At 41.4% G+C, this 104,449-nt stretch overlaps 3 protein-coding genes across 4 annotated transcripts; 1 reads left to right on the forward strand and 2 right to left on the reverse strand.

Annotated features, from left to right (window-relative positions):
* The first annotated feature begins 1,905 nt into the window (after positions 1 to 1,905).
* On the forward strand, positions 1,906 to 9,768 carry STAP1 (signal transducing adaptor family member 1). Its single transcript, XM_052774104.1, has 8 exons — positions 1,906 to 2,149; positions 4,549 to 4,620; positions 5,311 to 5,424; positions 6,118 to 6,174; positions 7,088 to 7,248; positions 7,880 to 8,008; positions 8,660 to 8,729; positions 9,580 to 9,768. The coding sequence occupies exons 1-8, from the start codon at positions 2,012 to 2,014 to the stop codon at positions 9,688 to 9,690; spliced, it is 852 nt and encodes a 283-aa protein (XP_052630064.1). The 5' UTR covers positions 1,906 to 2,011; the 3' UTR covers positions 9,691 to 9,768.
* Positions 9,769 to 14,187: 4,419 nt separating this feature from the next.
* Positions 14,188 to 49,863, reverse strand: UBA6 (ubiquitin like modifier activating enzyme 6). 2 transcript variants are annotated; one of them, XM_052774091.1, is made up of 34 exons: positions 49,739 to 49,863; positions 49,318 to 49,445; positions 46,980 to 47,042; positions 45,365 to 45,459; positions 44,480 to 44,508; positions 43,585 to 43,679; positions 42,964 to 43,075; positions 41,783 to 41,863; positions 41,094 to 41,216; positions 39,126 to 39,249; positions 37,760 to 37,863; positions 36,902 to 36,964; positions 35,132 to 35,208; positions 34,396 to 34,462; positions 33,839 to 33,982; positions 33,101 to 33,168; positions 32,744 to 32,822; positions 32,464 to 32,544; positions 32,012 to 32,089; positions 30,533 to 30,714; positions 29,837 to 29,942; positions 28,755 to 28,844; positions 28,564 to 28,644; positions 27,817 to 27,945; positions 26,804 to 26,855; positions 26,047 to 26,110; positions 25,080 to 25,149; positions 24,329 to 24,400; positions 23,030 to 23,147; positions 21,902 to 22,095; positions 21,155 to 21,282; positions 18,761 to 18,848; positions 18,291 to 18,385; positions 14,188 to 15,969 (listed from the first exon to the last, which is right to left on the reverse strand). In XM_052774091.1, exons 3-34 carry the CDS (start codon positions 47,018 to 47,020, stop codon positions 15,834 to 15,836), a joined length of 3,066 nt encoding a protein of 1,021 aa, XP_052630051.1. In that variant the 5' UTR covers positions 47,021 to 47,042; positions 49,318 to 49,445; positions 49,739 to 49,863; the 3' UTR covers positions 14,188 to 15,833. The 2 variants fall into 2 exon arrangements, with proteins under 2 accessions (XP_052630051.1, XP_052630042.1); XM_052774082.1 differs by lacking the exon at positions 49,739 to 49,863 and adding an exon at positions 49,617 to 49,732.
* Positions 49,864 to 53,873: 4,010 nt separating this feature from the next.
* On the reverse strand, positions 53,874 to 102,256 carry LOC128135302 (transmembrane protease serine 11E-like). The gene is made up of 10 exons (XM_052774116.1): positions 101,608 to 102,256; positions 93,667 to 93,788; positions 92,812 to 92,930; positions 79,064 to 79,131; positions 75,325 to 75,488; positions 64,032 to 64,070; positions 60,708 to 60,903; positions 59,622 to 59,881; positions 58,038 to 58,180; positions 53,874 to 56,512 (listed from the first exon to the last, which is right to left on the reverse strand). The coding sequence occupies exons 1-10, from the start codon at positions 101,769 to 101,771 to the stop codon at positions 56,351 to 56,353; spliced, it is 1,437 nt and encodes a 478-aa protein (XP_052630076.1). The 5' UTR covers positions 101,772 to 102,256; the 3' UTR covers positions 53,874 to 56,350.
* Between the last annotated feature and the right edge of the window lie 2,193 nt (positions 102,257 to 104,449).

A 104,449-nucleotide genomic window follows, 5' to 3' on the forward strand; every position in this document is an offset into this window, starting at 1 on the left:
AGGTAGTTGTAGAGAGCGATAAGGTCTCCCCTCAGCCTACTTTTCTCCAGACTAAACAACCCCAGTTCCCTCAGCCGCTCCTCATAGGACTTGTGCTCCAGGTCCTTCACCAGTTTTGCTGCCCTTCTCTGGACACGCTCCAGCACCTCAATGTCTTTCCTGTACTGGGGGGCCCAAAACTGAACACAGTACTCGAGGTGCGGCCTCACCAGTGCCGAGTACAGGGGAACAATCACTTCCCTGCTCCTGCTGGCCACACTATTTCTGATACAGGCCAGGATGCCGTTGGCCTTCTTGGCCACCTGGGCACACTGCTGGCTCATATTCAGCCGGCTGTCAACCAGCACCCCCAGGTCCTTTTCCACGAAGGAGCTCTCCAGCCACTCTTCCCCAAGCCTGTAGCGCTGCATCGGGTTGTTTTGACTGAAGTGCAGGACCCAGCACTGAGCCTTGTTGAACCTCATACAGTTGGCCTCAGCCCATCGATCCAGCCTGTCCAGATCCCTCTGTAGAGCCTTCCTACCCTTGAGCAGATCAACATTCCCACCCAACTTGGTGTCATCCGCAAACTTACTGAGGGTGCACTCAATCCCCTCGTCCAGATCATTAATAAAGATATTAAACAGAACTGGCTCCAATACTGAGCCCTGGGGAACACCACTTGTGACCCACCGCCAGCTGGATTTGACTCCATTCACCACAACCCTCTGGGCTCATCCAGCCAGCCAGTTTTTTACCCAGCGAAGAGCACACTTGTCTAAGCCATGAGCCACCAGCTTCTCAAGGAGTATGCCGTGAGAGATGGTGTCAAAGGCCTTACTGAAGTCCAGGTAGACAACATCCACAGCCTTTCCCTCATCTACTAGGCAGGTCACCTGGTCATAGAAGGAGATCAGGTTGGTCAACCAGGACCTGCCTTTCATGAACCCATGCTGGCTGGGCCTGATCCCCTGGTTGTCCTGCACATGCCATGTGAGCGCACTCAAGATGAACTGCTCCATAATCTTCCCCGGTACCAAGGTCAGACTGACAGGCCTGTAGTTCCCTGGATCCTCCTTCCAACCCTTCTTGTAAATGGGCGTCACATTGGCAAGCCTCCAGTCATCTGGGACCTCCCCTGTTGACCAGGATTGCTGATAAATGATGAAGAGTGGCTTGGCAAGCTCCTCCACCAGCTCCCTCAGTACTCTTGGATGGATCCCATCTGGTCCCATAGGGTTGTGAATGTCCAGGCAGCATAGCAGGTCATTAACTATTTCCTCCTGAATTATGGGGGGTATATTCTGCTCTCCATCCCTGTCTTCCAGCTCAGGGGGCTGAGTACCCTGAGGATAACTGGTCTCACTATTAAAGACTGAGGCAAAGAAGGCATTAAGTATTCTCAGCCTTTTCCTCATCTTTGGTGGCAATGTTCCCCTCTGCATCCAATAAAGGATGCACGTTGCGAAGTTGATTTATCCTTGCCAGTTATAAACAATCATAGCAGATTTATTTTCAATATTCCTTTTAGGGTCCTGTAATCCCCCTAGCCATTTGCTAAAGAAAGTTCAACTCTGATAGTCTCAAAGTTAATCCACGTTCCCAATGAAAAATTTAAATATTATTTCAGAGGCAGCTAAAAGCAATCTCCTCCCTGGCAGCAGCCCATGAAAAGTACAGTGCTGTATGCCATAAAAAGCAGGCTTTTCCACCAAGACCTCCAGGTGACACCCATCACAGTAATAATGCACTTTTGTACCAGCATGCTCATCTTTTGAATGTCTCCCCTTGAGCAAACCCAAGGAGCACACTCTAAAGGAAAAGATCCTTTTAATCCATTCAGTCTGGTTCCCCCCATGATCATACACCACACAGAGTCGTTGGTGTGTGCTGACCTAAAAGCAAGTACACAGACTTCCTCTTTGAGGTGCTGCTTTTTCCTCCCTCTCATCAGGGTGAGTTTCCTGGCTGAGGCTGATACAGAGCAGACTGAGAACAACGGGAGGGGGGGGAGAGCACAGCAACCCAAAGGATGCTGAGAGGCATTAGAGAACACCCTGAGGAAATTCCTCAGCCAGCCCCCCGGCGGATCTTCCAGGAGAGGCAGAGCATCACCGGTCTGCCTTTGTACTTCCAAGGTTACCTGTCTGTCCGGCACTCAAGATGCCAGGTAAGGAAGTGGATGTGTTGAAATATTTCTTCAAAAATGTATTGCTGGGAGCTACAGGTTTATGGGGGGAGATGTTTCTCAGCACTGGCTGACACAAATGGTTGCACTGGAATAATGATATCTAGTTATTTCTGTTCATATTCTTGGACAGGGGGAAGTAAAATAAATTATGTAAGGTAGCCATCAATATCTCCAGAATTCCATTATAATTTACTATTACCTACTGAAATGTGGATTGAGTTTGACTGATTTCATAGCTACCACCATGGTGAAAAGCTAATGCAATATTTTTAATACCAAGAGCAAAGTTTGACACGGTTATATTGCTGTGACGCATCCTCCATTTACTGGAGAACAGTATCCATCCCGAAGTCTTCAGTGACATGCCACCTGAGGTATACGTGAGATTCTCTACATCTTTTTTATTCTTATTAGTAAGGGCTGATGATTTAACATACGTGGACTAACGGAAAATAAGAGTGGGGTTTTTTTGACCTAAGATAACTATTTAAGACGCAAATCTGTAAACGCCTACATGCTTGTGTATGTTACAATAGCATGTATGTTCAGAGCACGTCCCTAGTCAAGCTGATTGCCCTTTCTTAGCACTTGATAATGACAGTCCCTGTACTGAGAGTTACAAAGTAATTTTTACCCTACCTACACTCACATCTCTGTAGATGGAGAAGCACAGACAGAGTAGAGAAAACGAGAGTCACGCAGTGCTAAAAGACCAAAATAGCATAGTGGTTCACAAACACAGGATCAACCAGGTACCACAGAAAACAGGAACTCCATGAAACAAAAAAGTAGACTAATAATTTTACTATTAATTCTTCTGCAGCACTAGAAATTATCAATGCATTACTTCGTTGTATCTAGCCGGAGAACAGCTGCAAGCTTAATAAAGCTCCCTGTTACGTTCCTTTATTTATATCCTTTCACGTAAAACCTTTTTTTCCCCCTGAACAATCCTTCCTTCTGAAATTCAGTAACTACCATACTGGAATAACAAAACCTAACAGGGCAAAGCAATAATACACAGCCGATCTGAAGAGACTTATATGGGACTGATGAGGTGTATTATCACTTTTGAGAGACCAGACACCCAAGAGAAAAACATACTCCTGGCTATAACAAGTACTCCTCAGCAACTACTATTACTACATTTCCATAGAGCAGAAAGCCCATTTCATAAGGTGCAGTTCAAAAATTTCCCATGACATCCAGGCCCATACCACAGCAAGTATTCACAGCCTTCATTAACTTTGCCAAGGACAGATGGTTTAACAAGGACATTCACCTTAACACAACACTGCAGTGCTCAGAGGTTGGGGTCCAGAGGCTGAATGCTATAGAAATTTTACACTAGTAATTTGACAGAAACCACCAGAAAGACTAGTTAGGAGCTAGCAGGGTAAAGAGCAAGGATCACCTACAGGATAGTCTAGGGAATATTGCTCACTGTAATTTGTCTGACCTGTCAGACTTCACAAATTATTTCTTTTCCCAGTTTTTGTGACTATGTTTTAAACCCCCGCCTCAAAAAACCCCCACAAAACCAAGAACCAAACAAAACCAACAACCCCCCCCCAACACCAAACAACAAACACAAAACAGGTAAGTAAACCGAAAACCGAACAGTTTCTGTTTTACAGAAGCTGCTTTCCCAATTGAGTGTCCCGTAACCACTATAGTTCTCAGGGTATCAGGGGCACATGAAAACAGAAAAACCTTTCCCGTCACTCTGGCATGACTGATTAGGGAACAGTTAGAAGAGGTGGACAATTGTAGTTGCCATAGTCATAATTTAAAGACAAAGCATGTAAAATACCACTTCAAATGCAAGAAATCCAGTTAATAGGTCAGACTACCATCAAGCTCCATGATCTTCTCCCTATAGCAAGTAAACTGGCAGGATCAAAATTCAATGCAAGTAGGCACTTCAAGAGAATGGTGTTCAGAAGACTGGAGTCTTTATACATGTTCATCTTGCACTATTTTCCACTTGTATGCCTTTGAGGGAGAGCAAGATTCTAAAGTGCCATTTAAAATATATTTGACTTCCATTACGTACCCCCTTTAAATTGTTTTGACAAACTGTTGACAAATGTTTAAAGCATTTAAATTAGTTAAAAGTTTTCTAGGTCCATGCTGGATTAGGATACTAGAAAATAAAGCCTAGAGCCCATATATCTTTTTGCCTGTAAAGAATTACTTACTGAACCTTTTTTGCCTAAACTGCCTGCAAAATACATACTTGCTCTTTAATGATCTTTAAAATACTGAAAACCAACATGTGATGACACAGTTTTTCCTTAGCAGTTCTTTCACTTTCAGCATTTTGTCGGAACTGAAAAGATTGTGTTCACAAACTGACACTTCCTCCTTTCCAACAGGAATTTAGAGTGTATTGGACAGAACTCAGAGGAACTATGCTCTTCCTTTATGATGATAAGAAAGCCCCAACAGTGAGTAATGTGCTATCTATGTAACTACCCATCTGATTAAGTGCATCAATTATGTTCATCAAGTAATCCTTATATACTCCCGACACCTCTCAGTACCCTTTCCTCTCTCATCTGCATAGTCCAAAAAAATAGTACTGAACATTGTAACAGAAAGGCTGAGATCAAAAAAACCCAGTGTGAAACAAACTATAGCATATTAGTTTGCCTCGTCAAAACAAAAAAGGAGTATTTTTTTGGCACCTGAGCTACAAATGTATCCATATTTCTCCATAATTTTACCAAGTCCTTTTTCCTCAGCTGTACACAAGGGTAAAATTATTGTGGTGTGTAACATGACTTTCCTTTATGCAGCTGAGGAGAAAGTCCTTGGTATCATTATGGTGTACTCTGGCTGAGGGTTTAGTTGGAGTCACAAAGCAAATACTCAGGGAGGTCTCCTGGATTTCGTCTGTTTGTGATTATGAAGATTAGGATGCAAAAAATCCAGCAAGTACGTTGTTGGTGACAAGAGCTTCTGTAAGCAGAAGAAAAGGACTGAGCTTTGGCTCGTCTGTCAGTTAACTTAACCCAAGTTCTAGCAAAAAAAAAAAAGTTTCAATCTATTTTCTTCTAAACAAATTCCTTTGGAGAGCAGCTAGATTTTTTGTGAAAATTACAACTTGTGCTATTTCTCTTTTCCCCCCTCCTTAGTACTCACAGAAATTAGATATATCAACTTTGACTTCAGCAACCAATGTTCATCCAGATGAAAATGGCTCTGGACAGTTCATCCTGATGCTGTCAAATGAGGAAGTAGAACTGAAGGTAAAAAGAGGAAGACTGTGATTTGTAAGCCACTCTATCTCATACAGATATTCAGAGCTCCATTTTGGTGTGGGAGTAGAGCTGCCGTCTTGACATCTAAGCAAGCATACAGCCTGCAGCTGGGCAGCACCAAAAGGCAGGCAGAGAGGGAGGTAGGGCAAAGGAACTTAACACCAGGGAAACCACCCCTCGAGCCATCAAAAGTTTTTCTCAGGAGTACCTGGGAATATGAAACGAGCAGAATTGCACAAGAAAATACACAAGAGAAACTGGGACGTATCACACTGACAGGCCCATGTCACCTGTAAAACCAAGAAGGGGATAAAGTATCTGAACACCCCACCATTCAGAAGCCATACAGACTGTAGTGCTCAGGAACTATCTATCTAGGTTTTATACTTGAGACTCACCTATCTCCTTAGCATGGCCTTCTCCTTGGATCCACGTAACCTTCTCCTTTTACTCCAAGAAAGCATATGAATTTTTTTACCTTCCCACCTCTGTCCTCTCCCTCTAATTGAACATGAAGTACTGGGGAAGTGCAGGGTTTCAGTGTGTTGTACCTTGGCAGGGAGCTCATTTCCAGGCATGACACTGCTAAAAGGGTGAGAGTTATTTGAGGCTTCTACATGAAATATACTTTTTTTTTTGTTCCTGTAGTCATTCTTACACCATCATTTTTTGTTCTCTCAGGCTAATGACTGTGAATGTGGGAAAGAATGGAAGGGTTTTATTCTCGCTGTAACAAAGGTATGGAAGAGTTTTATATCTCACTTCATGTCAAAAGTGTCTGTAAGGGGTTTTGTCTTGCATGCCAGAAGTTGGCTTCCACAGGCACAAAGCCTTGATTCTTAGGTGTTTGCACACACTAAACTGTTGAGGGGTTTTGTTAGTTTTGCTTTTTCTTTTTTTTTTTTTCCTGAGGAGATCAAAATTCAGGCTGATTTAAGCCCAGTTCATCTGCAATACACACTCTGCCATGGTATCTAGTCAGACACAGTTCCCAAACCACTGTCTGCTGTCCAGGAAGGAAAAGACTTCTAGCACAAGTCCATCCCCTGCAGTTGTGAAAAAGGGAGCCTGCTCCGAGACAACTCTCTAGGTCTTTATCATGGGATAAAGACATAACCAAAGAAGTGGCCGAACTGCATACTTCGGAGAACCCCTCAGCCCTGTGTTTTATTCTACTATTCTTCTTAGCTAAATGCACTTTGAAAATAGCAAGACCCTCTTTGATAATGACCAGTGGAAAAATAAATGAAGTTTGTTCACAAATTACACTGGCCTAGTTGAATCACTTAAAAAGCTGAGGATGGCTGAAACAGGTTAAATTACATTTAGACAGTCTTTCGCAGTATAGCAACTGCAAAATACCGTTGTGGATTCTTACATCATTTCCACTTCCGTCAACACACATCTTTTCTAAATCAGGACACAGATATCCTTATTTCACTATTCTAACAAAAACACATGTGCAACATTTTGTCCAAAACAAAGGCATATCCAAACCTTCTGGATTATCACAGCTGCTTAAACCAAGCAGGTAAGAAAGATTTCTGCACAGCTGCGCTCAGAGATTAATTATGATGCACACACAGAAACGATTCCTCACAATGTTTGTCCACTCTTTCATTTTCTTTTCAATTACGCTGTTCATTTTCAGCTGTCTGTTCCACCAGATGAGTCATTACTACCTGGGCAACTTATAAGAATGCATGAAGTGCTAGAGAAGGAAAAGAAAAGAAGGATTATGCTTAACAACTGTTCCAGCGCATCCTTGAACAGCAAAAGCCCTCCCAGCAGTACATTGACCACTATGCCAGCGTAAGCTCTCACTGAACTATGCAAACCCCAACCTGACTAAAGAGCCTTCCCTTCTTTCAAAGTATTATTTCCATGCAGAGGTTCAAAATTCAGCTGTTGCACAAGGTTTTTATAATATTAAATGAACAAAATCTATCTTAAGACCTTTATAGGGATTTCCTAAGGGAAAGATTATTCCTGCAGCTTTCCTACATGCCTTTTGTTCTGAAAAGGCTGCGTGCAGCATATTGCTATGCTTAAAAAACTTTTCAGAAAGCCACACATTGGGCTGCTCTATCTGCCCTTCTGAGAAAATGCTGATTACCATTGAGAAATTCAAGGTAAATCCAGGTTACTCTTCTCACATTCTTTCCAAGGATCCAGAAAGCATCATACCTGTACGAAAGCTTCACTTTCTCTCTGAGAAGGCCAAAGCACTGCTGTCCTGAATTATGCTCTTATAGTAGCATTAATGAGCAAGAGTCCCTCAGATGTCATGCCTCTTGGCAGCCATGGCTAGTTACCCTGGATAAGCCTAACATTATGAAGAGGTGTTAGCCTGGTAGACCACGTCTCTTCATGCAGCTCAGAATGACGTGGCCTTGCCAGTGTAACTCACATTCATGCCGTTTCTCTCATCCCTTCTATGAAGGTGTTTCTATGCAGTGTCTTGGCAAGAAGCAACAGAGATGTTAGAAAAGAACCCTTCATGTGGGAATTTAATCCTGCGTCCCAGCAGCGACAGCAAGAACTACGCAATCACTATCCGACACAAGCTGGAGTAGGTTGATTCCACGATATATTATCTCAGTCTTAACTAGTATGCATTGTATTAAAAACTGAATTCTTAATACCCAGAGTTGACAAGTGAAACACATGCCTTGCCTTCAGGCTATTTTGAGAAAGGAAAATGAGGCAGCAATCAGGCCTGAGACCAATTTCTTGGTTCTGTCCTCCTCCAAAGCCAGTTAGATTAACAAAGAAGCAATAAAGATCAGCCAGCAAAAGCCCATTTCCTTGGGTAAATGGGCTTCCCCTGTTTGCCATGAGACCCTACTCAGTTTAAGAAATCATCACACAGAATGAAAATGGAACAAGCTGTACCCCTTTGTAAAATGAACAACAAAAAATGAGACAAGTATTTTCAAACAGTAACTTAATCCAAATACACACACCACATTTTGACTGAATTGCCATGTTTTAGCTTTTGCAGAACTTCAGAACAAGAAGCATCTGAGACACCAGGAATGATATTTGCAGTTCTCAGTGTTTCTAAACTAAAATGGGAAAAAACAAACCCTGCCACACACTTCAGTAAGCTCCGGGGATATTACAAAGCACACCCATTGCTCCTACAGAGGAGTTTATAATGACAACAATACATCAAAAGTATTTCATTTCAGGCAGCATATCAACTTTCATTTTCTTTCAGTGCCCCATGCTTAAAGCACTACAAAGTGATGTCCACAGGAACAAGTTACATTGTCGAATTGGAAAAACGGGTGAGTAAATTCCCTTGTTGAAGATTCTTAAGCAGGTGTTAAGAAATATCACTTTGCAGAAAATTAGAAAAGCCCTAGTAAATTCCTAACTATAATTTGTGAGTCAAAGCAAAGTATGCGGAGAGTTCGCCTCTCCTGTTAGTCCAACTAACCTGATCCCAAAGAACAAGTTGGTTTTTTAAGAACTAGAAAAATAGAACCCCCCCCCCCCCACATCAGCATCTTCTAACAAAAATAAAAATCAAACCACTCACAAAACACCCAAGATTGCTTAATTCTTTTTTTTTCAACTCAGGCTTCAGTACTAAGTATGAAAACTGAGCTCTCATTGCAGCTAGAGGAAGTTCAAAATGCACTCCATATAACTTTGAGAAATAAAATTACCGTAGTTGAAGTGTGAGCAAGACTGTATGGACCCTGTTATTTGGTTTAAAACAGTTTTCTTCCACTTAAGACATGTTTAACTTATGGCCTGAAAAACATCCTATTGGGTTTGAAAAAGCATCTGCTGTTACACCATCTGCTGAAAAAAGCACCAGCCGTCATTGAAGAGCATAACAGTGCAGAGAGCAATCTCACTTCTGGTTTGTTTACTCATTTGATGGAAGGGAAGGAGTTATATGTTCAAGGGTCAAAATGTTAACATCGATTGCAGCGGGCTGCCCTAGACCTCACTGCATCCAAATGCTGGCTGTAAATCCAGTACCAGTTGTTTGAGAAATGTTGCTAGGGGTTCCAGCCTGCCAGCACATTTTTTAAAAGGTATTCTCAACACAGGTAGCATGTTTTATTTGGTGGTTTTGGTTTTTTTGTTTGTTTGTCTGGGTGTTTTTTGGTTTTGGTGAAACAGGTGACACTCCCAAGCCTTCAGGATGTTATCGATTACTTTGTGACCCAAACTCGAGGGAAACTGAAGCCGTTTGTCATGCAGACGCGCACTGCAGAGGACCCAGTGTTCTGAAAGCAAGCTGGTTGCTGAAGGCACACACAGGAATGGTCCTGCTAAAAGAAAGAGGCAGGAGAAGCAGCACAGGAACTCCACACTATTGAAGATAAACAGAAGGCATTCCCCAAGCTCTTTCTCAATTTCTAGAACAGCTCTGTTGGCCCTAAACCAAGAATGTGATGCAGCTTCTCCCAGAGAAACTTCTGAGGTTCGGGGAGGGCAAGTAACCCCAATTCCTGCAGAACATTAAATACAGAAAAAGGAAAAAAAAAACAGGAGTGGGAAAGAGAGGATGCATTGCCCCCGCAAAATGCAATAGAAAAATATGAAATTAGGCAGACAGTGTTTGTGGGCTCAATTCTGTCACTGGCTTACAGTGCAATAAACTTTTAGTGTTAAAAACCCCATTTCTTGTCTACTCACTTGTAACAGTGTCAGTGCCATTTATGACATCCCACAGAGACACCTCACCTCTGCTGGGGCTTTGAGCATTGCCAGAGGTGCAATACAGACCAAAAAGCAGAAAAATACAAGTCCGAGTAGCTTAAACTGGAGGTTCCTGGTTCTCAACCTGTTTCCTGGTTGCAAGGTCACACAAGCCTTACAGGACCTAGAACATCCAGAGTACGGCATCTGGGGCATCTCCCATGTCATGCAACCAAGGGAGGGCATAAATTCAAGCAAACTGAGACATCTTCCTGCCCAGCTGAACATTCTTACCCCTTCTACATGTCAGCAGGGGTGTTCATTAGACCCTGCTGTGGGCTACTTCAGGAAACAAAACAAAAATAAGTTAGTGTCTGTGTTGGTTAAGCTCTCTGAACTACCTTCTTCATGGACTGAGGCAAGCCCCACTGAGTGCACAGGAGGATGAGACTGCACAGCTGGTAATAAGGGAAGGCAGCAGGGCATGTGAAGAGCCCTGCTGATGATACCAAACAGCTGTGGAACCCCATCAAGCCTTAGGCACAGCATCCATCTTCTTGGAAACTGGGGATCCAGCCTTCAAAACAAGCAACTTAAAGTGATCAGCAGTAAGATCCAAGTTTAGTATTTTTAGCCGCTAAGTTCTGCCAGGCAGCTGGACTGAATAAAGTGCTTACAGGATGGGTACCCACTGCTGAGCTACACTCTTTCATAGTTAGTGATGACTAGCTCCAGAGCCTGGCTTTTTTCTTTAAAAAAACCTAACCAAATAAACCGCACCTCTTCTCTGACAGTGGTTGGAGGAGCATTCACAGAGCTCAGCTGAAGACAGCTATGATCTAGGTACCAAAGCAGCTAGTGCCTTCACTACACACACAGGGAGTGCTCTAGGTAGAGTTCCTCTTATTTGCAGACCAAGATTGATCATCATGTTCCTTTGATATCAGCTGTGAATCACAAATGAATTATTACTTGTTTCAAGGATTATGGAAGTCAGTCAAGGCTTGGGAAGGTTATTTGAAAAGAATGCCCGAGATTATGTGTGACCATATGAAGGTGCACCCACTGTATTTATAAAAGTACAACATAACATGAGACATTAGCACTTTCTTTTCATGAAAATACTTAAGACCACTTGTGAAGATGGTGCTGCTCAGTGTGTATCAGGTTAGAGTTGCAGCTTTTCCTCAGTATGAAATTGAAACTTGTGTGTTGCTGTGAGAAGTGGGAACAACACTTCTTCACTGTATCTCATGTTTGCCATGCAAAATGATTCACTTACGAGCAAAACAGTTCTGTTGGTGTTATCAATGCTGTAACTCATTACACCTTTAAGCTCAAGCCTCAATAGGTTTTCTGCAGCATGGATAAACACTCACGCTAGCTACTTCATCGACCACACAAAAGACACATTTACTAAAATAAACTCTCAAAAGCTACCTGGTCAAAACTTACCAACCTTTGGACAAAGGTTTAGTTTGCTGCACTGTGCTGCAGCAGAGTATGCTTTCTGTAATTGTAAAAGAAGAGATAATTAACATGGATGGATAAACCTTTCAAGCTAATAAGCCTGTTGCATTTGCCTGAAATTCAGTTCCCTTCTTCAAACAACTGGCCTACAGCCACATTGTTTCAAAGACACAGGAAAAATTAAGAACATGAACTTATCTAAAGCCTTTACTTATGTTTGATACAAGTCCAAAGATACACAAACTCTCTGCCTAGCTCAAACCTACATTGTTTCAGGATGTGAGATGCCATTGTAGAATAAGTCAATAGATTTAATAATAGAATGAGCTACCTGGAAAATATGATATGCAACAGAGCTGCTCAACAGGCCATGAACACTGTTTTCAGCCTGCCCCCCTGTATAGCCCCAACCCAGGATTGGTCTAAAACCCAGTCAAGCTAATCAGTAGAGACAGGTTGAACAAAAGATGAAAAATCAGCAAGAAGCAGGTGCTTTGCTGGCAAAAGATTAAAACATGCACAGCTTGTAGAGATAGATGTGTAATAGTTAATGGAACAACTTGAGGGTTTTCTCAGAATTGTGCAGATACGGGACTTCAAGGTAAACTGAACAAGAGACAACTGACCCGAGGCGGACCTTGAAATCTCAAAGATGAGAACTGGGACCAGACAAGACAAGAAAGCTGAGACAAGAACTAATTAAAGGACTTTGATGAACAATAAGACCTGGGAACCGAGACTTGACTGGAAACTTATAAAGATTTTGGACTGGGATAATGCGTGGTAAAAAGGTATATAAGACTGAGAAACTTCTGGAGGGTTGCCATTCACTGTGGGGGTGGCCCAACTCTGAGTAGTTAATAAAGTAAACCTAGAGAAACCCATGACTGAGAATTCTTTAACAGCCGTGATAAGGTGACAGGGTTTCTGCATTCACAGCTGGTGCCAGAGTGGTTCTTCCTATGTAGTCATTATTCTTGAATAGCACCTTTTTTTTTTTTTCCCAATAAACATTCACATATTCACCATACATAGGAAAAGGGTGGGAAAAAAGCTGAAAACGTGTATTTTACCCCTCATATAGGTAAATAAAGTCCTAAATCCATCAGATCTGCCAAAACAGTCTTGTTAGCAGTAGCATGATCTTCACACAGAATCCTCACTACTCCTAGCATTAAAGAAACATGGAGATTAACCACAGAAAACAGTTGAGCTGGGTGCTAAATACCTCATGTTTTGCATGCACAAACATTCCTGCAACTATTAAGAATGCGAGAAATTAAGGGAAAGCTAGTGTAAATATGAGCAAACTCTGTAAGAAAGCATTTGAGTAAGAAAAATCTTCAATACTGATATAAAACTTCATCTCTACAAGTCAACTGTTCTTTCAAAGAACAGCATTTTGAAGGAAAGCTATTCAAAATGTTCTAGTGGAAAGAGAGTTCTTCACTGCTGCAGGGAGATGGCTAGCTCTAGCTGCTCCATGGGAATAGAGCATCAAACAGTCCTAGACACATACAAGCTTTCATTACAATGAAAAAAAAAAAAAAAAAGCAGTTCTCAGATTCCAGGTAGTGCTATGAGCCTCTGCACTGCTAGCACTAGTAGTGACAACGCTGGAGATCTGGAAGACCAGCACGCCACAATTCATTTGCTTGGTTTGATTAAGCCCTTTTAGTGTGATCATGCTGATCACCTGCTGAGACTTTTGATAAAAATCAGCAACAGACTGAGAAATGCGTTCTGTCAAACAAATTCACACTGAATCAGCTCACTCCACTCTACACAACATTCAGTATAAACACATTCACTCTCCATATCAGCAATTCAGAAAGTTTTAAAACATGAAAAACAATTTTAATGAGCCATTTGACATGCACAGTTCTTCCATATAAAGTCCTCTTTAGGTTATTACTTTTAAGATTTTACCTAGGTTAACTTATATCCAGAAAATTTTAAAGGTCTGCTAAAAAGTATCTAGCGTGATTGTGCATTTCCAGTTTTTCCATCAGCAACTGTTTAACTGAGCAGAACCCATCCATAGAACAGACAGCCATCCAACAGGTATACCTAGTAAGAGCAGTATAGAGATACAGCCATGTCTGTAAATCCTGGCTGCAATCCCTGCCAACCTCAGCCTGGACTTTTTGGGAAGGGTCTCACAAAGCTGTATGCATTATAATTAATGGAATGACTTTTATTAATGATATCTGAAAATTAACTTTAAACCCTGAGGACCGTCAGATGGCATTCCAGAAAAGTACTGAGACTTTACTATTTTTATATGCTACTTACTTCGAAAGCATAAGCACGATGTTAACACCACACTAACGTACCAGAGTGTACTTACTCAAAGTTTCATGTTTCCCAGACTCCAGCTGTGAGGTGACAGTGCTTTCAACTTGACCTAAACCTTTAAGTGATCCTTAGCACTAATTAGTGATTTCAGTTCAGAGTTCAGATTCTAATACTGCCACAGTGAAATACATTTTAGTTGTTATTTAGAAGTGGAAACTTACTGTCTGCTTGTGCTCTCTCTGCACTCTAAATGTAGACATCTTTTCTCCTGTTTCAAAAAGTTTCTCTAAAAGAAGTTCTTAACAAAAAAAAAAAAAGAAATAACTTAGGTAATTAAAAAAGCAGTATTATTAATCTAGAAAATTATATCTATAAACTAGACTGACTGTAAAACTATATATACCTTCCAGAAGATACCCTGCACGTAAGACTAAATCCCAAATATTGGAATAATTGTGTTGATTCCAGCTATTCAGTTCCATACATCTTGGTGTCCAAGTTCCCAGCCTAGTAGCTGTTACTCCTGACTACAACTAACCGAGAAGGGAAAAAAGGAGAGGTAATATTCCTGACCAATAATGTTCATTAAATGTGAAGATATCCCTAAAGCTTAATAAATTATGATCAAGGATAAATAGCTAAGTGGTCAATAGCTTTTGCAACAGCTGAAGGAGATAATGTGCAGTCACAATCTCTAAGGCTTAAACACATTAAAAGGTTTTCTAGTTCATAGGTTTTTATTCTAACCTCACTTCACTCTATCATCATTGGGAGAAAAAAAGAACTACCAGCTCAACTATCCAGTGTTTAAATGACAAAGAAAATAAGGTGGTGTCACAGATGTTTCTGTAACACACCTCTGCCTCACCACAGCAGCGAAGCTAGTCCCTAATTATTTCCAATTAAGCAGATTCTTTATACTTAGATAACCTAGTAACTGACTGATGATAAAAACCTCAGTGTTCAGTGCAACTCAGACTTGTGCTGTGGACAGGCATACAGCATAACCATTTGCTAAAAGGAAATGGTACCAAAAGGAGTAGCTGAGGAAACAGAGTTTGCTATGACAAACGTCCACAGCCATTTGCCTTCTCTTCCTTTAGAAGTCATCATTTGCTACAGTGTTTTTAATTTGGTGAGGGCAGAAAAGCTCAACCACACCAAACATTTTCTTTCTTGCAGACAAAGTTTTATTGTTGAAAGTGTTAACTCAGCTCTCCAATAGGTTTCCACTTTCCCCATATTGCAGTATTCCCCAAAGAACAGCCTTAGTACAAATAATCAACAACTCCAGCTCTCTTGACTCAGGGGAGCTGTAACAATTTACACCTACTCAAGACCTGCCTCCCTATGTTTCCATGTTGAGACTGACATAAGATAGCTGCTCTGACACACAGCATCACTAACTGTTCAGAAGAGAGCATCAACAACACAAAGCAGTTCATCTGCTTTTAAGTGGGAGTTTAAACCTTTTGGATGGATTGAACCTCACATGTAGATGGCAAGAATGAAATTCTTATTTGAGAATTAAGTAACACATGAAATGGATCTGAGATGTTCTTAGAACACCAGGAGTATCATAAAATGGCAGTTTTCCCATTTTTTGCACTCTTCTCTAAGCAGCGCCTAATTTGCACACAAGGACCATTTGTTAGGTTCACCATTCTTCTTGCTTTCTTCAGCTCCCCACAAATTAATACAAATCGTGTCTTTAAGGTAAGGACTGTACTGGACATTCCATCTCATGGAGTGACCAATCCTCCTTTGAGCAAACAGGTTTGAAGAAAATGGGAGCAGATGAAACATAAATCCAGTTTGTCTTCAGTGCAAAGCCACTGATTTTCACCATTCATTTTAATTAAGGCTTCACCAAAAAGAAATATATAGTACCATCTTTAATAGCTGAAAATTAGCTCACTCCTTTCAGAACAAATGGTCCAGGAGTGACTTTTGTGTCTCTACCATCAATTGTCTTCCTGAACAAAGTAGTATCTCACTGGCGGCCCTGGCAAGTCTTCCTCTCCATCAGTCTCTGGAGCAAACGATACTGTCAAATCCACATACTTCTTATCAGCTGATGGTTTCACAAGCTTTTGCATCCTACAAGGAAATGAAGAACAGTTTGTTAACATACCAGAAGGAGGACTGGCAGTGGGAATTCAGGGCCAGACTAGGATGAATTTCACTGCCAGCAATGAAGCCCAACATACTAGAAACCAGATTAAAACGGAGAATAAGCCGCCTTTTAATTTTGACACAAAAGCTGTTTCTCCACCTGAGGTACAGCAAATGGTATCCCATTTTCTTGATAGACTTAGCCTGTTAGTGAGCTATTACATTGTTCGCTAACAAGTGCTCAGTACAAAAGAAAAGAGAAAATGGCCAGTTTCGGATGGGATTCCTCACCGACGTAACTTCTCTTTGGCGTCCTACTGAGGCACAAGGCAAAGTTAGCATTCTGTGCAGGATTTTGGTCAATGAGGAGGAGTAAGTTCTCGGTCTACCAATAAGGGCTGGTTTTAATACATTATTAGGGAGAACCACTCCAGTGCACACACTAGATACACAGCTCTGACAGAAAGTAACTCTACTGGAGTTAAGACTTGTTAAGTCCTTGAATTTTGAAGGCAAATAGCAATGAGAGGGGAAAACAGCCAGGATTTGGGACTTCTTCCTTCATGACCACAGTGTGAGTTTAAACTAGGTAAGCATGTCACGTCTTTGTGTAACGTCCCCCCTTTGCCCTCCGCATTCTCAAAAGCTACAGCTATTGCTTGGAAGTTGCATAATAAAATACTGAAGTAGAAGGCCAATCAACCTCACTTTCATTACATATCTTTGGATGTCTCAAAATTATTTTCTTGCCAACTCAGAACACTAGTTCCTGAGGCCAGCTCAAATGCTAGGAGGCTGGGGGAATACAGTAACTCATTTCTGTTCCTCACAGGTCACTTAAAGGAGGATTTCCCTTCTGCCTATGCTTTAGCATGCAGGTAAAAAAGCTGTTTTCTCCAAAGTACTTGTTCCCTTCCAAGAACACAAAGCATTAGCCTCTTCTCAGGAGAGATACTGAGGTCATATCCATTCGCATGAGGAAGCCCCAAGCTACAGAGCAAGGCAGATAACTATGTCTCTAAAAATTGCTTTTAAGGAGTATGCTACCAGTCAATGCTGTAATTCTGAAATTAAGACAGAGTCTTGCAGTGCTTGTCATATTAAAGCAAGAGAAAGATTTTAAACACCTTAAGAAAAAACAAACACACAAGCAAGACCAGAGTTTGCTGTGCAAATATCTTATAAAGCTTTTGGGACTGTTTGTAACAGAACTCCAAGTTGCTGTAACTACATGGAAAGCTTGAACTGAATCTCAGGGTAGTAAGAAATCCTGATATTCACAAGAAGGCAGCCTCACACCATGCCTTTGACTTCATTACACATCCCACTCATTCAAAATTATTTATAGAGCTGTAGGAAAAGGAATATAAACAACTGCTTTTGAGATAGGCTGTAAATTCACATCTTAGTATGCCAGGCTCTCTAAAGCCAGTGCCATCTTAGAAGCTCTTCTCTCCCTGGAAGTTTGAAGTAGCTTGCCCATAACATATTCTACTTTGCCGGACATTACCTACTGGCAGACCTTTGAAACAGTACTGATCAATGCATCTACTTGATGTAGAAAAGCCTGTGAGCACTGGCCAGCATACACTTCACAGGAGCTGTGAGGAACAAATTTTGAGCTAAAGTAGTTCAATCAACAGACAAGAACTACACCTGGGTGAGATCTGGCTGTCACTTTGCAAAGGCCTATCAGTCAAAAAACAATGCCCTACCCTCACACCCTCCCAAACCTCCAGTGTGTTACACCCCAGTTTCCTGTCAGTGAGTAGCACTGCAAAGCCTTGTGAATGTCTTCATTTTTAAAAAGGGCTAAAGTGAGCTAGAATCTCAAGGAATTACTATGAACTGAACAGACTTCCAGAAATCTCAATCTGCAACCGATACATTAACTCCTTCCCAAATAAGTGTTCTCATTCCTTCAAAGCTAAGTTGCTAAATATCACCATTAGTTTTAAGCCAGTTTAAAAAAAGTTCGATTGGTCTTGTTCTGCTTGAACCAAGGTACTTTCCCCAAAAAAACTTGCTGTCAGACTTCTTTGGGTTTCTCACTCTGGCATTCATCAGCTGGAGTAGCATTTTGCAAGTCTCCTGTCCTCACCACAGAAGTGAATTCACTTTCTCTTTTTTCTTTTTTTTTTTTTTCCAAACGGAAGAAATTACCTTTTTTCTTTCCCAAATATTAATGACTAGCAACCACTTTGATAGAAAACATTGCTGTCAGATACACATCCTTATGATACAACCAGTGAACATAATTTGTACGTGCAGTGGCACCCCTCAATCCATTTTCCAGTTATACTTACGTCAGCTTTAATCTTTTAATATGACCTGGCATCACAGGAACATAAAGCATTTTGACTCCCTGTACAACCATAGTTGGTTCAATTCCATATTTCTCCTGGAATTCACAAATTAAAAATTATTAAAGGACTAGGACAGCTACACAAACCAGCAGATACTACTACTGCTAATGCTACAACTAATTATTCAAAACCATAGGGTCCCAACCAGAAAACTTGCTAATGCATGGATGTTGACAGAAGTTTCATTAAGATACATTTGAGCCAATCAAATTAACAAAGAATTTGAAAATAGGCTTGGACGCATTTACTTAAAGACATTCCCATTGACATTAATTCTTCCTAGAATTACTCTGGTTTTAACAATAACTTGATAAAAGAAAAAAAACCAAACCAAAAAAACCCCCAAACGAACAACCCAAAACAAGAAAACCCTTTCCTCTCATCTTGTATTAGCCCAGTAGATAACTTACTCTGACCGCATTTATGAAGTCCAACAGAGTAAAATCCTCTTTGCCATAAATTGTCCACCTATCCCAGATTGTAAATGATATCCCATTTCTGTTTTAAAAGGAGAAAGATTGGTTGTTACTTTAGAACGTAAACTCAGGCACTTCCTTTAAACATGTATTGAAGAACTGCTGTCTTCTAGCAACTTGCTGTTTTATCTTGAGCAAAAATCTCTTCCCTCTCTACTGCCATTTCTCCAGCCCTTTGACCTGGCTAAAGCACAAGACACAGTAAGAACTCTGAGTAAACATGGTATCTGGCAATGAACTTACTGAGTTTTCAGACCTACTGTATTGGGTTTGTGTGGCAACGTTTTGGTAGCAGGGGGCTACAGGGGTGGCTTCTGTGAGAAGCTGCTAGAAGCTTCCCCTATATCCGATAGAGCCAATGCCAGCCGGCTCCAAGACAGACCCGCCACTGGCCAAGGCCAAGCCCATCAGCCATAGTGGTAGTGCCTTTGTGATAACATATTTAAGAAAGGGAAAAAAAAAAAGTTGCGACGGGCACAGAAACTGCAGCCGGGAGAAAGGAGTGAGAACATGTAAGAGCAACAACTCTGCAGACCCCAAGGTCAGTGAAGAAGGAAGGGAGGAGGTGCTCCAGGCACCGGAGCAGAGATTCCCCTGCAGCCTGTGGTGAAGACCATGGTGAGGCAGGCTGTCCCCCTGCAGCCCATGGAGGTCCACGGTGGAGCAGATATCCACCTGCCGCCCATGGAGGACCCCACGCCGGACCAGGTGGGTGCCCAAAGGAGGCTGTGACCCCGTGGGAAGCCCACGCTGGAGCAGGCTCCTGGCAGGACCTGCAGACCTGTGGAGAGAGAAGCCCACACTGGAGCAGGTTTTCTGGCAAGACTTGTGACGCCACGGGGGACCCATGCTGGAGCAGTCTGCTACAGAAGGACTGCACGCTGTGGAAGGGACCCACACTGGAGCAGTTCGTGAAGAACTGCAGCCCGTGGGAAGGACCCATGTTGGAGAAGTTTGTGGAGGACTGTCTCCTGTGGGAGGGACCCCACGCTGGAGCAGGGGAAGAGTGTGAGGAGTCCTGCCCCTGAGGAGGAAGGATCGGCAGAGACAACGTGTGATGAACTGACCCCAACCCCCATTCCCCGTCCCCCTGCACCGCTGAGGGGAGGAGGTAGAGAATCCAGGAGTGAAGCTGTGCCTGGGAAGAAGGGAGGGGTGGGGGGGAAGGTGTTTTAAGATTTGGTTTTATTTCTCATTACCCTACTCTGGTTGATTGGCAATAAATTAAGTTAATTTTCCCTAAGTCAAGTCTGTTTTGCCCGTGATGGTAATTGGCTGAATGATCTCTCCCTGTCCTTATCTTGACCCACGAGCCGTTTGTTATATTTTCTCTCCCCTGTCCAGCTGAGGTGGGGAGTGATAGAGCAGCTTTGGTGGGCACCCAGCCTCCAGCCAGGGTCAACCCACCACAGTCTTTCTTGGTGCTGAAACCTGGGAACGTGAGGAATTCGAGATAAGGATAGTAACTGAGAGAGGTAACAGGCAAAACACGGACTAAACACAGCTAGAGAGTGGAGAGCTGCATGACTGTGGGGAATTTATGTTGTTGTAACTGTGGTGAAGGGATGAGGGGTGAATTGTGCGTAAATTGTCCACTTTGTCAGTGTTGTGATGATGTTATTTTGATTTTGGTGTGGAGAATTCTTTTTTGTTGATGTGAGTGAAGTTTGTGAAAACTGTGAAGATTGTGTGATGAATGTACATTTTAATGATAATTCTTAACTATGTGATGCACAGAGGTGAGGGGTGGAAGGCCCTACTGAAAAACAGCTCTTGTATTGACTAAGACGCAGAAGTGTGTCCAGTCTGTGCAGACAGGATGTTTATTAATAACCATGCCGCACATCTAACTCATCTAGTTTTTTAAAGACTCGCTAGCAACAGCTTCCACTGAAAACAAAACTAAGCCTTTAAAACCACTATTTTTAAAATTAGGACAGAAGAGTGTCTGTCTGTGTGCTCTATTTTCCAAACAGGAAGTTCTTGAGCAATGCATTATGGGACACCCTTGGCAGTACTAAGAATATCACACCTTTAGCAGTATGTACTAAATGGATAATAGAAGTTTGATAGCAAGCACTAAGTGATTCACGATTTTCCAAGTTTAAAGAACAACAAAAAAATAACCTTGAATATCTATAACATTTAACTGGAATATGACCATGAACTGTGGTTCCATCATAGTTCTGCTATGCAAGCACATAAGGCCTTCATCTGATTATCTGGATTTAATAACTGTACAAACTTTACGCTTGTAATGGCTCACCAAGTTCTAAGCATCAATTACCACATTTCCAAATACCACCCTTCTGCCATTGTCCCTCCTACCTGATTTCAGTTCTTCTTACTTCAGCAGTTTCTGTAAAGACCATTATGGGAATGGCTAGGTTCAGAAAACAGTTCTTGTATGCATCAGCTGGGTAGCCACCCACAACTTTGATAAGTTCCAGTGCAACCTGCAGTAAATAAGAATCCCATACTTCCATGTTATCAACACTGGTCTAGTTAAGAGGCCAGCAACTACAGACTTAAGTTGTTAACGAGATCAGCCTTTGTCCAATTGGCAGAGTAAATCACATCTGGAAATGCAACCCAATATGCCACAGAAATAAATTCTGTTGCTGCTAATGGAAATATTTAAAATGTTCAAATGTGTTCCTAGTGTAAGGCTCTTCCAAAATTGTTGAATTCAAGACACTTCCACAAAGCATGCAGTTCTGTTGCAATGCATGGATGTGAATTACTACAGAACAGATCCTTTCCACTCTTGGCCATGGCACTCTGATGGAAGTTAGTATTAACTGCAGAAAACAAACCAAAATGCTGATCTCCAACTCCTCTTTCTGGCCAGCAAATTAGAAATAAAAGCACCAAGGGCTTACCACAACTAGAACCAAGAGTGACCTTTTGTATTGGTACATGAGAAAAAAAGATTATTAAGTTTGAAAGAAACCCATTTCTTTAATGAGGCTCTGTCAGGGTAGTGTTAATCAATATCCAGACAACAGTGGTTTTAGGCAAGGAACAGTAAGAGAAAGAAATATACATTTTAAGCATTTTTAAAAGCATACTCACCAGCCCTGATACGGCAGCAGTAGCTGTTGCAATTGCAGGAATAATCTTTCCAGCAATGCGCTTTGTTTTGAACCGATCTGCTGGTTCAATGTTGTACATCTTGGCTCGCAAGTTTGATGCTGCTGTTATGAAATCTATATGCCCATTACTATCATCATCTTTTTCAAAGGAGATGGGCTTCATTTGCAAGTCATCTGCTTATGGAAAAAAAAAAGGGGGGGAAGCAAAAATTATTATTAGAAAACTGAAGATACCCTAAACATAAGTTATAGTGAACTAGAACCTTAACAAATTAAAAATTTCACATTCTGGAGCTTGGTGCCTTACTTACAACTTGCTTTCCCATGCTAGAAGCAGAAATGCCCCTACCAATACCAGTTGTTAAAAGTGAGTAATGAAATAAATATCAGCAGAGCTCTGTAATTTCATTCTCCTTGCAACACCAGGAATAGATTGTGACAGTCCTACAGACATTTCTTATACACCCCACCTCGCTATAGCTCCATCATGTGAGAATTCCCTCTATAAGATTTATCTGTAACCATTTCACTATGGACTCAGTAGCATGGGAGACAGAGGTTAGGGTTTTCTCCCCTGTGTTTACGGGCTAAAAAAATGCATGCATGTAGCTGTTACCCAATGACCTCTTCATGTGGCCAGGCACAAAAATGGGATCCGAGCATCCTCATTTTAACATATCTAGAAGATGCTGAAGACGACTCTTAACAGCCTTCACAATTTAGGGTAATTTCAGATTGATTCCTGTAAGTAGTAACTCTCAACCTTCTCATACAAGAATCACTTTAAGTCCATCTGGGATCTAGTCAGCACCCCCTCCCTCCTTAGAGTTCAATTCCCTGCTGCCTGCTTGCTGTCATCAGGGTTGTACTTACATGCAAGTATAGCAGAGAAACCTAAAACTTGCAGCAATCTCAGAAATACAGAAGCATAGGGTAACATCACGCAATAAGGACAGTTATCTGCATGGCACTTCAGAAAGCTTCAGATATCAGCTATCTGCTTCTTGCAGAATTACGGAACTGCTTTATCCAAAGACCTGAATGTCATACTACCGGCAGTGCAACTGCAAAATGTTACTAAGCTATGAAGCTAGCTTGCACTACTCACTTTCCAGAGCTTCATTGGATACTATAGACTTCTCCAGCTGGAAAATAGCATTTCTTTCATCCTCACTGCTGACTGGAATATGATCTGGTTTTCTTGCAGTTTCATCAGTCTGTACAACCTGCAAGTGTGTGCAGTGCTTGAGTAATAAGATACATGAACTTTGTACAGTGCAAGCGTGAAGTGTACTAGATTTCCCGTCTTCCCTCCCCAGTTCAAGAGAGACAGACTCACTGCAGCAAGTCCAGTCAAGGGCCACAAAGATCATTAAAGGACTGGAGCATCTCTTTTATGAGGTGAAGCTGAAAGAGCTGGGATGGTTCAGCCTGCAGAAGAGAATGCTCAGTGGGATCTTATCAATGTGAATAAATATCTGATGGGGGGAAAGTACAGAAGGCAGAGCCAGACTCTTTTCACTGGTGCTTGGTGACAGAAAAGGGGGTATGGGCACAAATTGAAGTGCACAGAATTCCATAAGAACATGTGAAAATACTTTAAAGAAAAAAAACAAAAAAAACCAACCAAAACTGTGAAGATGGTTGAACACTGGCATAGGTAGAGAGGCTGTGGAGCCTCCATCTTCAGACATATTCAAAACCCAATGGGACACAGTCCTTAACGACCTGCTCTAGCTGCCCCTGCTTGCGCAAGGGGATTGGACTAGGCAGTCTCCAGAGGTCCCTTCCAAGCTCAACCATTCTATGATTCCAAGTCAAAATACCGGTTTTGTCTCATGAGGCAAGCATTCATGAGACAAGTGTTAACACTGGGCAAGAAAATATGAAAACACCCTGGAATATTTGCTAATTTTAAATGATGACAAATGCTAGCCACTGCACAATAACACTTAAGCTGTTTTGAAGTTCACACTTCAAAAATAAACATAAAAGTAATGACAATTCCTTTATATTACCTAGAAAGAAGTAACAAATAGACACTAGTCTTGCATTGCTTTAAAGTTGCTTGTAAGTAAAATTTTACTATTTTTATTAAAATAGTATAGGCTCATATAAACTTAAAAAAGCTTGCAGACTTGCAATCACACTCATGCATGGAAAACAATGCTAGAACAAATCATTTGCAAAAGGCAAAAAACCCCCACGTCTTGCATTTAGCATCTGGTACCTAGATAGCTTAGCTGTATCAAGTTAAAGCAGTCCTGTATGAAACACTCTTGTTTCCCCAAAACACATTTTAATTTGTGTTTATTTCTCATCAACTTCAATGCAAGAAGTAGTTGGAGATGTGGGATAGTGCTTGTGGATTTTTTTTTTTTTTCTTTAAACTAAATATCACACTTACTTTGTTTGAAGGTCTGAACTCTGGTACCTTCACAGCTGAAATAATCTTCAAAATAGTTTCCTCTGACAAATCCTATTATGGTTTTGAAGAAAAATAATTTACATTCGCATCAACTCAAAAAGGCCCCCACAAAAAGATTGTACGTCCAGTAGCATTTCAAAGAATACCAAAACCAAAAAATCCCACAAATATTCAACGATGTTTCAGTGAAACATCATCACTGAAACACCAAGTGACATTTCAGTTGCCACAGTGAACCAGAGTGGTGTGAAGTGCCTAGCACTTGAAAACTGAACAAACTGAAGTGTAAACATGACTTAGAGGAAGATCCAATTAGAAAAGAAAAAGGGTAACAAGAAAAACAAAGGATAAGCAACACAGAGGCTGTGAGTAGCAAAAAATAAAACTCCCAGACCATAGCTAAGACACTTAATTAAACAAATGCCTTAAAGAGATCTTCTTTCAGTTCAGTTATTATATTGCGCAGGAAATAGGTCCATCAAAATAAGAATTCCTGAGTTCAGTGCTTACTGAAAATACCCAGTACACCTGCTCATTTCTTCTCCAGGTTAGGGATTTAAATAAAGAAGACTAAATGTAAGCAGTTGCTGAACAGCCAGTGCTGAAGGATAGACTACTTTCAGAATCACTTTAATCAGTTCCTGGAAAGAACTGGCAGCTGGACATCTGGCCAAAACTGAACAGGTACATCCAAGTTATGCGATGGGAACACTGTTGCAGTATGGATTACCTTTTCTGTGAAAGGAACACAGTACACTGTTGCAAAGAGTTTTGCTGCGCTCACGATGAAACCATAGTGCCTGAAGAAAAGAGGAAGATAATAATTTTTGTTTGGTTGGTTTTTTTACTTCAGTTGCCCAGAGGTTTGCAATTATATTCAAAGAAGTCTTGAAAACACACACAGAGAAACAGAATTTCCACCCTTCAGCGCACACAGTACAAAATAGATGACAGATTTTGAGGGACTCGGAAGTCCTCCCCAGAACTAAGCAAACTTTGATCAGAGAAGAGTTACTTAATGAAAACCATATTTCCTTAACTTCTGCAGTCAAGAAAACAACTACAAATGCTCACATGACATCAATATGACAATAAAAAGCTTCATCTCAGAAATACTTTGATATTTCCTATGATCTCAGTTTTCACCCAAACTAAAAATGGCAATCCAGACAGTTTCTCAAAGCAGGTGTAGATATGCAGCAGATAAAGGCTTTTCAATCCTTCAACTACATCAGTTTTTTTAAATTATCTGTAATACCCAAGCCATCTAGATCAGACCCAAATTGTGATCAAGAAGAAAAGGGGTCTCTCCACTAGGTCATTTTAGGTAGTCAATTTAATTTGGCACATCCTGCATTTCATGATGTGGGCCAATGGGGGCAGGAGAGTATGACAGCAACAACTCAGTAATTTTGTAGTCACACAATAAATGAAATGGGTTGTTCTAAGCCATTTCACATTAAACGTTGTCAGAACTTCCCACAGCACCCTCCAATCCCATGTCAGTGAAAGTTAAATTACCTGCAGTGAAAGTATGAGACAGCTCATCGAATCTGCCACAGCATAAGACTATGCACTAGTACCTATCAAGTACCAGTCCAGCTTCTACTGCAACAAAGTCACTGCCTTGCACTTTCTGCTGTAGGGTGAGTTTTATAGGATGCTATAAAATACACCAGTGACAATACCATACTTACAAAGGATCATTACATTCAAACTTCACTGGGAAAGGTGGCCTCTTTGGTGATTGCCAAAACAAACCTGGTAAGAATACATACTTAGGATGAAATCCTAAGGAATCAGGAACAGCAATGCATGGCGTATGCCATGAATTCACAACAGCATGAAGAGACTGTCGTGGTTTAACCCCAGCCAGCAACTAAACACCACGCAGCTGCTCACTCACTCCCCCCCCACCCAGTGGGATGGGGGAGAAAATCGGGAAAAGAAGCAAAACCCGTGGGTTGAGATAAGAACAGTTTAATAGAACAGAAAAGAAGAAACTAATAATGACAATGATAACACTAATAAAATGACAACAGCAATAATGAAAGGATTGGAATGTACAAATGATGCGCAGTGCAATTGCTCACCACCCGCCGACCGACACCCAGCCAGTCCCCCGAGCGGCGATTCCCCACCCCCCCACTTCCCCGTTCCTATACTGAATGGGACGTCACATGGTATGGAATACACCGTTGGCCAGTTTGGGTCAGGTGCCCTGGCTGTGTCCTGTGCCAACTTCTTGTGCCCCTCCAGCTTTCTCGCTGGCTGGGCATGAGAAGCTGAAAAATCCTTGACTTTAGTCTAAACACTACTGAGCAACAACTGAAAACATCAGTGTGTTATCAACATTCTTCACATACTGAACTCAAAACATAGCACTGTACCAGCTACTAGGAAGACAGTTAACTCTATCCCAGCTGAAACCAGGACAGGGACATTTGTACTTACTTCCATCTTTTAATCGTGTATCAAGAGGAAATGAATGAAGGAGCTGAAGAGCCTAGAGGAAAAGCCAGAGTAGCTTTAGTAATTTGCCATATACAGATTGACATGACCACAATAAATCAAGCCTTCTTTTTAGTAATGATGTGAAATCTTGATACAGCTTTTAAGACACTCCAATACATAGTTGAAGTAATTTAAAGAGTTAAGAAACTCTAAGACGCCCATACCAAGTTGGAGAGCTTTAAGACACAAGTACTACTAGACAGAGTGACTTGCCCATTCATTCACAGGACAAAGATGACAATGTCACTTGATCCGTCCAAAGTCCAAGCAAGACACTTAATCCAGTAAGTACAGAGTTCCCCCCATCCTGTTGTCACTTTAGGATTCCCGCATATCGATTCACAATTGGGAATGCAGTGTTTTCTCAATGTGACGACTACCACCATGGCTTCCATACACACATATATGGTATGTTTATTAATACACAACATCATGATCACGTCTTTCCTACAAAATTACACACACGTTAAGCAACACTGTGGACCAGATTCTCAGACTGACTGACTCTTATTTCAGCCAACCTTTCTGTGACATCTTTGAGAAAATCAGGGATATGGAGATGAGTTCAGCAACAAAAGTTTAGTGGGGGAAACAAAGAGCCACTACCCTTTAGTAAAAGACATCTGACTAATGACTAGATTAGTCACTAATGATTAGACTAAGACTAATCCTGCTGCTCTGGAAAAACACAATACCTAATCAGCTGGAAAAATGCCAAGAAAATGGCATGGAGACTACTGAACAGAGCCACTAAGAGTGAGTTAATAAACCAGACTTAAAAGCATTACAGTAGAAAGAAGAAGGGATGCAGCATTTTTAAGTTTCAATTATGCTTCATTATTTATGAAGAGATGGAAGTGAGTGCAAAGACTTGGACACCTACTTATTAGGGCTACCAAGTTTTCTAAAATCCTCATCAGTCTAGCGCCACCTCTTTTCCAGGTCTTACCTACCTTATGACTAAAATACTTCTCAAATTTTACTCTTGCTAGTTCCACACATTGAGTCCAACTTCGGGGTCTTCTACTGAGTGTTTTAATAACATGAAAACAGCCTTCTAAGCTCTCCCCTGATTTTATTCTCTAGATAGAGAAGGAAATATGAAAGTGTTAAAACAGACAAGATTCCTCCCAATCCAGTCAAACAGTAAATATGTTTTTAGTAAGTTATAGGCAAAAGGAAACAGAAGGTCATTTTGTGAAATATTGTCCTTTATGTGATCCTCTCCACTGGGTTTTTCCCCAGGTGCTGTGGTCTACTTGATTTACTTCCACCCAGCCCTATGGACCAAAGGCCATTGTAGACTCACAAGAAAAGATACTAAGCAACTGAGTCTAATTTATTATATAGTTGAATTCACTTGAAACTAAGCCTTCCCTTCATTTTTCCCAGCTGGTTGCACATCAGTGTGACATCTACTATATACTTACTAGCAGTGCCTCAGTATTTCTGATATTTCTACAACATGTACAGAGCACCCACGAGCTAGAGAAGCAGCCCACACATGAGACTTTGGCTCTTATAGACACACCAGAAATACTGTTCCCATGAAAGATCAGCTAATGACTTGGCCAAAGAAGTCTTCAGGTTTTTCTGAATAAAGTCAGAAAATAATCCAAATCTCACTGAACTTGAACAGAAACAAAATCCATAAAGCATTAGTTTAAACCCTGTATTTTACCCTGGTAACATTCCCTTACCTGTAAAACTTCTTCTGCAGACGGATAGGTTTGCCAGAATTTGTTAAACAATGAAGGCTTATGAGAAAAGGAACTTTCAAACTAGAAAATAAAAAGAACAAATATGGCATTTTGCAAGAAGTATATCAGATCCCCCACCTTTCCAAATATACATTAAGTTATGCTGAGTGCCAGTAAGCTTATTCCCTTACCTTATCTCTTGCCCACTGTATCGTATGCTCAATGGCAGCTGGGAAAGACTTCAAGGTGCAAAAAGGTATTTCTTCTTCTGGTGGATCTCGCTGTAATTAAGGAGAGTTGCGTGTAAATTCAGGCCTATTAAAGTTTATTGCTAATAATAGCACCAAGAATTTCTAGACTATATAAGTTTAAAACTCCACTATTATAAAATACAAGGTGGCTTATTTATGCTTAGAACAAAATTTGTTTTATGAACGCTAACGTATCACTTCCTGTTTATAAAGAATAGGCTAAACTCAACACTGGAAAGCAAAATTGAGCTCTGAAACACAAACAACGGAAGAAATGGCCAGCCGGCTTTTCCAAGATGTGCAGTTCACATTCACATACACTCTCAACATGAAATACACCCTTTCACTCAAGGCCAGAAAGACTTCTTTCTTTGTGGATCCTAGCCAGACCGTTAGGATGCTCAAATTCCTGTCTCTGTGTCCACCATTTCAAGGTGTTCTCAACCAGCTAATTTCTACCTTGTAAAGGCAGATTCATTTCTCCCTTCCCCATTCAAATGGAACTGTTATGTATGCTTGTAGAAACCGTCAGACTAATTCCTACTACAGAGGCTTGTGTTTCTCCTGCCTGCCTGTAGAGGTGATATTCACCAAGAACAGAATTAGCAGGCAGAAAGCAGTTCTAAGGAAGAAACCCACAAATACAAAACCAGTTTGCAATACCATTGTGGGACTAGATTCTTATTTAGAAGGGAGTTTTCAAGGGAAAAAGAAGGAAGTCCGTCCCTTGGAAGTGCTTCAGAATTAGGACTTTTTCCAAAACTTGTGCTTCATGATTCATATAGTAGTTGCTTTTAATTATTGGCCTAGGTGCAGTCATCAGCTAGGTAGCAGACATGACATCTCCAGTCTGCTCAAATTTTATTCCCTGTTGAGCTTTTCTTCTGAAACCAAGGAAGTAATTATTTCCTAATAGTACTCAAATAGGCCACTTATTTTAGACAGATACAGAAAGGAATAAAGAAACGGAATGCATTATGGAACTAGCTACAGAAGGTAAGCAATGGTCTTAAAACACTTACATGACTATTATAGGACTCTGTCAGATGGGGCACAATAACTTCCGTGTGTCCTTTCGTTCCCATAGTTCCAGAGTCTATAAGAGGACGCAGGTTTGCTACACAACGACTGACATGGAAAGACACAGACTATCAGAATACAGCGTAATCACTACACTCTTGCCTTGCAGACATTACCGGAGTGTAACCAGAATTGACTCTAGGCACTTTCAGAAGAGTGGAAGGCTTACACCAAACTCAGGAAAAGAAGAAACTAAGTAAGAGGAGCTATTTCCAGTTAGATCAGGATACCATAAACGTGAGCCTACCTGGACTAGGAGCATTAGTAATTCTTTTTAAACATAAACGTCCCTACTTATCAATTTAAATACATATTCTTATGCATAAATAATTCAAACTTAAGACTACCATAATATTCTCCCCCTCATGAGACCTTAACAGCTATTAATTTCCAAGAACTCACTCCAAGGTTCTCTGCCATGTGAACAGTAGCAGCCACACAACTGCAGAGGTGGTTTCCACCATGAGTAAAAACCCCTTCCTCCCCCCAGGCAGCATCTCTATAAAAAAAGCAAGATAAATCTGAGCAATTTGCTGTCAGATCTTATAAGCAGCTGTAGATCAGGAGGATTAAGAATAGGAAAGCAGAGTTCACATAAGAACGTGAAAAGCAGCCCTCACTTCCTTTCCACAACCTACCTATCAATGTATCTCCTTGCCTCAACATTGTCCAAAGCGGTCACAATCACATCTTGCTTGGTATAGAATTCATCACTGTAAGTGTTCTCAGTGGCTGGACAAACTTTATTAATATATGAGTCAATCTTTAAGTAAGGATTGATGTTCAGAGTTGCTTCTGCTGCAGTATAGCTTTTCGGTTTCTGAAACATGTATCAACAATATTCAGATAAAGAACATCTGGGACACAGAATTATCGATGATGACTTCATTTGCTGATCAGACAATTCACCGACAGAAGTGTTAGCATGCAAAACATACAATAAAGGAAATTCTTTAATCATATACCTCCCTCACTAATAAATATCTTATTAATCTAGGTTTATTTTCAGTTTTATTTAAAGTAGTGCATCAGAGACCACAAGGCGTAAGTGCTTAAATGGTGCAGCAGAAGTGTATCGAGTAACTGAAACTGATGCCACGTGCTGCCTCTCATGCTCTCAAAATGCCATAAGAAAGGAGCAGTTCATGACTGTCAAGAAGATAAACCCATTAGTTATTGTGACTGTGTCTATGCAGCATAGACACCAAACACCTGTGAATAATCATACTACTGCAAGGCCCTCCACACAAAGCCAATTTCAGAAGCTAAACTGAAATAGAGTTCTTAACCTACCTGACACTTCCAGCCATACTACATTCAATTATCTAGAGATCAGCACTTAGAACAGAGGAACTCAAGACAGTGTGGCTTCTGAAAGCTTGCAGAGTTCACCTTCCATTTATCTATCCATCCAAAATGTAATCTGTTCACAGATTTGCTAGACATAAACAGGAGGCAGAAAATTCAGCTGCTGGGTTTTGGGCAGGGGAATCCCTTTTCCCCATTGCTGTCAAGATCTGAGCCACCTTTTTTATTTTGTGCTGTGTTTGCAAGTACAGGGATAGTCTCTCTGCATCTAAGGAATTAACCGTTTCTGTATCATGTATTTACTGAATATACATCTGTTTTTTTGCCAGGCTATTTACCAGCTTAATGAAGACTGAATTAACTCAGAAGATAGCAACTTTGGTCAAGTGCCATTAGCAGTAGCGCTTCTATTGAAAACACTTTTGCCAGTGCTGTCTATATTTTGTTGTTTCGTTTTATTCTCCCTGAATTTCAATGGTACAATAAAGCATTTCTGGCATATTAACCCATGGCAGCTTCTTATGCAACACAGCATTCCTCATCCGATTCTCAACTTCGAGATATTTCGCAAGTCAAAGACACCAATACAAATTAAGATCACATTAGCCAATGTTACTCAACTGATAATAGTGGTAAGTGGGATGGCAACACAGTTCTAGGTTTTGTTTTAAAAGATACTGGATTTCCTTAAAGACTTTAAGTCTTTTGTGGACAGAAGTACATACGCTCACAAGTTCAGCTCTCAGTGGGGACACAAGACAAGGAAACAGAACAGTAGTCCAGAAAGTTTACTGAACAAGAAAGCCTACCTGTATGTGATGAGGTCGGAAAAGAAACTGCCTGTTCAAGTTGGATTTCTCTATCAAGTCTGGATCTGTAATTGTAACCTAAGTCAGAAGGGGCAAAAGCAACAGCTGAAGTTACAATTTAAGTATAGCACTGAGCAATAATCTTGATAAAATCTCTACAGAAACTTGCCAAAACAAAGCACTCTTGTTGGCATCCACTGTAGCTAACAGCTCTGCCTATACTGACTGATTAAATTTTGTTTTAAAATCAAAATACAGCAAGACTGCTCTAAGTGTGTTCTGCTTCTAATTGCACACTACTTCCATGCTATGCTGAGGCCATTTTACCCTCTGTGCAGACATCAACCTGAAATAAGGCTTAGACTTTCAACATTTTAAAGTAGACTAATTATTTCATTATTTCTTGTCACATTACTTTTTAATAAGCAAAGTGAGGTTAACAGGTGACTTACCAATCCTTTGTCTTGCCCAGTACCGACACCAAGAAGTGCAAAGTTTTTTAGCATTTCACAGCCTATAGCTCCACAGCCAACCTAAAGAAAATGACATTTTTAGAGTCAGAAAAGTAAGTGAAAACCACAAAGACAAGTATAATAGACAAGTCCCGTTACAATTTTGGACCATTTATTCTGCAGTGGCACATGTCATCAGGGCTGCTTTCATTATTTTGAAGACAGTGGATGTTAGCTGTATCGACGAAGCACTTGCAAAAAGTGTGTCAGTCATACTCACCAAGAAAACATTCAAATCATGCAGCTTCTGGCACAGAGAGTCTCCAATACAAGCCCTCAGGGCATCATACCTATCTCCCCTATGCAGGCACCGGGGACAAAACCAGAAGACTAGTAAGTTGCCATTTATCACGGTAATATCATTGATACCAAACTGCACTTTGACATGAACAAAGAAAATCAGACCAAGTCCCCTATAATTCCTATTCCTCCCATGTTCAAATAGGACACACATTCTCAACCCCAAACCTGTCCCTCCAGCAAACAGCACTGAACTAACTTTAAAAGACATCTTCCGTGCCAGCTTGAGACTCAGATGTGAACAGTACATAAAACAACAGATTGTAGTTATATTTACCGTGGGAGAAATTCTTCACAGCCCATCTTTTCTAGAGGTGTTACAATGTCTAACATATCTATATATAGCTGTAAAAAAGAAAAAAAAAAAACAAAAAAAACACCAAGACAAACCTGTGAAAAACATTCATGTTATTTTTGTTTAAAAAACAAAGTAAATATTTTCTATGTACAACAGAGTGTAGAAATTTAGAAGCACTAAGTTTTTACTGTCAGTGGAACACTATACAGCGTTCAGTTCCCTACAGTTCACTTCTCAATTTTAGTGGACAGGAAAAAGCACCTGAACACAGAGAGATAAAAAGCTCACTGAAACATGACCCGCAAGCTTTTGACTTCTGACAGCCATGTTACTCCTCCAAATTAGACTGTGAAGTTTTTAAATCTAACTTTATTCTGACACTTATCCTAAGAGTCTGAAAGCACTGCTCTAATGTACAGTAGCTTAAGCTGGCATCTGGACTATACCACACCTTTGTGGCCATGCACTCCTTGCTTGTGGGAAAAAAGAATGTAATGTCTGAACCCCAAATACAAAAATTTTAACTAAAACTGGCTGCACTTTTATTGTACACATAAAAACATTATATTTTTTCCTTAATTCAGTCTCAAGTTCTGTGTCCGTCCCCCCCCGTTACAGAACTTGTTCATGCTATTTTGATCATACAGTACTTACACACAACCATACATTCATAAGATCACTGTCAAAATAAGGATCCAAAACCAAAGACAGCCTTACCCACTGCTGCAATGGAGAAAATTTTCCTGTTACTGCTTTCAAGACTTCCTGGCTAGCAACACCACCCACTGCTGCAGCCAGAGGAGCTAGAAATCCCTGAGCAGTCCTAGATAGCCATTTCACTACATCTCCATTCACCTGAGGCTGAAAAATAAGACATAGTAACAACAGATTTATCCCTTCGATCGAGTCAGTCAGCGCTTGACGGTTTCATAAATTATTGTTCTTCAGTAAAAAGACAGACAAATTATTTCACTGACTAGCAAAAGGGTTTCAAGCGAAGACAGATCCACTGTATACCCTGTACTTCTAATATGCATTTATCCAAAAACTGGATTCACATAGCCACAGGATTCAGCCTTCATGTCAGGGGAACATTCAGTTGAACCTGTGCTGAAACACCATTCTGTTTCCTCGCATGGCCTTCAGAAAGCCAGCTGATCCATCTAAAGATGGATACAAAGACCAGAACAAAGACCAACAACTAAAGCATGACCTTTAGGCAAGTAAATGAGTACATCAAATATTACTTATAATGATGATGACTCCTCACTTACTTTGTTTTCCAGTGTTTCACTTACAGACATGGCTATTTTCAGCATTTCCTCAGCATCTTCAAGACATCTAGACACCCGGGTAGAAACAAAAATGAACACTTAAACATTCCAGAGTCCTTCTAGAAACACAATCAACGGAGAAAAAAGCACTGGATACAGTAGGAAGAGTTTGGAAATTTATATTGGCTTTAACAGTGAGCATTAAAGATGCACTTCTAGGTGTTACAATTAGGTGAAGAACAGGAGTCTCAGTGGAGAAGCCCATGTGCAAGTCCAGTCTTAAGATTTATACTTTGTAAGTACTTGTCTTGTTTAACTCAAAATTATGCACATCAAGAACTACAGCTGAAAAAAAATACTGAAAATGAAAAACAAACCTTCAGACCTTTTTTTTTTTTTTTTAAATACATAAGCTACAGGATAATTTAGGAATCACTGAAACAACTTTTCCATATTAACACAACATGAAAAATCTGGAACAGAGAAGGACTTCCTCCAGAAGCATTTTCTGTCTACCTGGGTCCACAAAGTGCCATTGCTATATTGGGAAAGCCCTGTTACAAACCCAGACATGCATTAGGTAACATTTTTCATCTAGATTTCAAGTTTTCATTTCTATGTCATCTATTAAGTACCAGACAGACAAGGTACCCTGCTGCACATCAAACCAGTAACTACAATAAAAGGAGAAATCTGTCTGATTCAAGGCTTAGCAAACACAAGACTGCTGCATTACCCAATGTTCGGTCCACGACCAAAGTTCTCCTGGAAGTGGTTCAAGGCAAGCATGGCAACATGGATCTGCAAAGGTGCCTGTTAAGACAACAACAGCTGTTGAACAGTTACAAACTCGAGAAAACTGAAGGAACCAAAACCAACTATTTGAACCCTTCTGTTACCGTTTCACTTCCTTGTCTCTTAAGCATACCGCCCCCAAAAAGTTTTTAAATAGCATTAAAAAGTGAATTTGAAATACCTTACACTAATGTTTTTACAAACTGGGATCATAAAGTATTACTCGGTAGTAATGCAATACCCTTCACACACATTCAACACCCACTTCAACTAAGTCCAACTAAACAGTCCCCAAAAGAATTTAGTGCTGAAATTGGAAAATGGGGTAATCTTCTTTTAACTAGACATTAGACTGCGTTGCATTTTGCCAACATCAACACCAAAGCCCAGCATTAAGGGTCAAAAGTAGAAAATCTGAACAGGCAAGTCACACCTTACATTATCAAACAAACAAAAAAAATCATTAGATCAACATTTTTTAGTTTAAGATTTTAATGAGCCCGAGACTTACATGCCTTGCATGTCCATAATACTTAACTAAAATTGTGTTAGAGGCAAATACTGTCAGCTTCCTCTCAGACTGTAAAAATACCACTGAATCATTTTTTCAAAGAAAAAAAAAAATTATTCTTACACTGCTAACTCCAGTTTCCAACCAACCTACGATCACCTTTTTAAGATTATCCCAGCTTTGATGCCAGTGTGATTTTTATCAACCAAACACCATTAAATACAGGTGTCATGGCTTAACCCCAGCCAGCAACCACACAGCCACTCACTCACTTCCCTCCCACCCAGTGGGATGGGGGAGAGAATCAGGAAAAAAAAGTAAAACTCGTGGGATGGGGGAGAGAATCAGGAAAAAAAAGTAAAACTCGTGGGATGGGATAGGAACAGTTTAATAGGACAGAAAGGAAGAAAATAATAATGATAATAATAACAATAATAAAATGACAACAATAATAATAAAAGAACTGGAATATACAAAACAAGTGATGCACAATGCAGTTGCTCACCACTCCCCAGCTGATGCCCAGCTAGTTCACAAGCAGCGATCCACCCTCCCAGCCCCACTCTCCCCAGTTTATATACTGGGCATGACATCACATGGTATGTGGTAAGGGGATATCCCTTTGGCCAGTTTGGGTCAGCTGTCCTGGCCATGTCCCCTCCCAACTTCTTGTGCCCCCCCAGCCTTCTTGCTGGCTGGGCATGAGAAGCTGAAAAATCCTTGACTTAGTCTAAACATTACTTAGCAACAACTGAAAACATCAGTGCGTTATCAACATTCTTCTCATCCTAAATCCAAAACACAACACTATACCAGCTACTAGAAAGAAAATTAACTCTATCCCAGCTGAAACCAGGGCAACAAGAAAAATCATTGTCACTTGCAAAATTTACGTTCCCATGAATTAAAGACTTATAAAAAACTGAGATTTTAAACAGCAGAGGTGGCTGAGCTATGCATTTACAATATACTTGGTGCAAATCATGGATAACAAGCCTCTATGGTGATCTAAACCATAATGTATATTCTGTGTGACCACACAAACGGATACCTCACTCTTATTTCACACTTTAAACTCATAATTAACTACTACAGAACAGAGTTAGGAAATTATATTGTTCTACACATAAAGCTGCAGATTACATTCCATGTAGTTTTAACATTAAAGCACTTATGCCCAAATCCCCACATGTTAATTACCTCAGGCTTGCTAAAATCCGCAACAAGGCATAATGGATTTGTTATCTGCTTCTCCAACCGTTCCTGGAAAAACAGAATTCGTGATAACGACACACCCACTTAAGGACACGACAGTCACTGCCACCTGACAAAACAATACTCTTCCTGGAGAGACTAAGAACTAAATATCCTTTCTTACTAGCATTGCTATTACTCTCTCTGTTATTAATGCCACAAAAGATGCATAAAATAATCACCTACTGCAAGTTTTGTCAAATCGAAAATGGTCAGAGATGTTTCACATCCTAGTGGCAAGACCCATCTCAAACTGCTCTGAGATCAGCTACCAGAGATTTTATAGGCAACTGGCTGTTTGCTTGTAGAACTTCCCCAGTCAGGAAGAACAGGAAGCTACTCCTTCACAGAGACAAGATACTGAGCTGTGCATTCTCATATCAGAAGCAGCTGGTCCTTGCTCCTAGCTTTTTAGAAGAATGTTTGAGGACAGTCGGGATCTACTTTCTGCAGGCCCAAAAAGGCACACAGTACCATGTAGCATGCAACCCCTCTTATACAGACTCACCCAACTGTCTCTTCTTTTCAGAAGGCCACCAAGAAACCACATATTCATAGACCTTCATGGAGTCCCCAGCAGTACAGGGATAACCTGCCCTTAATTTTTTTTTCTCTCTACACTGGCAGGTAACTTTGAAGTATTTCCTATTCTCTACTATTTAGTAAATCAGTATCACTATTCTTACCAATAAAATTAGTGTAAGCCCAAATCACAGGTAAACAAATTATGTATCTGCTGAACTCTGCATCCAGTGCTCAGATCATTAACACTCAAGAACCTGGTTATGTCAAGCACACACTTACAAAGTAAAACATCTTGGGTGTCTTCACTTGGACAGCTATGCCTCCATGTAAGTAAGGCTCCATATCTGACGTATCACCAATGCTGAAGGAATAAGGTGACACCACTGAAAAGAGAAGAGAAAAAACAGTGACTGATAACCAAAAGTGTTATTGGATACTACAATTCTGTATACAATAAAGTGGGGGTTTGCCAGTGCTTCTTATGCTGTAATTTTGTGGTGTGCAACCTTGCTTTGAAAGCATAAAACACAGCTGATCCTCCTAACAGGATTGTCCCTCTCTGCCAGTCTCTGGGCTAAAGTATTAGTTTCACATGATCTGTTATGAAATAAGCTTTTTAAAGAGGCAGCAGATTTAACAAGGATTCTGATGACCACAGCTCTATAAAAAAAATGAAATCACTCTCGGTTTTATTTAGACTGTGCACAGCAGTGACCAGTATACTGCTCAGAGCTGGATTTTAGCCCCGTGACTAGAACAGGCAATCAAAAAGGGCAGCTGGAGCATTTCAGTTGCATCTTTCCTCTCATACCACCTGGAACATCATTCAGATAAAGCAAGAAGACACAAAAATTGTTAATTTGTCTTGGATAGGAAAACTGAATGGAAAACTGACACCAAAAGCTGGGCCATGATTAAGAGGAAGGAACTGAACACAGCATCAACACTAGCAAAACAAAAGGGTCCAAACGACTCAACCACATGTTTCAAGGGTACTGTTTTTGTCTCAGACCACAAAATAGTTAAAAACAAACAAACAACCCCCACCCACCCGCTCTTCTCTTCTGCTCCAGACAAACAGGCATTCAGATCTGGGAATTGGGCAATTCCCCAGCATCCAAAAGGAACCAACTGGTATGCCTTGAGACATGCATGATGCAGACCAAAGCAGGGTAAACATAAATCATGAGAATCACTTCAAAAGCATGCTTAGAAACAGAGATGTCAATGCATCCCTGTACACTTAAATTGTCACCCAAAAAACTACAAGGCAAACAGTGACACACAAAGCGGTGTTAATTTAGTCCAAAACCGTGACAGAAGCACAGGCATTATGGGATCCTCCAAAAAACAAAACAGTTTCATCAGCAAACTAGTAACAGTAACCTCAGAGGCTGCCAACTAGTTTCCACTAGCTGAGAGTTTCCACTGCTCCTTAAGCAGCAAGATGAGTTTGGAAAGACTAAATGGAAATGGAGTCAAGACTACAGTAGGAAGACCTTTGCACCAGAAAGCATTTTTTTTTGTGCAAGTTCACTGGAGGTCTGCACAACCCAGCACTCCTCTGGCTACAGTAACTAACACTACAGTGAGCTAAAACAGGCCAAAAAATAAATATCTTGCAAATGAGTCAGCAACAGTTTACCTGTTATTTGGTGTGTGGATCCATTTAAGCATGACATTCCATTAACTTCCCGAAAGGTTAAGAACTGTCCTGTTTCAAGCCTGTGTGGATGATTTTCAAGGCAAGTGACAATACCAGGATTTGACTGAAAGTGAAAACGGCAAAGTTAGCAAGGAGGAAAGTGTCTTGTGTAAAGGAGCCACGCTTTATTGTAGACGCACAGCTTTTTGCCTATTGAAACTGCAGCCTCTAATACTTTTCGTACCTCAGTTCTGCCATAACCTATGATAACTTTTTCAGTCCTGTTATTTTCAGTTTAACAGTGTTTTCATAACACAAACTTTCTCATTTTTACAATTCTCAGCATGTTAGCAAACTGCATTTGTTAGCTCTTAGCAGTCAAATCCACTGTTCTATTCTGAAGTAGTAGCAAATTTATCTCCTTTTTCCAAACCAAAAATAGACTATATGTACAAAGAAATTTTCACAGATATTAAGAAATAAAGTCTTGTGAATGGTCCTTATTACTCCATGCTTCCTTTGCATCTGATCTCCTTAAAATGGACACCCGAAACTCATTCTTGAAAGTTAGGAAGCTTACAAAGCTGGACATGCTTAAATACAGGAAACCCACAGCCTCAAGCAGATCACAAACAAGCTAGCTTACACTTGCAGGAATCTCAGACAACATCTCATCCTGTTACAGGATGTCATGCCAACCTCCCATGCACACAGATAATCCTCTGCTGTCTGAGAACAGCTCATCAAGGCCTTGTGGTGCAGCTCAGGCTGTAACATAGTGGATTTGCAAGCAAGCCTGGCCTCTAAACTCTCCTGCCAACCCTTCCTGAGCTCCCAATATTAGAAAGATTTCAGTTAAGTAGCATGAAACTTAATTACGGTGGACTACATTCTCTGTGGCACGGAGAATGGCAAATGAGTTGACCAGAGAAAATTCTTTTCTGATTTAGGGACAGAATGCCACATTGACCCTGTCCACAGGACAAGAACAGCCACTTGATGGTGTTTTCAGTACTGAGTTGTAATTCTGGTCAGTTTTACACTTCAGAGAGTGGAAGCAAGACACAACTAAACTCAAGTATCAGATTATGAATCACAGGATATAGGCACAGATATATATTCATTCCTTGAGTTGGCAGGCAATCAGCACAAGCCATGAAACAAAACTGTGCACTCTATGTAATTAATGAGGACAATCAAGTCATCCATTCCCTTTTAAAGATACCAAAGAACAGGCTACCCAAATCATATCATGAGCTTTAATTCAGATCAAACCCAACTTGCTATACAACCCCTTCTAGTTCAGTTATTACAGCTAGACTAGAGATAGGAGAAAAGGCTTGCTACTGGATGAGTGAGGTTATACTCTGGACTTCCAGAGATAAAAGAAGGAGATGAAGTTGTTTCCACTTATAAAACAATAACACAAGATCAAATGGACATCCTCTCTAACGTTCTGCACTGGAAGTATTAGCAATAATATCCTCTTCTCATTGCCTCTACTTTGGTAGTTTAAAACAAACCCTTAAATTTCTTTTCAAAACAGGCTCTCAATCCTCTTGATCATCCCAGTAATCCTCCTCTATGTGTGCTGCAGTTTCTCATAAAAACAGGCTATTTTCATGCCTATTTCAGGGCTTCCTTAGAAGACTTAACCTATTCCCACACCAAGGCTATGTCCTCTTCTCTCTACATCTCATCTCTCTCTCTCTCAAAAGAGACTCAATATTGTGACGTTACATTACAAGTAATAACCAGGAGGCATCAGCATGCTCTACAATGTTAGCATGTTATCACTGACTGTTATTGATCGAGACACAAGAATGAAGTAACTTTCTTTGCCTCTGCTATATTGCCAATTTTCAACTGCTTAGCAGGCTGCTGAAGTGAAACACTCTGCTTGGTCACATAGCCAATAACAAGTCATTATAAAAAAATTAAAGCAGCACAATGACTTCTATCCCTTACTTGTGTTATATTTGAAATGAAGATCTCCTTTGGCTCCTCTCCCGTTGTATCCAGCACTTCAAATTCATCACCGAAGTCACAAAACAAACGTGAACATATTCCATATACATCTGCACTGATGAACTACAAGAGAAAGTAAAAATCATGAGTATCCCTAAAACAGCACAAGCCAAAGGAATGACCTCTCACATTCAACCTTGTCCAAGGCTAGCAGGTTTAACTTCTATGGTGGAAACCTGCCATATGCACCCAGGCCACTGACGATATAGCACAGCATTCATGACAGACTCTGAACCTGCTGGAGCATTTCTGAACCCCTACACTAAAACCGGAAACACATCAATACACAGTGAAATACTGCCATTTCTACTACCGTTACATTCGATCTCAGCATGTTCTTTCAGAACAATTATGAGTTAACAGTGAAAACTATTTCTTTACCAGAACTCTTTTTTTTTTTTTTTTTTAAGAACCAAGCTATGGTTATCTGGGCTGGTATCCAGATAACATCAGACACATGTACAGAGTAGCAGCATCGTACTCCCGAAACTCAAACTGCTCCACCAACATGTTATCTGCATAGAACTATACACCTCATAACCAGCTTTCTCCATTTCTGTATAGAACATGTTGGGAGGTCCAGAATGCTCGCTGTATGGATTATTCATGTGTTTAATCTTTTCTGTTACCTTAATAGGTGGCTGCTGAGCATGACAGAAGTCATTAATCTTCTTCTGCAGCAACAGACTTACTTCAGTCAGTATGACACACTGTGAACAAGAAGAGAAATAAGTCTAAGACACTGAAAGCAATCAACATCTTCAGGCTATGGAAAAAGTAGTACTAATAGTAAGTTACTCAGGTGTCCTGATTCCTTTCCCACACACATAACAGAGAAAGCAGTCTTGAGTCAGTGTTCTCATTACACATTAGAACAGATGGGTTACTGCTCCACAAGTTCTGGAAACAAGATGAGCAAGAGTAGGAACAGCAAATTCTCACTTTTTTTTTTTTTACTGCAGCTGTGAAACTCAAAACCTAATTAGAATACTTAGAAAAACATTTATGGATAATCTCAGAGAAAATGTAGATCTTGAATTTTAAGATTAAACTTAGCAAAACAAACACAAATGATACTCATCAGTGCACACCAAGAAGTCTGCACAAGCTTCAAGTACCGGTGATCATCAAACTGCAGACATATAATTTCTGTAAGCATTCTTTTAAAGTTTAGGATAGTATTGGGTTACAAAGCGTATGCACTATGTCCCATTCAGTTATACATGGCTTATTACAGTGAGACATTCAGAAACTTTGTGAGCTTGGGTATAACCAATAGCCACACAGTAAAAAGTTCCCAACTCAGACTGAGCCATGCACACAGGCAGGAGACAGCTAACTGACCAACCGAAAACATCCTCATTCCACCACAGAGGAGCTTATATTTCATTAGATACATACATACATAAATGATCAAATTATGCAGCCTGAGTTTCTGCTGCCTGGAATACATCACACCAAATATATATAGAACATCTGTGCTATGTAGCTGCAAGAAAAAGTCTCCATTTCACCTTCGAACAAAAAACCAAAAAATTGTATGGCAATCTCACTTAGCTATTTATTGTCAAAGTAAATTCCATAACAAGTGTCATAAGAAAGTGCTAGGAACACAAAACCACTGTTTCAGCCTTGAAAAAAAGAAGCGAGACCATTTCATTAACACAAGACCTACTTCTTTCTTTACATCATCTCAAAATGTACTTTAAAGTTTGTTTTCATTTTATTTACTTACATAAAAACATTAAAAAAATCCCAGTTGTTTGCTCCGAGCAAAATACCACATACAACTGCTTTAAGAGTGACATACCTGGTACTGCTTCAGAAACGACAGATCTGTGGTTTCATCTAGTGGCACAGCTGATGCTGCTACATGGACATATGGATTGAGTTCTGCAATACGATGAAGTGTGGCCTCAGCCCTGAAAGAACAACAACTTTCAAGTTTTTTATGCGTCTACAAAATTGTATTTTCAATACAGAATTTCATACCACAGGTGCCCTACAAGAGTCCCTCAGAAGTCTCCTGGCAATAATCACCAACTCATTTATTCACACTTAAATTCCTAGCAGGTCTGAGGAAAACAGCTTTGTCCAATATACAGCAGGACTCACTGACGGTCTGGTGTCATGACTGTTTTCTAGTCTCACAGGGGTGGCTGACCCTGGCCCCCACTATTAAATTTACATTACAAGCTCCCAACTGCAAGAAGTGAGATATTTGACTCAGAGAGAACTCCAGTCCCAACCTAGACTTCCCCTAATACTTACCTGGGCACTGTACTCAAAACCAGTAACTCCAGAGAAAGGGTTTACCAAGTATTTGATAGGTACTAGTAGCTTTTGGACAATGAACTGTTATTTTTGCCACTGATGAAACTGTTACTCCTAGTCAAGTTCAGTCCTCCCTCACTTCAAAGACTTCACCAACCTGTTCCTTTGACTGGTAATATCATCTTCATGGATGAAGAAGTTGATCCCCAAATCCCATTTTGTGCACTGCTTGGTGTCATGAACTGTAAGAGCCTAAGAAAATTCAGCAAAAAGCATTTACTGGAAGAAGTGTACATGGTCATAGCACCCAAAAGGATTAAGCCCCACATAAAACACTGGAGGAGTAGCACTGCAGAAGATCTAGTTGTACTACATATAAGAACAAGCTCCTCCAACCTCTTTTCCAAGAAAACTCTTACTGTTTGAAAGACAGAAACTTATCTGCAATATGCATTTCATTAAGCATTTTCCTTCCAGCTTGTAGTGACGAGAGCATTTAAATACCAAGGATGAATATTGCCACACTGCAATTTAGGGCCAATTGCGATCTGTAAAGTAATGGACTCCCAAAAATATAAACAAGGGGTTTTTTGATTGGAAGAAAAGAGTTTTAAAAGGCTTCGCTCTAATAAAATTAATCCCAGCAGCACAAAAGCAGTTGTTGGATTAAAACACCCAACCATTCTAACATCTACACAAAAGGATTCTGATGGGTGACAGAATAGGGTAACATATTTTGAATAGTTTGCCTTTTGAGTTTATACCGCTCCATTTAGGAGAGTCCACTTTGTACAAAAGGATTCAATGTCTGATCCGCAGCTGGCTAAAATATTACATGAGGTTATTTCAGAGTGCAGCGGACATTAACGTGAGACTCTGACCGTACCACTAGAACATCCAGATGACTAAAGTTTTCACCCCAGGTCCTCAAATGTTTTGCAATCCTTCTACTGAAAGATGGTTTCAGAAACTTAAGATTAGCAAGCTAGTACTGTTGTCCCTTTTTCTCCTGCTCACCCAAGAATACCCAACAACAGAACTCTTTTACATACCTTTACCCCAGCCAGAATTATATTTTTTGCTGGAAAAAAAAAAAAAAAAAAAAAAAAAGAGAGAGAGAAGGACTGTTGCAGGTTTCTTGCAAATCTGTAATTGAATAGTTATGGGGGTGGACAATAACAGTATGCCATTGCTAAGAACTTCACAGCTTAAGGGTTTGTTCTCTTTTACATTTGGCTCAAGCATTCTACAGCACCACTGAAAGCAGAATAAAATGAGAAAGGTTAAAAAGGCTCTCTACATTTGTCATTTGTCGGCTCTTCATCCCACAAGCATGATTACAGAGACACTAATGACAATAAACTGCAAAACCCCATGAGTCTGTTCTGGTATCTGGTGCAGAGTACCATTAAAGCCAACTGAAAGGGTACCCCAGGTAAGAACCAGCCAAGACAAGTCTTGCTTATAAAGAGTAAGGGAAATTGTTAAGGAGTCTTCTGCACCAGGGCAGTTATTTATGCATTTTTCACCAAATTTCACCTGTTCTCCTACCTTCCACCCCCCCCATTTCCTACATGGAGATAATTCGGGCTATAGCTGTTCCTGTATTACATTCACTGATACTGATGTCTAAAGGAATAATTTGGATTATCCACCCTCAACCTTCACCCAAGACATAAGATTTTGGGTAAAGTGATCTGGCCCATGCAAGCACATTTTAAAGTAAAATTTGAAATGTTGTTCTAGTAAAAAACTTACTAGAGAAAAGTCGAGGATCTTTCCTGCATCTGCTATGGTACTCATACGCATCATGCACATATAAATTCTCTCAGATACTTCAGATATGCTCATTACATCTAAAATAAGCTTTAGAAGTATTCTGGAACAGTATGTTTACATACACTTGTATCTGCTTAAATAAACATCACCTAACTTACCAATCTCCACACCAAGACCACCTATACCACTCAGGAATACGTGGGACTGAGCCATCTTCTGCATTGCCGTGTCTCCAAGAACATACCTCTGGCGACTACAGCAAAGATAAATTCACATCAAAATGAGATACAAATAAAGTCAAGAGCATATGAAAGCAAGTTAAGAATTCCCAGTCATTTCCAAGAAAGTTCAAATATTTTCAGTTATTCTATCATTCCAACCAGTTTCTAATCTGCAACACCAAGTTCTGCAGTGAGCGTGTGTCACGAGCCACACGAGCACAGTTCTATTTACCAGCCCTCTGTTGAACAAGCAACTGAGGACATAACATGCGTGTATCTGAACTGTACAGTGCTTTAGGAAATAAATGTATATCAAATGTAATATTAGCACTCAGAATCCAAATAGGGAAAACCATTTAGTACAGACCTTTTCAGTGCCAGGTTTTAGAGAAGAGTAATAACTTTTTAATTTTAAATTAGTGTAAAACCTATTCAGGATAGTAGGTTTTTGGAATTAACGATTGAAGACACGAGCAAGCCAAAGAATTTCTTTGTTATCAGAAATCTTCAAACCAGAGGGTGCAGCAGCTTTTGGATTCAGATCCTGAGCTTTTAGTTTCCAACTGTACAATTAAACTTAAACCATTCTGAATACCATCTTTTCTACCAAGGAAAAGTATGACTTCCATAAGACTAGTGACAAAACGTAAAATGACACATACATCACAGGAAGCACTGCACTGAAATAAAAAGAAGCCTCATTTGTTCACATAGAGATGATTTTTTTAAAATTATTTTATTTTACTTTTATATATAAAGAAGCTTTTCATCCCACCACGTTTTTCCAGGGATACCATTTGTTCCAGTACAAGCTCTCTGAACTATTGCCATGCCAAGTGATCTCAAGCCACTCCCAGATAACAAATTAAAACAAACAAACAAAAAAATTTTTTTTTTAAATCTACCAGAAAAACCCAAAACCCTGAAGGATAAGAGAGATATTGATGATGTTCATGAGGACAGAGAAGTATGGCAAAGACAGAGGAATAAATGAAATTATGAAGGAGATAAATTACATAATGTTGAAAAGGAAGGCAAAAAGAAGGTAGTGAAAGAAGATGAGGAGTAAGAAAGAGAGGAATATCTCCTACGTCAAAGGGAAACAAGCTAAAGGCAGAAAGAATATCCGTATTACAGATAGGAGAAGTATTATTCCTGTTTTCCAAAAAGCACACATTATTGATACTACTGGAACTTTGTACAACTCCATAGTATTTACCTATGCTTTTTACTGGTCAAATACTAATAATGGTCAGAAAACACCTGTTATGAGACCAATAAAGGAAGTGTTTTACAGAAAGATGGGATCGTATCTTCAATTCAACCAGTTCTCACTACTAACTTTGCAAGAAGTGGGTTCTATTTATTTCACTTGCTGAACACTTTGGGGTTTTTTGCCTTACAAAAGGAGGGACACAGCAGCACAAGTACACACACCTTTACCTAATCAGCAAGAGATAGTGTCTTCAAGCCTTGCCTTTCACATTACTGCATGTAAGCATAAGTGTTGCTGAAAAGTCAAGAGCAACACTTAAAAATCAGATATTCTTACCTATACAAAGCATCGTCAATTTCCATAGAGTCTGCCGCCATGATGCAATGTGATTTGTTTACACTAGATGGGTTACAAAAAGAAATAATCTGGTTACATTGGATGCAATTTCACAGTTGGCCCCCCTCAATTCTTCAATAGAAGAACTGAAACATACAACAAGTGATGTTACACAGGAATCACTTTGAACATTAAGAAGTCTATAGAACACCACCACATCTAGGGAATTAAAACACATAGGAGCCAGGAGACAAGAACACCCAAAGCTTTAATAAATTATTTCAAAATACAGACATATTAATTTCCCCACTGAGGAGATGCAAGACTTACTTTTTGTATTTGCCACAGTTAGATTTACTAAAAGTACAATTTCATTTTATATTAACAGCTCCAAGCTGTTTTAACTTGCATATACCCGACTGGTGCTTTTTTTTTTGGAAGATCCCTGAATGACAAGGAGTAGTTACTTACACTGCATTATTTCTATGTTAATTGAAAATCCTTAGGAAACAAGTTACTGTTTTAGCTAACTGAAGAAATCAATACCCAAAGATCTCAATTAACATTTGACTAAGACATCAAGTTAAACAGTTCGCTAAGATTTTAAGAAAAAACATAATTTGTGCTATTAAGGCCTTCAGTCATTAGCAAAGACTTTTTCATTGTTAAGTTACCTTAGTGATAACTAAGCACTAGGATTAGGAACAAACTGCCACTGGGCAGCTTGTTTCTTAGTTATACAGGCTGGGAATTGGTGCTTCCTAGATCTGGCAGGTGACTGCCACCAAATACAAGATGAGCAAAATAGACCCCAGGTTTGACTCAGAACATCAGTTCCCATCACTACTAGGAAGGTACACATCTTATTTCAACTCCCTACAAGCTGCGTTGGCTAGACATGGCTGACAATCCTTTCTCCTAAGAGACTGAAAAGCAAAGGCTCAGACGTACTGAGTTTTTTTTCTCCGAGAGCAGATATACCCTAAAACGGCTTTCAAGGCAATCCCGCCCAAAGGTTAACTCCTATTTACTGTTCAGATCGTTTTGGCAAACACTTTAACATTTCTGAAGTACGGCACCTGCAGCCTGTCACAACCTGGGATACTACAACATTCTGACCTGCAATTTATCCTTTTCATTTTTTAGGCTGAATTAGAAAGCGCAGAAGTAGTGCAGTAAGAGACAGTTACACTGAAAGCAGGCCACAAGTCTCACCAGTTAAGCTCTCTCACAGTGTGGATACTAACTCCTACACATAAGCTAACACACAAGACAGTCAACGTGAGGCACCTCCATCACAATCTACACCACCGTCACTTCAGTGCAGCTCCCATGCCCTTATACAACAAGGGCTGAAGACAAGCAATGCCAACGTTACTAGATCATCCTAGGACCCAGATCTCAAGCCAGAGAACAACACACCTCATCAAAGAGTCACGGGCTTCAGTCCCTGCTTAGGTAAAAGCCTTCATTTCAGCCACTGCCTAGGACACAAGACTGGAAGTTCTCCTCAAAGCAAGCCAGGGCCATCTCATAATGGCCCAGAGCAACCATCCCAAGCTCTTCTGCTCCTCCATGATCACCCTCCACAAACAGCACAGGCATTCTGGGACAGCCCAACATAAACAGACAGTGGTACTAAGGTGGGGAAGGTGATCTACCCCTGGATAAAAAACACCCAGCTTCCTCTGCTGTGGTTGCTGACAGCCATCTCAATCAGTGTGCCCTCCCAAACAGCCTTTTGTAAACAACGAGGATGTGCGATCAACCCACAAGTGAAACTTCTCTCACACAGACCCGTCTGACAGTAGCTCTTCCAATGTATTTATCAATTCCCAGTTTTCCTCCTTCATTCTCTGTTGCAGCACTGAGCTACTGCCAGTGTACCTGTCAGGTACGGCAAAACGCCTCCTTCCAAAAGAGGACTTAGTGGTACTATTGTCAAGTGGCTCTAGGGCAAAGTTTTGTTAATGTATTCCCGCATCCAAGTTGTATTTCCCACTTTAGTTCAACCGGTACTGAATCTGTCTCAAAGAAAGGCATGTAATATGGGGGGCAGGGGAGGGAGCCATTCTAACATTATGTCCTAGTTGTTACCAGATGCTTGACATTTATACACTTGCCTGTTTCTTTTTAAAAGCTAACACTATCAGTTTTAATGCCGGGCTTCTATTTAACTGTGTAAGTAACGTCCTTCATTTTTTAAAGCCTCAGCTGCTCGTGGGACATAACCCAGGGACAAACTGAGAAGCTACATGTTACCAAGGACTAAGATGCTCCGAAGAGCAGCGAAGGCACAGGAGCTGTAGCGGTGGGCCAGTTTCACAGTGTTTCTTACCTCCAAGTCAGCGCAGGCTGAAGCAGTATTAATTTCTTGCTGTTCAGCAGGCTGGGATGGCGGGGAGGCCTGGATTCATCCCACCTACCCAGGGTTTCCAGAGGCGGATCCCAGTCGATGCAGGCTCCCTGTTCAGCAGAGAGAGAGAACGCTCAGACCGACTGTTAACTGCCCAGCCGGGCTAATGGGGGAAAAAGGACACCTCGGACCTACAGCCAGGAACCGAGACAGAGCCGACTGGCGTCGAAACCAGCCCGACCCGGGTCCCAGCAGAGCCAGACCGGCTGCAAGCCCCCCACCTCGACGCCCCGGCTCCCGGGGCGCTGGAAACCGCCACCCGGCAGACTGGCCTACTCCGGACTCGCCGCCTTCCCGCCGCCCGCCTCAGGCCCTCCTCAGCCCCGCCGCCGACCGCCCTCACCACCGCGGCGGCCTGGCGTTGCGATCGAGGCCCGAACGCCGCCGCCGGCGACGGGGGAAGAGGCAGGAAGGGGATGGAAAACGGCAGCGCCGGTGCCGCGGCGCTTCCCCGCCTGCGCCGACATGAGGGGCCGGGCTAAGGCCGCCCGCCGCGGCCCGCCTCCTCCCGCCGTGAGGGGGCGGACCCCGGCGGGCAGCCTTAGGCCGGCGCGAACATGGCGGCGGGCAGCGTCACCTTCGCTAGTAGCCGACGGGAGATGCATAAGCCGTTAAACAACACACCACTTTCTGCCCAAAAAAGCAACGCGCCGTGTTGTTAAAAAAAAAAAAAAAAAAAATCTCCATTAGGTTCAAGCGTCCCCAGTTTAGACGATCAAGAGCGCTTGTGAGACCTGCTTCTGAGGTAACCGTCTCCTCCCCATCTTGCAGGAGAGCGTCAGCAAGATGTCGCCTACCTCAAAAATAGGCAAAATTTCGTTAAAAGGGGCTAAGGAATGAAGTTGCGAAATGCTAGAGAGCACCCAAGGCTGTAGAGGAGCAGAGATTTGGCAAAAAGTAGTCAAAACCAACGTACATCCCATGCCAACACGGTATACAGGATTGTGGAAACATTTTCCCTTTTTTTGGTGGCATTTAACCAGGAGAATGTGGCAACCATCACTCTGCCTCCACCACCAGCTCAACATCACCTCCTATAAATACTTTCCAGTCTCCCAAACTCTGATAAAGATCCCAGGGCTGCCCACCTTCCCATTAGGCAGTTTAATCTCCCTTCAACTTAAACCCTGCCTTCCCTTTCATTATCTCTTATCATTGGGGTAGGTGAGACGAGTTTAAATCTTTCTTGATACCATTAGCACATCTTAGCTAGAATGGGAGGGATTCATGCTACTGCACAAGCCAGGACTGAAAAATGTCACTGCATGCAGTGTATACAGAATAGTCACCTTAAATTTTAAAATATTTGTAACTTTGGAAAAAAAAACCCAAACCACAACCAACTGTCTGCATCCTACAGTACACAAGAAAAAAAAAAAAGAAAGCCTTTTCTCTATTTTGGTTGGGTTTTGGGGAACTTCTAGGGGCAAGAAGACCCAAGTTTTGTCCTCTTTGTGAGCTTCCAATGCATTATTTTAGCATTTATCTAGCTCTAACGAACAGAGTTCTGGCAACCCTCCATGTCTTCCTCAAGCTTTACACTTCAGTTCAACAACACGCGCGGCTTTCGTACTGAATTAGTAACAAAGACAAAGAGCAGCTGGACAACACTGTGCTCGTTCAAACATGGGCTATGCTTTGGCAGGATCAGGGTGAAAGTACTTGCCTGCTACACAGCTTTTTTGTGACACACAGAAATAATTAAAGATGTGGGCAAATTTCAAAGAACCACTAGAGGCCACTAGAAGTCTGAAATGCTGGACTGGAAGATGGGATAAAGGGAGAAAGCCGTTCAGTTCTGCAGGATGATGAATGCAATCCTTACCAGTAAAGAACTGATATTTAAGGCTGGTATGTGCTTTGTCGCTTTTTCACATAATACATAAAAATCAGAAAATACAAGAATAAAATTCATTCCATTATTTCAATAAATTAATTTCAAAGAGCAGTGCACGTACCTGATGAACAGAATTAACAGGAGTCCCAGCTATAAAGTGAAAAAGCTATAAAGAAGAAAAAAAGTGAAGGAGAGTTTAAAGACAGCAAAAAATGTCAGCTTCAGTTTTGCCACTTTGCGAATTTTTAGTTCTGTCAGTGATTTTTATGTTTAATTTTGTGGTTTCTTTCCTTAAAAAGGAACCTGTTTCAAATTTTTTTTTAAGGCTAAACTAACAATTCTTATTTTTAAGAACTTACCAATCAAATGTGTTGTGAAAAATTAAAAAAAAAAAACAAACAAAAACCCAAAACCTGCTACTTACCATCTTTCTGTCCTGTCACTTTGGTATACAGTCATCTCACATGAAACGGATTTTGCATAGTAACAGAGAATACTGACGAGCCTTTTGCCTAAACGGAGAAACAGCAACATCCAGTTAATTCTTGCCTAACAGTTTAGCCGTAATTAAGCAAAGACTAACCATCAGTGAAACTGTGAACATGGGCATTCTAAGATAAATTGCCAAATAACAATGGACAGATTCTGTTTACCCCAGAAGCCAAAGAAGCTGGTTTCCACATGCATCAATTAGTAGGTGTACCCAGAAGCCCTCTATGTTGATGATATCAAATAAAAAAATATACAGGTTTTTCTCTTATTTTCCAATTTTGCAAAATTTGAAACATCTGGAGCCATTTGACTTTTCCCTGTAGCCCTATCTTTTAAAAATACTTACAACCATAAAATCTTAGAAAATTTGGTTAAATAAATTAATTTTAAAGGAATTCCCAACTCCATATTTGTACCATGTTAAAGTCAGCTATAGCTTTTGAGATTGGCAAAATGTGCGAAGCAAGGCTGTCGGTTTACTGACTTGCTGAAGCAATGAGTGGTACATGGCTGTGGTCAGAACACCACCACCTCGGAACTTGAGCCTATTCATGCCCAAAATCTCTGTAACTTCAGTTTATGTGCATTACTGTAGATTCATTCTGCATGCAGGTATTGAATACATCTTTAGAGCCAGTATTTTCAAAAGGAGCTGAAGCTGATGTAGCTGTAAATCTCCTTTCCATCTGTTGGGAAAATCCCAGCCACTTGCACTTTTTTTTTTTAGCCTTTTAATTTCTTGATTTCCAGGCACAACTTGACATTCTTAATGGGGACCCCAAAGTGGGGATTCTGAGGGGATGCCTTTGTTTCCCTGATTTATTTAGTTAATAAGCAAATTAGCAGACAAAACTCTGTGTAGCTTTCTCCCTGAAAATGGGTTATTTGAAAGTACTAAGGCCAACACAATTCAGTTTAGCACACAGGCCAGTGCAGAAATGACCATAAATCCACATCAACATCTTTCAGTGGGTTTCCAAACATCCTGCCATAGGCTATGGCTTACCATCAGCTCCTGCAGGAGCAAGGTGCTGATTGGCAAGGCTTTGTCTCTTCTTTTTGGCACAAGGTGTGGTGTAGGAGTGCTTTGCTGGCATGTTTAAAAGGACTCCAGCTTCCCAATGGGGTGGGCCAAAGGATCTTGTCACTTAGGGCTGCTCTAGCAAGTGACACCTTCCTAGAAACCATTTTAACAATGTTGTTAAAATCCTGATCCAGATAAACAAGGGCACCAATTACCTAAGCTGATTCCACACTGACATGCGTATGAATGCATTTCCAAAAGCAAAAGCCAGCTTTTCCATGCATGTGCATCGCAGAGTACAAGTTGCCAGATAAATATTCATTGGGTTAAATAATAACTTTTGGCTCTCAGCTCTTCTAATTTGTTAACAGGAACAGCAGATATGGAATTGGAGTTTCTACAAGCTTTACCTACATAAGGAATCCCGGTGACAGATTGATGTCATTCAACCAGACCTCCTTACATGATTAGGCCTTGTGCAATCAGCCTCTTATTTCTTTCGTACTTGCGCTCCAGGCTGAAAATTAGCATTGGGCAAGCCTCAAACAAACCAATTTGAATAAACAGAAGTTTGGAACATGTTTCTTGATGCTTTAAATCCGCCTGGGAAATCTCAGGACAATTGGTACATCAGCTGCGTAGACCTCTCTACAGCCAATTTCCAGCAATGCTGCATTACAAGGATAAGTTTTTTCAAGGCCAGAAGCAAGGTGGTGGATTCTTGGATGAAGCTTCACATCCATTCTTAAATTTGCATAGCATTAGCTTAACTGAAATTCACCTTTGAGTATTTTAGAAAAGCAGATGTCCGACCTTGTCTTTGCTGAAACATCCGTAAAGCTCCAACCACTGTTAAAGACAAACAATTCCTAGGATGGGGAATGAACAGAGCGTGCTGCACTTTTAGAATAGTCTTATATCAAAATAAGGAATATTAGTCTATTTTGCATCATATACAATTTTTAGCTTGGTTATTATTAAGAAAAAAAGGACAAAAAAGGAGCAATTGTTTTTAAATACATTTAATGTTATGAAACATATTACCTTTATATTTTTTAAATCCTTGCTAAATCTTAACATCAACAACAATAAAAGGTTTTTAAAAATCTTTTCTTTAATCACACAATATTCTCTTTGTTTTATTCTAGGGCAGAAAACAAACAGTCTTCATAAATAAAACGCTGACATGGAGTATAAGACAAACCCAGGCCAGACAGTTTGCTAAAAAATCTGTGAAAAGTGCATCTGGCTGGCTCAGGACTCCCTGAGTAAGGTAGACATTCTCCCACACACCTCTTGGTTGTTTGGCCTCTCACGAGAAAACCTGAAATAAAGGCTGCCTTTCTCATTTTAAAGGTATTATATATACATGTCACTTGCAGTGTGAGGTAGGAACCAGTTTATAGGGGTTGTATCTAATCTGGGCCTCACCTCCTTATTGTTGCCCCTCCATTTGCTAGGCAAAAAGATAGATTTCAGTGCAAAACAAAGCCTTAGTTATCTATGAAAGTGAACTACTGTTTACTTTCAATTGCAATTCATCAGCTGATTATAAGGAAGGACACTTGTCACGATTTTCACCTTCAAAGCAATAAGAGGCACAAAAAACTAGATGTAATTTTTTTTCCAAAGGAAGCCTTCGAAAAAAGGGGACCTGAACACTAGAAGAAAACAGTGTTTCCAGGTGACCTAATCCAAAACTCCATGAAGTTTCTATTTTGTAACTGAACCTGGCCCAGTGTAAATTCGTAGTTGAAAAGTAGCAGCAACTCAAAAGTGCATAAATTACAAACTTCATCAATAAATTAAGGAAACGGATTTGCTGCATTTAACTATCCTCCTAACTGTCCCAAGATCCTTTTCATTTTATAATGGACATGGAATATCAGAATAAATATACTACTATTTCAAAACCAAAACTAATCTAAAACCTTCAATAGATTTCTTTCTGATATAAGGCATCTTGTCTTTTACTGAAATTCAAAAGATATATAGAAAGACTGGAAGGACCCTAACTATAAGACAACCCCTTCCTCCGCCACCAAGGCTTAAAGATAGGATTTTCCATCCATATGTAGACTTGTAATTCAGGGTGGAATTTTTCAAGAAATGCCGAGCATCTCATTCCCAGGGATGCTGATTATTGGAGAGCTTGCACAGTAGGAAGGCTGAGGAGAGACCCAGTCCTGAGCAGAAGGGGAGGCAGGATGCTTCAGAGAAATTTTCAGCTGTAGTAGGTTCAGCTGTGGGGCTTGCAGCTTCTTTCATGTCTCATACAGACTCCTGTGAGTCCTGCATTCACAGCCTAAGCAGTCTGGTGGCCATTCAAAGACTGCAGGAGACAATACTAGTGACGTTTTGGATCCTCCTATTGAAGGCCTGGGCTCTAGGGGACAGTAATAGCCGCATCACTGGACCCCCTTCCACCAGCAATCCATGAGATGTCACGCATAGAGGTAGGAGAAGTGCTTAACTGGTGTATAAGGATTGCATTTACTCTGAAGTTCTTATCGGGACTGTTCTTTAATATGACGTTACTCTTCAGTCTCATAAGACAGGATCATATTCATTCATGGCAGACATGAATCCATCAGTGAAGCAAGACAGTATCACTAATTGCTTTCTTTGCAGTGAGATGGTTTCCACTGGCTGGCATGCCCTTGGAATAGCACACTATTTCTTGAATGAAAAAGGCAGTTCCCAGTTTATTTGTCGTGAATATTTATTTTTCCTTTAGCACAAATTTAGATGCTGGGTTTCCTTCCAGGGAGGTTGTTCATGGGGACACACATATTACAAACAAATTTGGGTAGAGCTTGTGTTTCTGTATCTTAAGCATATTGTGAGTCGAACAGAGTAGATCTAGAAGGCAGTGGGTACAGAGGTAGCAGCAGAGTATTGTGATAAAGCACTTCCACAATAGCACTTTGAAGTAACTTGAACTTCACAGAATCCACAAAAAATTTCCTGTTAAAAATGTGCTTCAAAAGAAGAACATCAAGCTTTTCTCTTTTCCCTTCCAACTTACTGGAAGCACAGAAATCATCTTTTTCCTTAGCTAGGACCTACCCTCAGTCCTGGCTGATCCACTGTTAGCTATCAAGGCCTCCGAGCAGGGTGAGCATCCAGGGTCTCGGCTGCAGTCTGTGCAGATGATAGTCTCTAACAAGAATAATGATCAAGGGTTTGCTTTGCTAGAAACACAGCTGTGACAGCATTTGCTTCACTGGAAGAAGAAGGTTCAGCTTCAAACCTCAGCCATGACTGAAGAAAAATGTCTTTTTTTTTCCTGGAAAACATTTGTATTTATAAAGCAGGTAAATTGGTAGTTTTTAAATGTTCATGTAATGACGTCAGTTTGTAATTTCTGGTAAGTGAGAATGTTTCAAGGCTCAAAGATGAGGCAGGCAATCTCATGCATTTAGTATAAATTCGCAGGGGGTTAGGATCTCTGACAGCAAAGGTAGTGCTTGCTGCGGGCAAAGGTTGCTTCAACCAAAACTACATAGGAATATATTTACTAAAAAAATAATGCTTCAGAATTACAGACAAATATGAGTTACACGTAGTCTACGTAGTTAAATCCATTTTTGAGTTTGGAATTAGATGCCAGTTTTTGAGGTAATCCAGTCACGGAAATAAGTCACTCGTGTGTAAACTCCAGGTTTATTTGGTTTGGCGCATTCGTCTCCCCAGCTCACTATTCCCACGAGGTACCACATCAGTCTAGAGTCTGGAGTAACCAGTGGTCCCCCAGAGTCCCCCTAGAGAAAGTGGAGGGGGAAAAAAAGATTTAGTTGATCAGAAGGGAAAATATAATTCTCTCCATAGACAGGAGCGTGTGTCCAATAAGAGAAGAAAGCAAGCAGTATTTCAAGAGCTGCCATTTGTGCAGAATCCAGGCAGTTTCTGAAACTTGACTCAGAGTCTGTGGCTTTTTCCTGTTTCCCATGGAACCTCCTGACCTGTCTCTGTGCTTTTACAGTAAAAAAAAAAAAGCTTGTCTTCTGTTTTGTGAAACACTGCTTCCCATCTACCTTGTCTTCCTCCTCGTACAAAGTAGGGAAACACAAATACATACAGCAATCTAAGCCAACATTAACTTTTTTTTTTTTTTTACAGTAACCACTGTTCTTTCAACAAATTCTTTTATTCACTTGCAGCAATAACATTTCAAAAAGGATTTCATCAGGAACTTGGTCTTCTAATTAGACATATCTCCTTAAGATGTCAGCCACTTTCAGAGGCTGAATTCAGATACTGTTAATAGTGTGAAATGGTCATAATAGCTAAACTGGAAACCTTAAAGGCTGAAAGGCAGTCCTCACACATCAGACCAAATTCCCCATCTTCCACCAAAATGCTTTACTGTAATAAACAGCAGTCGCACCCTTCTGTTCAGGTCTTTTCAATGCTGAGCCAGACAGGAACAGAGGAAGTGAGCCTCCCAGACTTACTCTGCAGGGAGTTTTGCTTTAGGCATAAATCTGTAGGACTGGGTTACTGGAAACGTTCTGTTTTGAACCAGCACTTAGGAGTACATTCTTTGTAAATAACATAAATAGAAATTACCTTTTTAAAAGTTATCATTATGGAAATATTTTTGTTTGAATATAAGCATTTCCTTGCAAACCTGCAAACCTGTACCATGAATGAATCCTTACCATTCCATTTACAGCCAGCTTCCTTATAGTTATCTTTGTTTCAGACAGTTTTCCTTCCACTGATTGAAGTCTGTTACCAAAGATCATTTCATAACAGACCTGTTATGAGATGATCCAGTCCAGAATTTAATTTCAATGAGCAATAGTGCATTTTTGCTGGCAACTTAACTGCTACATTCTTAAACTTCTTCCTTCCCGACAGTACAGGTGTCTGGTTTTGGCTACTTGAGACATTTAATTTTTAGCTCATATTTAGTATTTCAGCATTTAGTATCTCTGTCAATGTATTGTCATATCACTTTGCAAGCAAATTGTTAGTTAGATTTCACACACAAGAAATTATGAGAATCAAGTGGGCTTGTAGCAGCTCTTCTGAGTTACAGAATAAGAATTTCATTTCATGCTATCAAAGGCTTAAATTTTGAATATTATACTTATTTAGTGCTCTTACTATGGGTTTTATGTGCTAAATGATATGTACTAAATGCTATTTCATTTTACAACTTATTCCTGTTTGAATGGAGCCTACTTAAAGGACTAATACACTGTCAGTTAAGATTTGGTCAACCAGATACTGGAGTCAGCATTAAAATAGTTTTACTTTCTAATTTTCAGCTACAGTTACCTGACAAGCATCTACTCCTCCTTCCAGGTATCCAGCACACAACATCCTGGGTGTTATGTCCCCATCGTACACTTCTTTTCTATTGCAAGTGTTTGAGTCAATAAGTTTCACTGTTGCTTCCTGAAGAGCATTTGGAGTTGGACCTGAGGGAAAATATAGTTTGGGTATTTATCTACAGAATTTGCAGTAGTTAAGATACAGGAAGAGTATTTAATGTTCTCTTATGGAGGACCAGCTTGACTTGGTTTAATGTGGAGGTTTTGCTTGTTGATCTGTCTAGGTTAGGCCCTTAAGGAAAATGTACATACTCATAGTCTCACTTAGGACCTGTACCATTAAGACAGAAGTAACGATTGCATGGTACATAGTGCCTTAAGTATAAAACCATATATTTTATACATGTTCCATATAATACCATGGAACACAAATTACCTAGCAATTTGGGCAGATGATATGAAATGAAGACATCTTGGTTCCATTGCTAAATCCACTCTTAACATGGCCTGATAAGAGTGCGAGCTTGGGTAAGTCACCATTTGCAGCTCACTCTGCACATTCACCTGAAAGCCCACAGAGTTATCTGTAGCTTTTGGCTAGGGCTGGGAGAAAAATTTTTTAGGTGCTATATAAGTGTAAAGGGAACTAGGCCTTAAGCCTCATTGTTTTTAAGACTATTCATATCAGACATATAACTAATGATTAGAGATTGTTTTAGATGCGATTAATAGAACGCAGGTGCTTATAAAACAATATGCAGAAGTTGCTTATTTGTCCCTTGTGTAGCTCTCACCATGGCTGGCTTAAAATCCAGTCAAGCTGAATCAACAGAAAAAGGATCATACATCTTAGTCCTAAGACATAAGAATAGATAAGAGTAAGTAATTAACTTTAGAGTAAGATGAATTAATAAAACAACCTGACTGATTCTCAGAAATTCAAAGGTGATCTTTGATGTGTAACAAGATAAGTGACTGTGGTGACCAGAGACCTGCCTACGACCACTAACTTCAGAAGAACTGAGACGAGACAATAAGAATCAGTTGAGACAGGAAAATGTATTGGACTTTTGAAACCACTGGAGAATAGAGAACTGAGAGTTCATGGAAAAACACCAGGAACACCAAGAACTTCTTTTGACAAGACATCAATTGCATAATGTTTTGTAAAATCGTATATATAGAAGGCGTTTTTGAGTTATCTTTCGCCATTCAGTGCGGTGGTGGCCCAACTCTGAGTTGTTAATAAAGCAAACCTAGAGAAACCCATGACGAAAATTCTTTAATAATAAGCACATGCATGGCTGGACTACCTGTCTTAAGAATTTACAATATGAAATGGAAAGGCTGGAAAAAGAGAACAGCCTTCTTCCTGTTTTCTGCTTCAGTGGATTGTAGCTCTGTCTTTGTCAAGTCTAATTTTAGAACAAGAAAATGCTGCTTATGATTAAACAAACCTATTGCTTATAGACAAAGCATTAGGCTTGCTGCCATACAACATATGGCTACAGAAGTAGTATCAACTCAGTAGTAGATCAGAGCCACTGTTTATGTATCATACAGGTCACCTGGTAGACTTAGGACTCACCGTCATTGGTAAGTGCTCCCCAGCCTGTGATGACAGCATAAATATTGTATGGAAAAGTCTGAGATGGCTCAGGCAGACAAACGCGGTGTATGCTACTCGTAAACTCAACTCGTTTAGAGAGCTGCACAAGGGCAATGTCATAATCATGTTCCGGGTAACGGTACTTTTCATGAATAATAATAGTCTTGACTGATCGTTTCAAGCTTGGTGGCTTCAAAAGAGCTCCAAAAGTAGCAGTCCACTTCTGAGGGTGACTCATGCTGAAAAAGGTAAGAGTGCTGTAAGTATTTAGGTGTAAATATAAATGTTCAGGACTTTAAACTTGGTGAGCACCTTTATTGTAAAGCTCCTTCAAGCCAGCTCCCTACTAGATTCTTAAGGCATCCATCACTTTCCATAACACTGTGTCCCACGTAATTGTGGACTGCTGCTAGAAGGTGGCAATTCTGCATTCCCTCCTCAACCATGGTCTCATACTCCTCCCCTGCTCCTTGTTCCTGACCTAGCCATTGTGTAGCCGCAGGTTGTAATCAAAGCAAAACACTCTTCTGCTAGAAGACTCTTCATCTCCGTTACTCTTTTTGTATGTTAATAATCTGTTCAATCAGCTGTTCCATCTTACATGCCCTGCAGCTTCACAATTGCCATGCTTGAAACAAAGAAGTGCTGGGAGCACATGGCTGAATGGAGGGGTAGGAATGTGGGATTGTAACTTCTGGTAGCAGCCTGCAGGAGCAGCAACCTAGTTGTAACAGGAAGGAGCACCTTCAAAAACACATAGTGCAACAGGAAACGAATACTCTGCCATTTCAGTCACACTACCTTTTCTGCACTTCTTTGCTCAATATGCCAAATTACTATTGATTTCCGCTCATAAAACTGCCAGTTCTGGTCCAAAGAGTCAGTCTTTAATTTCTGATTGAAACATTCAGGTGATGGGTCTGCTTAACCCTGACTTTTCTCCTCCAAGGCAGAAAATTGTTCCCCTGGGAAGAGTCAGGGATGTGGTGCAAATCTGGAAAGCCACACAACTTGATACACATGGGGCACATTCTGCTGCAGATTCTCTCTAAAATGGGAACTTACTCTCTGAAGCAGTGAGCTGCAGATACAAGCCATGTATTGCTGATGAGTGTTGCACCACAACGATGGATATTATTGTACTGCAAACTAGCTTGCCATGGCCAGTCCCCAGTCTCTGCAGAAGACAATCCGCCGACTATTCGCAATGATGATGATTTTGCCATTGACTTGACTGATCTATTCTGCCGTAACCCACAGACTGTGAAAAAGGAGAAAGAGCGTATTAGCTATTCTTCTGTTTAGTAAATATGCCTGCCAATAGCTGTGGAAAAGATATGTAAAATTACACATCACCTAGGTTCTCTAACAGTATTAACATCGACAAGAAAATATACCTTCCACCAACCACCCCAACCAATCAGAGATCCTCATGCACAACCCATTCTGTTAGAAGCCTGAATGAACAACTGACTGTTATGGAAAGCCATGATGGTCAACCATTCAGGCTTAGCTGCATGAGCAGCCCAAATCAGGAATCAAAACCTTCACCACACAGCCAGGACAATTCTTAAATCATGTCCTGGGTACTTTGTCATCAGGATAAAACACAAACAAGGAAAAATCCAAGATGGGAGTGATCCAAGCCACGCATGCATGCAGATCACATCAGCAAGATGTCACCTGGAAACAGGCAACTGCACGTTGCACAAATGGCAGTCTGCAAGCGGACCTTAAGAAGCACTTCAGGCAAAGAGCTTCACACTAATCCAAGCCAGAGATGACAAAAGCATGGATACCTCCAGCATGGTGTGCATCCATGACAAAAAGTATTATCCTCCAAACCCAGAGAGAAATGAAAGTATCCATGGTTTCAGCCGCTAAACTCAGGGTATTCAGGAGCAACTGAAGCTCCCTGGTAGCTTTATAAACTTCCTCAATGGACAGAGCTGCTTCAGCTGTCTTCTCCCATCCAAACAGCATCAAATCCATCTTACCTGGACCAAGACCCACTAGTTTTCATCGAGGCCTCGATTTCAGCTAGACATTAGGAAAGTTGACAGACAGGACTATCCCAATTCATTGAAAAAAGACAGAGCTAAGAATTATTCGCATAGTGACAACACAATCCAAACCATTGCACTGCCTGTCTCCCACAGACAGTGACACAGAGGGGGACAAAGCAGAAGTCAGTAGTACGTCACTGAAGAGCTGCCAGGCCCAGGGCCCTCGAAGTCCTCAGAAGTGAAACACTGGAGCCATGCAGAGTGTAACCTCTGCCCCTTCCTGCTAGGAGCTGCACAGAGTTATGTTAACAGTACCTTATAGTCAAAAGCAGCATCAGTAACACAGCAGATTGAAAGCTGTTCATAAATTTGAGAAGGAAAAAAAAAAAGCCATACAATATTGAGAAGCTCATGTGCTCAGTGTAGAGTCTGCCCTGTTCTGAGATTTAAAATGACAATGAATGAAATAACTGAAATCTAAATCTACTTGTCCAAAACATTCCGTGTGAAAGGAAAACTGGAGAATATACCATAACTGATAAGATTGTCTGTGCTAGCATGTTTCTCTCCTGAAAGCTATTGGTAATCCTCAGTTACTGGACTGCACAATCCTATCAACCACCTGAGAAGTCAATGTTCAAAACACAGGGAAAAACTCACAGTTCCATCAGTGCCCCAGAACACCAGCACCTAAAACGGACCCAGAAAGTGTTGTTATTTAATCTTCCATTACTTGACAGCCCGCTGCTAAGGAACTGATCAAACCTTCCCAGACTTAAAAGAAACCCAACTCATAAGCAGAAATAGCTTTTTATGACTATTAAATCTCCAAACAAGCTGACTTCCTTCTCTGAAAGCTTAAAAACATCTCTGAAACAAACTACCTCAACCCCTACAGCAATACCTAGAGAAGACCTATCATATTGCCTTATTTCCATAAGGAACAATTTTGTGCTACTAGCCACTCCAAAATCCTGAACATTTTCATTAGAATCACGGGCTGATGTAACTTCTATACATTTCCTTATGGTCATTTCTGCCTTCCAATGCACACTAGACATATTCCCGATTTCTGAGAGCACACAGAAAGCTATTATTCCAAACTCTTCTGCATGTGCCCAACCCTACCAGCTTTTGGGGCACTTCTCACTCACAGACTGTGTTAGAGGTCTCTGCGAGGCTGCCACCCTTAAAGCACCAATTGAACATGCTGGTACATGTTCAAGTGTAAATCTCATCACTTAATGTGTGTATAGGAGAATAACAGGTAGCAAGGTGGAGATTAATTGTTATGCTACAGCATCCAACACAAGCATATATGAAACAGATTCTGCAGCCGCTGCTCCAAGATGCAGTTCTAAAACTTTACGTCAAGGGGGCAGAGAACAGTGCCTGCCCTGTGCAGGCAGGATTAGACTTGATGAAGTATTCTATTTAAGTACATCTTTTAATCAATTTATAATAGAGATTGCTTCTAACTATAATCTGCTCAAATATAAAACGCACTCAAATCCCTGATAAGGACTTTCCTGCCTTTAGCATGTAATAGTACACCTTTCAGCTAGCCGCTGTGATTAAAGCAGTCAACTACCCCACGCAAATAAGTTCATTTACTGGAAGTCCTCCTCACTCACTCAATTCTACTATGTACACCTAGGAGTCACCTGAAATGTCTTAGCTTTCATGTAGAAACATGGCTTAGTCTCTGCCTGTCCAAATACACAATTAAGCAGACACAGTGTAAAAGCTCTCACTTGTACCAACAGCAACTGGATCAGGCTAGTAAATAAACAAGTGTCCTGAACATTACAGTGCTCAGGCCTCACTGGTTAAGTCCTCTGTTTCCTAGATTTGTAAACCCTAGGCAGGGTTTACATTTAACGTGCACCCTCCAGCTTCCACACCAGCACTGCTGGAGGCAGAAGCATGCCATAGGCACTTAGGGAGCAGGACCTGCATGTCTCCCCTCTGCCCAGCGCTGGGGATTTCTATGGAGCCCTCAGCACTTGCTCTTTTCTCATTGTTTGCGCTTTTCTCACAGAATTGCTGATATTTTTAACAGAAGGAACATCTCACTGCAAAAAAAACTGACCAGGGAACTCAGCGGTGGCTGTAGACTTTTTCTGGAAAAGTGATTTTTACTGCATCACCACTATTTTCAAGCCAGTCTTCCTAAGTATCCCAGAAGACACTAATAAAAAAAGGCTTCCTTGTGACTGAGCAGGATTTCTAAACACATGGCTCATCTGTGTGAAGTACAAGGTCACATTCATTAGACAGGAGGATGAGAAAAGGCTTTGAAGAGCCAGGAAAAGTGCTCAGAGACTATTAATGCTAATTAAAACAATCAGAGATTTCCCAGGCTTAAAAAGCCCTCACTTACTGTCATTGAAGAGGGCTTCTGCTCTTCTCGTCTCCATATCTGAAACAAACAAACAGTCAGGGTAACGCCAGGACAGCACAGACAAGGTTTTCCATCAGCACGGTTGTCCCACCCGACAACTATTTGAGTACAGGGCACCGCAGGAGGTACGGCTGAGGGGGGCTGCTAAAGAAACCAGGGTAGCTCATATGTGGTCACGTTCTTGCCCTGGCTATTGCACTCCTCTCTGCGGTGCTGCTCACTGTTCTCCAGCCAGCCAATATCCTCTGAGGACCAGGCACAGGGTCTCCCCCATCCTGCTGGACCCTGATGTTTCTGGAGGGGAGTACGGACAAAACAAGTCCTGTATTACTGAAGATCCACAATTTTGTTGGGGAGAAATTTTTACAGTGGAAAGCTTTGAAATCCCTTTTTTGTAAAAAATCAGCTGGCAGCATTTTACACCAGAGTGAGAGCCAGAGGAGATCTGGTACCCACTCTGTGCCCTCTTCAAGATCAGAAGGCAGTGACTTCACCTGCAGCAATGCCAGCTTACAATAGCAGCAGCTCATTCTCCCTTCTCCTATCTTACTGAGCAACAGGGTGTCTGGTACACCATTAATACTAAAATAGACAGTTAATAGCAATTTATTGCATGGCACAGCAGGTTCTAGCAATACATTCCCTTCTTTAATATGCATGTTGTATGTTTATAGACAATACAGTATGCTCATGCTGACAAGAACAAGCATTGGCTCAAGGTATAAGTCTATTCCCCTTCTTCCAGAATGCTATTTTTAGTAGAGCTACCATTTTAGTTGCCAGCAGTAAAAACAAATTTAAAAAAAATAAAATCACACTTTCAATACAATTTTTAAATTATATAATGATTCTTGTACAGCATACACAACTTCACATTTTGGGGCTGAATAGCCTTTCTCAGCAGATCCCTGTCCTTATCCACTTCTTCCTTTCTCTTTTCTCTTTGCAGCTACACAGAATCATGTCCTGGTTTTGATCCAAAACCACACCAAACCAGGAGTCGTCTCTGCCTCATACTTATTGCCTGTTGTGCTTGTATCACCTGTGTTTTGCCTGTGGCCTTGACACTCCTCCTGATATGCAGGGTGAATTGCAATCCACCATTACTAGACGTGTACTCATTCATTTCTTAACATGACGTTAATCAGATTATGATAGAAAAAGGAAACAGAACTCCAGTGCATGTACAGCTTGACTGTGGGGAATGTTACAGAGCAAAGGCAGTGCTAGGGCTGCCATATGTGCATGCAGCTGCTCTTTTGTTTTGTAAGAATGGGAGAAGAGTCATAATTGGACATTTATATAGCAACACAGTCTCACTATAAAAAGGAACTGTTCACATAATAAAGATAAATAAGTTTTACTGGTGGGCAAGCAACAACTTGCAAGGTTCCCTTTCAGTAAAAATACTCACTTGTACTTTCTCAATTCCTATGAAAGAAGGAGGAAAACCCCGTATTGGGTTTGCATGGCAAGGTTTTGGTAGCAGGGGAGCTACAGGGGTGGCTTCTATGAGAAGCTGCTAGAAACTTCTATGTCCGACAGAGCCAATACCAGCTGGCTCCAAGACAGACCTGCCACTGGCCAAGGCCAAGCCCATCAGCGACAGTGGTAGCACCTCTGGAATAACATATTTAAGAAAGGAAAAAAAGTTGTGGTGGGCACAGAAACGGTAGCTGGAGAGAGGAGTAAGAACATGTAAGAGAAACAACCCTGCAGACACCAAGGTCAGTGAAGAAGGAGGGGAGGAGGTGCTCCAGGCACCAGAGCAGAGATTCCCCTGCATCCTGTGGTGAAGACCATGGTGAGGCAGGCTGTCCCCCTGCAGCCCACGGAGGTCCATGGTGGAGCAGATATCCACCAGGGAGGACCCCACACCGGAGCAGGTGGATACCTGAAGGAGGCTGTGACCCCATGGGGGACCCACGCTGGAGCAGGCTCCTGGCAGGACCTGCGGACCCGTGGAGAGAGGACCCCACACTGGAGCAAGTTTTCTGGCAGGACTTGTGACCCCGTGGGGGACCCACGCTGGAGCAGTCTGTGACTGAAGGACTGCACCCCGTGGGAGGGACCCCACGCTGGAGCAGGGGACGAGTGAGGAGTCCTCCCCCTGAGGAGGAAGGAGCGGCAGAGACAAGGTGTGGGGAGCTGACCCCAACCCCCATTTTCCGTCGCCCTGCGCTGCTGGGGGGAGGAGGTGGAGAGAACCGGGAGTGGGGTTGAACCGGGAAGGAGGGAGGGGTTCAGGGAAGGTGTTCTAAGGTGTGGTTTTATTTCTCATTATCCTACTCGGATTTGATTGGCAATAAATTAAATTCATTCTCCCCAAGTTGAGTCCATTTTGTCTGTAACGGTAATTGGTGAGCGATCTCTCCCTGTCCTTATCTCTACCCACAAGCCCTTTGTTATATTTTCTCTCCCCTGTCCAGCTGAGGACGGGGAGCAATAGAGCGGCTTTGGTGGGCGCCTGGCATCCAGCCAGGGTCAACCCACCACAGTCCTTTTTTGGTGTCCAACATGGGGCATGAGGAATTCGAGATAAGGATAGTAATTGGGAGAGGTAACGTGCAAAACATGGACTGAACACTGTTAAGAGAGTGGGATAATTGTGGGGAATTTTCAGGTTTTGTAATTGTGGTAAAGGGACAAGGGGTGGACTGTGTGTAAATTGTCCACTTTCGTTCAGTGTTGTGATGATGTTGTTTTGATTTTGGTGTGGGGAATTCTTTTTTGTTGATGCGAGTGAAGTTTATGAAGATAGTGTGATGAATGTGGATTTTAATGATAATTCTTAAATATGTGATTCACCGAGGCGAGGGGTGGAATGTACAGGTACTTCTGCATTTCAGGAATGCCAGTTATATTCTGTGAATTTCCATGGATAATATGGTTGGTTGTTGCCAAGATCCCTTACGTCAAAATGTAATAATACCAGACAGTAAAAGCTAGGCCAGAAGAGGGATTCATTGGTGGTGTAAACATTACTGTTTGGTAAGTTACAGAGTGAGTGGAAAAAAAAAAAAAAAAGGGTACTGAGCTGTGCTGAGTATTTGGCTACTTTACCTGTATGTTTATATTGGCAAGAAGTGCTTTGAAAAATCTGGCCCTACTTGTTTGTTTCAACTATGAGGAGCATCCAGTGTTTTCCTAGAAATTCATACAACCTTCAGAACTAGCTCATAATTTGGGTCACTCTAATATTTTATAGGTGGAAACTGGTAATAAACCAACAAATGTAATCAATAATGAAAAAGCACCTTTTGCCTTCAAGTGCAATATTGATAATAGTGTTCTTTTAGCTCCTCTCTGGGTGGAGAGACATTTACCTCACAATGCCTAATTATAAAGCCTGCAGTCAATTATTAACACTTACATTATATTGCAAAGCTCATTGAGAAGACAAAAGGAGCAACCAGCTTGTTCAAGCACAGTGCTGGAAGCGATTCAATTAGCGTGTTCTCACTGCACTGAGTTTTGCTGTGAGTCATGCAGCTGTTCTGCAAGGCACCTGTCTATATCTCTGTTTGCCTTTTTACGAGGCACCTAGAAAAAAGTACAAACCTCACATGGGCAAAATTTTACCCATTGCTTCCAGTTGGACCGACTTGTGTGTAACTGGAGAAAAAAAGTCTTCCACGCACACACTGCAAGTCTTAAATAGGATGTCTGTACAGCTTTAATTTTTAGCATATTTTATAATGTATCAGGACTATGCAGCTGATGTACTCTCCCATCCACCCACTGCTGAAGGAAAAAGGTCAGTGACAACTGTCAATAAATTCAATGCTGTATCCACCAGGGTAGGGGCGCTGCTTTGCTTTGGAGATCTGCCAGATATAGTGCCCTGACCATGTATCCCACACTGGGAGCTGGAACACAAGTACTGAAGAAAACACCACAGCAATGCAGAAAACCTCAAAGTAAAGGGATTTTTTAAGAGCTGAAAGCAGGTCTGTCTGGCAACAGACCCAGGAACCCATCATGCAGATCGGGACAGGTGAAATTAGGGCATAATACCCAGGACTCAAAACCAAGACCCCAAACCCAGAGCCTATATCTGTGTTTGGAAACCTGAACTGACACTATTTTCAGATAAGCCCAGCCCACAGTAGATCCCGTCAAAAGGAAGGAGCACTTTGGATTACACGATACTGCTGAAAATCACGTTGCTTACTGGCTTACCTCATTAGGGGCTTGCCTTCGTTTGTTACTAGCTTGACATTTTGGGCCTGGTCAACAGCATAGCTGTTCACTTTGTGCCAGCCAACATGTTGCAAGCCCTGCCTTGAAGCAATCACTTGTAAGGCACGAGAGGCAATTTCGCTGCCCTGCTCATTTACTAGTTGCCCTAGTTGTTTGCACTACCAAGAAAAAGCATCAATTAGTAACAATTAAAGTGTCATATCTTGTCCCAACCACATACGGCTGCAAAAATAGTTGTTTGTGCCGCATTTAGGAAAACAGTGTTCAGGCTTCCACTGTAAACAAGAACAAGTTCAACTTGAACATGCATTGCCTACCTGTAAAATGGAACTTGCTATTTAATTAAAGCTTGCCTAACTTAAAAGAGAAAACTACTGTTTAAGTTAAAATCACAGCAATCTACTGAAACGTGGCTTAGGGATTCCATCTTTCAGAAGAGGGCTCTGTTCTCCAACTGGACAAGCAATTTTGTTCATACAGTTATTTTGCATATTTAGTAAATGGAATAACCTTAAAATACACTTAAATTATTGGTCTTAATTTCTGACTAATGAGAATAGTGACTTGCAGTTACTATTTGAGATTAATAACTTATCAGTAAATAACTTTTTTACTCTTCAACTTATGTCTTTGAGCAAACATGGAAAGAAAAGGGGACTAAGCAAAAGCAGGAAAGCATCTTTATTTTGGTAATTGTTTATATGCAATCACCAGTTAAGGCCAGGATTTCTAAGCGAGTTCAGTGCCCAAAGCCCGTGGATCTATTTGGCAACCACCTAAATGTTTGCGGGTTTGTAGTTAACTGCAGAGTGAATGTGACCACTTATCTCTGAGGGAGTCAGAGATTCCTACAGAAAAATGTGCTTGCTTTGCCACGTCTTTAAATAATACCAGTGTCACTGCATCAGAAGAATTAATCTTGTGTCCACTGCCTCGTTTCATTTAAGCCACAGCAATCAGTGTTTGCATTAAAAGGAAAATAACAGGCAGAACTCTCAGTGACATAAATGGACCAGACGTTATATGGAAGTAGTTCAAACAAGGCAAGCAAATGCATTATTACGGGACATTATGCATTTTCAGTGTGGAAAGGGCCAGAGATGGCTACAAAATTAAAGATGAGAAATTCATTTTAAAAATCTGATACAGCTTTACCCAATTACATCATTTTTCACAGATGTGGATTCCCACAAGAGACTTGATTTTCTTTAAAGGTTTCCACCCATGATTTTCTATATGTCATAATATAACTGCTAGCTTCAAAGGCAAACTACATGTTCCATTCTCTATTATATCAAGTTCCCACATCTTGCTTGTGTAAGTTGTTTTTTCACACAAAGAAGGCAAGGTAGAGATTATCTCAAATGGGGTATGAAGGGAGGAGAGGGTTGTAAACATGAAAAAAATTAAGAAAAAGTACGTGCTTCAGTACTAATAACACATTCTTGGACATGCATTTGAAGCACAGCTTTGTGAAATGCACCAGGGAGCAGAGGAAATGTTTTCCCCACTGTCCTTTGTCACACTTTAATAAAAACTTGTCAAAAAAAGAGAGAATTACAAAATTCTCAGCTGCATCAGAAACAGGGGGCTCACCTAGTTCAGTGTTATTTAGGGTGACAACAGTGCATGCAGGCAAAAAAGGATCTCTGTCAAGTTTCAGTAGGTCACCAACCTGGGTATCTGAGAGGAATGTCACAGAGTGCATCTGTCCTGCAGTGCAGACAGAGGTGGGGATAATAGCTCTACTCTAATACTCTTTAATTACGTTAAAGACCATGAAGGCCCGAGGTACTGGGGTGAAATGGGAATGACAGCATTGAGCAGCAGATTCAGTCATGTTCCAAAAACTGTACCCAAAAGGAAATGCAGGAGTTTCCTGAAAGGTGGCAAAACATGAGCTTTGGGCTCAGCAGGACAGTCATGCTCTTGTGTGGTTACATAGTGCCCACGACTTAAAACATCTCCCCTCTAACCTTCCAATATTCTCACCACTCTCTCAACAGGAATTACCTCCCTAGAGTTATGCACCCTTGTAGAAGCAGCAAAACATGGTTTAGATACAGGTGATGCAATTCTCATTCCTTCAACAGGGGAGAGTAACCTGGTAGAGACAAGGCAAAGGCTTTGTACCTCTAATTGTCCCTGTCACCCAGCCCTTCCTTCCCTACTTTTGTTCACTGGACCTGTCCTCACATCCATGACTTCCCCCCCTCCATCAACCACATTTTAATTCTGTCCGTGAGGACAGAGGTCCACACCTCACAGTGTACTTACAACTCCTCCATCTGGGCGTCCTGCAGCCCGAGGACAGGTCTGCATGAGGAATTATGTACCAGTTCTGCAGCGTGTATCCAAGCTGATACAGTTTTTAGCATTATTTTTCTTCCTGACCTACACTTATGCCCCAGCTGCAGTCAAGGTCTCACTACAGTAGGGGCAGCCCAAATTACTTGCAACCTCTGCAGGCAAGGCAGAGAAAGGGAAAAACAAGAACTGAGTGAGGAAATTAACTAAATCAACTTATCTGGGTCATCTAAGAAGTCAGACCAGGATGATTTCCTGCTTAATTCCTTCATCACAAGCATGTCCTTGCAAAATATTCATTTTAAAATACATTTCAGTCCATCCCATTTCAGTCAGCCTCTCTAGACTCTTGCAAACACTGAAATGTACCACCTTGTGCCAAACTAATGGCATCAAAGTGGAGGAATGTCATATCTCCACTGTATTTCCCAATGCACAGGTGCATGTCCTGTTCCACTCCCCCAAGCTGATGTTGTGGCTGGTAAAGTACAAAAAAATCAGACTGCTACATACATTATTTGAGATGAAATATTCCTCAGTCATCCAGGTCAGACACTCATCTGCATGTCTCCCACAGAAGACTCAATAAAGAAGTGAGAATCTGTCTCCCAGGTTCTGCACTTTGTATTTGTAAGGTGCTTTAGCAAGCCCCAGATGCCAGATAAATAGAAACAATAACAGTTAACTTGTTGATCAAAACGAATTCATGACTCATTGTTCATGGTCAAAACCCTTGGCTGTGTAACAGGTGGAAATATTTCCTACTCACTTTGAACAGTGCCAGTGATCTTGCAACCAGTTTCTTTCTGACGTCAGAAGTGCATTCCCAAAAATACATTGTGGGAGACTTCCAACCTACCTGACAAAAGGAAATAGTCTGGCAAGCTGCTCTACACTTTGCTTAATGGGGATCCACACTGTGAGTTGACTCTACTTCTAACCAAGAAACCCTGGGGAAAAAAATTCAGCCTTGTATGAGATCTCTTTGGTGCCATGTTGTGGTTTAACCCCAGCCAGCAACTAAACACCACGCAGCCGCTCACTCACTCCCCCCCCACCCAGTGGGATGGGGGAGAAAGTTGGGAAAAGAAGCAAAACCTGTGGGTTGAGATAAGAACAGTTTAATAGAACAGAAAAGAAGAAACTAATAATGATAATGATAACACTAATAAAATGACAACAGCAATAATGAAAGGATTGGAATGTACAAATGATGCACAGTGCAATTGCTCACCACCCGCCGACCGACACCCAGCCAGTCCCCGAGCGGTGAATCCCCACCCCCCCCCACTTCCCCGTTCCTAAACTGGATGGGACGTCACATGGTATGGAATACACCGTTGGCCAGTTTGGGTCAGGTGCCCTGGCTGTGTCCTGTGCCAACTTCTTGTGCCCCTCCAGCTTTCTCGCTGGCTGGGCATGAGAAGCTGAAAAATCCTTGACTTTAGTCTAAACACTACTGAGCAACAACTGAAGACATCAGTGTTATCAACATTCTTCGCATACTGAACTCAAAACATAGCATTGTACCAGCTACTAGGAAGACAGTTAACTCTATCCCAGCTGAAACCAGGACATGCCAGAACTATACAGAGGACAAACTGCAACACCTTCTTCTTTCAGTGCCAGTGGAAGAGCAAGTCCTAACGTAGGTGTTTCCAAGTCACCCAACTTCAATATCTCATTTTGCTGGCCCTTGCACTGCTGTTGAGAGAAGATAGGACTTAGTTTGCTTGACTCTCCACTGAAAAATATTTGGGCTTCCAGTGGGGTTTGTACACAAGTGCAGAGATCTCTATCACCTCCCATTTTCTGTCAGAGCTATAGTGGATGTCTGGAGATACCCGTGTCCTTGACCAGGGGATTATGAAGTCTAGCTAAATAAGAAAGCAGGGACTTCCGTAATAACACATCTGAAGATACTTTGATACAAATGTATTTTTGCAGCCCTATGTAAAGAACATCTACTGCTTAGTGATGATACAAATCAGAGACAATATTGTTTTCCTTTAAATTTTGCACACTTGCTATTTTTTACATCTGTACAATCAAGCTTCTCTCTCTTTTTGAAAAAAAACCTGAACTAATAAAACATTGTCAGTTTAGATTTTATCCCCTCTTTATCCCCAATCCTCAGGAATGAAGAGGCAATGCAAGTTCTACCCTTGGTCTGGCAGATTAGTTAGTTTTGTACTGCTGCCCTGAACTGCAGCTGAAGATCCGAGCATTGCAGCCAATTTGTAGGAGTTTGTTGGAGCTGATCCTCAAAGCAAATACTTTTGAGTGAAGTGCAAGTTGAGACAGGGTGTTGAACAACAAGATGATTAGATCCGGGGAGGAAGACTTAAGGACGTTCTCCTTATCAGACCCTCGTAGCATGCAATGTAAATAAGTGCCTGACCTGGATTTCTTCAACTAGTTAGCTATGCTTAGCTAAACTAAGCTATATATTATGGCCCCCAAATTAGAATCTTTTGATAAGATGATTACGATGAACAGGTTAATGATTTTTTTACAAGCCATTATGAAATTGTTCTGAGATTGCCTCAACATAAACAAGGATTCCAGCTGGCAAAACCATCAAAGCTACAATGAAGCAAAATTTAGAAAGGTGCTACAGAGCATGGAAAAAGTCTAGGGCTTCTTAGCTTTCCTTGGTTTAAATACTAAGGTTGGGTAGGATATTTCAGGAGGGGACAGAGAAGCGGGAAATGCAAAACCTAGATCCTTCTCTGGACTGCCAGGATCTGTTGAAAATTGTCACTTCTCCCAGGTGTGAGGAAGAAGACAAGCTTTATAAATTGAGACCTGCATCTCCTCTAAAAGCATGGGAGTGCTCTTCTATACCCTTCACTTGAGTCAACCTGGTTTTCTTAAACGGTAGCACCAACAGGAGCTTGCCCAAGCCTCATAGTACTGCTGAAATCCTATTAGCAAAGAAAGATCTAAATGGAACCTTTTATTGTCATCTCTTAGAAATGGCAAGGTATTTTTTATGTTCCTTTGTGTCACATGTAATGGTTGCACAATGCTAGTCCTGTAGTGAATGGTAGACCTAAGTAGTCACTGTTTTATGGTTAGGCTGAGAGATCCAAGAAAAGCAACACAAAGTTTATCATACAACTTTATCAAACTAACAGAGAGATGCCATCTTTTACTGAGACCAAATATTTAATGAAAACATTGTGATTCAATTGTATCAACTAATTTTTTTAACTAGCAACTAGTACATTACTGAAACAGCCCTGGTGCAGTTCAAGGTCAACGAAAACAGAGTTTTGAGTCACCTCCCACATTTACCAGACTGAATAAAAGCAGCTAATCAGATAACTCGATGAGGAGATCACAGTCCTTTTCTAACAAGCATATTTGTACTCTTTCCAATTTTATCCTTTATGTAAGGCGCCAAATTAAACTGAAGCATCAAAACTCACTAAATCATGACCTGACTGTCTTTAAAAAAACCCAGAAAACCAAAAAACCACCCCCCCCCCCCCAAACTCTTTGAATCTCTCTAATTAATGCCCACACAGTACTTCTATCTGGGACAAATTACACATGTACTTTGCTGAACAGGAACTACCAGCATATAAACAACACTGCGGAGAAATGGTGTTTCTTTGCCCAAAGGGATGTCACCTATCATCCTGATCCATTCCAATGGGGAAGACCGGCTGGCCCATCAAGAAACAATGGGTGTGTGACAGCTCATATTTGAGTTTCACTGCATTGCTGCAATGCAACGTGCCCAGTTCAAGCACTGAGAGGCAGAACAAGAGGTTGCTCCTGGTCATTTCTGAGTGGGAGGAAGTCTGGGTCCATCCAGCATGGAATCTGGCCGAGGCTTCTTGTGTTTCAACACAGCTGTCTGGCCTCTGCAGATGTCTGCTGGTTTAAGTAGTCTGGTGTGGAACAGCAATCAGCAAGTAGCCACCCATGTGCTGTACCATCACCCTTGTGCTAGGAGTAAGCAAAAGGTCTGCAAAAACAAATGGAGCAAGTACCTGCCCCTTCCTTTCAACTAGCAACTCACTCTTGAAAAGTCTGACATCCAGAGAAAATGCTGACTATATATAACTGAAGCCAAGTCAGAGACAAGAGTCCAAGCCTGCACAAAAAATCTCTAACAGATCAGAAGCGTAGAAGAGGAGGGAAACCTGCCTTTCAGTGTCTGTTTGGTAATTCACTAAATCAAAAAGATAGTGCTGTTAATTTTCATATCCTGCAGATGTAGGTCTGCTTTGCAAAGAAGGGGCTAGATCCTCAGCTGAGAAGTCATATAGGTGAGAACATTTTCCGTTTCTTTCCCTTTCCCCTGGGGAATTTGGAAGGATTTTGATCCTCCCACCAAATATATTTTTTCAGTGCATTGGCTGTTTCCCCACTGTCATCCAAGCATAGTTTCTGCACTTTCAGGCTCCTCGGAGAAGCAAAGACCTAGGGAGCATGTTTGTGTTGCTGTGTACTGAAGCGCTGTGGTGAGGCTCCTACTCTTCACCCTGATAGTTGCATAAGGTTAGTACTGCAGTTTGGAGGGAGGCTAAGGCTGTACTGCAAGGCCACAAAGCAACTGCTCCTGTTTATCCATATTTAAGACATATTTAAAAGGGGGTTATACATTGCCACTGATTTTGTTCTAACTTAATGAGCAGGAAAGACTGTCATTCAGACTCAGTAACAGCCATCATCAGAAAGGAAAAATCAAGTCTCATCCATCAGAAAAGGGCAAGAACTACCTTTAAGAGAGATATAATATACTTACTTGAGATGGTAGAAGATCTGACATTTATTCGCAGGGGCCCTGTGTATTTTTTCAGGCCCCTCCGTAAGATCCTTTCAACTCTTTCTCGCAATGCTTCTCTAGAATCCGTGGAGGAGAACCAGAATGTGAGCAAAGCCTCTGCCATCACACCATCAGCATCTGGGCTACAAACCAACGAAACACAGTCTGGTTACCTTCAGCCCATTTCTGCATTTTTTAGTTTTTATTTTAGCTGCTCTAGAAATGGCAATGTAACATAAAGGATTAGATACATTTTTGAACATTTTGTACATTTTTGAGAGAAGGTATTGCCAAAAGAAATCCAAGCAAATGCTGAATGGTCAAACATGTCAGGCTAGAAGAAGGCATGATGCTTTCTGTGAACAAATGGCCAGAACAATATTATAATGGAGTCTAAAAAGCAGTCACTGATGGCATGCTTGAGACACAAGAGCAGGAGGGAATGAACTGATTTGACTGCAATGAAAAGCTGGATACACAGCACTTCAGAAACATCAGGTAGATGGTTAATGGTATCTAGACAGACCTTTCCAGGGTTCCATACATACACAGAATAAAAAGCTCCGTCAAAAAGGTACTTGACCACACAACCCAATTCCACCACTGCAATCTCTTGGGAGAACGTGACTAATAACCTCACGTTATGCAACAATAAATGAAACTCAGCATCATATCCACAATCTACTTATCACAGTCCAAGAGATGGACCACAAAAGGGGCCTTTAACATCTCACTGAAAAGTACAAGCAGCACCCACACTGCGACACACATTTCCACAGTTTTTATGTAAGATCAGAGGAAAGAAAAGGAAGAAAAATCTTCCAACAGACTGAATTCACCTGGTAGTAGCATTTCTTTTTCCTTAAAGCATCAGATACTGCAAGAGACTGAATGCTAGACTACAAACACCAAAGCGTCTGATCTGGCATAGTAAATCTTGCTCTGTGCTTGCAGATGGCTTATCCTTGGTCATTACACAGGGATGATAAGAGCATGCACTGAGAACCTTCTCTCCTGTGCTTTCTCTTGCCTGAGCCAAGAAGCAATGGCACAGCCCGCAACAGGTGGAATCACAGTTACTTCATAGAGGGGGCAAGCTAAAAGCAGGTTGCTCTGTCTTAAGCATCATTCAGATGGGAAAGGAAAAGAGAAGATCTTCCAGTTATATCTCACTACCTTTGTGACAGTGAGATAAGCCCATTGTCCGGGAGGGGTGGATCACTGCTCAGGCATCGGTCAGCAGGTGGTGAGCAATTGCATTGTGCATCACTTGGTTTTTTTCTTGGGTTTATTTTTTTCATTTTATTTTATTCCTTTTCATTACTAGTATTATTGTTAGTTTTACATTTTATTTGACTTCAGTTATTAAATAGTTCTTATCTCAACCCACGAGTTTTACTTTTTTTTCCGATTCTCCTCCCCATCCCATGGACGGGTGGGGGGAAAGTGAGTGAGCGGCTGCGTGGTGCCTAGTTGCTGGCTGGGTTTAAACCATGATACTTGGAAATTTGTAATTATATAAAGGAAAAATAAGATAATTAAAAATAGAAGACAAGTAGCTTATACAGAAGTCATGCAATCAGGCTATGATCTTCGAAAGGAACATGCACCAAAATGAAACAGACATTCCTGCTATTGCCAGTGAAGGGCAAATAAAAGGCTGTGTGTTATGAGCACACCAAGGCATGCCGAGTGTTTCATAGCTGAGCAGAAAGACACGTTCCTTGCCTCAAGGATCTCATAATTGAGACTGAGTAGCTATACATGAACTTTCCAACAGGCTGTTTTTTCCCTTTGTGCCAACTTCAGCATGATTGCTACTCCATTTATTTTCCAGATATTATCTGATCCAACTGTGGGTGTTGCTCTGCATTTCTGAGGTGTTCCCGCACCTCTTCCCCCACTCCTCTTCCTGTGCTGTGCCACACTGGAATTACTGTATCAACTCTTGCAAGCACACCACACCTCTCGAAACCCTCAGGTAAGTACAGCCCGCCTTGAATCACTCACTGTATAGCAAAGGTCTAGAGCCAAAGACACCTAGTCAAGATTTGTTTTGTCTTTCTCAGTGAGCAGTGGGCATTATTACTAATGCGTTGTTTATACTGAGCCAAAAAACATGCACAATGCTTTTCAAGCAAATTCACAACAATGACCCTGCTTAAAAGAGCTTGCAGTCTGAGCACTTCAAGAGGCATAAAGCTTGTATATTTGAAAAAGTAGACAAGCTTTGGAGCCTACAAGTCTTGCATCCAACACAGCAAACACCACAGTAAATACCTCCGTCTGTCCTTGGGAACAAGAAGTAATGAAAAATATTCTCCCTGCAGATTGGCCTCTTGGATCCTTAAATCACCTTGTCTACACTTGTAACACTCTAGTCAGTATTGAAAAATATTCCTAAAGCTACATTCAAATAATGACTTGTGTGATTTGCCTAACTGGGCATTAAGCTAAGGTAGAGCAGGGGGCTGGATTTCACAAACCATAGAAGAACAAGGAGAAATACATTCACAAGAATAAGATCTCGAGGCTGCTATCATTAGTCTTGCAGCTTTAGCGTGTGATTATTAAGACATTCAAGGTTTACTTGCAAAGCGATGGGCACTGTCACTCAGGAACAAGACCCTAATATTACAATAGACAGTTCTATAAAAAGGTCACTTTTCAGCACTCAACAGTGGTCAAAAAATCCAATAGAATATTAGATATTCTTGGCAAATGAACAGAGAATAAAAGAGAAAAAAACCCAAACAACATTGCTCAATCATAATCCCAGCCACAGGTCTGACCCCTTCATCTCAAAAAGCAGGGACAGCAGACCTGAAGGAGATACGGGAGCAGGGTGACAAGGAACAGTTCCTGCAAAGAATGGTTGAACAGCCTGGGACTTTCAACTGAAAGAAACAGTAGAGCTCATGGGGTACAAGAGAGAAAAGCAATATGATGGGAGTGTCTGATACGACTAATTGCATGGAGAGAAGGGATAGAGATCAACTTGTCATCACCTCTTCCGGCAGAAGAACTAGGGGCCATTGAATGATCCAAAGAAGGTGGCTTTTCACAAGTTAACTCCTAACTAAATGATTGAGGTGCACAAATTTCAAGAGTCCAGGGGAGACTGGACAAGTCCTTGGAAAATAACTCCACTGGGGGCTGCTAAACAAACCACAACCACTTCAGGAAATTCCAAGTGGTAAATAGCTGGAGGTAGGGAGCATACCAAGAAGCAGTTATCATACATGTCTGTTGTGCTGCTACTGTTCCCTAGGCACCTACTTATGCCAGTTCTTTGAGACACAACAGTGACAAGTGAGACCTTCTGAACCAGCACAGCCATGCCTGGGTTTTACTTGACAAGCCCAGCACAGGAGCAATACTAGAAGTAAAATGACATCCGCATTACAGCGAAGGAAATAGTTTTGAAAATGCTTTTTATTTTTAGATAGCTCAAGTTATAGCTGCTTTATTAGCTAAAGCTTGCTCAAGATCTGAACACAAACTTGTATAGAATTTGGACTGACTGAAGTTTATCTTCTGCATCAAGATCCAAAGGAGGGCATGGTTCAGAATAAGATTATGCTCAACTGGGGATTATGCTCCAGTTTTACATAAAATAGACTTTACTGAATCAGATCAAATGGCTCTCTAACTGCACTTTGCTTGGTGTACATTTCATTTTGTCTCAGCTGCGTGCATTTATTATAATCTCACATACCTCACTCTGATTAAGCGTGAACGGATGTATTTTTTCCTTAAAATGGAATTGTAAAATGTCTTGTCGATCTGTTGAAAAAAGAAAAATATAAGATAACAACAAAAAAGGAGGGAAACAGACATATTGCTGGAAGGAGCATTCAGAAAACAGCATTCAGTTACAAACTCAGAGTTTACAGAGCCAAGAAATGTAATCCAGCCCAGCCTCTAGATAACATTTGCCACAGACTTTTCCTAACCGTTTCCCACTTGGCCTAAGGCACATCCTAAAAAGTTAATTCATTTTTCTAAATATCCTATGACTGCATCAGTGTGCCACTACCGTGCTGTCCCATCCACTCCCAGGCATAATGAAAGACATTCATAAACATCCTTCAAACACACTGCTGCAATCTCCCCAGGCACAGCCTCCTAAAGATGGCCTACAGAAAGGATGCAGCATGCTGTGCTCTGCACTGCACTGAGCCTCTCTTGTAGGGGTCCTTTCTGGTACAGCACTTATCCTTGGTCCTATAGAAACTTATAGCAAAACTACTCGTGATCTCAAATTATATCCCCCAAATACCCTTGTGATTTGCCACATGGTAGGAGAATTGTCAAGCAATTCTCATCAGAAATCAGAAACCTAGGACTCATAAGGAATCAATCCCCAAATGACATCTTTGCTGGTGCCTGCTTAACCACATCCTGCTCTAGGCTGAACGTTGCCTCAAGATTGCGTGATCAGTCTGAGAGAGCGCAGTGTGATATAGCATGTCATGAAATTCTGCCAGGAATGGCTCAGGATCACTGAAGTATTGAGAAATAGCAAAGTCACTAGTGAGTTATGCGGTTCCTCCTATCAGCAAGACCCAGTAAATCGAACGTGTCCTGTAACCATCAAATGCATTACAGGAAAAACTACGTAGAAATGCTTTACAAAATCATGCAAGTTGTCTTTTTTGTAGTTTTTAGCCCATAAAGGTTGTCTGATTTAGCCAAATCTCCAGATTTTCTGTCTTCCAAAGGAAAGAAAAGGTAATGGTTCTCAAACTTCTAGTATGTTGAAATCTTTCAGATACAGAAACAAGCATGTAAGCATGAAATCTGGGAGTGATTCCTCCCAAAGAACACAAAGACCCTCTTTCCAGCCTTGGCTGTCATAGGATGAAGCCTCATGTCATTACACAGTGATACTGAAGCAGAATAATTTCGAGATGAAAACTGCACATTTTATTATTTTAAGGTGATTTTAAGCATACATTAGCAAGGAAAAAAAAGAAAAGTTCTTAATGGTCATGCATTGAGCTCATCTTTTATTTTGCTGTTACTGGCAGTTATTTGGAATTACTTAGGCATTTGGAAAAGACAAAATTCTATGGAAAAAAACCAGATCAACTGCGACAAGCTACTGTATATACGCAGAATGCACTTTAACCTGTCACTTCGCAGATTGCCAGCTGCTACCACTGCATTTTATGCGGCATACAGTTAGAAATCAAGAATGAAGTGTTTTGTTTCCTCTAACTCCGCAGCCTGTGCCACTCTGCACCCCCCCCCCCCCCCCCCCCCCCCCCCCCCGTTGGTTACTGGAAGTATTTGCCCTCAGACAAAAAGTCGTGGTGGTTTGGTTTTGTTTTTTTTTAATGATTACATTTGCTCATCGTTTTCTGTCACAGTGTTAACTGCTTCACTGATGATTGTCTAAGCAGAAGCACGTAGTTAAGCAGCACTGCCAGCTTTGTGGCACACAATGGCATGTGCTATCTTTGGCTGCACTGCCTCTGAGAACTTTTGAGATCTTTGGGACAGGGGTTTCTTTGCAGAGTGCTTTGCAAACAAAAGAGCCTTGAGTTGGGCTGAGGTACATCTCAAGCTTCTACATTGCTAAACAGTAAAGCAAAAGCAGGCTGTCTTTAAGCTTGGGACTGAAGAGGGCAAGAATTCACAATCCCTTGCAAGGGAGGGTTAAGTCAATATGACATTCCTGAATCCTTTATCTCCTCCTGGCAACGGTGTTTTCAAGCTGCCTGTACTGTCTCATCTCAGAGATTGCAAGTGTTGTTCCTACAGTTTCCACCTGCGTTTCTGCAGCAGATACAGGGATCCTTACTTCTGTCACCCATTCTCTTGTGTATCTTTGCTACAGCCTGAGCAGCTCACGTGATTGTGTTTTTTGTACTCCTGACATGTTCAGCTTTCTCTTTTTCTCCTCACCCTGGACCACTTCCTAGCTGTTCTATACAGTCTGATCAGGAACACCACGTGCTGCAGCAAAGACAGAGATTTCCAGTAGCATCTGACAAAACACAATTACACACAATGCTTTTTATGAAAGGACTCTAAGGAGTCCAAATGCAACTGAACTATCAGCAACAGACATTGTTTTCAGAAAATTCAATCCAAAAGGGATGTTAGTTATTTTTGTGGAGAGACCAGTAAGCATATGATTTAAAATGATAACAAAATTACTGGATTTGTGTTACTTCCGTTCTCTTTCACAATTTCATAACTGAATGAGAGAGTAGCCACTTTTCTCTTCCTGCTGCATACTGTCACTAACTTTCCCCTCCTTAAGAGTTGCCTTAGTTATACATCACCAATAGATTAAAAAAACAACTGGAGAGTAGTTTTGTTTCCAGTGATCCTTGCAGGGCCTTTAACACCTTCAAACTTGACCTGGTATTTTTTACTTTTGTAATCTGCTGTATCTTATCAGGAGAGATATGCTAGCCAAACCTCTGCACTGTGGCCCCTATCTCTCAAGTGCTGATGAATTCGTTTGACAGATACGAATCTGTCCCAGATCTCCTCTTTCCTTCAAGGATGATTTTGGTAACCTGAATTATTAACAGTAATCTTTATATTCATACAGAGTTTATGTAAGAGGAAAAGATGTAGCAAGATGCCTTCAGATAATAACTTTCAAAGATTAATGTTCTGTCTCATATTTTTACTGTTTGCCTTCCAGTAAAGCCTTTCATACCCATACCAAACAGTAAACATTTCTCTCCAGCCTGCTTATAGCTTTCTTTTCAGCTTGAGTCACAACCCTGGAACCCAACTAGAACTTTGCCCAGTAACTAGGCGAGACCCGGTCCTGCCTGGGCAAAGCATCTACACTCATTTTAAGCATTTTGCTTTGATTACAGCCTCTCAAAAGTGACACTGTCATGACCAGATCCCTTAAATTCACCACTGATGTAAGTGCATCTCACTTGCTTTCCTGGCCCTTGTCTAGCAACTGCTCAATGGTGACAGCTGCTGCTGCAGGCAAGGCCTATAAGCATTCTTAACCAAGTGCCAAGTCCTGCTCCTTTCAAGTGAGCAGCACTTTCCCGACAGCCTTTGTTTTAGCATTCGTCCAAACAAGATTTTCTTTAAGTTAATGTTTGCTGGCTAGTTTAGCTTAATGCCATCTGGTATTTCCTCAATTTAATTTCATATCCTCTATCCTTTTTAGAAAGCTTCTCTCCATGCAGTATAATTTTCTAAGACAAACTGGACTTCACTCCTTAACACTGGTCCATCTATGCAATACAGTAACTAATAGTGGCTAGTACTAAAGATGCAATAAGAGGGCAAAACATTCCCACCTGTACAAGCCTACCCACAAAGGAAATTCTTCCTTGTTCCTTGCAACCAGAAGTTGCTTTACACATTGATGAACGAGACTTGTTTTCCTATCCTATCTTGAATAACTCCAGATCTCATCATTATCCTCTTTTTCTCGTGTTGCACCATGGGCAACCCTCTGAGGCCTGTGAGCAACCTACTAAAATCTTCATAATTTCAGAGTTGCTCAATATGCCCTGCCTCCCTGGGACCCAAAAAACCCCCAAGCTCTGGCAGTAGGCCACATGCGACAGGGATCCCGTTTCTCCAGCATAGGACAGGGCTGACATGAGCTGGGCTTGCCCAGATGCGTAACTGGGTCTGGAAGGGTTGGCTGTGTCAGCCTTTGCATTCTCCCACCACACACTGCTCTGCCACTGCACGCAGGGTAACAGGATTTATCAAAAAGTTTATCTTAAATCTAGTTTGACAGAACTTTCCTCTGGAATATTTGCTGAACCCACTGAGTTACTTGCATGGGATGTTCAAAAGCATTCAGTAGGTTTGGAAGCACAAATCCTTTTGTTGCTCAGTACTGTTGCTCTTTTGCCTGCTGCCAGTGTAGTCCTCCAACAGCTATCCTCATACTACATTCTTCCTCTTGCTTCACTAGCTCTTTAGGATGTAAAGCCTATTATTAGTGATTTTTAAAGCTTTTTGACTATAAATATTAATTGGAACATACCACCTGGTTCAGTTTTGTGGCAATCATACAGTATGAGTTACTACTAATCAGTTGTGTTAGTTCTGTACCTAGCACCCAACTTGCTGGCCAATTTGCATCCAATTTACAGCTCAAACTGCTGAGACCCCCAGAGCTGACCATAATGCAAATCCAGTAGCAGCTCCCTTGACAACCTGATATATCTCCTGCCCCGGTTTCAGTTGAGGGGTTAGTTGGGAACCCTACCAGAGATTAGAGGGAGAGAGGGCGGGAGGAGAAAGACAGACAGGGACAGCAAAAAATGAACCCAGCACTGTTCCAAACCGGGATGTGGACATCACACTCCCTTTAGAATCAGAGATAGCAACTACTCACAGCAGCGACAGCCCTACAGCCACAGTGCTTTCCCGAGGCAAAGAAAATGGGCCTGAAGGAGAGCAAGTGTAATGATCCTGGGGCCTCCAGCAAAGCAGAAGATCAGAAACTTTCCCATCAGAAACCATACGTACACAAAGAAAGCATGTGTCATGGCAGGCAAGAGCAGTGTGATCCTATACATATGCAAATGGTATCACAAATTCTTCACAGAATTTAAACTAACTGGACTGCTAAAGCTGGGAGGTGAGTAAGCACTATCCAACTCTGCACTAAAATAAGGAGCTCAGCTGGATGGTTCTTGGAGGCAAAAGAGAAATAACTGACCTTGTACATTGGTTCCTAAAAAGATTGGGCTTTTGGATAAAAGAAATTAAGAGGACTAATACACAGGATAATGTCAGGATTTAAAGTACCATGCTTATGCCTCGTGCAACCAATCTCAAAGGCATGTAATGGCATGAGAGTTTCATTATAGCTGGAATTAAGGTCACCTAAGTATTCCCATTCCTACTCCCTGCTTTCAATTGTCCATAATTACCTTCCTAAAACTTTCACGCTGCCATTGAAATTTTGTCCACTTAGGAAGGAGATTTTCCAACTTTTGGAGAGAAAATCAACTTTGGAGAGAACACCATTTGGGTCAATATCCAGAGAAGGGCTTTTGCGTGTTTTGATTTGGGTTTTTTTTCCAAAAAACTATGCTTTTCCCAGGAAAATTACTCTGCACCCTCTGTTTTTTTTAAGCAACACTTAGATGTAAGGAGCTGATATACAGGAGTGAATAGCTCTTAGGAAAAGAATAGTTTTATGAAATCTAAGGAAGATCGATGGTGATGTATTCAGGTTACAAGTGCCCAAATACCATCAACCCTGCAAGTTCAGTACTGAATTTGGATTCTCGTTTTTGACACCATGTTCTAAACAACCACTCTCTTGACTGGCCAGATTTTTATCTCAGTGACACCAGTTCACATCTTAAATCACTTCATTGATTTAATTAACTGTAAACAATGCAGTAATTCTGGATTGTGGGTCTATAATTAAGATAAGATTCTATCCTTAATCACACACACTATTGATAAGTGCCCTTTATTCCATTTTGAATTCCTTTTTCCAGCTCAGGTTCACATCCATTTTCCTTGTGCACATTTTATAGCTTTTCTTGCCACACACTGGATCTGAATTAGAGTTACTTGTTGGGGGGGGTGGAGGGGTAGGGGGTGTCTTCTTATGATTTTCCTGGCTTTGTACATGCTTATTAGACCTTCTTCCTTGATGAACCAAGAAAAAAAATGAGAAAAAAAAATCAGCCTGTATGCCTATTACTTGAGAAAATTACATTGTATTAATAAGTCAAAGAATCAATGAAGTTGAAGGATCATTGAATTTAAGTTAGAAAAAAGTTGGATATTGGGCACATTGTTGATAACTAACCATTTAATCCTGGAAATTCATGCTGTTTGGTAGAGCATGCTGACAGTTTGAGATCTTACAGGTGAGGAAAAACACTAAGCTACAGATTTATGCACTACACTGCATCAACTCATGCTAGCACTAAAAAGTACTTTGTACTTTTCCCTCAATATTTTTTTAGTTCCCTGTGCTACTGTGACCTGCGGAAACAGGAAAACCTGGAAACAAAAGTTAAAGCAAGAAAGCATCTCAGTTTTTAAATCAATGCCATTTATGCCTAGGCCAGTGGTCTTTTTCTTCTTTTGATTTCAATAGGAATTTCTGAAAAAAGCATCACAAATGAGATGCAAGTGCTTTCTGTGAGTTATTTCCTCTCTCGGTGTACAGCACTTCACCTATATCTTTAAGGCCACACCTGTATATATACACACGGGCAGTCGAGTATGCTGTCAACCTCTAATTCTAGAGCTAAACAAACAAGTCGCCACACTGTCATCTTGGCCACTGTTACATTACCATGTTTCCCAGTTGGCTGAATTACTGTGGAAAGATGCTTTCTTCTCTGTTTCAAGCCCCAGTCACCCATAGAGGGCACCCTTATTGTACCATGGTAGTCCAAGGACAGGATTTCCTATTTGCGAGAATCATTCGCTTAAAATAAAGCTTTTAAAGCAGTTGTCAAATGCCCTAGATTTATTTTAGCATTTTTTTTTCTCAAAATGCTCCTTAATCTTAAAGATCTTTTTTACATAGATAAAAGATTTTTTTTGTCCATTTTACAACATTATTTTGCAGAACAAGAAAAAAGGGAGAGTATTATTAAAAAGCTTTTTAAAAGATTCATTTAAAAAGCTTTATTTTTCTGGCTTTTGTACTATAGATTCACTTTTAAATAAAATTACCTTCAGTGAAGAACAAGAAAAACTTTCAATAAAAGTTCCGTTCTTTTCACCTTATATCAGCAATAAGCAAGTACTTGAGGGAGACCATACAGAGCCTAGGACTGCTTGGGTTTAAATAAGGACTTAGTGTTTAAATTTTGGGATCCATATCTGAAAACACTACCAAATCTCTTTTGAAACTTACTACAACCAGGAACATCTTTACTCAGTTTGGTCCGGGTGCTGCAAGACTTGGAAAAGTCCTTGGAAAGATTTGGCTGCTACAGCTACCATAATTTATCTTTCTGTGATCTGTCCAATTTACCTTCAATTTTCTTTTGTTTCAGGGGCTGAGAGGTGAAAAGAAGTGTTTGGGGGGGTGGGCGAACAGCACACATACAGCAAATGAAGCTCCATGATACTTGTAAATACTTGCACTTTTTAACTTGCTGTAAAAAAGAGTCATGTTAGACTCCCTTAAACTTCAGCACACTCCCCTTTCTTGGGGCATGTTCAGTTATCACCTCTAAATTGGTCCTCACAGTCTGGTCTCCCAGAGCAAATAGTCCTTAGAAGTGTTACAAAAACCTGCTGCCTTAGAGATCTGCTCCTACTGAGTTAACCTCCTGACCCAAGGACCATAAGGCACTGATTGAGCAAGCCACATGCTTCTGAGCTTTACCTTAACACCGACATGGAAGGTGTGACAAACACACCTTGTGTACAGATTCAGCCAGCTTTGCAGATAGCTCTTGGCTCTGAAGTAATTTGTATTTCACCTCCCTCTCTCTTCCAAATACACACATGCACACTTCTGCTCCTCAGGAAGACTTGAGTCACATCTGACCCTAAAAAGGCCACATGTCATAAAACAGCAGTCTCATCTACTCACTCACTGCTGCTGGTCGTCTTTTCAGCTAGGCTTCCTTTGAGTTCTGCTCAGATGGAAACTTTAGCCAGTACTTCAGGCTTTGGCCCTGCAGATGTGACAGTAAGCTATTCACAACTCAAATGATACAAGGTACTTCCTAATATCAGGATGGCTGCAAGCTTATCACTGGGTATAAAGTAGCGTGTCTGTCAGTTACAAGCATTCTGTTGAAGGCTAACCGATCCACCAAACAAGGTTATCAGGTGTTAAAGCTCTGCTTTCCATGGAAGCATAAGTGTCTACACGGGAATTAAGAGAGAACAAACACAAAAAAACTCAAGTACCCTGATGAGAGTGAATAAAACCTGAGTGTGCCAAAGGAACTTAGTGGGTCCTTTCCTGATTACCCACCCATAGGCACTTGAAAAATTCTTTCCTATCTCTGGGGATCTCTTCTCAGGTGCTGAAGTGGCTTTATGGATTTGGCCTTTCAACTCTCTCCAACTCAGTTCCCTGTCTGCGGAGAGGAGACATCAGTGCCTGGGGGCTGGGAAAATGTGGTGCTTTGGTTGTAATTGAATTGTGCTAAAGCAGCTGAGAATCTGCACCACTGAGGATGCAGAGGACAAAGTGAGCTCCCACTGCACCCCACTGGTGTCCTTTGCGGTGGTGGCCCAGGAGGCCGCTAAGCAGAGGCATTGGATTCAGCTAACAAGCCCCAGTTGTGAGCCATAAAGTGGCAGGGATGGTGCAGAGCTGCAGAGAACTACTGAGTACCAAATGCTGCACTTGACAGTCCTTGGGATCCTCACTTACCTTAGCAGCACAAAGAAGGGGGAGGGGGGATGCACGGCACCTGCCTGCCCCTCTGCTTCTCTCTCCTCGTAGTGAGAGAAATGTGTTAACAGCCTCTGAAATCATCGTCTGCCAGGGGAGAAAACTGCCTCCTTCTTTACCGGCTCCAGTACAGGGACTCATCAGTGAGTCCTTAAACCAACCAAGAACAGGCACAGTTATCAGAACTATTCTGCAGCACTTTCCTGTGGTATCACAAGTGTCTCTGCCATACCCAATAGAGACACTATTTCTAAATTAAACCCACACTAATTCAATTCTACCAGGCAGGACAAACTTCAACAGCTGTATTCATTAAAAACTTTCCCCAATGTCTGCACTTAAGGCACAGAAGATTCTCTTATCACTTGAAGTCACTGAAGCAAGATGTCTGTTTCTAAGAGAGATGGCCAATCGCATCCTGGCCTGTATCAGGAACAGTGTGGCCAGCAGGAACAGGGAGGTGGTTGTTCCCCTGTACTCGGCACTGGTGAGGCCGCACCTCGAGTACTGTGTTCAGTTTTGGGCCCCTCACTGCAGGAAAGACATTGAGCTGCTGGAGCGTGTCCAGAGAAGGGCAACCAAGTTGGTGAGGGGCCTTGAGCACAAGTCTTGTGAGGAGCATCTGAGGGATCTGGGGTTGTTCAGTCTAGAAAAGAGGAGGCTGAGGGGAGACCTTATCGCTCTCTACAACTACCTGAAAGGGGGTTGTAGTGAGGTGGGTGTTGGTCTCTTCTGTCAGGTGTCTGGAGATAGGACAAGAGGAAATAGCCTCAAGTTGAGGCAAGGGAGATTTAGGTTAGATATTAGGAAAAATTTTTTTACTGAGAGGGTTGTCAAACATTGGAATGGGCTGCCCAGGGAAGTGGTTGAGTCACCATCCCTGGAGGTATTCAAAAAGCGAGTGGACAGGGTACTCCAGGGCATGGTTTAGGGGGCTGGTTAATGGTTGGACTCGATGATCTTGAAGGTCTTTTCCAACCGAAATGATTCTATGATTCTATGATTCTATGTCCTGACACACAACACTGAGTCCTGAAGCAAGAATCACTTGATGAAATTTCATTACTTCAATAGAAATATTGGGATAGGCAGTAGTTTCCCCGGGGAATTACCCACGTATCCTCTTAATACAATCCCCAACCACTCTGCCCAGATCCAGCCAGTTAGTTCTGTGTTGGTTTCAGACGGTGGAAGGATAGGGGAAGAGCCCAGGTGCCTTGCGGATAATGAGACAACAGGGCAAATCCATGCCAGTCCATTCCGTAGCTCGAGGCACTCACGGAGAGAAAACAAACACCTTGCCTCTCCCCCAGCCACCCAATTAGCCAGGGAGGGAGCCATGCTACACTCATACCTGAGAAGCATCCATCCACCCAAACCACAGCCTGGCTTACCATCACATGGGAGCAGGAAGGATTAGGGGATAATAGACAGGGCATAGCCCCAGAAGCAGGGGAGGGTACAGTGTCTAATGCAAGAGTCCACAAAGACACATGGACTAGGACAGGGAGAAGCAGCCTGACAGCAGGGCTGGGAACAGCTCTGGCCAGAGGAGAAGGAGACAGGGAGATACTAGTGTAAGGAGAAAGGTGGCATAGGTTATCCTTGAAGAGGGGAAAGTCCAGAACATCTAGGAGAAAGTATCAGAAAGTTATTGTAGTGGTAAAAAGAACAGACAGGTACATTTGCAAGTCACTGGTGGGCAGGGTAAAGGCTGGTGTCCATTTCTGTTTAGCAACCAGCCATGTACTGAAGGGGTAACCTGCTGTGGCTGCTCGGTATCCACTGCTCTCTCACAACTAGACACTTGGCCAGCCTTCAGCCAAGACAATTCTCATTAAGATGGGCTTGATGAGGTACTAATTTCGAGCTCTTCTGAATGCACACCTCCTTACCTTGGGGTCAAAGATGACTTTCCACACTGGACGCAAAGCCCCTCCACCCTCCTCCCTGCACACAGAGCAGTTAGTGCTGCTGCCCAGAGTAGGCAACTGGGATCATCTCATCACCCGGGTCTATCTTGAGCTGGCTGTCTCAGCCCCCTCCACACTTTGGGGTGCCAGAAGGGCTGAAGAAGCAAAGCTTAGAGCAGGGCCTTGGAAATCTCCCCCAGGATGCTGTTAGTAAGAGGGCAGTTAGGGCCTCCAAGGCATTCTTGGGAAATCCAAAAGAATGAATATATTTTGTGGGAGAAGAAAAAAAAAAAATCCAAGTCTGGTGCAGGAGTTGGAGAAAACCAGTGGGTAAAAGTTGTGGATATCAGCCAAGCATTAAGTGAACCCACTATAAAATAGAGGGTCCTTGGGGAAGGAGCCATGAAGGCTGTGACTGTGCCCTTTTCATCCAGTGCAAGAGAGGATGGTCTGGCACAGTGCATTTTAGCTTGGCAAGGGAAGGACAACTGGTCCAGCTAGAAAAATGAGGAGGCTCTGGTGAGCTGGAACATCTCTTTCTGCAGTGGCATTCAGTCCGGTCTGCTTTTTCAAGAGAACACAAAGGGAACCCTCACAGCCACTTGCAGGAAGCCGGGCAAGGAGCAAAGACATTTCATCATCTGTTCCTCAGTCCCCCCAGCTCCACCCCACAAGACATTTTCCAGACTTTCCAGTCAGCCCTGAGATGTTGACTAGTGCACCAGCTTCATCAGCTCTCTGGCATGATCTCGCTGCATTCCCTCCCACTTTCAATGAGATAAGAGAGTCAGGAATGTCGTTCACACAATGGGTGTTACTACTGAACTCTCGAAACAAAAGAAAACATCAGAACGTTTGCTGCCAGTCCCAAGGAAGGCATGGGATGACTTCCCTATGGGAGGAAAAACATTTTTTCTGGTGAAATATCAACTCTGAAAAATGCTCCTTTCAGGGTTGTTCTGGGGACAAACAAAGGAGGCTTCATCAGGGAGGGATCAGAGAAGGGAGCAGTTGGCAGGGAGTTGCACTAACTCAGGTAATTTGAATGCTTCTGATTATCAGAGATGATTCACTTCTGTTCACTTTGCACCAAGTATTGTGAAAGACATTGCATTTATCTGCATTGACTCACTGTTACACAACATGAGCGTAAGGTATCGTTACTACTATGAGGATGGGAAGGATTGGACACCCAAAACGTTGACACCAGCTGGAGAAAGACTGCAAAGGATTTTGGTAAACCCAGACAAACCAGAAAATGTGATAAAAAACTCAAGTCTATCCTCTGTTAAAGAGGTGGCATGAAAACCATGAATATAGAGGTGTGGTTGTTCTGAGCTGTCAAGAAGTCAAGAGGATATTTCTGACTCTGGAAAGATTGCTTTGATTTTTATCACCACAAGCTGAGTTTTGCTTGTAAAGAATCAGACTTACAAGGAACATACTGTTATTCATTAGTGTATGGAGTCAATTTAAATAAGCTTATGGACAATTCTCAATCTCATACATCCTTGTTAGATGGAACACCTGGAGCTAAAGACATAAAACCGTACCATTTATATCAGCTGACCTAAAATTACAGCAAAGAACTCACCGAATTTGAGAGAGGGAGGTAGAAGTTAATGGCTGAATTAAAGACAGCTCTTAAGAAAAGTCACAGGAATGAAGGAAAGGCAACACAGTTCTCTGTATGTTTATGGTGTTACTTATCAGTTACAATTAACATGCTCTGAAATAATGGTTCTCACTGCTCAACCAGCACTGGTATTTACTGTCACTACTGTCAGAAGTGCTCAACACCCATAGAGGAGACAGGATTTCTAAAGCACTGGCTTCCATTCAAGCATCTAAATTAATAGCCACGTTCAGAGGAAATCTGACTGCATTGGACTCTGTTTGAAAGAACTTCTTAGCTAAAATAAGTATTTCTTTGCCAAAGGAGCCACATTTTTAAAAAAATGAAGAGGGAATGGACTGAGAGAAAGGGATGCAACTTTACTCAATGAAGAGTTATTCCTCAGACTTCTCCGCAGCCCTTGCCTTCCTCCTGCCTCAGCAATACACAATGTCTTCTTGGTCAGGGAGAACGTTCCCTCTCCAAGGTCCTACATCACAAGGTTAAAAGCCTGCAATTATTAGGTAATAGTTGTAAAGTGGCAGCACCTAAGTAAATGCAGCTTATGTAAGAATCTATACATACAGACATACACCAGGAGCAGATCTTGGGAAATACGGTACAGTCCCCAGTAGGCAAAGAGGGCAGAAAGGAAACAAGTACAGAAAAGAGGACAACTTGACTAAGATCTCCAAGGCTCTCAGCAGTAGAGCTGGGAAGAGACGCTAGCACTGCTGAATCCCTATATAGCACCCTACTTCTCCACAACAATGTTCACCACAGCTCACATTTTGCTGTGGACAAGTGACATGGCGCTAAATTAAATGATAGTGGGGACCACAGCATTGATTGTCCTATTAACTGAGTATCTGTGCAAGGTTGCTAAACAGGAGGTAAGAGATACACATCGGACTCTGATGAATGAAACACAAAAAGATACAAGCACAATCACATGCTTATTGCTGTAAAGAGCTGAACTCTGTAATTATCATCTGTGGGGAAGTGTCTCAAAGAGAAAACAAGAAAGGAAATTGCAATGTGTCTATTTATTTCCATAGCTACTGTATGACTGAGAGCCACTCAGCAGCCTCTGCTATTTGTAGGAGGGTTTCCCAACAAAACGTACCAAAGGCACAGGAAAAGGGCTTGTGTATTTTTTTCTCAACACACAGCAACAGCCTGACAGGTAGAGTTCTCCATCCCTCTCCATCCCTTTACACCCAAGGAGAGGGCGTAAAAGCATGCTTTCCTTAGAGACACTGGGGCATAAATCACAAAGCCAGGCTCAGGGCAGGGAAAGAGAAAACACACACAGATGATTAGTGATATAGGAGGAAGCTGAGATTATTGTCAATCCACTTCAGGGACAAAGAGAGGTGACATGCTGGAACAAGCAGACTGGCAAGTGCCTGGTCTGCCAGGTATGATCATGACTCTCACGCTATCCATTTCCCAGGTCTGCTAACCATGGGGGCTCAGGGTACACCGGACACCTGTGGTCTAAGAGTGTGCTGTTCATATTAATGACTCCTGTATTATCACACAGTCCTTAATAACAGAAAGTCACAATGGTCCAAACTTACCAGTCTCTCCACCCTCTCGCTCAGGTCTCTAAACCTTCCTGAGGACTGTCTGGACAATTCATTATTGTACCGGATGTTGGTGATTTTTATGTTGCCACTGTAATAGAACAGCTTCTGATCTGCAGGGGAAAGAAGAGGAACAGGCAACACTCAAAGCACCAAGGCAAATGAACTTTAGAGAAACACCTGGGGCTGACTGATACCGAGACATCTAGGGAGTGGATGAGCCTTCAACTGTATCCAACCCATTCAAATACAGCTTCCAAAAGCTAGGAGCCCAGGAGCAAGAACTCAGTTGAGTTAGGTGATCTAAGCCAAGTAGTGCACAAAAAGCCCAGTTGTCCCAAAAGTTACATTTGGGGCCAGCCAACAGCACTGTGGGCTCACACAGGATCGCAATCCTGATGGTCAGCTACCTTCCTTCCTGGCCTGTACGCCCACTCAACGCCAAGCCCTGGCAGGCAGCTGCTGGTGATGAGGGCAAGGGAACAGAGAAACACCACAGGTAGGTACAAGTGGAAGGCTCTGTTTGTCACTCGCATAAGGGAGACCAGAAGGCTTGTGTGTTGACCTCATCACAGAAGTAGATCATGAGGAAGATGTGAAAGGAGTGAAAGCAAGCGAAAGCCAACAGAAACCACAGCCCTAAACCACCCTGCACAGCAGGAAATGTTCCTAAGAGATCTGCAAAGATGCTAAATGAGGAAGGAAAGAGAGCTCTAGAGAAGCCAGTGGTTTTTCCCCAAATGAGCTTTAGACAGACTAATCAAAGCAAACTCCCAGCATTGTGTGGCACAACAAGCACAAAGGAAATGCATTAAACATAGGAACAGTGATATGTTACGTAAAACTTACCATATGCCAGAAAATAAACTAGGAGACCAATGGTGATAGCTGCTGCCACTGCTGTTCCAATAACAATTAGAGCAATTTTCCAGGGCTCAAGATGTCTTATTTTGACAACTGGCTGGTGAATTCTGGGGGAAAATAAGAACAAGGGGAGAAGATTAAGAAGAGATCCTTTTCTATTTAACCCTCCCCCCTCCGCAAAATGAAGCTCAAGTTTTCTTCCTCAACATCAGCTGATTCTTCCCAGCAGTATTAATTGACTTCTCACCCAACACCCTTGAAAATGAAACCATGACTCAAGACTATTTTGAAATAGATGTTGGGATATGCTAGAAGTCACGGAACACAGACAGGGTTTGAGGGTTTGCGGGTTTTTTTTCTTATATGGGCCAAATTAAATAGGAGTCCCACTAAGTACATTCTTATGTGATCCCTGACGGGAAATTTGCAAGAATAAAACTTCATTTTCAGCTAGGTGAACTTTCATACAGCAATGCAGGCAGCTTTCAATTGCTTAAAGAAATCAGTTACCACAGACACACTGGCACCTCTGCTCCCAAAATTGCTTTGTACAATAAAATCGGCAAAAAAGCGTCCCATGCTTTATATAGTACATACCTATACATTATCCAAGCTGCTCAGTCCATTTCAGCCTGCAAAGCAGGGCTGGACAAAAAAGATAAAGAGATTTCAGAGGGCCAGCCTCTGCTTCCTATTTTACTCAGACTAAATCTAAAAGTAAAAGGCAAGCACTGCTTTAAGCAGTATTTGCTGAAGTGATGGAGTGACAGGGAAGGGCAAGGACATGTGAGCAGACCAGGGAACATAGCTGGGACGCCTTGCCGGATACTTCTCTCTGCCATGCTTATAATTACACAGGTGCTAATCCAAATTAACTCAAGGCAAGTCAACAGTCAGTAGGTCAGTAGTATAGTTAGGCAAAAAACTGCCTGAAAAAGCTTACTTACAGCAAATTCTGCCTTTGGCTATAAACTCAAAGACATCTGAAGATCCTTAAAGCCATTTCCGACTATGTTATCAGCCATTACAAAATACAGAACAGGAAGCCATAGTTTCTGGCAAAGAGTCCTTCGCTCTAGAGCCAGCTACCTCACTCATGCAAACATGTACACCTTCAGGTTAAGCTACAGCCTCCCCCAGGAAAGCAGGCTGCAGGGATCCTCGCCTGAAGATACAAGGCATCTCAGCAAGTTCCCACATTCATAACAAAGTACATATAGCTCACTTCTGGAACACATCCCTCATGAGCTATAAGTTTAAATACAATAAAATAAGCTGAAAATAATTGCAAGCGACCACTGCAGCTGCTTGAGAGAACAAGCACACTGTGCACTGTATATAAATATCAGAGCAGGTTCTGATATTTCATTTTAATTTCATTGTAAAGCCTTATGATTATAGCCTTATTACTTCTGCTTGGAAAACAACTGACTCGGGCTAAATATCATGACATTTGATTGAGTGAAAATGGGAATACTCATTTGTCACTCATATCTGTTCTGACTTGTCTTGGATCCCCTAGCTAGCATTTCCTTCACTCCTGCTATCCTCTAAAATGGCTATTAATTAATCTATCATCTCATCTGGCTTGCTTCAAAATACATCTGTGAATCCACAGCAGAAAAAAAAAAATGGAAATTAAACAGTCCTATTAAGAGTTTGGAGGTGAGCAGCTCCAAAGTTATTTCTGAAACTACTGTATGGAAGTTGCCTTAAAACTTTAACTGGAGAAATTAAAATATGCAGGTATAAATAGTCAGGACTCTACCTCATTAAGAAGAATATTTCTAAAGAGTAGCTTGTAGGTGAAACCATAAAGTCAGTGGCGAGTTCAGCTTTAATTTGTCATGTGGGTTTGTTGGGTTTTTTTTTCCCGCCACTCCAGCTAGTAGTCCTTTGCATGGCTTATATGCTTTTCAAAACTGAGACTAAGTTACAAGAAAAACCAACAAAATAAACAAAAAAACACATTTAACTTGACACAACCTACTCACATTCATTCTTGTGGATACTCTCATTTGAAAAGCATTTGTTTTGATTAAGCTGCACAGAAGGAAAAACACTCAGAAGGTCTTTCAGCTATAATGATCCTGGCATTGTCCCAAACCAAAATGCTGGGTTTGAAAAGCCCATTTGAAAGGCTGAATGCCACCTCTACACCGCAGTCGGTGAACGTGAAGAAATTACGGCCTCTCTCATATCAGTGAAAGAGCGATTTCAGACCAGAAGTAACATGGCTGGGACACAGTTAAATATCGAGTACTATATAATTTGAAACCTTTTCAGCGTTCTTTTCTACATAGTATAACATTTTTTATAACTCTTATTCTTTATTTCTTCCCTTTCAAGTTCCATTTTACCGCTTAGCAAACAGAAACGCGATTCCACAACAGTTAACTCGCACATGTAATTTTACTCACACACGTGACTTTCACTTAATTCATGAAACCTGTTTGAGACCATCGTTTCAAAGAGGTGCAGAGGGGACTCAGCATCAGCTTCTAAACTGAATTTCCTCAGATTAGAAGCTGTTTGATAAATACATCTTAGAAAGTCACTTGGGGGGGGGGCTGTTTCAGAACTTGGGATGTCTTTCTTTTTCTTCCTTTTTTTCTCAATAAACTTTCCCCTTTCCTTTTAAATAACAAGACAAAATGACTATTAAGGTTTACTTTCCACTCCTAATTTGTTTTAAAAAACAAAAACTAGTTTTAAAAACAACAGGTATTTTTGAGCAAAATGTCCTTGGTTAGGCTGTACCATCTGGATGCTTCCCCACTTGAATAGAAGTGCAGACTGAGCACACCAGGAGGATTTCAAATCCAGGTTTTCAAAGATATCTGTGAGACAAAACCACAAAGATTGCTGGGCTAATACTTTTTCATTCCCATTAACTTTGAGCTTTATTGCTGCTTTGCTCTGTTTCCTGAGGTTCATTCCTCAAAGATGAATTATTTCATCTGACAACATGTCCCATTGTGTAAAGTGGGACAGTACTTAAGAGGGATTCAATACACACAAGAGAAGTTAACTACCCCAGAACTGAAACAGCTTCGATGCACATGATGACCCATCAGAGCTTGAATACTCTGCAGAGAGCTGATAAAAGTTCAACGGTGGGAATTTATTTTCTCAGATCAGGAGTCAAGCAGTCCCTACTGACTCCTTCGGAACTGTCTGCTCAACAGAGAGGGAACAAGGAGGGTAACCTAGAAATGCACAGCAGGGTTAAAAACACTCCAGCTGAGAAGGTCACTGAAATCCTCCAGAGCAGAAACGGAGATTTGAAGCCTGAACCAAACACCAGCTGGAAGCCTCCCACTGCCCTCAGTGGGCTTTCTGTCAGGGTCCCTTCTGCCTGCAGCCTACGTGGTCCTCCCCTCTACCCCAGAGACTCTGCTTTTTCCTAGAGACCATGCCCGTGCAGTAATCTTAAATACACTGCAATCAGGGACTGGATTTTGTCTCTCGGCAAAAGACTGCCAAAACCCAGATTAAGATTTGTCCGATTAGGAAGAGGAGTGAAATATTTGCTGACAAAGAGAAACAAGAAAAACGGATATAAAATTGCCCACACTGACATAACGATTTTACTTGGTTGTCCTCTCTTTGTTTCCTAATAATTCCTAACACTGTCTTGGCTTTTTCAACTGGCATTCAGCTGGCATTTTCCTAGAAATGCCCACTGAGACCTTTCCTGAGTGGTAGTAGGTGTAGCCCTGCATTCTGTACTTGTGTTCCGACCCATCATGGGCACAAAGAGGCCCCCCAGGAACCTTTTCCTCAACAAGGAGCTCACGCCAATAAACACAGAGCCAGAGGGATGCCTCCCCTTACGCATTTTACAAGGCAGACGTAAGAAGGACACAGCTAATAATGTCTGTTGACTTTTAGTAACAGAGGAGTTTCAGGGGGGAAAAAAAGTCAGTCTCAAGGAAAAATTAAAAACCTTACCTAATATCCTAACTTGTTTTTTTTAAGGGTGCCTTTCAATAAACATATCATAAACATTGCATTGAATAAATCTTGCATGCACTTGCCTCACTGCAGCCTGAAACTGTTAGTTTACAAAGGAAGTAAGAGTGTCTTTTACCTACTGGAATTTAGATTCACTTCTTGCAAAGAAGCAGAATTAAAACTGCCTTCTACGAGTCAAACCACCTGCTTCAGAGGATAAATCTCAAAGGTCTTCCTCACCAGGGCAGAAAGCATGCTCTGACACCTGTGAGAACCTCGCCATTACCTGCAGTGAGCTTCATATCAGAGGCAGTGTCTAGCTAAGTCAGCATGCAGCATGGAAAAGAACACAGGCTCTGCTTTGGCATGCATGCACTGAAAGTGTCTGCTCAAGAAAGGTGCTGACAGGACAGCCTAACAGCCAAACCCAAAACAGTCACCTAGAGATGATCTCTTCTGGGTTATTAAATGTCCTTTGGTTTTAGTCCTATAAGAGAGGCATGCTTAGACAGACAAATTTTCTCCACAATTTTAGAATACGTGTGGTACTTCTCTCTTACTAAGGTGCTTTCAGAAAAAAAAATGATAAAACCACTGTATCGGCCTTAGCAATAATTGTAATATATAAATATACTCATAATAGGACAGTGATGGTGTTTTAATGTTTACTGAGATAAATCTGTTCACTGGTATGTGAAATGTCACTGTAAAACAACTATACTTACATCACTTCTGAAGAGTTCTGCAAGTCTGAAAGAACAGACCAGCCCTTCTGCCTTTGTGATAGTTTGTGTGCATCTGTGACAGCTTATATCCACTGAGAATCAGACCCAAAGTACCCAGCTTTTCCTGTAGTTTGGAAGCTTACATTTCTGGCTGAATAACAAGTTTTTCCGTATTTTATACTTTATATATAATAAACAATTGCTAGGCTGGGTAGATAAACAATGGGATGCTGTCATCTAGCAAAATATATTTTCTCTGAACAGAGATGGACAAACTTCTTCATGGGAGAAATGCTGCTGAAATTAGAGAAGGTTCCTTAGACAAGAGGTTCAGCTGAGACTCTGAAACTCCAGGCACTTCTCCAGTGGCAGGGAAACTGGACAATTCCCATGTTCAGTTCAATATGAAATGTCCCCCTGTTATCACCAAATCTGTCCACAGTCCACATGAAGTTTTCAGATTGTCTTGTATCAGAAGCATGTCAAATTAAGCGGTCCCACGCTTTGTGTTAGCTCGACTTCATTCAGAATGAAGATCTCTGTGTAACCAGAAATACAGACATGGAAGGAGTATGTGATGGAAGCAGAATGACTTGATTTTAAAAGCTTATGCTGACCCAAACTGCCCAATCATAAAACTGTCTGTGAAAAATTAATAAAGTGAGGCACTTCTAATAAAAACAGCAGAGGCCAGAAAAGCTGCTGGGTTTACACTGGGGCTTGCTCAGTCAATGAAGATGACTAGATTTTAAGGCTCAGGAAGAGATCCTTTCTCATTCTGGTTTTCCTGTCTAAAATGGTCAGAAACTGAGTGAATGTGGCAGGGAAGCACAAATTCCATATGAGGCAAATCAGAGCAGAATCAAAAGTATTTCACTGGGGTTACCCAGAATCAGGATCTGCTCTGGGGCAAACTGAGCAGAATAGGTTTCTGTTTGGAACCACGCAGGAACCACATCTGCCTCCTGCAATAATCAAGGTTAACTCCCACTAATGCCAGTGCGACACGAGTGTCCTTGCACCAGGGCTGGTATCCATTTCCTGCTACACCTCAGCAGTCTGTAATTTACACTCATTTTGCCCACCTACTGCATGACAAATTGGTGCAAGTGGCACTGCATTTCCACCTACATATTCACTTTTAGACTATCATACACAACACCAGCTACTCCATACCTCACCCTGCCAGGGCACAAGATCTTCACGAAGAAGTTGCAGGTAGGACACTGCATTTGCTTCCCAGACTGCAGGGCACAGCACAACAGAGGGACGAGACCAGCAAGGCTGTCTACTCCACCCAGTTTTCCTTAGCAACTTTGCTTCCTGAAGGATTTTACGGAGCACACGTTCCGACTTAGCTTGAAATGTTGTGAAAAGAGGCATCTTGGAACTGGATAAAGCTAATACTGAAGCACCACTCTTACAAGAGACAGCATGATAAGCTCAACAAGCAAGGCTTACAGCTCCACGCTCACATCTACATCCCTGCCCAGTGAAGAGCTCTGGACATTTAACAGACTACACAGGGTCTTTGGTTAAGACCAAGCAGTCTCTATCCCTTCCCAAATGTGTATATATTTAATTATCCAGCACAGATTTCCCCTAACGCACTTTAGATTTTATAATAATCTAAACAACTATTTAAACAACTAAATCCTTTCCTAACTAGGAGGCAACCAAACTGGACTCAGATGTTGTTTAACTACCTTCTAGCACACTGTTATTAAAATTATTTACACCACTGTCGATATCAACAAGACACGGCAACTAGATTTACATCTAACTAGAAAAAGGAATGGCTTTTCAATTCTGCTAGGTAGAGAACTGTCACTTAGTTTTCCCTCTTTACGTAACATGCGCAAACTTGTATTCACAACTGATGGGGATTTCTTCCTCCCCTGACAGTTAGAGCAGCATAGCTTTTAAGGTACGGATATTAAACAGGGCAGAGGATCTTTGGGTATTGAGCAGGGTAATGCTAAGGAGCACAGAACCAAAAGCTGAAGTCAGTCTTCTCCTGGCAAAAGTCAACACTGTATTGACTAAAATAATAAGTTTTATGTTTCTATTTCAGTGTGTCCAGAAATTATCAAAACCCCCCTAATTTTTAAAAATACTGAGGATGGAAAAAATAAGTAGTATCTTGCAATCAAAGCAATGCCAGAGAGGAGACTAATACTGTAGTCTTCAGCAATCACACACAAAAATTCAGCCGTCCAGCCAAATCATTAGGGTGTTAAAAAAAAAAAATCAGATTCTTTTGGATTTTTTTTTCTGAGGTCATACTTATAAACTTCATCAATCGCTGAGGCAACAGCAAAAAACAAACTCAAGGGAGACTGAGCATCTCCTATTGCCACATGAACCAGGAGCCAGAGCGTTAAACAGAAACAACAAATTCCAGGAGGCTCACTGTACCTTTATGACCAGATCCCTGCTCTGACCCAAGAGAGCATAGTAGAGTGTTGCAGCTGGGAGACTTATTTTCGTAAAAATACTCTGAACTTTCCAGCACTGTCTTAAAAACACCTTGTCATTACTCCCTAGAAATCACGACCTCTTCCTTAAAAGTACTAGAGTCAAAACTGGAATGATGAACACCTACAGCGTTCTTCTTATGTAGTTGTGCTGCCATCTCTGATTTAACTGGAACCTTTTGTAGGGTTTGGGGGAAATAATATTGCAACTAGACCTGACCAAAAGCCATGGTTTCCAAAAATTGTGTTATTAACGTTTGATTATTACACAAAAGAGCTTCCTGGATTCTGCATTGCTGCAATAAAAACCTGCTGGGGACAGGATAAGACAATCACAGGGAGGAGAGGTAAATGCCACCCTACGCCATCACATCATGTTTCTAAATAGAAAGCAAATCTTTGTGCTCCCGGCCATGCTAGGAAAGGATTTCCCTCTGCATTTCTCACTCCAGCCATATGTTACTCTTTTCATCCAGACCACAACCTCCAAAACCTCCCTTTCAGCCAGCAACTTGCTGTTTCGCTTTCCCTCTGTCTATCGCCCCTTTTCAGGCTGCACATTTCAGACAGATCCATGATGTACCCTAGGTCTATAAGGATGAAAGGGGCAGAGATAGAGCAGTGAGGTCCAAGATCAGGCAAGAGAACAAACAGATTTCTTTTCTGGACCTATATAAGTCCTTGAAGTACTAAAGCTGTCCCATAGGCAGTACCCTTTACCACCATTACTCCAAATCAGACTTGCCGAGTTAAAACATGCCACCTACTTTTGAAGATCCCATGGTAGGTCCCGGTAGGTCTGGTAGCCTTTCTGACCGCCAACCAAGGCTTGACTAAAGTCTGGACTGTGTAGCGAATGCTGCTGGAAAACGCAGGAGTCACATTGATTGGTGTGTCGGGAAGGGAAAGGTGTTGAATGAAGATCCTTCATTGAGGCACTGCTGGCGCAACACCCAGCACCCTGTGGGTTATTGCAAAATGAGGGAGCGAACTTCAGAATAAAAACAAACAGAGGTAAGCATGGAGTTGATAAGGAGACTGTAACCTTCGGATCAGCTCCGCATCAAAGACTTCCCCAGGCAGAGATGGACAGAGCAGATAAACCGGCCGAGGCAAGAAGACTTGTTCTTCACCACAGCAGAACAGGAAGTGTGTGAGATTTCCCTTTTCCAGCACTCCCTTTCTGTCCAACTTGTATCCCTACAGCAGGCCCTCTCCCGAGCGGCAGCACCTTCTACCATACGCTCACTGTAAAACCCACATGGGAGAGGCACCACACTGTCCGCAACACTAAGTCACTTGCCTCCTGAGGCAGCCAATACACAAAGGCCGAACACAAAAACAAATACAGACATAAAAGGCTTGGTCAGCCAAGCCTGATCTCCCTCGGTGCTCACTCCTCCACAGCTGTCCTGGACTCCCTTGGCATCAGGGACATGACAACTATAAGTATCCAGGCTCCTAATTACATGTTAGTCATTTAATGGTTGGCATAACCCCGCCTGTGGAAAATGCTTACTCTGTGAAAAGGGCCACCAATCTCCTTGGAATTCCCTTCTCCCAGCACAAACGTGATTCTTCACAGCCAGCTGGAAAAGGGAAAAATGGATATTCTCTGGTGAGAAATTCTGCACTTGCATCTAAAATCCCAAACTAAAAAGGAAAATTACCAGAAACCAAGCTTCTGGTTTCTAGTCTTTGATACGCTTGGATTTGTGCCAAGAAGTTTGAAGCATTTGGTTTTCCAATGAAGTCTCAAGATTTCACAGTTATTTTTGTAGGAGCACTTATTATCTTCTAGAAAGAACCTCAGCAACAGAGGGTAAAAAAAAAAAGAAAACAGCAATAGGAAAATTTCAGCTAATCGTACCAAGTCCTTTTCCATCTTTCCCCAAAGATGCCCATTCACAGGCAGTTCAATGCAATTACAGCAGCAACTGTCTGGGCAGCCCATTTTTAGGACAATGGGAAAAGCTGAATACTACTGCACGGCATCCCCTATTTCTCCAATATCGATTTCTTCCTTTGCTTTGATCAAATCAATTGCTTTTTCTGGCTTCTCCTAGCCCCCTGTAGAAAGGGCATTGTTGCAGTTACCTACCTTACATGGGGCTTTACCGACTGAATACACAGTTACCTGTCAAGTACTGATATCCTCCCTGGGCATTCCCTTCCCCTTCCCCCCCCAGCCCTGTTATTTTCTTTTTCAAGATTAGTAAAACTCAAAAAACTTTGTGCACAAAGGAAATCTCTGCTCCACCCAGAAACACATGCACACCCACAGGAACTCCAGCACTTGATGGAGTGCTGGAGATCAATTACAAACCAATTCAATCCCAGAGTCAAGAAAATACCTTAAAATTCCTTGGTTTAACTTTTTTTTTCTCTTTTAATATTGCGATCACAAAACCTGTCATCCTTACAAAACACACTCCTAGAATAGAAAAAGTTTAATTAAGTTTGGGATGTGTGCATTGTGGTCTGCTCACAGAGATAAAAGTTGACAGCATTGTTAGTGGGTTACTAACATTAATTTCTTCATTAGTGTTTAGAGACTACTAATCAGGTGCCCTGAGTACCCAGGCCAAGCACACTGGGAGGATGTGGCCCTTGACGTGTTTGCCCTGTAAGATGCACAGAATTTTCCCTGACATGCCCAGAATTTCAAAGGCCAGCTCTACCCACCTGGGTCAAGTAAAAAACATATTCCAGCAGAAGTAGGTTTTAGGTAACAGCTAGAGTTTGAGACAAAAGTTACTTGAGATCTTGGGCTCTGCAACAAGATTTCATGGAGATGAATAGCATTCATTAGAAGTGTCTCAGGAGGTAGTCCTAGAGGAAGGGTCTTAGACAACAAACAAATGAACTTCTGGAAACTTCCAGAGTATCCTCAGACAGACCTTCCTGTTGTTACTCCGGATCATGAACAACAGAGATATTCCAAAAACATGATTTGATTTCCTTACAATCAAGAACTTCTTGCGATCTGCCTAATAAAAATTGAAGTAGGTTGCTTTTGTTTTAAAATTAATTAAACATCAAAATAAACAGTGGAAAATAAGGAAATACACTTGCCTGTGTCAGATTATGCAAAATCAATTCACACATACCTCTCCCCCCAGGAACAATGGTACAGACAGGCCAAGAAAAGACAATCATTAAGGAACAATTTTCCTCACAATAAATTAGCAAGTTGCAAAGTGCTTGGTATTATGGGGTTATTCAGTAAGGTAAGGCAGTTACTAACCTTTTTGGTTAATACTAGGGAAGCAGTACAGAAACTAGCTATCAAAGTGTGGGGTGGAAGTCTGAGAATGTGGGTGCACAAGATTTTGTGAATGAAAGTGTAAAAAGATGTAATGACCATTCTCTCCACTTAACCCTGCAAAGTCAGCCCAGCTGGTCAGACAGACTGCTTGCCTAAATGGTAATAATAGGCCACCTTGGTTTATGTTTGCATATTTACATAGGCTCCCTGGCTGTAGAGATGAAGAATGCCTTTAGAGAAGACCATTGGCCAGCCCCATAGCAATAACATCTTCGGAATTTACAAGCTACTATGTTTTACATAATTGTCTACCAGTTACTCAACCCGGGCCATGAATTTTA

Source organism: Harpia harpyja, chromosome 2, assembly GCF_026419915.1.
Source record: "Harpia harpyja isolate bHarHar1 chromosome 2, bHarHar1 primary haplotype, whole genome shotgun sequence".
In the NCBI taxonomy this organism is placed as follows: Eukaryota; Metazoa; Chordata; class Aves; order Accipitriformes; family Accipitridae; genus Harpia; species Harpia harpyja.

Bases quoted from the DNA above. Each gene is read 5' to 3' on its own strand.
- LOC128135302 (XM_052774116.1), bottom strand. From the start codon at position 101,771: ATGAAGGATCTTCATTCAACACCTTTCCCTTCCCGACACACCAATCAA. The intron at 75,489-79,063 runs GTATGTGAGATT...GTTGGTTTGTAG, and splicing joins TCACGCTTAATCAGAGTGAG to CCCAGATGCTGATGGTGTGA. The intron at 60,904-64,031 runs GTAAGTGAGGGC...CCTTTTTCACAG, and splicing joins AGAAGCCCTCTTCAATGACA to TCTGTGGGTTACGGCAGAAT.
- UBA6 (XM_052774091.1), bottom strand. From the start codon at position 47,020: ATGGCGGCAGACTCTATGGAAATTGACGATGCTTTGTATAG. The intron at 32,545-32,743 runs GTGAGTATGACT...CATTTTCTTTAG, and splicing joins ATGATTTGAATGTTTTCTTG to GTTGGCTGTGGAGCTATAGG. The intron at 29,943-30,532 runs GTAGGTTGTGGA...TTTCCATGTCAG, and splicing joins GCAAGGAGATACATTGATAG to TCGTTGTGTAGCAAACCTGC.
- STAP1 (XM_052774104.1), top strand. From the start codon at position 2,012: ATGCTGAGAGGCATTAGAGAACACCCTGAGGAAATTCCTCAGCCAGCC. The intron at 5,425-6,117 runs GTAAAAAGAGGA...TTGTTCTCTCAG, and splicing joins ATGAGGAAGTAGAACTGAAG to GCTAATGACTGTGAATGTGG. The intron at 8,009-8,659 runs GTAGGTTGATTC...ATTTTCTTTCAG, and splicing joins ACTATCCGACACAAGCTGGA to TGCCCCATGCTTAAAGCACT.